General features: G+C 42.9%; 3 protein-coding genes and 4 long non-coding RNA genes across 12 annotated transcripts; 4 read left to right on the top strand and 3 right to left on the bottom strand.

Moving 5' to 3' along the window:
* The first annotated feature begins 4530 nt into the window (after nucleotides 1-4530).
* Nucleotides 4531-16879, top strand: LOC308194021. The gene is made up of 2 exons (XR_013950181.1): nucleotides 4531-6273; nucleotides 15940-16879. It is a non-coding gene; the product is annotated as an uncharacterized lncRNA (long non-coding RNA).
* An 8673-nt stretch (nucleotides 16880-25552) lies between these two features.
* CHIC2 (cysteine rich hydrophobic domain 2) lies at nucleotides 25553-51977 on the bottom strand. Its single transcript, XM_080589270.1, has 6 exons — nucleotides 51634-51977; nucleotides 44854-44908; nucleotides 44566-44721; nucleotides 30495-30551; nucleotides 30269-30328; nucleotides 25553-27334 (listed from the first exon to the last, which is right to left on the bottom strand). Exons 1-6 carry the CDS (start codon nucleotides 51750-51752, stop codon nucleotides 27284-27286), a joined length of 498 nt encoding a protein of 165 aa, XP_080445396.1. The 5' UTR covers nucleotides 51753-51977; the 3' UTR covers nucleotides 25553-27283.
* Nucleotides 51978-61585: 9608 nt separating this feature from the next.
* Nucleotides 61586-63168, bottom strand: LOC308194533. The gene is made up of 2 exons (XR_013950647.1): nucleotides 63035-63168; nucleotides 61586-62948 (listed from the first exon to the last, which is right to left on the bottom strand). It is a non-coding gene; the product is annotated as an uncharacterized lncRNA (long non-coding RNA).
* A 157-nt stretch (nucleotides 63169-63325) lies between these two features.
* GSX2 (GS homeobox 2) lies at nucleotides 63326-68976 on the top strand. The gene is made up of 3 exons (XM_080590563.1): nucleotides 63326-63404; nucleotides 63812-66845; nucleotides 67032-68976. Exons 2-3 carry the CDS (start codon nucleotides 66362-66364, stop codon nucleotides 67370-67372), a joined length of 825 nt encoding a protein of 274 aa, XP_080446689.1. The 5' UTR covers nucleotides 63326-63404; nucleotides 63812-66361; the 3' UTR covers nucleotides 67373-68976.
* A 3184-nt stretch (nucleotides 68977-72160) lies between these two features.
* Nucleotides 72161-86937, top strand: LOC308194530. The gene is made up of 3 exons (XR_013950642.1): nucleotides 72161-72990; nucleotides 76025-76244; nucleotides 86802-86937. It is a non-coding gene; the product is annotated as an uncharacterized lncRNA (long non-coding RNA).
* Nucleotides 76254-99139, bottom strand: LOC308194531. 4 transcript variants are annotated; one of them, XR_013950644.1, is made up of 4 exons: nucleotides 95419-98990; nucleotides 86797-87373; nucleotides 85933-85965; nucleotides 76254-81281 (listed from the first exon to the last, which is right to left on the bottom strand). It is a non-coding gene; the product is annotated as an uncharacterized lncRNA (long non-coding RNA). The 4 variants fall into 4 exon arrangements; XR_013950645.1 differs by lacking the exon at nucleotides 85933-85965; XR_013950643.1 differs by lacking the exons at nucleotides 76254-81281; nucleotides 85933-85965 and adding an exon at nucleotides 83424-85025 and having other exon boundaries at nucleotides 98112-99139.
* A 198-nt stretch (nucleotides 99140-99337) lies between these two features.
* PDGFRA (platelet derived growth factor receptor alpha) lies at nucleotides 99338-134216 on the top strand. Of its 3 annotated transcripts, XM_080590560.1 has the most exons (24): nucleotides 99338-99506; nucleotides 103869-103996; nucleotides 106677-106737; nucleotides 107956-108270; nucleotides 110953-111216; nucleotides 111962-112092; nucleotides 113505-113676; nucleotides 113780-113969; nucleotides 114516-114631; nucleotides 115135-115261; nucleotides 116215-116408; nucleotides 116879-116973; nucleotides 117081-117213; nucleotides 121373-121477; nucleotides 121940-122050; nucleotides 122289-122442; nucleotides 123795-123961; nucleotides 125083-125198; nucleotides 125751-125873; nucleotides 126471-126582; nucleotides 128581-128680; nucleotides 128799-128904; nucleotides 129614-129849; nucleotides 130870-134216. In XM_080590560.1, the coding sequence occupies exons 2-24, from the start codon at nucleotides 103892-103894 to the stop codon at nucleotides 131015-131017; spliced, it is 3381 nt and encodes a 1126-aa protein (XP_080446686.1). In that variant the 5' UTR covers nucleotides 99338-99506; nucleotides 103869-103891; the 3' UTR covers nucleotides 131018-134216. The 3 variants fall into 3 exon arrangements, with proteins under 3 accessions (XP_080446686.1, XP_080446687.1, XP_080446688.1); XM_080590561.1 differs by lacking the exon at nucleotides 103869-103996 and having other exon boundaries at nucleotides 99363-99506; XM_080590562.1 differs by lacking the exon at nucleotides 103869-103996 and having other exon boundaries at nucleotides 99383-99513.
* Nucleotides 134217-143147: the final 8931 nt, after the last annotated feature.

Genomic DNA, 143147 nt, shown 5'->3' with positions numbered 1-143147 from the left:
GAAATGTTTGGCTGCCAAGCAGCTCAGAGCCAGCGAGGGATTAGCACACAAACAGAATCCATGCACCTGGTAGTCACGCAGTTAGACGTGCCATCTTCATGGGACACAGTGCTTAAATCTCATTTACAAAGAAACAAAAACAAACCAGAATGACTTAATATCATCGTAATTATGATAAGTATTGGAATAATTTTGCAGTTTCGAGACTATATTAAGTGGCAGTAGTTTCCGTTTAATTGCAGTAATCTGTTGAAAGACTTATAGAGCTGCCATAAACGTAATGCTCTCAGTTGCATGCACAAATTGCTCCTAAATAATGCAGGATCAATATCATTTTAAGTGACCAGAACCCTTATGGCTCTAGAGATACATAATGCAGGTGGTGCACACAACTTAACGATTTCCTGTGCTCTGTGTACTGTAAAACATTAATTTCCTTCCCCAATACCCTTCAAAAGGCAAAGGTTTTTTGTTCTTTTTTTTTTTCTTTTTTTTTTCTTCACAGGCACTCTCCCACGAGCTGCTGGAAGAGTTTCTCCACCAGTTTCCCCAGGGCGTGCTGGGCTGGGTGGTGCCCAATGCCACCCCCTCATGCCCCAGCCTGGGTGGGGATGGCTGGAGGGCAGCTGAGCCCTGCTCCAGGCACCAACCCCACCCATCCCCTGGGAGCCCCCTGCCCACTGTGGGGACCGCTGCCACCACTCACAGCTGGAATCAGGCTCGCATCCCCACCTCCACATAAATGCACCAGCAGCAATAGCGAGAGGCTGTAAGGTTTCTGCTGTATCACCAGGACAGATGATGCATCTCCCCTCGAAAAACAATGAGCTTGTAATAAAGCTGCTGCACTGCTTGCTGAGAAGTAATGTAACAAGCCTCAGTGTGCACTGGCGGTTAGGCAGTCCAGAAGAGATCAGTCTGGGAGTATTTTCTTCTGGATATGCATGTACTCACGAGGCCAAGGCAAATGCGTTAGAAGAAGAGGCACTGGAAAACTTAAGATAAATGAATCCCATCTGTATTTTAGTATTAACTTCTCAGCAGACTTATAGGTAGAAGTGACAAATGCTTTAAGAATTTTCAGGAATCAGAAGACAGAAATAAGGTCTGAAGTTACTGAAGTAGAGCTGCCCCATCCTAGGAAACAGGAGCAGAGAACAGCTTAGAGAGGGCACTGGAGTTACCCTGCCTGTGGTGGAGAAAGGATGCCTCTTAAAGCGTAGCCAGCACTGACCTGTCAGGACAGCAGATACGTTGTCCACACTGACGTTACGTACCTCAGGAACCCCTAAGAATAAAACTGTAGGGGAAAGCAGAGTGCATTTCAACCTAATACAAGAACCTTCAAGCTTTCCCCAGCAGAAGCCACTGATGTCCATTCAGTCACTGACTTGAATAAAACCAGAAGCAGAAAGCAGACTGTGATGGATCTAGTGTGACAGCACACAGGGCTGTTTTGAAAACAAGTAGTTGTGCAATCACAGTAATATTTTAATGTTTGGAAATGGAAGACAACAGATAATTCTTTCCCTTGTTTTCCTTTAAGCATTTGTTAGCTACAAGATTTTTTTTGTTATATTTGCATCATTTCAAACTTACTATTGTTGTCCTAAATTAAGAACTGCTGCCTACTGGATCCAGTAGCTCACTGCACTACTGAAAAGCCAGGACTAGAAATAAAGGTCTGTGTTTTCTTATCACTCCACCTGCACCCGTCAATCCCCAATTTACTCCTTAACCTGGAAGATGCCTCATCTGCTCTCACCTATTTTATGTGATATTTGAAAAGAGAAATCTGCCAGAGAACACGATTCTGGGGTTGCACGGATCAGCTAACTCAGAGGGAACCATCTCCCTGCTTCAGGGGTGGGAGGCCTTGGGGTCATATGCACACAAGGGGGAACACAGCAGAGAGCTGCAGCCCATTAAAAGTCCATTCACATGTATTGGCCTTCCCTGGAAAGTCTAGCAAGTGAAATAATTGGTAGCAATTCATGATACTTCGTCAGTCCCATTAGGATGTTACAAGCAGTCTCTTCTCTTCATGAATCCCTAACGTTCAATTCATTTCCAGTTTTCTTGCCCAGACAAAATATTGAAAAAACAGAAAACTTGAGTCTAAAAATAGCATTTTCACAGTCTCTTAACCCTTCTAAGCAATTTCCCGACTGTAACCTCTCCTTCTTTATGCAGTGTAGCACAACTAAAGCAAATGCACTTCACTGTTCACAGGTAAAAACAAAAAATACTATTTTTGTTCCTAAATCACACTTAGTTTCAATGTAATACAGTTACATTGCACAATTTCACCAGGTACCTAATACTCAACTCTTAAAACAATAAATGACCACAAACTGATGAAAGTAATAACGGACTGCACACATTATAAAAATGAAAGACCCAATAAAATAATACAGAATAGTCATACTAGATTACTTCTTATTCTGTACAGAGACATTACCACAAAGCCACTGTTTTTCTTTTGACCATTTTCAAAGTGTAATTGCAAGTCATACCATCAGTCATTACATAAAGCCCTCACACACCTAGGTTTTCAGTTTTTTTTTTTCCTTCCTTGGTTTCATTTTGTAAAGTCTCTCCCAGGAAGCCTTGTGGGAAGAGAAGATTGACAGAAATCCCAAACTCATTAGAAATCAGCTCAAGTAGTGATTACAGGGTGCTAATCTGCCCACTAACTTTCCATTAATTTTTTTGATTTCCAGCCATCAGCCTCCTGTACGATTCCTCCAGGTGAGAGCTCCAGCTTGCAGGAGTCACTGTGTTTGCATACAGTACTGCTGAAGAAGCCAGGACTTACTGTTCTGAACCCATTACTCCTCCGCCCTGTTCTGTCACAGAAGTTACCTGGAGTAAAATTTCCTTCTGGAAAAGAAATAAAATGCAAATATATATATATATACATATATATATTTACTTAAGTAAATCAGCAATTTCTATGATAAGTAGAGGATCACCTTTCTGAAATTATTCATGTGGTAAAATACAGAAATAGTCATAAAAGTAGGTGCAAGCCTTTTCCCCCTCCAGAACAACCACGCAGCTCCATGTCTTGTTGCCTCATGGACGTTTTCTGTTTTCCGAGGAATGGTGCATTTTCTTCTGTGCAGCCTGAGATGCTGGAGAGTGAATATAAACAGGCACCCATGGCACTCCCTGTGCAAGTGGAAAACTCAGATTTTAACCTGTATTATACATAAGTGGACTGAACCTTATTCAAATTATAAGCTCAAGGTAGGAAAGCTGTGGTGATGCTGTTAGAGCAGCAGCCAGTGCACTGCTTAGATCCCTGACAAGAGACTGATGCTGCTTTCTGGTGAGGTGGCATCCCCAGGGACTGACCATAACCAGCACCAACGCCCTCCTCTACTCGGAGTCACTCACTGCTGCTTCCTCATCCAGTGACCCTCATCTCTCCCTCTCAATCTGCTTTTGCAATTGCATCTAAAATGGATGCTGGTTCCCTTCTAAAGCTGCTAAAAATCAAAATCTTTAGTTCTGAAGCTGCTTAGGGAGAAAAAATCATGGCAACTGCAATCCTGGATGTCCTTCCATTAGCTGTAGATGGCTTTCCAACACACTAACTTGCTTCATGCTACTAGGCAGGAAACATCTGTTTCTCTTTGCTCAACCAAGTTTTCCTTATAAAGCAGTCCTCAATATGCAGTGCTGGGTCAGTTTGGACATAGACTAGCAGATGAGATATTTTTAATGTATTATATAAGTTGGAAGTGAATTATACTGGAATAGCTTCAGGAGGTCCACCTAGAAATGGTTCTCTTGACACACATGGAAGTACTTTATTTCAAAAATAGAAGAATCTGAGTACATTTGCACAGGCCTTTTTGTTGTTTTTTGGTTTGTTTGTTCTTTTTTTTTTTTTTTTTTGAAAGGCCTTTGTCTGTAATATTCCCAAGTAGGGGTTTACTTAAGAATTACTCACTGCTCAGATGCGTACTGTGCTTGAGAGCACAACTGCTCATGTTTTGATATTGGAGATTAATTCCCTTTTCTCCCCAGTGGTGACTTTGCCTGACATACACAGAGGCACAAGTCTGGAGAAAGGAAGCCTTTTACTTCAAGCTGTGCAATTCACGCAGATGCATGGACAGTAGGTGACAAGTTGCACTAGCGATCTGTGTGGATTACTTTACCTTATGCTTATAGGTAAGAGTAGTATATAATCACTACTTTTTGCAGTACTGACACTCATCGGGTAAAGTTTCAAAGAGTGTAAAAAAAAAAAAAAGAAGACCATTAGAGCATAATTTGAATAGTAATTTTTACTACCTTAAACTGGGTAGAGTCTTTAAAAATAATCAACTGAAAAAGAAACTTGAGTGCTAAATAATGTTGTGTATTTTGCAGTGAAAGTAACATCATGTATACACTGACTTTTATAAATGACCTTGTTGTTATGTTTATATGACCCAGAATTGAAAGCATTTCTTTCACAGAGTTCTTTCATTAAAAAAAAAAAAAAAAAAAAATGTAATTTACCTACTGAAGAATTCATTTTCCTTTATTCCTTTAAGTACCACACTTATAATTGAAAAGCAGCAAGTTCACACACAGTGACTAACGATGCTACCAGACCATGTTCACAATTATTTGGGGAAAATCAATGCATGCTCTCAGGGAAAGCTGAAAAGGTGGCATCCTAAAGGCAGGTGATAACGTTTTCAGGCAGTAAGACACCTGCCCACACTGCCAGTTAGAGCACTTCTGGACCAAAGTAAAAATCAGGCAGTTGTCATTTCCAGAAACGCTTCAGCTTGCACAAGTGCTGCTCCTGGAAAAGCTTCTGGTACAAAAAAGGTATTGATAGATCAGTGCAACAAACGACAGGAGTTCAATATCAATTTTGTGTTCTGTTTTGGATAAAAAGGGCTAAAGAGCAAAAAAATTATAGTCACAAGCTACTTAGAATTTCTTCAGAAATTATTCCTTCCCAAGACCAGATAAGTCCACACATGGAAAAGTGACCGTAACCACTTAAAGTCAATACAAGTTTTCTCACTATTCATTATTTAAGAAAAAATACTTGTGTGTAAGCCATTTTGGAACTTCCTGCACGAACACTTTTCATTTGGGAATATGCCCTTGCCCTTCTCTTTTCCAAAGCAGACATACCAGTACACAGAAGTAATAAGAAGGGGGAAATAAATAAATAAGTAAATTAATAAAAAGATCCCACAGACAAAAGACTTCTGATAGTCTAAAAGAAAAACATCCTTCTTCCCATATTGGAATTTCTTAATAAACTTGTTGCAGTTCACTATCAGCATTCATTTTTCGAACTGGTAGGGCTAGCTGTCGATTGATCCTGCTGTGGTATGTGAACCCATGGTCAGCTCCATCCCGTCGATGCCATGAAAATTGAGTATATCAAACACCTTTAGGTTAATTCACAAAAGGAAGCAACCAGGTCTTGAAAGCACCTTTCTGAATTCCTCTGATCCTTTGTATTTTTGATTGAGCATTGCTTATTGGTCTTCCACAAAACTGCCCTTTGCTGCTCTTGGTTTTGATATTTAGGATCCACGGGACCCTGGCCTCCCTCGGTACGTGGGATGCACTTCCTAGCAGTGCAGCAGAACTCCATACAAGTGGCTGTCAAGTGAGTTTGTGCAAGAGAAAGATAGTCTTATAGTTAAAGGTACTGAATATTGCCTCAAATACTGGATTTTACTTCTACTCTAGAGTCCTGACACGAAAAAAGATTTCACACTAAACAGCTTAAAGTATTTTTAGAAGTGTTCTGAGCAAGGGTGAAAGAGAAAGTTAACAGTACACAGCTGTAAGCCATGAGAGGACACCATTGCAGCTATGCACTAGGAGGCCAAATTATGGCCATATAGGCAATTCTAGCTTCTGACTCCTCAATCTGCCAACTCACATTTTATGCAACTTAAACCATATTGACTACCAGGCAGTAGTTAGTACTGTTTTATTCAGATTCTTACTTATTCAATTTTTTTTTATTATTATTATTTTTTATTTCTTCAGAATTTATTCAGATTCAATTGCTTCTTCTTTGCTGTCTCTACATTGTGACCAAAAGCTTGCTAAAGCAAGTTGAGCTGATAAGAAAGTTTGCAAGTTAACCTCCTAAATGAATGTGCCATGTGTGTCTAATTGCTAATTAGCAAATGCTAATTAGCATATACACCTTAGCCTGTATCTTCAATATCTTCTGCAGACGTGAAGAATCCCATCCTGTTCTCTGTGAAAGAAGTGGCACTCAGAACCAAGGTATTTCCACCTTATCACCTTCAGGGAGATAATTATGGCTTTGCCAGTAGTGGGTTTGGGGGCAGTGGGAAGACGAGTAATAGGGGAGAAGGTTGGAGGTTTTAAGCTGTCAGTGTGACAGTTGGACTATCTGTCTGTGGCTAGTTACTTATATGCTGGGGGTGTCTGCTGGAAGAAGAAAAGAAAAAGTGTGTTATCGTGGCAGAAGACTGAATTTGGATGTGTGTGCTAGCTGTGGTTTCTTTGGGAAACACCAGCAGGGCCTGGTGATAGTCACGCCTGCAGAAAGTCACTCTGGAGGTGGATCTGCATATTTTGTTTATTCCATCTGCTTCTTCCAGGGCACCCTGCAGATGTAGGAATAAGAAAAGATCAGAGGAATTTTTTTCTACCTGCCCTTTATCTTCCCAGTACACTACCATATATCTGTAGTTGCCATGTGTATTGTCAATAATGGAGCTTAGAAGAAAGGCAATGCATTAAGATGAAAGGAATTGCTTAGCAAAGTATTATGGATGTTCTTCTCGTCTTTCTGCCTCTTGGTTAGGTGCAGGGAGTGACCTTGCCTGAAAAAAGACCTATTTGCAAGTTTGTCACTGGAAATATCTTTTATACAGAGAACATTTATACATTTGTATGTACACTTGTGTAGGGTAGCTGACCAAGTAACTGTAAAACCACTGCAAGCTCCCAGTACTATGATCCATTCAGGACCATACGAGACCACAGTCACTTATATGTAGATAACAGTTCAATTCCCCTTTGAAAAATGAAAAGCATTTTTCCCTTTTATTTCATGAAAAGTTTGTGGACAAGTCTGCATGCCCCTTATTCTCCACTAGTGGTAAGTATGCATTCAGCATCTTTACCGTGGATAGGCTTTCACAAGGAGAATTAATCTTAAAGAGTCATTTAACAAAGCAGATGACATGAAGGTGCTCTCTTAAGGGAGAAGACAAGTAATTTCCTGTTTCAAATAAAACAAATGGGGAAAAATAATATCATGGCCAAGAGACAGAAAGAATCAAATCTCAGTTTGTGTGCATGATTCACGATCCATTCTTAGAGTGATGAATGAAGCAGCATACTTCCCAATGTATAAGTCCTTCCTCCATGTACTTGGTTTTGCATCATTTGTAGAGTCAAAACAATTAAATAGTACTTCACCCTCATGCTCCCTGTAGGAATTCAGATGCTCAAGTAACTCTATCCTTTCTGGAACGCATTAGTTTCGCAATAGGTAAGCAGGAATTATAGACACTGAGTAATTTAGGAAGCAATGCAATACCTGAATGGGATGTATGGCATTGATTTGAAAATGAAATTCTACTTTTCCATCCAAAACTATTTTCTTAATATTGCAAGAGTTAAAGAAGACATCTCCAAAGGTAGTTGCAAACATCTCACAGTAATTATGTAGTGCTTACTAGGAAGACAAAGCTAAAGATCATATGGACTGTAATGGGTAATTTTCCCAACTTTTATCTCCACAGAGGATTCCTCATTTCCACTAGGCAAGGAAAGAATATTCATCTGCTAGTATGTCCTATAGATGCACTCTATAATTGATGCTCTTTAACTAAAATCATCTGTATAGTACATTCTACAAAGAGACAGGGAAGTACATGCAAATCTGACCAAGTGTCTTCATTTAAAACGGCACTGCCAAACGTGGGTCATTCAGTCCTTTATGGAAGAAGATGAACTTAGGAGATCTATTTTCCATTCTTTGGCTTGATACAGCTGTTAGTGCTGTTGCTAAAAGCCGGTATTCATCTTTGAAGATAAGCTGCCCACATGTCTGTCTGGGGGAAGCCAGATGGTTGCAGCGCACCACTGATGCACAACTGCAGTGTTAGTACAGGCAGAGTGGAACTAATGAGTGGAAGTGTGGGTGGGATGCTCAATGGCTTAAACATTTGTTTCTTTTTTCTTCTTTAGATAATGCTGGTGGTCTATGCAGGCTAGTAACCTTTAAGTTCAATTAAGGTTGTAGGTGGAGGATTCACACGTTTTTTTTCTTAATGTGTGGATGCTAATGACAGCTTGCCTCCCACTATATCATACATCACCATCGGATGTGATGTACTCATAAACACCTAAATCATATCTAAATTTATATTTTGTACTTCACACAATGGTAAAAACAAGCTAAGGTTTCTCATATAGTTACAATTAATATTTTTATAGCTAGTTTAGAGGTTAAGTGCTGGTCTTTCCCAGAAAGCATTGCAAAACATCCTTTAACAAGGATATATGGAATATTGATTCAAAGCAGCCCCACATTTAAAACTTAAAAGCTATATCTTAGTGGTTAGCTTGGCAGTGCAATTAGGAAAGAACCCTGCTATCCTTGGAACATCACAGATTCATATTTGATTTTTGCTGCAATTGCTACTTCACCGCTATCCTTTTTTTCTAAATAACGTTATTGTGCTTAATGAGACCTTCCTAAAGACACTATCAACAGCCAGAGAGATGACAATAGGGAAAAGAAGGAAAGAACTCTCCTGGGAGGGTGAAAGAACCCCAACAGTGACATAAGTGAATAAGAGCCCAAACAACCACGTCATTTTCTGTCAGAGGCAGGCTAAAACTGACTCTTCCAAAGAAAACAAACCCAACCTTTCTGTTCCTCTAGCCTGTTCTGCTTTTTCTATACAAAATCTGATCATTGTAACCCAATGCTTCAGGAAAAGAAAGAAAGTCATCTTTACCCCCAGTAGAGGTCCATTAATTCTATGAAATCCAGAGGTCTCCTTCTGCGTGTTTCTGAAACCTATATAATTCTGTCTTAAACACTTTATAACTTTAGTCATCTTTTCACCTCAGCACTTCAAGACAGCACCACACAAACTACCAGTTTAAATATGTAAACAAAAATACTTAAGAGATACTTCGGGATCATTCACATTTCATTTATTCTGCTGAAAATTAAACTGTAACTAAAGACATACACTGTTCAATTTTCAAGGTATTTTGTACTCTTCCCATATTTCTCTTTTAAGAAATGTCAACACTAAGAAAAAATAGGGGAGTTAGCCTGGTTTCCTAGAACAAACCATGCACAGTCACAGTACATCTACCTTGGCTTATAGCCTGAACCACAAGGATTATATTCTTCATTGACACTCATAACTTCTAGCTTATGCCTTCCAGAATCAAATTCCTGAGTTAGACACCATAGTTCCTGCTGAAAATAATCTAACACGTTGTAAAGGGAGAGTTAAGAGTACCTGAATGGGACTTGCAGCCGCCAGCACTCTGACCAGGCAGAAACACTGGAATACTAGAGGGAGGAGTGTGGTTGCAACTCAGCCCTCTCTGCGGCACCAGCTCTTCCGTGCAGCTTGAGTTCACCTCCCCTCTCTGAGGCTAAGGCTCACAGCCTGGAAATCCTTCTCTGGACACTGGCACCTGCTCTGAGCAACATTTGTCATTCAAAGTCTGGCAGAAGTAAAGCAGCAGGATGCAATTCTTTCCTCCCCTAAGGGACGTAGATTCAGTCTTATGGCATAAGCCAGTTTCTGAAAAGTAGTTCTCCACTTTGATTCCACTCTTCTGGCATGCATGTCCACCTTCCATGTACAAAACTTGATTTATCAGAGCTGGGCTTGTCTCCGAGCTTTCCTTTTACCTTGCCTCTACCCACACACATGGAGCGCAGAGTGAACCTGGTTCCCTTATTCACTTTTTATTGCCTCTGGCCCCAAAAATGAACTTCATGATTTTGTGTGGTTTGATTACTGCAATAATGGCATTACTAGCACTGTTGATTAGTAAACTGATAGTAATGTTAGTCTTTTGTCTGTGGACAAATTCTTCTATTCAATGCGAAGAATATGGCAAAAGCCTATCTTACAATCACAGAAGTAGAAACTCCATTTTGCCATTTGTTTTTTTAACTCAGCAGCAAGAATACTTTTCAAACCATTGATAGGAAGGGGAAAGTAACTCTTTAAGCCATCAAAGAAACAATATTTTCCTAAAGTTTTGGTCTCAAATGTACAGTACTGAAATGCTGGATATTTAACAGGGTGTGTACAAAATCAAAGCTTTAAACGTCTTTGTTTTAGTTTGGACAACAAATAACAGCTACAAGTCACTGCAGTGAAGCATTCATCATTCAGATTCTCTGTAGAGTACCAGTATGGACCAGCAGAGAAATTCGTGTGTCACTGTCAATTGGGAAGCCTCCTGCTCACACCTCCTACATGTACGACGTTTCCCAATAACCACAGAGGCTGGCAGGTCTGTTCATGCAGATGATGGCCTCACCTACACCCATTCACAGGGTGTAGGCTCTGAGGTCAGAAAAGCAGCACAGCCTGAAAACCTGAGATACAACTGTGGGATTTCACATTTTTTCTTAGGATTTCTGGTGAAGTTTCTAATTATTAGGTGAAAAACTTCATAAAACAAATCCTTATGGGATCTGTTGATGAAGATGTCAATAGTGTTACAGCATGAATAATTTCCATCCTGAGAAGCTAAGCAACATTCAGCCTTAGTTATTATGTGTATTCATTTGTTCTCTGGCATGCAACTAGGTTAGAGTCTTGATCATGACATATCTGTAACCAACCATCAGGCTTACCTTTAGTCAATTAAATCAAGCAAAATTAGACATCTGTTAAAATCTACAGCCCTTCTATGGCATTTCTAAGTCATGTTATTTACAATAATCAGCAGTTGTGAAAGTGAAGTCCCCACATACAAATGCAAAAGGCATCTTGGCAATTGTTCATAAGAGGGGAATCTGGAGTCAGCGCGGGACCGAATGCAAATGCGGAGCCGCACAGCAGCCTGCTTGTGTGCCTCTGCCCCAGGGAAGGGTGGGCACAGAGCTGGGTCTTAAACCAGGACCCGTGAGTGGAGCCAAGATGCTGAAAGCCATCATTATAAAGCCCGAGACAAAATGAAACAACAGCAACTAACAGTTGGGTAACCTTTTTTGAAGTGGATGTGCTCCTCTTTTACTGTTTTCTGAATCTTCTTAATTTTGATTGGCTTTAGATGTGAAAGCAATTGGCAGATGGTCAAAATTTAAAATTGATGAAGTACAATCAGTCTGTTCATAGGACTCTTGGAAAAGAAAATAATGATCTTTGAGACAAAAATGTTCTGAGGAAGCTAAGCCACCATGTCAACACATAAGAAAGCAAACAGTGGTACTAAAATGGCTGGAGCAAACAGTATTTTTAAAAGGGTTTTGTCCTGGAGGAGCTGCGGCTAATGTAGAGGGCTCTGTACTTGGTGATCTTCAGGATAGTCTTTTGTGCTTCCAGTACATGCTGGCAGTACAGCCAGGCCCAGGGGTCATACCTGATTTGTAGAAATCGCATTAGTCCAGAGGTGTGACCCGAAAAAATGCAGTTCATGACATGAAGGAATGGCCCTGTATTGATTCAAGAATTAAAAACCTCAGCCCTACTGAGCGTAGTCTAAAAAGACACCCCCCAAAAAGAGCTCACAAAACACTTGAGGTAGCTGTGACCTGTGGATAAATTCAAGAAGGTACGTGAAATACTAGCTAGTGGCACCTTGCAGAGACAGGTTTGGGACATATGGTTGCACCTCTTCAGCAAATCTAGGCCTCTTTATGGGTATCTGTCAGATAATATGTAATTTCTGGACTAAAAATGTCAATAATAGCTTTCTGTTCCTTCAGTACCAAAAAGTGTGGTTACAGGTAGTGTAAAAATTGTGCCAATTTTTTCTTTCTGGTCAGCCAAGCAACGGATCACAGGGGCACCAGCCAGTGTGTGTAGGCAAAGGCTGGCCTTCTTCTATGTGGGGAAGAAGGAGCAGGGGCTGGATTAAGTGGAGAACCTATTCTTATGGGTTTACGGGATGTCTGCTAGAGTAATTTGAACACTTTGGGGCAGGGGAGGGAGGGCAGTGGGCAGAGTGTGTACGTGGGTGTGTGTGTGGGGGGGGTGGAGCTGGGGAGGGGATGGAAAATCTGTAACTAATAGGCACCTTTTCATCTTTCTCACTCTGTTTTCTTTCCAGTGGTGCCTAGATAGGGGACAAATCTTCCCTTAAACAGTAATCCTTTAGAAAGTGCTCAAGTACTGCTATTACTTAACTTCCTGATTAGTAGCAGTCGCCACCTGCTACTTCTGCTCCTCATTGTCCAGCATAATGGAAGTGTTCATTTCCCTGGCTGTGAAAAGGTAATGGGAGGGGAGTCCCTCTTCCCTGCTTTGGCAAAAAGAGCAACAGTCCTTCCTTTTCTCCCGTAACTAATCCCAGACCATGCTTAACCAAGAAAATAAAATTCTACTTCTGTTGGCAAATAACTGGAGAAGGTAGATTATGAATACTTAAAAAAATAAAAAATAAAAAAATGGGGGGAATCATTCTGATCTCTTTGAACTAAATTAAGAGTTCCTGCTGCAGGGCTCTTTTATTACCTGACCATGGCTTTGAGATCCCAGTAAGCACTAAGGAAAGGCAATACAATCAATATTTTTGACACCTTAGACATGCAAAGACTTCTGTTTTCTTCAAAATTTAATAGCTGAAGCTGCCAAGAGAGCTGCACATGTTGCCTTGAAAGACAGCTGTTAAAATAGTCTCCTTTGATCAAAATTCTTCCATGTTTATAGCTATAGCAAGACAAAGTATTATAGGATTTTCTTAGCACAGACTGAAAATCATAAAAAGAATGTTACTTTCAAAACCTGAAAACTGCATTTGTCATGAGCAGGCATAACTTTTGAAACATCAGTTAAAAGGAGACAACCCATGAATAGACCACAAGGATTTTCAGACTTTCTATTTCCCTAAAGTCCTCTTTTGTTTTACACCGAGAGCGGTGGTGTCCCTTCCTAGAGAAGCACAGGCAGGCAGTAGATTAGTCCTTATTTAGATGGTAAGTTCCAGCCTATTTGAATTGAATTAAGCATTCTCCTTCCTTCTGTGGGATTTGTCATAAATCTTGAGTAAATATACTTAGCGTGATCTCAAAGACTGAAGTTTTGATTTCTCAGAGGGCTCAAATCTTTAAGCCTTAAAACTTTTCTTGTTTAAGAGAGATAAAGCAAAAGAATCTACTTGTCAAAACAAACACAGGGAAAAAAACCCTCGCTACAGCCCTAGACATTATCTCAATGGGAAGTGGCACTCATTCGAGGCTTTTCGGTAGCATTCTTTGCTCAGGAGTGAAATCTATTATAGGAATTAGTACTGCCCCTTAAAATGGTAGCATCACTAAGAAGCGACTGAATCCATCTCTCTTTCCCTCTGTTTTCCTATCCATTCTCCTTCTTCCAAACAGTATTCAAAGGTTTCTTCAAAGGTCTTCATCCTATCTTTGTTGCCATGGTCTCTCACAGAGTTGAATCAACATCTTCAAAACTAATGCCTGCTCTAAATGCATTGTTGTTGGGATGCTGAGTCAGTTCTCTGCTGACTAGAGAGAAAGAAAAAGGATCTTTGAAAATCAGTTTTAACATTCAACTAACCTGAATGGGGAAAAACAAGACATCTATACGCCGCTAGAAAGAAGCAAAACTTCCCAGGGCTGGGATGCCTTGCATTTTGGGAAGAAAACCAAATTGTCCTGAGGTTTTTGTGTCAGCTATGCTGTTTTTTTCCTCTTTCATTTTATTCATACTGGACCTGAGAAAGACAATTGCTTCTCAGGAGAAAAAAAAAAAAAAAAAACAGATCCTGTTGATTAACACACACACCAAACTAAATCCTTGCTGTGGGGGTGACAGAGGATGCTTGGTATGCATTAGCTGTGACAGGCAGGGCTAGCTTTGGCATGCTTGAAATGAGTAGGGGGAAATTTTGAAGAAGCATCATTATTTCTAAGGGAACTAACAGGACGTTTTGCTTGTAGTCAGGTTTTCTTTTTGCCTCTTTTGTCTAACTGCTTGCACTTTCTTTCAAACAAGACCCATCTCTAAGACAAGTATTTGTACAGCCCATACAAAAATAAGCTTACTATCCTAACTTGAACTTTTTAGCTTTACTGTATAAATAAGAACACCTATTTGCCACGTAAATGAGAGCACCAGACGCTTCATACTTGAAGAAGAGACAAGATCTTTGACACAAGCTTGGTTGCATCAACTTTAAATTGTTTTTAGCTGCCTGCCCTCAATTTTTTTAAATCCTTTGAACATCTGTCCTTAGCCAGTGGTCTGGCATGGAATGCTAAATTCTGTATATTTGTTCATTATTCCTAGGGGAGGAATTTGCATGAAAATTCTGTTGGTCTAATTATATGCCTCGACTAAAGAAACTATTCATCTGTCTACAGCAGATTTCACCTTCGCGAAACAGATGATGACTTTGCCAGAGACTTTCTGGACATTGTAGCAACTGAAGGTTTTACAGCCTGTTTGTAATATGGGTCATAAACTGAATTGAAGGGAAAAAAATTTCAAAAGTGCTTAGATCCTTACAGTGCTTTTGAAAACAGCCCTTCATCCTCCAGGAAGATCACACTTTAATGGGGAAAGTTGTTTGCAGCAGCTTAGGACAGGTAAAATGCCGCTTCTCCTTCATTCTGCTCCTCTATCTCCCCAAGTCAGAGAATTCAGGTAGTGAACTAGGAAAAGCTTGACAAGGATCTGAAAACACAACAGAAGAGTGTGTTCTGGGTCTTGATCTCTGAGATGGATGGGACACTGAATAGCTGAAGCATTTCAGAGTGACAGGATCCAGAAAGGAGAAAATGGAGCAAGAGCTCTCCCTGTAACTTTAAAAAAAAAAAACAAAAAAAACATGTGTGAAGTACATTCATTAATTGGGAACAGTAATTTTTCATCCTGTAGGATGGAGATGGACACACTGAAGTGGAGGTGGTAATCATGGAATTTTCTGTTTTCAAAGCCCCCCCTATTTTATCAGATGTAAAGATATTCCTAAAGAGACTGGATGCAAACTGTATACTGTGTATACTCATGCTCGCATTTTTTGCCCTTTTCTGTGACCACCTCACTTTTTTTCCCTGTGTTTTTAATTCATCCAACTCTCCCCATTTCACTTTTAAATTCCTTCTTTCCTTGCCTTTGGAATTTCCTCTTCCAAAATTCTTTTTTTTTCCTATGCAATTTGTCTTCCTTGCTCATTATCCAATGATTTTCATTAAACTTTAATTTTCATGTTCTCCTAAATTCCACCTTTCCAAAACTTTCTCATTCCCCCTTTCTAGTTTGCTTTTGGCTTTAGTTTATTTTACCATTGCTTATACACTGTTGCTGGGGCTTCCGGCTTCCAAGGCCTTTTTAGGTTTCTTCAATTTATTTCCACTCTGATGAGCCATATCAACCCATCAATCCTATAGCTCAATCTACCATGTACCATTAATCAAACTACCTCATCACCTGATCTCTCTAACTGATCTCCTTTTTGGATACCAGTGCATCTGCATTGGTCTTTTGACTTTCCACCTCTTGGATTCTTCCAGGCTCATTTATTTTCTGCCCAACAAGTGTTTCTTCTGCTGAGTAAATTCTCTGAGCCACAGCTCTTCATGTTTCATTATCCTTGTCCTAAATGGCTGACCTTTTTCTGCCCACTGAAAACAACCCAACTCTCCTTCCTTCCTGTGTCATTAGAGATCACGATGAAAGGAATGAAACGGAAAATGGTCTCCTCTCTGCTTGCTCACCTGGGCTTCCCCATGCTCTCCCTTCCTTGCAGCTCATAGACTTTCTATGGAGAAGATATGCTGGAGCCTGCACCGTGGCTGTGGGTTTTCCCACCCCGTGGGGAGCACCAGAAGAGGAACGAGCTCTACTCCTCCTCATCCTTACCACATGGTTGCCTCCATCCTCTTCCCCTTCACAGGGAGATCCATGACTGCTGTGGCATCACCCCTGGGGATGCAGACCCCAGTCAGAGAGCTCCCCAACGTGTCATGCAAGCCAGCAGGAGTGTCTGCCTCTGCTCAGGAAGGGCTAAGAACCAGAATAGCAAGGGTATTTCAGGTCAGGCCTGAGGCGAATTAGCAGACAAGTTGTGAAGCTTACACAACATGTGGCCACATTATGTGTGGCTCTAGTCAGCACTAATAGCCTGTCATTGAGCTCCATGTTTAAACAATTTGAGCAAACAGCAAACACAGAAGATGGGAGGGGGGGAAAGGCCTTCGAGGAATGAGAAAGATCAGACTGCTCAGTATACTTGGCAAGCAAGTATTGCAGCGGTGAGGAGAGCAGAGTAACTGCTGGACAGGCAGAGGTGTGCCCGAGTTCATGCCATGCAAAAGTAACGTAACGCGAAACTAAGGATACAAAAATAAGTCATCCAGTTTTAAAATTCACTCAGCCAGCAATTTTTAGAGCTACTTAGGAAATTGATTGTTGGTTTAGGCTGTGCCTGATCATGTGAATTATCTGAGAGAAAAAAATATGGTTTTGGTTTAGCAGCAACAAAACCAAAATGGGGGGAAGGAAGAAAAAGAAAAACAAGTTTTAGTGGCAACGAAGAGTAAAATTCAACCACATCCATGTAAATAACATTGATACTAGTGTTGGGAAGTAAATATAAAAACATTTTAAAATAGAATAACTTAGAAACTGTATTGCATTGTTTAGTATGAAAATAATAGGCTTTCTAGTCAGTACTGTTAAAGAACGTATTTAATCCAGCACAGAATTGGCTATGAAACCGTCCACTCTACCATGGGAATGCTTAGCTCAGTATCTGGTAGGTTGCCAGCCATTTAAAATGTTTTTGTGTTGGTTTAATGATTGTTCCCATGAGCACTGATGGTAAGGGTTGACATTAATTAAAATACTAAGTCATCAGAGCTTGCATTGTGGGGAGAGGGAGAATGGGCTGGATCCAATTGTCTTCAAGGTTTCTTTGGCCTTCCACATTTTTCTCTTAGATGCACCATACATGCCAAGTATCCTCTTAGCTGAGGTATAACAATGTAAACACACTGTCTCTGCAAATATAAAGTAATCTTTTTAGGTTTTCCACACACTCTCATTTAACTGATTAGAGGACACTCATTAAAATCAGCTAATCATGTAATGTGGCTGTGTTCTGAATGCTAAACAAAATGCCTAAATGAAAGAGGATTTTAAAACATTGTCTGCCTCTCTTAATTTATTTCTACTGTATACTCAATGGCGTACAATACAGTAGGAATGCTGGGCCCTATCCTCATTAACCTCAAAACTCATTATCTCATATAAAAACCAGCCCTTTACATAGAGTGTGTTGGAAAAGGTACGAAGAAAAAGGATATGAAAGACAATGTGTTTGGGTACAGGCTCTTGAAACACTACAAAGGATTTCACTTAGAGCTGTGACACTAATATAGAACAGCACAAAATTGCAAGATGCATTGCTAAAATAATACTCACTGAATTTGGATAGCTCTCCTGATGTCACTCATTCATTTCATTAACTATCCAAGATCCAGATCTTCAAAGGCAAACAAACAGGAGTAAGTCGCTAAATACCTGGACTCCTCAAAAGGCCATAGGCAGGGGTTGAGGCTGAGCTTTTCTGCCACCACCCTAGGATAGATTCAGCAGCCCCAAGGGCTCATCTCACAGGCAAGGGCTTACTGCTGCAGGGACTGTGAGTGTACGGGGGTAAGTTCATATTACACATAATATGTTCAACAGTCTGACAGTGATGAGCTCTGTGGAGCAATGTCAAAAATCAAAGCAAGCAAGCCCCCATAAACGCAAAGCGATGTTTTTCATGTAAGCAACGTACAGCATAAAGCAGTACTGATGCAAAAGATGGAGCAACCCTTTCTACTTCAATGTCTGTTACATTGGATCAGAATTCAGGCTGTCCTGTGACTTTGGGTCTCCTCCCTGCATCAGGGGAAAAGCAAAACCTCAAAGAATTGCCTAAAACTACTTTCCCAGCTCATCCATGGGCACAAGGGATGGGGCTCCCAGTGCTTCCCTGTGACTGTGTAGGTGCTGTGTAGTACAAGCCCTCACCTCTGAATGCCTGCAACGCAACCACCCTTGCTTTGGCAAGCGCAGACATCACCCAGCCAAGGCCCCTTCACCTGACCCAGGCACCTCCGTGCCACCTCGGTGTCTGGTGGCAAGCAGGGGTTGAAGATTTCCGCGATGGCAAACCCTGCAGGATGGGAACACTCTTTGGCTTTTGGGTGTGAAACTTCTCCAGTCTCCTCATGTAGGACTACGAGGTCTGAGAGTCCTTCATGAGCTTGTCCACACAACGTGGAAGAGCGAGAGCAGCTGAGGAGGCCCTTGCCCGTGCACATGAGGGCAGGAGGCCTAACATCCCCCTGGGGCTGGTCTTCTGGGGAGCCATCTATGAAGACAAGGGAAGCTTGTCTTTGGAGAAGGGGAAATAGCTTTGCTTTCTTTCCAATTCACTTTTTATATTAAACCCCAACCCCTTCCCCACCACACATTTTCATCGAAGGCGGCTGCGAAGAGGAGCAGGAGATGGGGCCTGCTGCGTTTACAACAGGCCAGGGCCCCATCAGTGGGTCGGGGCCCCATCGGTGGGTCGGGGCTGGGGGGCTCGGGCTTTGTGGCCACCGGCGGCCCCGTCGTGGTCAGAAGCGTCGGGGTAATCCGGGGAGCCATCCGCAGCGAGTGGGTGGTCTGCGGGACGGAGGCGCGGGCTCTCCCCGCGGCCCCGGCCGCCGGCCTGAGCCAGCTCCTGCAGCTGGGCCGAAGGCGGCCCGCAGACCGCTCTCGGCACATTTCTTCATTTCTCACTTGAGTGCCCTTCTTTAGTTCCCTTTCAACTGCCCACTTTATATCGGCTTCATTACACCACCGCTCCATTTGTAATGTAAATCGGGAAACTCAGGGAAGTTTTTCTTTTGGCCTTGTCTACGGAAGAATACCGAGAGGTATTCAAAACGTATTAACACAAATCAATGGCACCAATAAAAGCAAAATCTCCTTAGCAACATAATCTTGATTGCAAAAGGAGAACTGAGAGCATTTAGCAGAACAGTGGCCCACATGGAATACGCATTTGTCTAGAAGAATGCAGCACAAAGCCTAAAAGAGAGATGCTGAAAAAATCCAAAATTAACTCACACTGAACAGTTACTCTTTTTTTCAAAAGTACACAATTGGCTACATTAAATCTATCGTGCGCTTTTCTGCTCAGCAACATTGTATCATACCGCTTTGCAAGCCCAAATTACAACAGCCGGAACGCTTCACAGCCCCGAAGAGCAGCACCCCTCCCCGCGTGCATGCACGTCTTGCATGTGTGCACGCACAAAATACATACACGCAGACACACAGGTATCGCTCACAGGCACTCTGTAAAAGATTTCTATGCTTGAGGAGCCAAAGAGCTTACAGCAAATCTTCCACGTACAGGAAAAAGAAGCTGGCTTGTTAAAATTGACACTGTTTTTGGAGCCCCAGAGAGCGCAGGACAAGTTTTGCTCAGAAGTTTCGGGTTAACTTGCAGTTCGTATCTGACCATCATACAAATACCTGAATACATGGATGGGAATGATTCCTCCGGGAATAAATAGAATCTACCTTAACGAGTTGGTTAGTATATATTATATTGACAGCACCAGCATTTTAAAAAAAAATGTGTACAAACAACTTCAACATTATTACCCAACCATAATATATAGATAATAAATCCTACTGGCATTAGGACTTTAAAAGCTTGAAGAACTACAAATGCAGACTTAAAAAACTAGTTTGAAACACTTGAGGTAGTCAATCCTCTAAGTCTAGTAACTCTGCTCCTATAGTCACCTAAATTACCCCCAACCATTCCGCTCCTTCCCCCCCCCCCCCCCCCCTTTTTTTTTCTTCTAAATCAGACAAACATTGACTGGAAATTAGAAGAGAACTAATTAGAAGAGAACTGTATTACAAGACAGAAGTTTCTGGGGTTTTTCATCCCCCATCTGGGGTATTTTCCCCCCAAATACTGCATAGGCGAAAAACAGTAAGGCTTAGTAGACAGGTTAACAAATATTTTATTAGTTTGTAATACATACAACTTAAGAAACACTTTAAAAAATTATATTGGAGTCCATTCCAATTTTGGGTCAGGTCAGGAAAAACAATGCTGATGTATTAAATAATATTCTATAATTCAACAATAGATTAACTTCAGTAATTTAGCAGACATGGTTAAATAGTCTTAAATATGCGTATTTACAACTGTGCAGCCTTAAAAAAAAAAAAAAAAGAAGTCCTTTTCTTTCTATCTTCTCTCTCCAAAGCCCTGTGAACACAGTACTGGCCTCTAAGCTTTCAGACTCTCACCCAGACTTAAAATGTTTGAAGAGGAATGTTACAATAGTGGAAATCACAGCAACTCTATCTTTCTAACCTCTTTATTAGAAGGAATCCTCAGTAGGCATAATTCCCATCAAGTCTATATAAATAGCAGCTTTTTTTTTTTTTGATATCCAGTTCCATGTTAAATTATTGCTTATGCATTTTCTGCTTGAAATGGATTTTTAGCATAGATACAAAACATTGTTTTTTTAAAGTTTGCCATCTTGAAAGATAACGTCCCTTAAGTGACTTATTTTCTGTTACTGCTTTGTATGTCTAACACGTTTTTCCTAAGCACATACAGTCCTACGCAGTTCTCTGCAAACTTTTAAAGCAATTACATAGGGTTGGTTTAGTACACAACATTTAGGCACTGTTTTTGTCGTTTATGGTTCCTTTTTATGTTTGGAATTAGTTTCGTATTCTCACTGCCATATTCAGTTTTCTACTGAAGCAAGAATCAAGTTACACTTTCAAATCTCTAACTACTCTGTATTCCTTGTTACCTCACTGAACCCAACTGCTCATTGGCAATACTAACAAATATGTACACTGCATATCCTAACAAGTTAGAAAGCCTGCTGCAAGCACAGAACAGAGAAAAACATTCAGAGTTGAAGAGCAAGATGCATGTTGATAAAATGAATCAGTTTAAACACACAGCCACTAAAAATATCACTTATATTGCATCAGAATATCTTTTTTTTTTTTTTTTTCTAAACATGATTTTTAAAAATTTGGATTCACAAACCTAAAACGCTGTAAGGGAAAAAAGGTATCTTCAGCTAATTATGAAGTCTAATTTTCAACATGAGGCAAAATAACTTTTAATGATAAAGTTGTAAACGAGGAAAAAAAAGTGTGCTTCAATAAACATCATAAGATCTACTATCTGCCCTCCAAAAGTGAGCATTTGTCAATGGTTCCCTTCTCCATGAAAGTTAAAACTAACTACAGAAGTCTATTTTACTTACCTGAACTTAAATTATCCTAACTGGATCCTACTCCCGGCCCTCAGATATACTCTCATATGACAGGAGCTGTCTGGGGAAGTCAAGAATTTTCTTTGGAAACAATTAGCCATGCATTACAGGCTCCAGCCTAGGAAAAGACTGGTCTGTACTCACTGAACAGCTCTCATCAGCAATTCCTTTTTGGTCTGGATATTTTAAACTAAAAGATGCTGAGTTAAGGATGCTTACCTCCATATCTGCGTAATAGCAGAAGTCTATCAATTAGGGCATAACCAAAAGAAATTAACAACACGTTTGTTATAATAAAAATGCAATAGAAATGAAGACAGTTTAGATAATTACCAAAATGGATCACTACCCTTTACTTAACTTTCATTATTCAATACCATTTCATGTGTTTCAAAACCATTTTCCATCACACTCAGAGAATTTCAAACCTAACACTTGAGTTCAGTCTTTTGGGTGTTACTTCTCCTAATTTCTACATTTCATCCCACTAAATCTTTCCTAACAGGCTGTTGTATTCTCAAGAGTCAAGCCTTTATGAATCTTTGTCAAGAAAATAAGTCTTAATGAAATATTAATGAGCTAAATGAACCAGAAGATTTTTTAAAAGGTATCTACCATAAAAACAATAACATTTAGTTAATAGATGTATTATCCAAATGTCATGTGGCAGAGATACACACACCAGCGCAGTGTAAAGAAACAGTTTCATGCAAGGAATCCCTTTTTTAAATTTGCAAAAATATTCTCTAATTTAATCCTGCTGACCGAAACATCAGTGTGCAATAAGATTCAGTTTAAAAAAAAAAATAATAATGAACTGTAGAACAGCGTTACCAACAAAATAACCAGAATGGATGTCTGTAACTAATGAAGAATAAATGCAGGACGTTTTCTGCAGTGAAAGCGTTTGCTTCTTGAGTACTTCTCCCCTTGAAACTTTTCTACTTCCCTAAGAATGATACAGTTTTCTTATTACCAGTATCCCGATTCATCCAACCAGCAGAGAGAACTTTATACAAAGAACAAACACAGGAACGAAGAAGGTAGCACCGTTAGAAATAATCACTCTATCCAAATTGGGGGGGAAAAAAAAACATCATTTATCTTTATCCAACATAGCTAGACATTCAGCAGCCTAATAATACAAGGTAGAGAGAGCTCTCATAGCTGTATATTGGTAACATTCGTAATGGTCATGCATATTACAATCAGAAGTTTCCTAGGGTGCCGTTTGCAAAGTACGCCTTCATGCAGATAGGCATTCAGGTCATTAACTCCATTTTCATATTTCCTATTAGTCCCTGAGAAGTTAATATTTCTACCTACCATATGGCTATTAAAGGCATTATAACCATCATTACACTTGGCTGTTTGTGATGGAAATGCAATGTGGCTTTAGGGAGAAGCAGCACAGAAATTACAGCAAATTAGTGGTGATGAATGCAGATCTTATTCCTAAAATGCTTTCTTTTTGTAAGCAAAGTAGCTGAAGAGCAACACAAATTATTTTAGTCACGGATACAACACTACCCAGTGCCTCTTACCCTTCTTTAATAAGTCACTACTGTGAATCCAGGACATTTGGAGCTCTGAGACCTCTCTAATTGAGCATTTCCTTTACATAAAATCATCTGGATTTTGACCTAATGTGGGGTCATCATGATCCTTCTTTTAATTACTCAACAGCAGTGCTTAGAGAACTTAAAAGAACAAGGGATTTCCTTTGCTTAACAAGTCTTTTGCCTCTTCAGCTAAAGTGATCTCTTTAAATTGTTCAGAATTCAAATGCTGTTTTTTGTGGATTTTTTTTTGGTGGACAATTTGCATTATTGCCAGCTGCTCGAAAAACAAGCTGGGGCTCCCAAAACAAGGGGGCTGATTTAAAATTAAGACTTTGGGGTGGAGGCTGGGAGGAGGGAATAAAGACAAGATCTTTTTCTTTGCCTTCTGGCTTCTGAACATTTACAGATTGCATTTTAAAGCTCTCCTCTACAGCCTTCAGAGCTAGATAAAATGACTTTTAGAAAAATAAAAACTGACTTAAGCAAGCATATAACTTTTAAGCTCTTGAGATTTACAAAAAAGGTAAGTATAGATTAAGAAACAAATTTACAGATTTTAATTTAAGTCTAAGTATTGTAAAAATTTTTTTTTACAATGTACTCTACTTGGCTTTCAGTATCATGGGAGATTTTGGATTTGCCACAGACATTTTTGGATTTACAAATGTAGTTTACTAAAATGACTTACCGAGCTATTACAAAACATAATCTATCTTTACAAGCATTTTAATTTCTGGTGAAATTTGCTAATCCCAGTATAAACTTCATGTCATAGCTATTTAACAATGGATAAGCTCTACAGAATTCTTCATAGAGGGTCAGAAGGGAAACCTTTCTCCTTCACAACTTATTTCTAGCTATCACTAAGAGAATAATCTATCTTGATTATATTACAGAAAGCAAGAGATCTTTATTGACCGGTTGGAGGCCACTATATCTACGAACAATTATTAGCTTTCACAGGGAGTCATTGATGCCTCTACCATTAGTTTTTCAGGCTAAAGGTGAAATAATTAGCAATGATCATTTGTGAAATGATTAATATCAAGTGGCTCTCTCTCACTATTCAAGGAAATTGGAAATAGATAAGATTATTTATAGGAACTGCTAAATTACTAGAAGATAAACAGATTAGACTAATGTAATAATTACTTCAGCAAAGATCAGTCTATGTCTTAGAAGTCCTACTGTACCTTCTGGCCTGCTCAAACTGTTGCAACTTCATCCTTTGCCAGTTGGACAAGAAAAGTAGTATCTTCTTACTGGCACACAAAATAACAAGATTTAAATATTTTAGAAACAACCTCAAAGGAATAAATCCTGTTGACTGCTGCAGGCACTAAATAGATGTTTTATTAAATTTTTGCTATGATCAATTTCTATTGTTATAAGTACTGAATTGAAAGGAATTCTGTTAAAATGTTTTATAGCATTCTTACTAGACTACCTAGTACTACCTCAGCAGGAGAATAACACTTCTGAGCAAAACTCATCTAAATATAAATTCACTTTCTCAAGTCTCCTGGTAATATTTTAAGTCAGAGACATTGTTTTAATAAAGTATCAGAAATGCTTTAAGTGGCAATTTGTCTGTCTGCCTTACTATGGGATTTAGGCTTTTATTTGTTCAAAGCCCTACTTTGGACCCCTACAATAGAATTCTCAGAGAGTAAGTCATAATGAAAATACAGAAATGCCTGCTAACCAAGTACATAACAACAGATACACTTATAGTAGAAGAGTTCTTACATAGCATTAGTGCTTATTTAGAAGTTTTGCTAACAAGATGCTCTTTGTAAATCTTTAAGCTACACTTTATTCATTGCATTGGTTTCAGCACACATCACACTCAAATTAATTTTAAAATAAGCAGGTTTGGGTGCTGCTGGCAAGGTAGTCATGGTGTCACAGAATGTAGTACGAGAAGACTGGGTAGTAAATTAAGGTCATTAGCTAACGCTGAACTCATTGCTGCTATGAGCATCTCATAAGCCATACCCAACCTATCCCTCTGCAGTAAAGAGCTGCCAGTAAAAAACTGCATCCATGAAACAAACCTATCTATGCAGCCAACTGAGAATTTTGATAATAAAGTCTAGGTGTAGTATATTCAATATTCATTTTATCGAAAACTGAGACTTGAAGAGATCAATATATATTTCTGGTCACCAGCTATTATTTCTGTTCAGTTCCAACGTCTCTCCTGCACCTCCAACCTCCAGAACCTCAGCTGCCAACTTTAGGCTTCTGTCCTCCTTCACAGGCTGAAATTGGTCCAAGATTATAACTAATACTGTGTAAAGGAGTGCTGCAGACCCAGATTTGTACTAGAGAACAGGCAGAAATTAATTTTTAAAAAATTGTAACTAGTTACTTTGGAGAGAAACCATTGTGGGCCCCAGTAGGCCAAGGCAGCGCACAAGACACGTATTTGTTAATTAAAAATCATATTCAGTCAGGTCAAAGAAACACGCTTGTAGGCTTGTTGAAAAGCATAGTTGAGCTATTTTCGAAGTAAACAGCAGGAATCCACAAACAAAAGCTGAGCAAAGGATGTTTTTTGGGAGCAGATACAGACAGCTTGGATTTAAGAAAACTTAAAACTTTCTAGACCACTCCCACTATCAAACATATAATACTCACTAGAGAATATTTTACAGAGAATAAATATTTTGAAGACATAGAAAAATAGTTCACAGCATCAAGGTACCTGTAATATATTACCTTGAAATAAAACTTGTGTTTAAAAGATTAAAAAGAGAAAATTATTCTTGTAGTGGTATCAACTTTTCATTCATACAAATATTAAGCAGAGTATATCTGTTTTTCATATATTCACATTATTGCTTGCTACCACAACTGTACAAGGAAGATATTCATAGCTTACATAAATGTTCATGTACAGTAATTTTAGATACATAAAGCAAACTTTAAAATATGATTGAGTAGCAATTTAAAAAAGAGCTATGTGTGAAGATATGTACAATTAAGATACAAGCAGAAGAAATAAAATACAACCGGCCTGACCCAAGCATACATCATATATCCAGTTAAAAAAAAAAAAGTCTTTATACTTGTGCAGAAAGTAAGCTTTGTAAACCAAAAGCACAGAATGAGCAGAAGCAAGGGTGCAGTAACTAATTACCTAACACATTTAAATTTACACTGTTGTCCAGTGTACTCTGCTTTGATTACTTTTGATACATGGCACCTGCATTTGGATCTGGAACTGGACTGTTCAAGATTTGTTCAGTAACTTTCTTCTGCTTATGTGGCTTTAAAAAAAAGAAACAACCCTGAAAGGTCCTCTTGGATAATAAGTTTTACTAAAACAAGTCCTTCTGTACCCCTATATATTGTATCTGGTAAACAGTAGGAATAGAGCTGATACATGGCATTAGCCTGAATTAAAACAGCTACATTATAAACTGCAATACTAATATATCATTGAGATCTTGAGTTCTACTAATCAGACACATGCAATTCTCTCCGTGATTTTTCTAGTCTGAGTAAAATAATTCTATTTTGCTTTTTTTTTTGTTTTTTTTTTTTTTCTTAAATTTAAGTTAGAACTTCTTCAGAACCAGCTGACAGGACTTCTTCATGAAAAGCACTGAGATTTATACTAATGCAATGGCATTCGGGTTCCAGAAAGCACATTTTCAAAAAAAAAAAAAATCATCTCCTTCTTTTGTTGGAAGAGGCTAGCCAATAACCCAAAAAGAAATAAAAATATTTACAACTGACTAGTCACTGACAAAAGTTTAGGTAGATCTTAGAAGGTACTTCAGCACAAACTAATAATTAAAAGGACTTAACACGATGTACAATCAATCAGTTGTGTCATTTTGGGTTAAAAAAAATACCTGCTCACTTGTAGAACATTTTCAGCTGTGTATTTATAGTAATATATATATGTACACACACGCGCGCACACATAAAAGACTCTGAAAATCAGGATACATTAACAAACAGAAGTAGGAAAAGTAATAACTTAAGTAGTAGGTAACATTTGCATGAAATGACTTTGCAGAGTTTGACCAAATGCACTTAGAACATGCTGTTATTAAAACAAACAAACAAAAACAAACAAAAAAGAATGGAAACACCACAAGAGTCTGTAGAACCAATGCTATGTCACCACCAGGAGAGCACCAAGCAAGGCACCATTGGAAAGACAACATACTTGAGTAAGTCTCTATAAATAAATCATATGCTAATCTGGTCGAAAAATCGGTGTCTTTGGTAAAAATTCTATAAGGATGACCTGTATAAAAAGAAAAGAAATATATATTATTTAAGAGATGGCAGCAATCGTATTTGTCACAACGATAATTCACTTTGTTTGTTCTGAAGTACATCAAGTTGTAACGACAATCACAATACCTTCTTCAGGTAGAAAAATGTTAGACAGAATTCTTTTCAGACAGAAAGCCAAAACTCGTAAAGAATCAAATGGAATTGACAAAGTTTGCCTACTAATACTGAACACATCTAAACAAACTGAAAGAAGCTACTACATAAGTATTCTTTAACAAAAATGATTAGGAACACATTATTAAAGAGATAAAGATAGTAATTCAAAAAACGCAAAGCAAAATGCATGCAAAGTTAATTCTCAATTACATGTGCAATTCCCCTTACTTCAAATTTGATTCTGCTTAATATAGGATTCAAAAATCAAGCTTATACTTCAAAAACTCATATAGAAAGGGATATCAACTACTGCACATGCTGCATATCAAGTCAATCTGCAAGTAGTTAACAATACACTTGACTAATGTTCCTAAATGACTATGCCTCAGGTCCCAGTTCAAGTTTTAACTATGTTTTGCAGAACTACATAGACTTGTTAGCATAGACATAAACTCAAGAATGCAAGTAGTTATCCTGGGTTTATATTTAAATAGAAATCTTAAAGAAAATGTTCACATGTACATTTTCACATCATACATTTTCTTTCTTTAGAGAGACATTCATAAGATTACCAAAACAGCAGCATGAGTGTATTAATAAAAATATTAATAAATAGAATTAAAAAATAAAGAAAATAATACTTTCATCTGGTAGCATAACTAAGGATTTTTTTTGTTTACTCATAATGGGAGCTTGAGTTTCTGCAAAGTTAAGAAAGAATTTGAAACATTTTTGATTGAAAAAGAACGTAACTTGGCTGCTTAGAGAATAAATGCTTCTATCTGTGATAGCATACTGAACATGAGAACAGAAAAAACATTTTATTTCCGAGGCCAACACTTCTGAAATAACGAACACTGAAATCAAGTTTATAAGTCTATTTTTAGAGATACTCAGAAGTGGCTTGATGTTCAGCAGGGATGCAAACTGCTCAAAATCCATTGATCGCTGACACAAATTGACCACTGGATGCTTCACAGCTACCAGCGCTTCTGATATTCAGGCAAGGTTTCAAAAAGGGAGCAAGAATTAAAACTGGAAGTCTGTGTTTCTACCAAGGGAGTAAGGCCACCTTATATACAATTTAACATCTCTGGCAGTGGATGTAGAGCCTCAGGTGGACACAGAACCATATTTTGCATACAGGGGACTAATTGAAAGCACTTATTTTGAAAAAATTGAGGCTAAGAGTTTATTAATTAAAATTAAATCATGACTACAACATTAAGGGCAGTTTTAAAGAGACTAGCGAATTAGTTAACTGAAAATGAGGAAATGGTGTAGGGGAGTCTATTAAAAAAATTCTGATTAAATACATGCAGAGATTGCATATTAGATGTTTCACAAATTGAAAATAAAATCTTAGATCTTTATCCTGTAAAGCTGCACGTCCATGCTTACACAGTAGTAATGCAAATAGTTCAACTAATTTTAAATTGTCTTTAACAGAATGAATGAGCCAAAGTATTTATAAACTAGCATTGTACGTGGCTTTTCTTTTTTTTTTTTTGAATCTGCAAAACATTGGATGTGACAATTTTCCTTTAGAAAAACACAATTTTCGGTGAGATAAAAAAATCTTCATTTAGGTGAAGTTCAAATCTACTTTCCAAAGTTTGATTTATGCTGTTTGTAGTGTCTTATCATACATCTAAATTAACAAGTTTTTTTGAAAAGGTGATACAAAGTGTCTACTTACTCAGTGAGCTGAATAGAGCTATTCTGTATAAAAAGGCATTTTAGATTTTTTTGTTTCAGGCTAGAATTAAGAACTAATGCAGAAACAGGAAAAAAAAAAGGAAAGGCTAAAAGGAAAAGATTATTTTAATATAATTTCCTACTACTTAATCAGTTTTTAAATCAATTTTACATGCATGATGCCTTTGTTGTTTCAAAGAATAGACAACTTTTCATACAATGAAAAATCACATATAACTTAGAACTAATACAGCAGGTATTTCTCAAAGATTAGTCTTTATTTTTACAAAGTTAACCCTTCCTGTCTCCTACTTCCTAGACGGTTTGCAAAAATTCTGCAAATTCTAATGTTTCTTACACTTCAGCAGCTTAAATTCATCCTATTTAGCACCCTCTGTCTACATCCAAGAGATTTTCAAAATGGAAACAAACAGCACCAAAAAAGAGCGAGAAGGTTGCCAGCTAAACAAACTCAAATCCCACACTGGACATCATTCATTTTAAACTGCGTATAACTTCTCACTGGATGTTTCTATGAAGTGCTTATGGGGTCTCAGCCAAAGACTGGAGTTTTAATTTTAGAGTGACTTAAAAATATTTTAGTGACAACAATTTGATATAAAGATACTTTCAAGACAGTTGAGGTAAGGGGCAGTTAAAATCTAAAAAGGCTAAAGGTTTCTTAAGCTCCAACAGCTTAGTTGAAAGGTCTTCTTCCATACTTTTAGACTTGATTAGCATCATATAAAACAGCCATATCTGACTTGCTGCGTAACCAAAGTTGTGGTTATTCTTTATACAGCATCTAAAATTTCACACTCCATCAGCACATGTTCGAGCTATTTTATCTTGGCAATTAATTTATTATTTTTTAGAACACAGTGAAGCCTTGTTTTCAAGTCATTCATAACTTTATAAATCAGTCCTGCACATGAAACCATGCATCTGTGAACCGTAGAAAATCCTTGCACTCAGGCGATTAAGCTCCTGACACCTTTGCTGATTAATAATCATGAAAAGAATAAGATCAGAAGCAAAATAAATGATCATTTAATAGAGAAACTCACAAAACAGCCCTTTAACTTACATATTCCATCATGTTATTCGTTTCACATTTCCTTTTGCTTAGTCTCCAATGCAAGCACAGCTAGACAAGGAGGAAAGAAAAAGAAGAAAAATGAGCTGTATTTTATTGCAGCACACAGACTAGCCCATTTGTCCACCTTTCATATTTTTCGTTCAACAAAAGCATCTGTTTCCATACTGTGCAATTCAAACTCCAACAGTACGAAGCTGCTCCCTGCGGCACTCACCTTGTGGTATAACCTATTGTTTTCCCATTCTAATAACTTCTCAATCGATCTTCGTGTCTGGAAGACAAATGAGAAAGAATTTTACTCTTGAGTGGTTTTAGAAAAACTTTGTTTTGCAGCTGCTTTTGTGTGAAAAGGAGAGAGGTACAGGACAGTGACTGAGTACAGGGTGGTCTGTAGTACTATCAAAACTTCCCTGGTATTAAACAGTAACCAGCGCAGAAAACAACTTTTCATGACACCCAAATAACTATCTTCAAAACAGTGTAGAAAAATCTAACCGTTTTGGAACAAAAACTTTTCCCATGTATGTTTGTATAGCAGCTACGGGTTCAAAACCTATTACAGAAACTTTAAAGTGATCCAAGTATAAATGCAGGAACGCTGCTCCCTAGCACCCGTGGTCTCAATACACTGCTTCTTACAAGGTTGGTATTTGAACCGACAAACGTTACAACCAGCATTTTGAATGCCCTACGTTAAGTACAGATATGCAATACTCTATTTGAGAAAAGAAAAAAAAAAGTTACATTTATATCCAGATTCTGGAGAGCAAATAACCAATCGCAGAAAGTTATGGTAACTTGCACAAATTTAACTTACAAAATCTAGGATTTGTATAAAGAGCAAACCCTGTATTTAGGAGCCTCAAGCCAAGTTTTACTGCCTGTCTTTACCACATTTGACACTTCAGATAGAGGATTCTGAAATCTGTTCCTTCACAGCTTTAAGACTACACACGCCAGCATTAAAAGACTTTCTGTGCTGTAAAGTTTCACAGCATTTTGAATATAGTTATTCAGTTATATTTACATTTGAGAAATACATTCTGACATTTATGGTCATTTGACTGCCAGAATATATACTGCTTAGCTCTAAATGGGATTTGCTACTGACTATGAATAAATAGAGGATAATTCATGGTGCCAGGTGTTAAGATGAGACCGACAGAGCTGCAGGTGCAAAAGGACGGAGCAATGACAAGGATCAAATACAACTTTGTGCAGCTGCAGCTTCCTTACAAGGCACAGAGGGGTGAGGGGAAGGGATGAGAAAGCATCTTGCTGTTATTACTACAAAATACAAGTACTGTAAATGAACCTTAACAAATCAAACTAAATGCCAGCCCAGCAAACAAGGACATCTGAACGAAATAAAAATTGGACAACAAATTATTCCTTTCCCATCGAATACTAACATTTTGCTTTTAAAACTCCAGTTAGCCTCCGGTGCAATATTGCAGTAGTTGTGGGGAAACGCATCTAAGCATGCACTGCGGTCACATGATTAAAAATTAGATCATGGCTATCTATAAATAATCACTACGCTGAATTTTTATTACGCTGTATTTTAAAAAGCATAAGTCAAGGAATTATCCAGAGGTGGATGTGCCAATGACTAATTTATCACTTCAGTTCGGAATTGAGTATTTTGAGGGTTATTGTTATTATTATGTTTTTAAAGACAGTGCCCTTTAACAATAATCAGCAGACCTCACTTGTTTCTTTGTAAAGATAGCCTTTTAGAGTCTGCTCTCCTTTTAAATGAAAATAGGGCAGCAGTTATGGTCACACTTTTGTTAATTTAGTTGCCAGTCAGCTCCAAATCAAAAGAAAATAAGGCTGCAGAGTGTAATTAACATTCAGTTCAGTCGTTTTGTCCCTTGTCTAGCCCCCAAGCTTTGTTAAAATTGCCATCTGAATGCTGAAGGCTGTAGGGAAATCGATTTGATTCTAATCGCACCATGAAAAGAACATGATCTAACTGCTTTCAGCCCTCCGTAAATCTGTACTAGGTCTTTAGCACAATGCAACTTCCAATTTAAAAAGCACTGAATGTCTCGTCAATGACTTTGTGAAGAAAAAAGAACAAGGAGCAGACATAAAAATTCCAATAGTTGTTTAAGCATTAAAGTTCATTTGCATCACAGCAAACCTGAAAAGGGCTGACCTCTCAAACCGCCTCTCAGGTCTATGAAGTTGTAGCCTTGACAAGCTCACATTGACAGAGCTCATTGACTCTGAAAGGCTACTCTATCAATGGTGAAAAATGGCAATAGGTTCTACTCTGAGCAGGCATCTGCCTGCCCACCCGCTGCTAAACCAATGGCAAAACCGATTCAAAACCTGAATCTACCTTGTAATCTTCCTTTCCAGGACCTTTTAATAATAGATTAAGATCACTATACAACTTAATTTCATTGTTTGCCCAAAGGAGTGTGAAAAACATCTAAGCTTTTCAAATTCCAATAAAATTACACATATATTACAATACATACACATAAATAAGAAATTGATAGATAGTTATGCAGTATTAATTGGTTTATTTAAACAAGAAGCCAGTTTAAAGTCATTTGACTAGCATTAGATAAAAACACAGGCAGCCTCGCGGCCACGATTATTTACATTCCCAAAACCTTACGTCCAACCCCCCTCCTGTAGTGTAACTTGGGATATTCGGCCATAAATTCGGACCGTATTATCCATAAACTAAAGTGTTAATGAAAATAGGACTGAAAAATATTTCTGCAAACCTCAGAGTTTGGAATAAAAAGAAATGAATTAAACAGCATCCCACAATTCACTATAGTAAGTTTTCTTCCTACTTGACAGGTGAAAAAAAGCACTTGCACGTGCAGCTTAATTAATCACTGCTCTTGACATCTCAATGATTTACAGTGAGGAGCAGGTGAGGATATACAAAACCAGAAAGGAACACTTGATCTGAGTGTAGCATTTCCAGCACACTAGGATGACAAGCTTATATATTCTATCAATGGCATACAGAAAAACCTATACAGCAAATTATTTGTTAGCCCCAACAAAAGCACAAATTAAGTGGAAGAGAGACTTGCTTATTAGGAAGATTTAATACTAACCAGCTTTTACATTTTTTTTTTTTAAAAACTCACACCAATATTTGAACAAAGCTGAAACTGCAATTCAAGTATACTTTTTAGCATACTAATGATAAGAAAGTATGCTTTGTAACATACTCTGTAAAAAAGCAGATAAGTACTTAATGTTACCTACATGATTTTGTGAAATAGGCCTCTTCTAGATGCAATCTTTAATGAAAGATTTCTGTAAAATGTCTGATTCTTTTGAGATGTTCGTGTATGACAGCCTCTTCTTGAAAAACTGGACTACCAAAAAAGCCCAACTCAAAATACATGTTTACCAATTCCTGTTGCTCCCAATTAAAAAAATTTTGCCCTTAAAGACAAAATACACTAGGAAAACTAAGAAGTTTTAATGGAGAAATAAGGCAGTAACAAATAAAGTGTTACCTGTATTATCAACTGCAAGATCTTTCTCTTATGTCTTTGTAGTGTCTAGAGAAGTTAGGTTGCAGTTCCAGATGCAGTTGTGATCTGGACTGGGAGGTTGTGCAGCCACAAGGCCCCTTCCTGCGGTGCCTGACCTGGAACGCACACGCTGCGCCGAACGGTACTAGTGAAGGGGCCAAAGCTCCCTAAACTCCTGCCGTAAATCAGCGAGCGACTGGACAATATTAAACAAAAGGTCCTACACGACACCCAAAATGGTGCTAATTTGAGTACCTCCTTTGCCTTATTTAAGTGGGGAAACAACATGTAAAGTAACAAGACCATTCATCGCTATCAATTTTATTCATACTTGTCTGGGAACAACAGAAAAATCTCTATGTGTATTTGATCTTTGACTCACATCTGAAAAACCTCCGGAATTATGCAAATGTAGTACTACAGTAGTCCAATGAACCATACATGGAAGTTTTCAAATTATTTTATAAAAACTTTACCACAATGAAGTATTACTAATTTTGAATACCACCTTGAAAAAATACACTTCATGCTCAAATTTCAAAATAAAACGATATCAATTTAAGGAGATTTCTGCTAATTGTCATACAGCCTAAAGTTGTATTGTACCCCATGTAAGAAAAGCTGAGGATCCTGTCAGAACTCTGAACTATACCATCACCTTTCACTCAAAGGAAAAAAGGATGGAAGCAGGAATCTCTGTTTATTCTGCAAGCAAAGACAGACTGGTCTACAAAATTAATACCCAAGCAATCTAGTTATCACTCCTAACAACGAACGATAAGGTTAGAAGACAACCAAGTCACACAACCGTATTCTCACTTTCAACAAGCCAGAACATCCTTCAAATCACCTCTCTCGTAATCAAATGCTTTCAGAGATTTAATTCTTTCATTGAGTTTGAAAAAATGCACTTGGATCAAAAGTGTGGGTATATAGTTGACACTGACGCAATATCAAGTATCGATGAACCATATTTGTGTTAGAAAACTCTGAACATAACTGTAGGCACAGCTTAGATGAAAAAAAGTCCTGATACCGTAGATAGTGCTGCTACACAGCTGGTTGCTCCTAGCACTAAAATATGCTTTCTGTAGAGTTTGTACTGTGTGAACTATGAAAAAGGTCTAAATAATTTAAAGTCCTACTTTGGTGGCATGTCAAAAATGTCAATGTTGTAATCAAAACATACGTAACTGAACTACAGGCATCTTTATCTGTGCTGAGACTACATCACGCACAAACTCTTCAGGAACTGTAAATTGGTAAGCTTCTTGGTAAGTTTCCCGTCTTACTGGGGAATTCTCTATTTGTGAAGGGCAAAGAGGATGCAGATGAAACATGAGCTGATTTCAGATCCTGCCATCCTGAAATACCTGCTTCAGCACATACAGTTGTTTGAAAAGGGGTCTTGTTAGACCACACAGGTGTATCTTGCACCATCTTTCCTATTAGTAGCTAGGACACATCTTACTAAAGACTAGCTTCAGTGTGCTCATATCAGAAGCCACTGCAGCACCGATGCGAGAATGTGAGTGAAACCCATATTACACAGATAGAAGAGTATCTGAAAATAAACGTAGCAATCTCGTGCTTTTCATAAGATCTTAAAATAACTGCCTTGCCCAAGAGTATTAGTAGTGCTACATCTCATCTTACAGATGATTCTGAGCAGAAAGTGAGCCCAACGATCAAACTTCCTGATGAGGCAAAGAAATATATGCACCAGAATTCTGGAGCAGAAGCAACTGGAGACATCACTTTGACCTTGGGGAACTTCCCCTTCTAAAAGACAGCCCTGAGGATATTGTCCCAAATCCGAACGTGATCCACAAGCTAACATAATTTGTATGGTTGCTGTTCTCAACTCTGAGCAGGTACCTAATGGACAGACAAATTCAAAGTTTAATTAATAAAATCAGATCAACATCTTTCTGAAGGGGCCTCTTGTACCACATTGGAGTTATTTAGTGAAGAAAAGAGAAGGCTCCAGGGAGACCTAACAGCAGCCTTCCTGTGCTTAAAGAGGTCTACAGAAAAGATGGGGAGGGACTCTTTAACGTGGAGCATAGCAATAGGACAAGGGGTAAGCTAAAAAGGTTTTAAGCTAAAAGAGAGTAAATTTATATTAGATACAGGGAAGAAATTCTTCACTATGAATGTGGTGAGGCGCTGGAACAGGCTGCCCAGAGAAGCTGTGGATGCCCCATCCCTGGAGGTGTTCAAGGCCGGGTTGGGTGGGACTTTGGGCAACCTGGTCTAGTAGGAGGCATTCCTGACTGTGGCCAGGGGGTTGGAAATAGGTGGTCTTTAATTCCAACCCAAACCACCCTGTGATTGTCTGCTGATATAAAGAGGACAAGCAGTGTTATTTGACGTTATTACATGTAATTGTTTTGAAAAGCTAAACCAAAAAGCTAATACATATTCCTCAGAGACTCTGATTACCTTGATTTCCAAACTCTAAGACTGTTTAAGAAAGCACTAAATCATGAAAGATGTAGAAAAAGAAGAATGTACATAGAATCTGTCTATTATCCAGAAGACCAATAGAGAACATACATCTCATTATTACAATGCATCATTGGTCCATTGGTGCCATTGCTTTTGTAATGTACTGATGGATTTTTTGGTACAATGTACTGATGGTTACTGAATGAACATTATCTAAATTCATGGCACAGAATGAGCAGTTACCAAGTCAGCTCACATCAACAGCAGTGCAATGAACTGCTTCTAAAGCTCCATTAGCACCCACAATTTGGTCTGCAGAAGAAACATGGTAGAGAGGGAAATTGTCAAGGAAAGCTCCTAAAAGTTGACTGATGGAGTCTTATATAAATTTCCTCTCAAATACAGACAATCCAAAAGACTCAAGATGCTAAGGCCAATAGATATTTTAGTTATGTCATAAGAGTTAGGTCACCAAACAAGTACAGCTAGCTATCTTGTCATAAAATGACAGTAACTAGAGCCAACTGTTCTGGACACTCCCTGCCATGGAGAAGCCTTGTAGTGGAAATGGTCTTGACCTTCACAAAGTTAGCATACTTCCCTTGAGATGGCCTGGGTTGTAGAAAAACACTTTTCATGGGCAGATATATGTCAACTTGATCTCTCAGGCATCAAGATCTTAACTAATGTTGTTAACCTGAACTTCAATTGATAAATGAAGATTATTAACTCTTTTGTTTTAGGATGAAATTCCAGCTCTAAATCTGTCATTATAAGGGAACAACTGGGCATGACAATGAAAGGTGTTCACCTCCTGCTGGAGAACATTCTTACAAAGGGCCACAGAAAATGAACATGGAAGATTGAGCAGACCATAGCAGAAATGAAAAAAAGAACTGTATGTCTACCAAGAAACTCATCTGGTATAGTCTACTGTGGGAAGTTGTAAACTGAACTCAGATGAAAATTCTGCCTCCATCCCCATCTTTAAAGTTACAAAGATGTTAGTTTGGATTGCTGTCATTTATTTCCAGAGTATCTAGTAGAATGCTATGGAATATAGTTCAAGGCCAATGTAGGTAGAAAAACTAAAGAAACTCAGGTTACGTCTGTATTAGAAAATGTAACTGTGCCCAGAAATATTCCCATTCACTTGAAACCAGCTGGCAGGGAAGAGCTTACATCTTTATTATAAAGTTTTCCTGACTTCCAAACCACCCACAGTGCCTGCAACATTCTGATAATGCCTAGGAATTGTTATACATACAATACAGGACCAACACTTGCCATGGACCTTCCTCAGAGTGCAAATTATAAGGTTGTAATTCCTAGGAACAATCCCAGGTTTCACTTATTAATAGGAAGCATTTGATTCCTGCTGTTAGAAATATTTAAGGGCAGGGGCCAAGAATGGAAGAGAAGCTACATGAAAGGCAGCACAAGGTAGTGAACTAACTTTAGAAAGCCCTGCAAAATCCAGCACTTTACTAGTGTGCATGCTGAAGAGGATGACCCCCTCTGAAAGGAACTGCTTGTAGTGTCCTGCCTGTCTAGGGCCTAACCACAAGAATCCCAGGCATGCTGATCCCATAACTCATTAACCAAATTGGAAAAAATGAATCTGTCTACTCTAAAAAAAATCCATCACTATCATCATTGCTGTTCCAAATGTCAGCAGATTTGTTCCAAATTTCAAAAATTATTTTTATGGGGAACAAAATGAACAGTAACTAGTAACCTTCCACGTACATTTGGTACAGTAGAAAACTTACGGTCTTCTGAAGTCTCTTCTTCTGTAGAAGAACTGCCTCCCTCACCCTCCCAATGCTTTCCTTAGCAACCTTGTCTCTTGAACTATTTACTCATGTTTTGTTCACTCTCATTTGGAATAAAAAGTTACATTTTTTTATATGCAGTGTTTGAGTTACTAGGAGTGCTCCATTTATGCAGAGAATATCATTCTATCCTAGTTTGCTTCAATAAAGTGAAAAAGAGAACATAACCCAGTGCAAGGCCATTTTGAAGAAATGCAGAACAGGGAGAGAAGTGTCACTACCTCATACTTAGCCAGCAGACCATTTCTAGTTTCTTATTTTCAGTACCACAGTCTGTGAAGTTCAATGAAATGCTTCCTACTTAGTTTAACATAAGAATTTCAGATCATTATGGATTTTAATTCTTCCCTCGAGTGTCTGTTTATGCTCCCTTATTTGGCATCATCTACAAGTTGATGAGGACAGAATCCTACAAATGGCCCTTCCTAACCCGATTCCCAGGTTTGACAATCAGCTAGTTATTCTGAAAAAGCATGATAAGAATGATCTGCCTTCACTACGTGAATTTCAGCCAGTTCATTATTGTTTGTTCAGAAACATGTCAGACGACACAAAAAGCAATACTAGAACCAAAATACACCACGATATATGGCTCCCTCTATATACCTTAGCTATCACAATAGAAAAGGCTCTGTAGCATGGAAAGCATTATTTTTATAAATATTAAAATGCTAAGAGATCTCATTTATTAGATTTTAAATAGCATTTTGAATATACACTCTGGAAACTAAAGATATATGCTACATTTACAATTAACATGAAACTTATAATTAAGAACCCAGGAAATTACAAATTTAACTTCAGAATACTTATTTTTGAAATATATATGTATTTATATTTGACCTATAAAGAAAAAAACTAATAATTTGTGACTTACATATACTTGTAAGTATTCCTCATGCCAACCTTATTGTCCTACCCTCCAGATAAGTTTGCAAATTAAAAGACATAGCAGAACTATTTGCTCCCACACCTTGTTACCCACCAACTCACTATTCCACCCTTCAGGAAAACACATGAAAACCCTTTATGGGGTGCTCTGAGGTAAATTAAACCTCTGAAAAACAGAGGCAGAAAAAAAAATCATAGAGCTATACATGTGATGATTTTACATTTATTATGTTCTGCAAACGCTTTGCTCCTTTAAGTTCAGTAAGAGGAGGATTTAGTGACTCTTTTGACTAGAATAACACTGAAGAACAGATTTTAATTATTTTTTTTTACCATTTTCATTTCATAACCAATACTAGAAATGAGATGATTTTAAAAACTTGTGAACATAATTTGAAGACAATGGACAAGAATGTATATTTGATACATACAGACTCTACTCTAAGAAGTTTTACTAAGCTGATAAGACCCAGTATAGACTTTGCATGTTTTCAAGTTAGGATAAATAAAATGTGTTTTTTTTGTTTGTTTGTTTTAAATGCTTCCAAATTCAATTACAATGTAAGATTTCAGAACAGAGAAATAAAAAAAAGCCCCTTCAGTTTTATGTAATTGTCACACGGAGCTGTTTGGAAAAGTATTATCATATCAGAGCATTTCTACTGCCAAGTCCCTGGCAGAAAGGCAGAACAGAAAATCTTTCTTCAGTTTTGAAAATCAGTTAAATGTTTTCATAGCTGCAATAAACTGAGCTAATGTGCTTTAACATCACTATCAACCACAAATTCATTCTAGCTCCTCCACCGCATATTTAATTTAATCAACGCTTTGGAAGTTGTAATTAGCTTATGTTTATACAGCACTTTGAAGATGTAAACTGCTATGTAAGTGACAATTAATAATGGGGTTTAAGCAGTATTCATCAGCTTTGTGTGAATTCACAAATAAACAAGTAGTTCTTGAAAGTATTAGTTCAGATCACACTTAAATATCTCATTCTACTCGTTTTAAGAGACTTCCTATGCACCTTCCAAAACATGTAATTTACATGTAGAATTGCAGTACCTCCAGATTTCTTAAAAGCTAGCATTCTATCATAGCTTTCATTGTTACTGCTTCTGTTGAAATTATTTATCACATTTACACATCAGGAACTACAGCACTTAGTTAATACTGAAAATGAGTGTCAATTCATTTGAAATAGTGGCTTCAAATGGGCACCTCAGCCTGTAGTGCTTTTTGAATTATAATTCACTATGTCACTCTTTTTATTTAAAGAACAAAAACTTAAAGACTTAATGTCCATTTGTACAATCTGGAACTTGTCCCAGAAAGGATGGTACAATCTGAGTATAACTGCTGAAGATCATTGACAATCTAGATCTGCAAATGAGGGACCGCATTTCCTGTAATTTCCTTGCAGCTTTTACTCATCTAAATCCAATCAAGACCACATAAAAGGAAAGAGGCAGTCAGATATTGAATCAAATTAAACATTTATTCTACTGGTGAGGAGTACCAGGCTTTTTCTCAGATACCTCAATGCAAAAGAAGAAAAGAAACAATACCATACAAAGACTTCCAATACTAGCATTGAACAAAGCGATGAGAAGAAAAATACAGCGAGGGGAAAGCTTTTGTTGCATGGAAATGCATTAAAGTGATATAATTAACAGTCAAGCTTACAAATGTCTGTGATTTAATAAATTTATATTTTGAAGCAGCTGCTGAATTAAGGAGACAAAACTCATAACGTATTTTTCACCACACAATAAACAGATTCTCATTATATGGACAATCATTGAAAGTGTGTACTTTCAAAAGTCATTTACATTTGTGATAGCATTCCTACATTTGAATTTAAAGAGTTAATAAAAGTAGTAAACATACCAGATAGAAATTAAGATAATTATTCAAATTTTAGAAACTGTGAAACTGTAGTACTCATTTTGTCTATGTGAACCTTAAAAAAAGGTGTTTCTCTGAAGAAGAGAAGACCTGAAAAGAGTAACACAAATTTAAGAGTATGGCAGACTTGATTCAGCCTTATGAAAAGATACATTTCTTAGTTGGTCACTCTGTGAAAAATTACCCCTCTGTATTAAAATAAGCAATTTTATAGTTGAAACTGGTATTTCATTTATTAAAATCTTAAGCCTGAGGAAAAACTCCCACTTGTTACCTCACTGTGTGTGCAATTCAACAGAACAACTGGGTTAGTCTTCTACTTGAGTAGAAAACCATTTGCAATTAGGAATTGCCAGCAATAGAAGCCATCTGAAGGGCCAAGATGAAGCTGGTGTATTTATCTTGAGTGATTAAGACAAGCTCTGCAAGTTCTACACAAATTTCAGTTCTACATGTGAACATACTCCTACCCTGTATCACTAGGAAAGAATCTATTATACCTAAAAGAAGGGAAGAAACAGGGACATGTCAACCTGGATCCCTGGTTTTCTCAAGAAGTGGACACTGGCTGCTGTGGCTACACCAATGGCTGGCTGGAATCATGCCAGTGAACGGAGATCTGAAGAAGTCAAAGTATGGAAGATCAATTTAAGCAACAGAACTTTCTTCCAAGACACAGCAAAGTCAGAGACAAGCAGTACAAGAGTTCAAACATTATTACTTTGTACTAAATACATTCGTCTGCAGTGTATAAACAGAACTGTGGCACTAGCAGAACGGTCCATGGATTGAAGTTTTTTTTTAGGGGAAGAATATGAAATTGCCTGTTTTCAGTTTTGCTGGAATCTAATGACTAGTTCACTGATTAGAACCTAGATGAACAAGGTTGAATTTATCATTGCTCTCAATTTGCTGTGCAGTTTCAGGTAACTCACACCAAGCAGTCTTACTTTCTACACTTCTGGAGAAAAAAAGATAGGGTCATCTGCACTTGTCACAGCACTTTGACACAAACTGATGGGAAGTCCTGCATAAAAGAAAAATCTTTTTTGGACACGAGTCAGTACTGATATCTTAGGGGGTACAAAACCTGTAATTCCGTGTACAAGGAATTCAAAGGATTAAAATCTTTCTGCTTGCTTGATCTGGTTCTACCAAGGTATAAAGTTGAATCCACACACACCTTTTCAAGCAACACAAGCAGCAGTAACTTTTCACTGCTTTTCCATGAGTAGTAGACCTGCCTAGAATGATTACAAATTCCTCTGCTTGTTTCTTGTACTAGAATTTGCAAATATGTCCTTGAAAATATTCTACAACTTTGCTCCTTATCTGCTCAACCGGGGGGGGGGGGGGGGGAATCTTTCCCAGCCAGATTTAGTATTAAGAGTTAAAATCTGGGAAAGCATTCTTGTCCCTTTCAATTTGTCTTTAAGAATAGAAGTCAATTCTTCTCTATATTATACCCTTCAGATGTCCAACTAACACTGAGTTCTGAGTTTTCTAACAGACAAGCCTGTAAGCAGACATCTATTTGTTGCATTGCTGTTACAGATAAATGATGTAAGATCTAATTAACTTATAGGATTTTCATTCTGGGGCAGTAATCAAACTGCCAAAACACATGTATTTGGTGCCATCAGAAAGGCTGTAGGCCATCCACAGTGATACAAGACATTATGTTTAGGTAGCTGAGTCCTACCCATAATTTCACCGAGGCTCAATCTTGGAAGTCCAGCATGAGTCACCCAACCTTAAGCGCAGGAAAACGTGTGAAGTTCCTTAAACCATCTCCTCTGAACAGAGTATCCACGTATTTTTTCCATATTTCCCTTTTGAAGGGAGCTTACCTTAACTCCTATCCCAAGCTAACTTCAACTGAAGCACTTCTCTGTTGCTTCACTAGGTTCCTATACAATACCTCCTTCCTCAGCTTCAAACTCTGCTTCCTAGCCGCAGATGCTACCAAGCCCTTGGCTTTTTTTTTTGTTAATACATTGTTTAACAAACTCAGAAAGTTGATAATTAGTGACTTTTAGTACCAGAGTAAGAGGCATCAGGTCAGAAAATGAGGGCTTGAAGCATCAGCCACCCCTTGCCAAAAGCAGATGATGTCACTTTGTATCACCATGTTACATCCTGCTACAACAGCACCTTATGTGAGAAAATGGATCAAACTGAAGAGCACCAGAAGCTTTCTCCTTTGTAACTTAAAAATTGACAGCAGCCATACAAACCTCTGTTTGTAAGGAAGCCTGAAATGGAGAAAGTAGTCTTCTCTGCAAGCTAGTTAGGTCACCAACTTATCTGTTGATGCAATCAACAAATTCTGATTTCTTGCAGTAGACGTTCAGGATATACAGTTATGCTACAGGAAACCCACTAGTTCATGAGAGCTTGAAGATGTAAAACCAAAGGCTTGATATAATTCATGTTGACAACAACTATATTTTTTTAATTGGATTTCAACATTACCAGCAGGCTATTTTGTATGCAATTAAAACTAGTCATAAGTAACCCCTCAGAGGGACTAATCATTAAGCTTTACACAAAGTCAGAGGAGAAAAGAAATGTGTACAGGTTTTGTTCTGCTTTGATCATCCTTTTTTTTTTTTCCCCCAATATATGAGGATTTCAGGCCTCTACACACTGCTTTTGCAGCATCTAATGCTACCACCAATACTTTAGACTACAAAAGCAGCTTGCCCAACTTCTGGTTTTAGTAACGCCACCTGCTTGAGCACTCGTGCATTTGTGCAGAAGCCCAGAACTGCAAACGCTTGATAAATATCGAGAAGACGAGCAAAGAAAATGTTAAGGCCATATTGCAGAAACGTATGGTCACTGTCAACTTTAGAACAGTTTGATTTACCAACTGTGTAAAATGAGGACTTTGATAAAGAAAAGCACAATGGTGTTCAATGTACTGTACAACAATTTGTAGTATAAAGGGATATTAAACAAAATAGAACAAACACAAGCCTTGCCACAAAATGGAGAGACTAACAGCACCAATAGTGAGGAGAGGATGGAGAGACACAAAAACGTCTTGCAAAAAAAGTAAATTAGGACTAGCCAAAGAATTTTTACGTATGTGGAAATAGAAGAGATGAGAGGGTGGCCTAACTATGTACTCTGGGGGAAGGGAGGTGAAAATGCTGGCACATGCAAGGACCTTCTGTTCAAAGTAAGACACTTTCTAGTTGTTAATATAAGAAAAAAAACTTATCTACATCTTGGAAGATAAAATAAATCACTATCTTAAAAAAAATATATTTTTTAAAGCACATGGCTATTTAGGCCACAGTGTAATTAGAAGCTCCTCACAACAAACCATCAATCACTGCCCAATTCTGATGATGCCAAACAGGGTACCACGGAGAAGACGAAGCTATTAAAAAAGTACATTGAGAATTATTTCAATAACAGTACGTGCTGTACAGTACGTGGTTCTAGCAGAGACAGCAAAACTACCAGCCACTGAGTTGAAAGCTCAGCGTTCTGATTGGTGCCTGTTTAAGTGGTATGACAGGCAACTGAGACCAAAATGTATGAAATCAAACCCATCTAAGCAAGGTCTAGCATACAGTTTTTAAAGTTGAAAAGAAACAAAAAACAAAGTGAGAACAAAACCAATACAATTCTGATGATCGAAAATAAAAAGAATAGTTCAACTTACTCTTTTACTGAGGCAGATAACTGGCCACATACTACAACCTAAAGTGCAGCAGCAGCAAAGGCATCCACAAAGTAGCCATCGTACATTAACTGGAAGATTCTTCTTAAGACAACTGTTAACTCTACTGATGCTGGCTTTAAATTCTTCGGGTGCAACCTACAGGAAAAAACAAACTACCTAGTACCACAGCAGCATGAGTTATTGCTCCTAGAATGGATTACACCTTGAACTCTTGCTTTTTTAATAGCAAAAGTTTTAAATTCTGAATTTTTATTCACCAATACTCACCTTTCCAGTTAAAGATGAAGGAAATTCCGCTTCAAATTTGTTGCTTAGTCCAAACCTGTAAAAATAAAAATGAGAATCATACCAGAATCATCAATAAGATACAAACACCTGATGTGAATCCTGAGAGCATTATGAGAAGAAAATCAGTTCAAGGAAAAAAATATTTGTTACTAAAAGTAATTGCTAAGATTATCCTAACAGACAAAAGTACACCACCATAAATAGTCTGAAACCAATCCTGCCTATAAACTTTTAGAAATTCTGTTGATTTTTCTCCAAACTCAGCAAAACCTTTATAAGTGATAATATCAAATGTGAGAACTGGTAAGTAATTAAATAAAAGGGAGGCGAACTATGCCATGGCTTGGATCCCCCCACCCCACCCAGTATAGATATATCTTGAAGAAAAGCTCATTTAGCAGGCTCTTAACATTAGATAACTGTTCTAAACATAAAAAAGGGTTTGACACCAGCTTGCCTTTTCAGAAAAAAAAAAACACTATTAAGTATCAGAACGCTATACTACTTAACAAAACATGGTTTAAATTTTACTCTCCAAAAAAAGCAGTACCACTTGAGAATGGAAAGCTATGAAATAATTTAAGATGGGCTAAAATTACTGACTATTCTGTGTTGCATAAGATCCAGATTATAAGAGTTTCAGCTTGTCTTCAAAAAAAAAAAGTCTGTTTTCTATCTCACGGTTCGCTGGCAGGATTTATGAATGAATGAATTTCAAAGAAAACCTGAACGCTTTCTGGCATCCAGTCTGGGGTATAGCTTCTATGAGCAAAGCCACTAATAAAAGTGTATGACTGGCTACTAATCTGGTAAATAGCACTCAGTGTAAAATTTAATTTGCAATTAATAACTTCCTGAATATGAACCTGAAAAGCAGTCTTACCATCAGATACTTCAAACCACCCAAAATCAGAAATTAAACTGCTCGACTTGAATACTTGCAGCAAGATCCATCACACAACTAAGCTGTGTGCAGAAAAGCTTACCTGAGCTTTCAAAGTTGAAGATTTTAAAGAAGTAATTTGCTTTCACAATACAATTATTGAGCAGCTAGATATTCCCCAGGCAATCTTTTTCTTACTAAACTGAGTGCTCTGCGTGTCAACGGAGAACTTTGTCCAAGTCATCAAATGGTCAATGGGCAGTTAAGTGCTGTGCCAGTGGAGAGGCAACACTGAAGGACCTCACAAAACCAACTGGCCAAAATCCAAGTGGCAGATGAGCTTAAAGATAAATAAAAGGTCCTGGGGAAAGGTGATCTAAACTATGCTTACATGATGCTTAAGTTAGTTTGGCAGCTACAGATCTTGAAGGAGAGCTTTTATCGCCACTCATGATTCTCTCGATCCATCAGCTCACTGATAGCAGCAGCCATCAGAAGTGGGAACAAAATACCAAGCACCACTAGGTCTGTGATTAAGAACAAGAGAGGGCATCATTTGGACCCTCTGAAGAACGCTCACGTACCCATGTATTCAGTACTAGGTGCAGTACTGGCACCCACATTTCATGGGGGACTTGGTGGAGTTCAGAGAAAGCAGAAAGAAGGAAGCAAAGTATAATGAAGTGAATAAAGCAGTTGCCTTATGAGGCCAAAATGCAGACAGTAACTTGGAAAAGAAAAGGCTGGGGGGGGAGGTATATGATCAAAGTACAAAGATTCAGGAAAGCAGTGAATAAGGTGAATGATTAACTGTTAATCACCAAATCCCACAACAGAGCACTCACAAAACTAGTAGGAGACTGGTTTAAAACAGATAAAGGAAAGTGCTTCTTTAAACTTCAAGTAGTAAACTTCTGAGTTTGTTTCCACTTGAGATTATGGAGGCAGACTGCACCAACAGATTTGAAGAGAAGTTAAGCAAGTTCCCAGACAGACACTAAAAGGAAAGACAATGTTGAAGTACACATCATCCCTACACAGCTGCAGATGCCAGAGGCTACCCGGAGAACAGAGATCAGGAACAGCTAGACTTGCACACAACCTCAAGGTAGCAAAGTCTGCTGCCAGAGTTTGCAAGAGTGTATTGTGCTGGAAGATGCTTTATTGATTTTATGCCTAGATAATTTCTACATATGTTCTTCAGGAAAAGTTAAACAAGTCATCTTCCTGCTGCTGACTGCAGACCATACCTTACTTACACAGAAATTAACTGGCATATTAGAGTATTCATAACTGGAATGGTAGCTCTGCAATTCCCGCACACCCCTCAAAACAAAGCAACAAGTGAAAATCGTTAACCAGAGAAATACGTGGCAAGGTTGCCAGCTCATCTCAGAATAAAAAAAAACAAAACACAAACAAACACCCACATGCTTATTGTAAACACACCTCCACCACTGAAAACCCTGTTGAATATTCCATGACAGGAAGACAGCCCACCTTTCTCCAAAATCCTGAGTGAAACCGCGTGCCCAAGCAAAAGTTATGTAAATGTCAGCAAGAAGTGTCATGCCCTATCAGTTAAGCTACTTAAAACTGCCAGTATGCTGCAGCGGAAACCAGGGCCTGAAAAAATCCCTTGGATCCACACATACCTCAAACAGCCAAGCCTGGTAACACCACTCTACTACATAATTCATCAAATCAACACCAGAGACAGATTCTCTCTAAACAGACTTATCCTCAAAGAATGAATCACAAAATGATCTTCATATACTTGACGCTTCAGCATCCAGAAGAGATTTACTATGAATAATGGAATTAAATATAAACATGAATGATAGGGGAGTGGCCAACTGTAAGAATAATTCATAAAGCAACTCTTGGCCCACAAACTGAAATGAAGCTGAGCCCCAGACCAAGAGATGAGACAGAATTTCAGCTGGTCCTCTCCCTGCAATGCTGAGGAAGCCCTTTACCCTGAGGCATAAGCAGGGAAGGCAAAGGCCCAGGGAAGTCTCCCTGCTCTCAGTTAAGTCTCAGAAGGACATAATTGCAGTCTCATGCTGAGGTCTGGCTGGGAAATCAGCAGAACAGAAACAAGGCTTTTGTGTGAATGTGTGATCCAGAAGTATTTAGAAGTTGACAGCTTCATCAAATACAAGCAAACACGGATGAAGGTCACAGAAGATATACCTGACAAAGTGAGCCCAACTAAAAAGCTCTGGAGTTAGAGTTATCTGAGACTTTTTGTCTTGTTTTTAATAAAAGCATACCAGAATTTAGCGTGGACAAAATACTTTCCCCGGTCTCCTGTTTGGAAATAGTCACATTGTTTCAGTAAAGTTCTGTGAACTCACTGAATCAGATTTCTAGCACAGAAACTTCTGACCAATACAGTCACAATTCAGTGAAGTTATAAGCCTAAAACTAATATGGAGACTAAGACTCCATTTTCGAGGCTTGTGGCAGTGTTTAATATATGGTGGGGCTGCTAAACCAAAACACCAAAGCTAACCAGCTACCACCATCATCCCGAGCTTTCCATTTTACAGTTTCATTACCATATGCAGGTGGTAACAAAGTATGACTCCATACTTCAAATGCTTTGGTAAGTAAATGATACGATCCCAACGTTAATCACTCCACTGCATGCTGTAATTTGGAAATTAAAATATTAGAAACTTCGTGCAACACTAATACAGTTTCAGCGTAAAGATACAGCCTCTCCGGAAAGAGCAACAGAAAGCGTGTTAAAAATCAAATGCTTGAAATCAATATTTTGGAGCTGCATTTTCTCACAGCTGTCCTCACATAGCACCAAATTTCTATAGTACAAGGCACCATCCCCAGTGAGGCGTACATTTCTCTACACCTCTCCTCATTTCACACGATGTCCTAAGCAGATCCATGCTCACCTCATACAAGAGTACTTCCTTAAACCTTCCTGGAACCTAAAAAAGTGTTTCTCGAACATGTCTCTGCTTGAAAGGTTCAGCTGAGTTCCTGCCCTTGTGAATAGCAGAGGGAACAAAGCAGCGAGATGTGGAATCTTCAAAGGATAAAAGATTACAGCACAGGACTGAGCCTACCTCCAACCTTTTCGCAGGCTGCAGCTCTTATCTTCCTGACACATGAAACTGATAGACATTATCTTCTTCCTCTGTCATCTCTCGTGAGGACAGTAAACCATTTTTCTATTGTTCTCACCTACACTCCTTAGTTCCACATGTTCACAACTCTTACAAAATAAACACATATTCCACAAGTCCTAACTCTCCCATCCGTAATTCTTACATAGCCCTCTTTTCACTCGCATGTCCTTGATACAGGGTAACACGCAAAAACACACAGGCAGACCTGAAGTTCATATTAAAGAAAGTTTCTTGGGTGAAAAAGGGTATTTTGTGAGGGCTTTTCCCCTCCTGCTCCCAAGACCTATCCTGCATCAACACATGATACACCAGGACAATAAACACCACAGGAAGGTGTTCACCAGCACATCACAACAGCTCTCTGTCAGTCTGGCACTGCAAAAAGCTACCAAACCCGATTTTGCTAGCCAATACAGCCTGGAATAAAGCACACGTGTCTCAACTGGTCAACAAACTGGGAAGCCCAGGAAAAGAGTCACTGAAAAACACAATCAGGCAAACTACCACAAACAGTCTCTGTGATTTCAAAGTCATCATGTACCTTTCCTTCCACCCTAACAATATTTTAGAAAAAAAGTATGAAATACCTTGGATTTTCAATTCAGTTAAGTAACATAAGTAAAGTTCTATATTTTCCCTACTTTTAAGTGTCTTGCCACTATAAGAGATCACCTCAAGTAATCGAGGACCAACTCAAACACTAATCCTGAGCAGCAAACTATCTAAACCCTGCTGGTGTGAAAATGGTTTACCTGAATATTCAAAAAACAATGATTAAAAAAAAAAAGAGGCTTTATAATTGTGTACAGCAGGCTCCAAATAGTGAGTTTAAGGTAACTCTGTGCCAAATAAAAACCCCAAACCCTGGAAAAGCAAGGCATTCATGCGTTTTGTTTGGATAATATTTACCTTAGTTCTTTTGATTGGTTTTAACTACTCAGCTTAGAAAGGACTCTCACACATTTCCACTGTCTGTTGGATGAAATCAAGTAATAGTAAATGCCTTTCTGGCATTAATCTGTAGTCATGGAAATGACATGTTTCAAACTCAACACTATGACTTCTATACAAGATCAGAGAGGATATGACAGGAAACTATGAAAGTAGAGCTTTTGTTTAAATACACACACGGCAGAAACAGACAGCAACTCTTTAAACAGCAGAGCTGAGACCAATACAGTAATTGCTTTATTTTACTGAAAATTTTTGCCAAGCCTTTGAGATATATCCATGCTTTTATACGAGGCAAGACAAATTAATTATATACATACAGCTTGACCTATTCCTTAAATTCACCGAGAGAGCATCCTGACAGTGATCTAACTTTTAATAATACGTTTCTCAATCATTGACAAAAATCCTATAGGCTGTACAAAGGTAAAAGTGGCTGATCCTATTCAGTGTTCACACCCAACATGACAAAGTAGATCCAATTGCCTAATTTTGTAGGTGTATGTTCACATTTAATTACTCACCTAAAACCTATAAAACTAATATTTTGAGGAAAATCTTAATGTTCTAATGAGGTAGGGAATATTAATAAGCAATTAATGAAGCAACTATCTGTCAGCCATGAATGCCGTGCCAGTCACGGGCACGGTATGCAGGCTTCCTCACGGTTCCATTAACGGGCCTCGATCTTGTCTTGCACAACTTGCCTTCGAGTACGAAGAAGAAACCAGCGTTTGCCTCCATTTCCGTTCTTGATACCCTCTTTGCATTTGCCAATAAGGCAACTCTCTGCGTTCTTGACCTGCTCACCAGAAACACCTTAAGGCTTCCAGAGTGTTTTCACAGAAGCCAAACAGCCACTGAATGATCGCAATTTTTTGATCACAACAAACCGGATCGCAGAGTCACATGCTGAATACTTCTGAGGTGACATTTCTGTTCCCTCATCGGGCCTTCACGGCCTCCCGTCCACTCCACATCCTTTCAAGCCTCCAAACCTCTCCACCACGTCTTATTTCCTGTTTATAACCAGCCTGCAAACTGCACCGCCTCGCTGTCAGCGTTTCATAACATCGACCAATTATCAAAGCAGCGATGTATCAGAGTGCCACCAAACTGTCCTGAACTTAAACCTGGATTTCTGGACAGGTCCATATCTGAAAATCAGTAGAGTTAGTGGGAGTCAGGGCTGTAGGATATGATACCTTACACTTTTATGCTGCTGTGGCGAGCCTGGTCCCCTAAACAGTGAAAAAATATATGTATTTGTGTATAAATATATACACTTATATCTGTTTGTTGATGTTTATATATATGCAGACGTCTATGTGAAAGTTTGCACTGCAGCACTTTGTCTCCAGGCAGGTATTTCAGCCTCTGAAGGAGCACATCATAAGTGGAAGCACCACACTTCAGCAGAGCGAGCACGACCGAGGGAAAGCCACCCTGCTCTGTTAAATTATTGAGAAGCACCACAGCAACCCGTGGTGTTGGATCCTCAGCGCGACACCGCTCACTCGCAGAACAAAACCCTCCCGTGGCAAACACGGCGCGACGACACGCGTTAATCGCGACTCGCCGTGCTTCCAGCTGCACCTCACGGACTGCTCGCCCTCCCCGGCATCCCGTGTGGGATGGCACCGGAGGCACCAAGCGCCCTGAGGACGGGGGGCCCCCACCTGCTGCACGCACGCCCTCTTCCTCCCCATCCTCCTCCTCCTCTTCCTCCTCGTCCCCCCCCTGCCCGTCCCCGCCGCCCGCGGCCCTTACACGGTGACATGCCCGGAGCCGCGCACCACCACCGGGTCGGGCGAGTACTTGAGGAGCTGCTCCTCCAGCGCCCGCTCCTCGTCCTCCTCCTCCTCGTAGATCTCGTCGAAGTCCGCCATGGCCGGGCCCCGCCGGGGACGCTGCGAGGGGACGGGGCTTCGCCGAGGGGCCGGCGGCCGAAAGGGAGGAAGGGACGGGGGGGGGGACAGGGGGAAGGGAGCGAGGGGAGGGGGGGGCGGTGAGGAGCCCCGGGGCGGGCGGCGGAGGGGCCGCGGCGGGGCGGCGGCGGCGGCCGGGCCCGAGGAAGCGCCCGTCACCCTCCGCGGGGGGCGGGGCCAGGGGCGGTGCAGGAACAACAACAACAACATCCGGCCAGGGCGCCCCGCCCGCCGCTGCGAGGGGGCGGGCGGGCAGTGGAGGGTGGGCGGTGCGTGAGGCGGGGGTGGTTCCGCTCTGCGGCTGGGTCTAGGGGGGGTGTCCCTGTCCTGTTTTTGGTCCCTTTTGGGGGATTTCACGGAAGCAGGGAGGGCTGGTTTTAGCCGAGGGGTGCCTAATGGGGTTTTCGGCTCGGTTGAGGGGGCTGTGAGGGCAGCCCGCTGGGGTGAGGGCTGGGCAAATGGTGTGGGTCTGCCCCTGGTGCCAGCCCTCTGGTAGGCTTCCAGTCCTCCCCTCACAGAGCTAGGTTCTGGGGGAGCAGTCCCTGTCAGGAATATTGCAACACTAAACCAGGGAATCTGGAGGAGCAGTCCCTTTCAGGCTCCCTTCCCACACCAGGGAGCTCTGAAAGTGGACAGGGCTCTCATTCCCCCTTCAATTTTGGTGTTTCTCATAACCAAAACTTACATTTCAGTTGGGAAATGCCTGCCAGCAAGCATCGTGTAGGCTTGTTGGCTGATTTGGTAACAGGAAGGCAGTGCTGGCATGGGATTGAGCAGTAGCAAGGTGGCATTTTAAAAAGTAGAGGAAATCTTTATCATTGGACGGTGAGCTGGTGAATCACGTACTCACAGAGGTGTTTAATGTATAGATATGGCACTTAAAGGGACATGGAAGACTTTTCAGGAGACAGTTTGGGTCCAAGCCTGCTTTTCATGAGGGGGATGAGAACTCTACCTCCCCACTTTCTTTCCCCGGTTCTTTGCTCTGTATATCTTGATCACGACAGTCCCCTCCTCACATTACTTCACTGCTCGATCATTTTTCCTCTGAAACCTGCGGTTCTTTTTTTTCCTGTGCCGTTATTGCAGTCTATGTACCAATCAGCTTGCTTTCTGAAAGACTACATTGCCACTTAATCTCCATTACTCATAAAGATGTTTGTGGTGTATTTCTCAGGAATAAACTCTATACAAATATGTAATAGTGTCTACTATGTAAAACCAGGGTAGAAGCAGTATATTTGTGAGATGTTCTGTGACACTGTCTTTAAAGGAAAAAAATAGTATCTATCACTGTCACACTGGAAAGCTAAGTATTTCTGTGTCATGACCTACTTGTAATAGGTTTCATTTCCCAAATAATGAAATTCTGCAGAATAACACAAAATTCCCCTGAGTAATAGTTTACTTTCATAATAGTATGCTTATGACTGCTTTCTTTTTTAATGTAATTACTGTTCTTGCATATATCTTGCACATTGAAGTTAGAGTTTGTGGTTCTGATGACTCATTGCTTCTGCCTAACAGTCCTGAAATTGAGAATATGGACCAAATTTAATACTGGCAAAAGATGGTGGAAACCCAGTGAAGGTATGCCTCCTTATGCAAGCCCACTACAAATGAATTTGGTAACTTTATTATTTTTTTCCAAATGGCTGTTTCATAGTAGCAACCAGATAATTTGAGTTAATGCTGCACAGCATCACGCTGGAAATCTTCGAGATGACTTTGAAGGGGTGGGTTTACTTACATCATACATGAGTCCATGTAGCAGAGCTGCACAGGCCAGCTATCCTGTTTGAGGTCTGTGATCCCTGTGTTGCATGGAGTGACAAGCTTGGTTAGCTCATTTGGTGGGTTTGAGCTAAGACAAGGAAAAAAATAAGTCCCAGGATTCTTCATCATCACATTAGGTATACATTACTCATCTAACAAATATCTGTTCAATGGTTTCCATCTGTTCTGTCTGTATATAGAGGAAGAGCTATGACAAATATTAAACTTCTAGTTTGAGATACCCAGGATGTTTCAGCACGCTGTGCATTCTGTAGCAACTGATGTGCTCAAAGCACCGTGACTGATGGTAGTAGTGAGCACAAGCTACTTTAGTATCTCTGACTTCTGGGACAGCCATTAGCACCAAAGTACATACAGCTAGCAACCACCTATGAAAAGTTCAGTTTAAGTAACGTTTTCGTCATCTCACATGGGCACGGTTAGCAGCTTGTTTTTCAGGCAGAAATGACCTGCCTTAGTCATGAGATTGTTGTGTCTTTGTGTCTCCTTTGCCAAACACCTTCACCAACCACCTCCTGGACTACTCGTGGACACAGTAGGTAAACTCCCTGTTTTGTGCAGCAGGTGTCCTACCACACACTGCCAAAGGTCTTGCCTTGGGCCTCCTCTCTTTCATGAGTATCACACAAGTAGTCACCCCTTCTCCACTGCTGTCTCCTGGACCCTCAGCAGCCACTCACTCCCAAGTCAGCCATGTGGCATTTGCTCTGAGCCACCACAGAACATGCCTGATTGTAAAATACTGATTGTCTTTTTAAGCCACTTATTCTCCTTGTATCTACCTACAAGATGGTAGGCTTAAAGTCCAATTTGAAGAGTACTTTGCTGCTGTTCCAAGCAGGAATGCCTTCCCAGTGAATTTGTTTTCTGCACCTGCAAGTTCAGTGGGATAGAAGTGGTGCCACACACAACTCTCTTTGACCGAGGTACTTGCTGTCCTCAAGAATTGCTCTGTAAGGGCTTTATATCGTAATCTAAGGGGACTCTAAATCATTGTCATGTTTATTTTTATGCAGCTCTTTATTCCAATTCTCTCCTTTCTCTTTTGTCACCTGATATATTTCTTTTCCTCTCTTTTCTTTACTGCTTGTTCATCTCCTGCCTGTGTTTCTTTCCAGCTTCCCCCTTTGTCATTGCTTCTTCCCACTGTTTCCCTCTAACATCTCCCTTGTCGTTTGCTCCCATATTCTTTGGCCTGTTTCTTCCTGTCTTTTCCTTTGTTAATTAGTGTGTTGTTGGGCTTCTGAAACCCAACAGGGCTCAACAGGGCATCAAAGAACAAGCAGTAGGTGCAGGAGTAACCTGGTTCTTTGAACTCCTACCACCAGACAGCAAAGCAAAGCTGGCAGAACATCTTGTCTTTTTCTTTCCCTGGTTAATTGAGAGAAGAGAGGTAGTAAGAAAGAAAACAAGAGTTGGTGGTGATAGCAAGGGACAAGAGCAAGCAGGGGAGAATAGGATGTAAAGAAGCCAGAGATGGAAAGATAGAAATAGTAGACTACTACTTACTTGATGCTACAGGAAGAGTTGGGAAAAGCTACAGGACTGTAGCAAACTTCCATGGATACTCACATCAGGGTGTACTTTTCTTTTTCTCCACCTAGAACTCCTCTCACATCAGTCCTTCCCTTGCCACACGGCGTCTCATCTCTGGGTTGGCTCCTCTGTCCTGCTTAAATGTCCCGTTGCACTCCACAAGGCTATCTAAAGTGCTACCTATAATTTAAATATTTCTGCTTGTGGTATCAGTCACCCCAGCCTCTAGAGTTTCAGCAAAACAGAAGTAAGAATGAGGTTTCAGTTACGGTATTGTAGAAATGTGGAAAGGTGAACTTGGAGAAGGGTGAGTTGATACAATTAACACAGAATAACATATGGTTAGAACCGGGAGAGTGCACCAGTTCCTCTGAACTGATTATTTTGCAAAATCTCTGTGAAACTACAGGTAAATAAGTGAGGGTTTTCTGTGTGAAAAGCAAAGGGAAAAGGCTTGACACCAAACCTTGCTAATAAGATACAGTTTTGTTACTGACTTTATGGTACAGAATTGGGTGAGCTCTTAGCGAGAGATGATGAATAGCTCCACTTCACTTTTTGTTTTACTAGCCTTTTTTCTTCCTGTCAAGCAACTTATTTTGCTTTCCTTTGGGGCCAACTTCCCATATTGCGTTTATGTGAAGCTAGTGAGGAGAGTTCAAAAAATATCTCTATACAGAAAATAGGATTTCTGAAAGAGGCTTTTTATAAGCCATAAATAAATTATAGAAAGTGTAGATCTCATGTAAAGAGAAAAGCAGATACTTCCTTCCCAAAATTTCCTGGACGTATAAAAAAGCGAAGAATAAGGACCTTGTAGTTTCTAGCCTGCTCAAATTGGGGATGGGTGCAGTTGGATTTCTGCTCTTTCAAAGAACACAAGACGGAACATTACTGAAGGCACTCTCCCAATCCAAGAAGAATTTTGAATATGCTAGACTTAAAGACCTACTTGTGTTCCACATAAGCTGCGGACAAGATAAACTCTTGGATGATATTAGATATGACTCTTTTTTTCTTTGTCTTCAATAGGACTCGCTGACATAGGAAATGTGTTTGGTGACCTGTTTCATCCCTTCCCATAAATAAGAGAATCGAATACAGCACAATTCTTGCTGCTTTTTTTCTATAATCTCAACAGTTAAACAGAAATACACAAGAAGTCTCCATTTGTCATTTTGTGAGGTGAATGTAGCATTGAAATTGATGGGGGTTTTCCATGCTGCAAGTACAGAAGTATGAAGTCCACTAAAAATAAAAGTAAAACAAAGCCATATAAATATTCAGTCAGAACAACAGGCTCAAGGTTTTTAAGATGTTTTTAGAACAGCAAAAGCACAATATCTAAATTTTCTTCAGAAGATCACTTTTAGGAAAAATATCTGTTGGAAGTGCTAAATAAAAGAACCAAAGAGTATTGTGGCTGAATTCTGTGTTCTGTTAGAGATGTAGATGTTGTTAGTTGGGTAAAACTGTAGTTGACTTCTTTCCTTAAAAAAAAAAAAAAATCAAACAGAAAAAAAAAATTGAGGCTATTCTAGCTGCTGTTGACGTGAACAATCATACCCCTTTGAACATCAGCAGGAGCAGGGATTTACATTTTATATCTTTATTTTTTCTTGTTTCATTGTTTTTACCTCCTTTAATGCCTCACCTGATAGTTTGTATTTATTTCAAGGACAGTATTTTTTTCTTGGTAAATATGACTGAATGACTAAGGTGTTTACTCATTATCTCAAAGAAACAGTGAGTGACTAGGATGAAAATTGATGACTATTTAGCTACTGCAAGTGAACGGCAAATCTTCACTATAACATGAAGTAGCTTTTATATGAAGTAAGTGTTAAGAATCAGATTTACTAATAAGTGAAACATAAGAAAATGTTTTCATGTAACATATTTGAGAGAATTAGACAATGCCTCTGTCCATTTTTGCTTGAGAATAGAGAGTGCCAAAGTTTTTATCCTGCTTAAAGGCAAATACCCTCTGCTATGCCACCCACATCTACCCAATCAGTCGGAAAACTAGAACTATGTATTCCTTTAGGATTGAGAACATAATTCTTTGCCTGTCAGATTATTCTGACAAATTACATTATAATTACTTCCTCATTAATTACTGTGACAAATGTTGATCTAAAGAAAATAAGAAAGGATGGCTTTCATTTAAAATCATCAAAACATGAACAACTAAGGTTTCTCCCAAAATTTCTCCAACCTTCATTAATATTTGGGTATGCTAAAATGCTCATACCTACTGCATGTAAGCAAAGAGGTATTTCTAAGACATCTCTTTCAGATAGAACAACTTTATTTCTTTCTGATCATCTTTAAATTACTACATTTATGCTTCCAATGTCATATTTTTCTCTCTGATAGTATGAGTCCTGACCAATAATTGATCCAACACCATGAAAAAAAAAGATGCTCTTGTTCTGGGAATTGTTTAAAGTATGCCAAAAGTACTTACAGAGGAATACATTATGTTCCTAGAGTATGAGGTCCTCAAGGGAGGTAAAGAACAATTAAAAGTTCCAACCTCTGTGGTAAAGCATGAGAGATGGGAACAATTTGCAGCCTGAAAAGAAACGTATTTTTCTTTCAAAGCAGGAGAGATATTGGAAAAGGAATTGCCTTTCTTCAGGATCTGGTTCCTTCTTTGGCTCCAGCTCATTTTTGGCTGCTCACAGTCTTGCCTTGACCATCAGGCCTGTGTAGCAGAGTAAAAATCAATGCATTATCCCATTACCATATGAAGGATAGAGTTTCTTGATGAGTGTGTGAACAAGTGTAAGAGCAAAAAATTGCTCATGTAATTTGAAGCTGCTCGGTGACCAGATTGGTAAATCTTGTTGCAGTTTGGTCAGACACTGGAGTAGAGTTGTTTTCTCCCCTTGAAGAGACAAGACGTACAATTCCAGTCAGCAGCAGAGAATCAAATGGTAAATTTGGGTAACTTATCTGTTTGTACACAATACACAGCTTGTATCAGATTCTCCCTGAGAGCAGGAGAACAAGCTGTATAAATTCCTGCCCACAGGACAGGAAAGACAGGAGATGCTGGGTCTAACCCCAGTCCTGCAATGATCTTGCTCTGGGCCCTCGGACAAAACTGGCTGTCTGAATTTGGACACCTTTCTTGTAGCAGGTGAGTTTTTGGCACAGCTCTCATTGACAGGCAAGCTCCCAGGGTTATCCACACTGGGCTATACCTTAACGTACAAGCATTGTTTCTATGCGTGCATCTAGGAAGTGTGATCATGGCTTTTATTTTTATTTCTTTGGTACCCTTGAAAGACCTTTTGTAGCTCTGGAGAATGAGCTGACCTCTTTTGTTCCCCTTGCCTGAAAAAGGTCATATTTTGTTTAACTAACCTTTGAAAACACCAGGCCAAATTCTACTCCCACTGCACCATTCAGAATAGCTGCAGAGTAACTCAGTCTTACAGCTGCATAACTGAGAGTAGTATTTTACCTAAACCTTCAACCTTCTGACTTGTTACAAGTCTATGTCTCGGTACGCTTGAGGATGCTGATAGCCTTACCTCTTACACACCGTAGCATTAGCTGTATTCTAGCTGTACAGGTGTTTTAATGGGAATATTAGTTCTTTCGCTAAGCTGCAGTTAGCAGAGAGGACCTGGACTGCTGGAGATGTCTGAGCTGCTCTTCAAGCATCAGACTCTTTTTTGACTGTTGTTTTCTTCACCTGGTCAATCTATAAAGGTCATTAGATTTTCTTAGCAATTTAAAATCATGACTTATACCTTCGTAGTCATATATTCTGGTGGTATAGGTTCCAGTAATTCTTCCTCCTTCAGAAGATTGACATTGTATTTTTTTTTCCATTTCAATCTCATTTATTTCCACTAGAGTAGTGCTCTGAACCTTATAAAATAGTTGTCAGGACTTCTGTCTTTCTTTTTCCATTAGATTTTGGTATAGCCTCAATGCTACAGCAGAATAAACAAGCTTTGAAATAATATACTTACAAAAAAAAAACTTAAAATTTATTTGTTTTACTTAGTTCTTACTTTGTTTCTATGATTTTTCAAAGAGAAACCTTGAAACACAAGCTCAGACAATATATTGATTATAAATAATAAAGGGCAGGCTATGCAAAATTTTTCAATATTGTTTTTAAAAAATCTGAATTTTGTTTCCATTTCAGCATGCTCTGTAATATTAAAAAACTATTAAAAATTTTTTTTCTTCCTGGCTGAGTGATACATTGAGTGACTTTAGCCTGTACTTTACTGACACTCTTCTTCCTAAAATACATGGTTTTGTTACTTTTTCTAAAAGGGAGGTTACAAATGCATATCAAAAGGATGAAACTGTAAAAGGGTTGCTGCCAGCCACATGCCTTAGAGATTTGTTTTCACATATCAGCTGCTTAGGCAAAGCTAAGTCTATTTTGTGAAAAGGGAGCTGAAGAAATGAGATGGTATGTTTTTTCTTGTAGAGGTTTAAAGTTCATACCAAAATTCAGACATTATTAATTTGACAACTGAAAAAAAAAAAAGTATCATTTTAGCACACATGGTTCTGCCTTCCATTATCTTAACAGCAAATGTTAAAAGGAGAAAAAAGAAAGAAAAAGAAAAAAACAATATCATTGGTTTATATTGGATGAAAGGCAGTAGCCAGAACAATGAACATGGATGGTACAGGCAGGGAAGATGCAACAAGGTGCTGCTTCCACCCATGCTCTAGCTGCTCAGTGGACCTTAGATCCCAGCAATACCAATCCAGCAACATTTTTTAGAAAATAATCAACAGCTCACTCAAATAATCAACAGCTTACTCAATTTTAAGTCAGTACTGACTATGTCAAAATAGCTATTAAGCATTCTTTATGTATGTCATCACTCCAGAAAAAGTCCCCTAATTTCAGGCACTGTTGTATAACCCAGGTCAGAAATGTATCAAGTTTTCTCTTAAACTTTCATGTTCCCACTAGTAATTCCCACAAAGAGTTTCAGAACTTCACTTCTCTTATAGACTTAAAAATAATAATAATAATAATAATTTCCAGGCTAAATTTATGCATGACCAGAGTATATCCATTTGATCTTATGGTGATATTCTTCTTCAGGTGGAATAGTTCTCTCTCATGGATATATACCCCACTCCTCACTGCTACAATTAACAGGCATGCCTCCTGCCAGCCTTCATTTTCTTAGAGTAAATAACCCAGTGTTTCCTTAGAGCAAATAAGCTAGTCTCTGAGTCTTGTCTTCTCGTGAGGGTTCATGTTCTCTCACACTTCTAACGCCGTTCTCTAGACCTGCTATGATTTAGTATTTTTGGAGCGCAGACGTCCAAAGCTGTACACTACCCTAGACAAGGTTTCCCCAAAACAGTGGCTTTAAATATTTCCATCTCCTTAGTGGAATGACCTTGCCTGTTGTGTTCAGTGACTGCACTGTGTCATTTGTCACACCACAATGATGTTTCGTAGTCTCAGATTAATGTGCCAGTGCTTAGGGTGGCTTTGTCATTGCACTTCTATTGCTCCACTCCTCAGAGCATCCACTGCTTCCAGTACAGCACACCAGTCTCCACAGATCCTGACTTCTCTTTGCGATTTTTAGTGTACGGCAAAGAGTACAGGAAGGAGTATATGCATGAGTATCAGTGGTTACACTCTTTGCTGTGAATAGCCTACTCCTATTGACCATGGCAAGAAAACAAACTAATTCAGGTGCCTCTGAGACTAATTTTTGAGGAACTCCATCATTAACTGTATTCCCATCTGTTTCCTATGCCTGCAAGAGTAGTATCATCTCCCTCCTAGAAACTACCTTCATTCCTCTGCTGCTCTTGGATTATCCCACATCCACACTTTCATTCCAGGACAATGCAAACAAACACAAACCCTTTTATTTACTTTGTCTGGATAAGGTGAACTCAAAACACATACAATATTTGGACTGTGAAACAGGCGGCTCCTGCACCGCCGTGAGATGTTTGGTAACGTCTTCATTTTTCCTACAAGCCATGTTTAATGTTCATTCCTGTCAATGTATCTAAAAAAAATAAAAAAAAAAAAGAGAGCTTTTCCTCTGGTAGCAAATTCAAAAGACTGCTTTTTGGTCACTGCCAAGCAGAACATTTCAAGCTAAGCATGACCTCCAAGGATCAAAATGTGTGACGGTGGAATTTCAAGGCTGGAAATGAAATAAGATGTTTAATATTACACAGAAGCTCATGTTCTTGTCTGGATCAGTACCTGTATTACTACAAAGTGTTATGCTCCTGTGTGGCTTTGTGATATCTCAGTGTAAAAATAAAACTGGCCACGGTTGGTGTGGTCCACAGCCCACAGCAGCACTTTGAATCCTTGTGCTCACTCACATGAGCTTGGGGTTTCAGCTCCATCTTTCCCCATAAACCTCCTCTGAGGCTGTTGCAGAGATTTTATCTCCATTTATCCCCATTAAGGAGACATCAGCACATTTTCCCCTCATATGTGGTTTGCAAAAATTTTAGCTGCTAGAGCTCAAAGCAAAGGTCATTTACTGAAACCAGAGCCCAGACTGGAGTGTCTGGTACAACGTTGTCCTATATTTGCAGAGTATGAGGGATGTGGCAAAACCAGGCTTGGAGATACCAGGCAAGGCTGCGGATAACAGTAATCTCGTGGGGCATTTCCTCCCTTGGCTCCTTTGTATGACAGTGCAAAACCACCGGTATTGACTTCACCATGGCAAGAAGGTGCAAACAAGAATCTTTGCATCCTGATGCTGAAGGGAACCCAGCAACGAGCTAACACTTTCTAAGAGGGTTGAAGAGGGAAAAGACCTGCTTCACTTAGGAAGAACCTTGCAAAATGAATAATGAGAAGAAAAAAAAAATAATAAAAGTAGAAGATGCAGGATCAAGCCACGAAGGAAGAGAGCGTGCTGAAGTCTGCCTCATCTTTGACGGGGGCTGTGGGCAAAGAAACTCCCGCAGAGAAGGGAAGGGCCCCTGGGGAAGCAGACTCCCCCCTGCTCAGCGCGCAGCCATCCCGCACGCCTCGGGCGAGCCCGCTGGCTGCTCGCTGCTGGTCCCCCGGGTCCGGGCGGGGACGTGGGGGTGCCTGGGGGTGGGCAGAGCTCGGGGGGCACCGGGGTCGCAGCCGGGGCTCTGAGCTGGCCCCCTGGCAGCGGGGAGCCGGGCGGGCAGCGCTGCGCGCTCCCGTCCCCAAAGCGCGCCTAATGAGATTCTTTGAAATCCCTCCAAAAAAAAAAAAAAAAAAAGGAAAAAAGGGAGCTTGAACATTACATCCTTATCTTTGGAAGGAGCGCGGGTTTCTTGCCTCGGCGACGTCGCTTGTTAAACAATCAGCGGCGGAGCCCCTGAAAAGCAAAGGCATCGCACCCTCCTCCCTGAAAGCACTTCTGAGTGCCTATAACGCCAGGGCCTTTTGATGTCGCACAATGCGCGTTACGCCCTAAGATTGTCTCTTTGGACAGATCTACAACGCTTGGCTTCATGTTTGGAAGTTAAATGGACAGCGAGGTTGTTGAAACTCCCACGCCTGAAGGCAGCGCTCGGTGCGCTCCCCGCTCCTGGCCGCGGGTGAAAGAGGCAGAGCTGGGGCTGCCGGGGCTCCTGGCCTTAATCCCTGCTCCGGGGGAAGGGGGGCAAGCAGCCCGGCCCCAACTTTCCCTCTCTTTTCTTTTCTTCACTTTTTTTTTTTATCCCTTTGGCAGCCTTAAAAATAGGAGCTGTTTTGCAAAGCGCCCGCCCCGCGTAGGTAGCTTGTGTCCCGGAGTCGCCGGCGATGTTGGTGCTCCATGAAATCAAAATTTATGATTATTCAAATGGTGGGGACTGTGAAAAGAGAGGAAGAAAGAGAGGAAATTAATATTGCAGCTGTTCTGCTGATTAATGAGAGATAATTGCTCATGAAAAGTCACCCCTGTGGCATTTTGTTGTCTCCTGGATCTTTGTTCTTTTCCACTATTATTGAGGACTTTCTTGAAGACTAAGCGGTTCTTTTCAATTTTTGGTATTCAGAAAGTGTTGCTTGGTTACAGATAATGGAGAAATCTCGGGCTATATTGGGTAAGATGTGCCACAGACAGCAATATCACAATGCCACTTTCAGAAAAGGATGGATACAAGTTAACGATGCGCTTTCAATAAAACATTAATAGACTTGTTCACGCTTTTATAATGACCTCATTAACGGGAGCTGGGGGCAAGTCCTGTCTTTTGCCTGCGCTCCCTTCACAAAACCCGGCTCCGACATCGCCGATTGCTTTGGAAACTAATCCGAAATCGATGGTAGGTTAGCGAAGAAAGAGCGGGAGAGCCCCTGGCCCCTGGGCTACCCACGCGTGGGTCTCCTCGGAGCATCCTGCCCGGAGCCACCGCACGGCCCCCGCGGGATGCTGGCAAAACCGCGGCCGCTCTGCGAAGTTTTTTTTTCTTTTCTTTTTCTTTTCCCCTTTCTCTTTCCCTTTCTCTTTTTTTTTCTTTTTTTTTTCATTTTCTTTTTTATTTTTTTTTCCGCCTGGGAGCGCTTCCCCGAGGTGCGTTGCTTTCGGCGGGGCCGCATCCTGCCCGCATCGGGGCGGAGATGCGCGCCTGGGAGCTTCGCCGGGCGGCCGGGAGCCGAGCGAGGGCTGGGGGGGGAGGGAAGGGAAAGCGTTGCTTTTGTCGTTTAAGCCGTGAATCTCCCCTACATAAAGGTGTTCGAGACATCTGGAAGAAAAGAGGAACCAGCACCCAGTCCTGCGCTCCGCAGCCCGGGGAGCGGCTCTGCTGTTCTTTTTGAAGCGCTCCACTTTGAAAAGGGGGCAATTTCGTTACATTCTCATTTGTTACACTGTCTTGAACTAAAGGCAGACAAAGCTATACTCTGTCACCCCGAGCAGAATGAAGGGAATCAAAGGATTTTCCCTTAAAAGGACTAATTTTCTCCTTGAATTATGAAAGTAATGGCTAGGTAACAGCCTGTGCTCTGTACCCAACTGCTTAATACCTTCTAAATCCTTCCACGTGGCTCTCCCAGTCGTAGCAATTAGAGCTCATTATAGGCTCATAAGAGCTCTCATTTCGGGGATTACTTAATGGACAATGAAATTTTATCGGACAGAATTATTGAAAAATAAAATTGTAACGAGGCCGATGTGATGTGGGCGCACGCCTTGCATCATTCCGCCTGGTTTGGGATATCTTTGCTTTCAAATGACTTCTTTTCTTGCTCCCGCTTTCCGGGGTGGGTTTTTCTTTTGCCTTTTTTTATTTTTTCTCTTTTCTTTTATCACTGCGCTTGGTTTATTATAACAATTACAAATCGCAATTTTGATCCGACTCTCGCTCTGTCTGCTTTCCCGTCCGACAGCTTCTCCCCAGATCCGCTCTATCGCTGCAGACAGCGGGTTTTCCACCCGGGCCGGCGGGCCTCTTACAGGAAAAAAAAGAAATAAAAATAAATTAATTAAAGGAAGAAAAAGAGGTGAACTCAAATCTCGGCCGGACGAACTGCGTTTTGGCGGGGAGGTGGGAGCTGGGCGAAATCCCACTGCTGAGCACCACGACCGTGATTTAGGTGTCGCCGGGAGGCAGAACCCCAAGGAGGGGCAGCAGCCGTCGTGTCCCGGGACCCCGGCCCCATTCCCGGTCCCGGTCCCATTCACGAAGTTCAGGGCCTGTGCTCCGGGGCCTCGGCTGAGGTTTCGGCAGCAGTTTGGGGAAAAAGTAGGTGAGGTGGGAGCTGACCCGCCTAAAACCCTAATTGTTGTCACAAGACGCGGGATTAGCGCATTGCTGGAATAGCTGTCTGTTTACACTCCGGAGCCCCGCCGTCCGGTAAACACTTTCTAATTGAATTCTAATCACATTCAAATAGCTCCATAACCAGCCTCAGCTGCAATTCATAAAACTTTAATTGCCGTCCATAAATCCTCAGTTCGCCTGCTACGGAGTGTCCCTAAAACTGGGATGCATCGCGCCCGGCTGGGGCCGTCGGGGGGAGCTGGGGGCCCGGCGCCCGGCCGGGCTGCAGCGGGGAAACGCCAGAAGTCGGGCACCATTCGGATTTTTTTGGCTTTAAACAGCAGGGGATTGAGTGCGAGAGGGGGAACTGGGGGCCGACTGTGTCCCGGGCCGGCCCTTGTGCGCGACAGCCGCTTTTAGCCGCGGTAAGGCTCCTGGTTCGCTTCCCAGCCTGCGCTCAGCCTCTGGTAATCAGGCGTGCTCCGTGTTTTCTGCTTTGCAGCACGCTTGTCGCTTCCCTTTCCCCAGTCCAGTGGCACTGGGTACGCGGTCCTTTCTAAACGCATTCGCATCTGCCCTGCTCTGACCGCCGAGCCTCTTCTTAAACCGCCCTAAAACAGGTCACTGGAAAATCGCGTAACGTGCTGCAAATACCTTGGCTTTTTTTCACGCAATCTGCAATGCTCGGGAGCCACCGACCGTATTTAGCTGTTTATCCAATTTTACTTTGAATGATTGCTTCAGCAGGCTTGGTGGAGATCAAAGAACCCCTCCCTGACATGTTCGCCTTTCATTAGCGCGAAGCCCCGGAGCGGCCGGGGCAGTCCCCTGGGAACTTTGCCGTTTCGGCACCGTTTGGGTAAGGAGGGCGCAGAGATTTGGAGGCTTTGTCCGCCCTCTGATCTCCAGTTCGGCCGGGACGGAGAGGGCGAAAAAAGCCCTAGGTGCAGATGCGAGCGCCCCATCCCTAACTTTCTATCCGCTCCTCTGGTGCCAAAGGACCCCCCCGGCGGGGAGATGCTCGAGTCCCCCCCTCCCTGCGCCCCTTAGCCCCCCGGCTTTGCACGGGACGGGGGGGCGCAGCGATGCCCCGCTTCTTCCAGAGCATCACCTGCGAGTAAGGAGGTGCCGCCGGGGGTAGGGGCACCCTGGGTGTGTTCCCCCCCCCCGCTTCCCCGCTCCTAGAATTTATCTGGGGCCGAGGCTCAGGGCTGAAGTCGGCGGGCAGCGAAAGAGCACGCACATTTTGTGCTCCCCCCCCTCTCTGCCCCCTCCCCGCCCCCGGCAGCCTCTCCTGCCGGCCTGGGAAGCCGGGGAGATTTAGATCTGCGAGGCTTTCAGCCATCACGTGTTTAAATAGTTGATATAAAACCCCAGCGCAGGGGAGCCAGGCGGGGGGACTTTAAGACCAGCCCTCTCCAGGGACCCTTTTGTTCGGCTCTCGAACATAAGCACCTTCTTCGCCTCGCCGGGACTTCAGCGGCAACTTTGGCCGAGCGGCACCGGCGAGCCCCGCCGCGATGTCCCGCTCCTTCTACGTGGACTCCCTCATCATCAAGGACTCGTCGAGGCCGGCTCCGTCCCTGCCCGAGCATCACCACCACGGCCAGGATTTCTTCATCCCCCTCGGCGTGCCTTCCCCCCTCGTCATGTCGGTGGCGGGGCCGGGCTGCCCGTCCCGCAAGAGCGGCGCTTTCTGCGTCTGCCCGCTCTGTGTCACCTCGCACCTGCACTCCTCCCGCGGTGCTGGCGGCGGAGGCGGCGGCGGAGGAGGAGGAGGAGGCGGCGGGGCCATCCCCCTGCTCAAGGGCCAGTTCCCCGCCGCCTCCGGCTCCCCCGAGGCGCAGTGCTGCCCGAGGGCCGGCCACGCTCAGCACCCTCCTCAGCACCCGCCGCCCGCAGTGCCCGCCGCCGCCCTGGGGCACCCAGCGCATCACCCACCTGCCTGCGCCGCCACCGCCTACAGCGTCAGCGACCCCCGGAGGTTTCACTGCCTCGGCATGGGTAGGGGCCCTGCGGCCGCCGGGAGGGCCGGGAGGGGGGCGGTGGGACAAGGGGGGGGGGGTCCCCGAGGGGATCCGCTGACCCCCGGGTAGACAGGCGTAGGATGCTCCTCCGGCGAGGGTGTCTTGCCGCTTGTCTCTCTCTCTTTTCCCCTTTTCCCCAATTCTCGCTTCTTCTCCCGTCAAGGAGGGTCCGACGCCAGCCAAATTCAAAACGGGAAGAGGATGAGGACGGCTTTCACCAGCACCCAGCTCCTGGAGCTGGAGCGGGAGTTCTCCTCCAACATGTACCTGTCCCGCCTGCGGCGGATCGAGATAGCCACCTACCTGAACCTCTCCGAGAAGCAGGTGAAGATCTGGTTCCAGAACCGGCGGGTGAAGCACAAGAAAGAAGGCAAAGGCACCCAGCGAAACTCCCACGGGGGCTGCAAGTGCAGCACCGGCCAGGGGCACTACCCCAGGTCGGAGGACGAGGAGTCTTTATCCCCCTCATCGGCTACCGAGGAGAAGGAGATCTCCCCGCTATGAGCCCCCCGCAGCCCCCGGGGTGCAGGGCGGCACACCTGGGGCCGCTCAGCTCCCCCTCCGTGGCAGCAGCCGTCTTTTGGGGCGCCGGTGCTCCCCTGGGGATGCTCCAGCCACCCCGTGAGCCCGGCAGCAGGCACCTGCTCCTCCGAGCTTGCACCGCGGGACGGGACCCGCACTGCCCAGGGGTCCTCCCGGGGCAGTCTGAAGGGAGAAGGAGAGAAGGAAGGAAAGGAACAAGCGTATTCGGAACCTGAAATTAAACAGAAAACTTGTAGGGCTGACAGCCGCCCGGACGGACTCCTTAACGCGAATAAGAAAAGCAATAAAGCTCAAGTCGTTTGGGTTTGGGACGTCGGCTTGTTTGTGAATAGTTTTATATAAAATTTATATTTATATTTATTTAAATAAATGAGATCAGACGATAATTTATTTTTTTTCTTCTTTTATTTATTTATTTTTTTTTCTGCCCCAAGTGCCAGCCCAGCCCAAGCTGGGGCAGGGCGAACTCCTTCGCAGCGCTTTGTACGGGGCAGGTTCGTGTGTCCGACCCCCGTACGGACCCCAAATCCATGCCATCGGCTCCTGCCCCTACACGTTTTCTGTTCCTCTCCGACTCGGGCGGGGAATGCAAATGAAGCTTTGTGTTACCGCAGCCGGGGGCAGCGCAGGCTGGCGGCTTCCGACCGGCGACACCGCCACGGGGACAGGGACAGGGATGGGACGGGGACGGGACGGGGGGCGATGGGCTGCACTCTGGACACCCCCCTCCTTCCCTACCGAGGGGGACACGCAGAAAGCCCGCTTATTTTATCGCGTGCTGAGCTGGGTGGTGTTAATCAGGGAGCAGGGAAAACTTTTTTTTTTTTTTTTCCTCAGACCCCAGGGCGATATGTTCAGTCTTTTCAGCGTTGGGTTTGTGCTGGTCGCTGCTGGGCTGGAAGCACCCTACAGACTGCGCTGGGCAGCGCCTGGCCGCAGGCCCCATCCTGCCTCTGCCTCAAGCAGCACAGCCCGAGCTCCCTGCGGAGGGCTGAGGCACAGTGGGATGGAGCTGGTCAGTCCCATATCTTCCCTCATCAGGAGACAAGCAATAAGCCTGCTGCTCTTCGACATCAGCTACCCCAGTGCCCGGGGTGCTGGGGCTGCCACAGGAGGGGACACCAGGCCCGTGGACAGGGCTGGGGTGGGAAGGAGAGGACCTGGAGCGGGCCACAGCCTGCAGCAGCTTGGGGCAGAGCCTGTGAGGAGGGGATAGCACGGGCAGGAGGGAAGTTTCTAGCCTGGGCTTGGAAAGCAACCACAAAATCTCGCTCTTGTTTCACGACTATTACACAGCAGAGGCCAGCAGCTGGGACAAGAGATGGGGATGTCACTTCCCTGAGCGGCAGACCCCACATTGCCCAGGCTGCCCCCAGCCGCCTGTCTGCCTGCTCATGGCCCTTGTGACATCCTCATGGGGAACCTCATGGCTCCTAAAATCCCACTGAGGCTTTTCCTTGCTGGAAGCTCTGGGAGAAGTTAGCACCATGGAAATCCCAACTGCCCACTCAGCAGTGCCATCCCAGTCTGGTACCTGCAGTCACTACGCAGGCCTGCAGCAGCCTGGGGAGGCAGAGCCTCGCTGGGGGCGGCGAAGGCGTCACACTTTTCCAAATCGAAACCTGGCTGGCACTGCAACCAAAACTGAAAGCCGTTGCTAGATAGTGTACCTGTTCTCAGTGTAATGCTGTGGAAATAACCCAGGAATAAACGGGTATTTTTCTCTGCTTCAGGAATTCACCTCCTCTAGAGATCTGTGGGAAGGGATCTCTTCATTGCAGGATTTAACAATTTCCTAAAAATGAAATGGAAGTGAAATGAGTTGCTGTTACTCATAGTAATGAATGTTTGCCTGTATGCACTATTCAAGGGGTGAATGGAAGTAGTGGCATACAATTCCAGCATACAAGCTATGCTACTGAGGCAGTTGGTGTCATAACCAGATTTCTTTTTCTTTCTTTTTCCTTTTTTTTTTTTTCCCAGGGTAAAAAAATCATGTAAAAAGAGGTTGCACCGTTCCCACCTAGTAATAGAGGTACAATGCGATGCTTTGCCCTGACACTTCTCAGAAGGCTGGTAAAAGACTTGACCTGAACAAAGCTCTGGAGAGGACAGGAGCAGTGTGACAGGAGCAGTGGTGGAAGTTGGGTGTGCCCTAACTTGCAGTTAGTTAATGGATGGTTTTTAATGTCCAGCACCCAACAGCTAGAAAACAAAAACAAAACAAAATGAAAAATTATTTTATTCACCTTGTGCTCTGACTTTATTATTATTATTATTTTATTTTTTTCCCCTGTGCTAGCCTTTTCTATTCATTCCCCATGAAGTCATTACACCATTCAGTGCCCAGGTGGTGTTCAACCACCTATTATTCTTCTTACCATGGACTTTCTAAGGCAGGGAGAGTTATTCATTGCTCTTCTTATCTGCCTGTTTCTTTTCCTCATTCCCTCCTCACCCTTAGACCCTGTGACCACAGCCAACCAGCCGGCCGTGCCAGGGGGCCGGGGTCTCGGAGATGTTGAGCTCTTCTGAGTTTTACATCAGGCTGGAGGGGTCATCACCGAGGGAAAGGTGAAGCAGAGAGCTCAGCTGCCAGCCACGGGGGGCAGGAATCAGGGAACACCTATCCGGGGCAAGCTACGTGCGATTTCTTTCGCCCAGCAGCCCACTGAAAGAGGATGGCTACAGGGGAAACAACCCGGCAGGGAGGGGAGCGACAGCAACAGGGGAAGGCAGTGCAGCGACAGAGGTGGCTGGAGGGCTGGGGGACATAGGACAGCACCCAGAAACCAGCTTGTCCCTTTTATGACTCAGTGCGATCCCAAGCCTTATTTGTTGCAAGTGCGGTGAATAAGAAACAAATGCTACCCTCTTCTTTTCCTTTGGCACTTGTCACGACGATGCTTGGGAGCGCTGGAAACATGACTGAGCTCCTCTTTAGCGCTCCCGTGGGAGCAATGAATTAGCTTCTCTTTAGAAACCGAGAACGGAGCCTCAGAAAGGAGCAGACCGCCGCTGCCGCCGTGCCCCAGCATCGCGAGCCTCAAGACGATTTCCCAGCCTTATTCCGCTTTTTAGCACCGGATACGACCCCGGCACGGCCCCGACACGCTCCAGCTGCAGATCCGGCGCTCGGCATCCCCACCACATGTGTCCCGCTGCGGGCAGCCGCGTGTAGGCTGCTCGGGGTGCGAACCGGGGACAAGGCGAGTCCCGCCAGGGCAGGAGCCTGAAACCTTGCCTCGGCACAGCTCCCTGAAAGAGGTGTCTGTGGGTCATCTCTAACTTCTCCTAATTTCCTCCCCCGGCCCTGCTGGGGCACTGCCCCGGAGCGGCCGTGTGCCCCGCGTGGACACGAATGGGGGAGGCGGCTCAGTGGTGCCAGAAAAAATATATATATATATATATATATATATATATATTATTATTTATTTATGTAAGCCTTGGAGACTGCTCGAAAAGGGTCCGGTTTTAAGGATTTAAAGATAAGGATTGAGTTTCTCAGGCTCAGCGGGAGCGCCAGTCTCCTCGCATCCCCGGGGAGATGCTCGGGAGAAACTCCTGGCAGGACTCGCAGCCACAGCCCGGGGGTGCCCGGGGAGACCCACTGGGAGACCCCAGACCCATGGGGGGACCCCAGACCCGTGGAGGGACCCCAGACCCATGGGGAGCCCCCGGCCCCACGGGGATCCCTCGTAGAAAACCGTGGGCAGCTGCCGCGGGGAGCCCCGAGGGATGTGATGGAAAGCGTGCGCTGTGTGCTCTGCAAAGAAAAAAAAAGAAGTAGTTGCAGATTAATGAAGGAGTGACAATTTCAAGGCTAACGTTGGCACTGCCCAAGCCAGAGCGTGGGGAGCTCGCCAGGCTTTGCTTTATATTGTCTGCTTTTCTGCGGGGCAGACAAAGATGGATAGAGAGACATTGAAAAGCGGGAGGCGTATTTCAAACAGTTCAATAAAGAGGGTTGTCACTTAAAGACAAGAACCATAGTGCTTTGATGACTTTGTATTAGCCTCACCGTTTCAAATAAGTGACTCTGCTCTCTTTACGGAATTCACCGGGGTTGAGTAGCTGACACTTCACTGGGGCTGCTTTGGGCGGTGACTACAGCCCGTAACCACGGGGCAAAACTCTCAGCACGGATCTTCTGGGCTCCGAGCGTGCTTTGCAGCCCGGCCCACGCTAAACAAGCTCCAAAAAAAATCCAGGTTTACCGTTTCCGTGGCCCCTCAGCTCAAAAAAGACCGGCTCTGCTCCGTGCCACATCCCACGGGGAAGAATTGCCCCGAGGGGACCCGCACGCACCCGGGGGGAGGTTTCCAGCCCCGGGGGTTCACGCACAGCTGCCCGGCTCCCCCCCCCCCCCCCCGGCAGGTGCCACGCGTGTCCGTGCCCACGCAGGACGACAGATCTGGGACTCCCTCGGATCTCCCCACCTTGCTGCGCTCCGCCGGGGGGGCGACACCTTCCCCATGTCCCCAGCCCAGGATGCTGCAGCCCGTCCCAAGAGCTCCCGGGGCAGGGTTTTCTGCCAAAACCAAGGATTTTTCCTTTTTTTTTTTCTTTTTTCTTCTGTTTTTTTTTTTTTTTCCCCAGTCTCTCTGTCTTTTTTTTTTTTTTTTTTTTTTTTTTTTTTTAAGCTAGGGACCCCCGACCGTTGCAGACCCCCAGGCTTTGAAGGCACAGCGAAAGGGCTTCGCTGTGGGTTGGAGCGCACCATTTAGTCACTGTTTCATTAGGCACTATTTGAACCTTGCAACATGTGGTAATTTCTGGGGCAAGCTGAAAAGGGGGGATTATGTAGGAGGGACACAAGGAAATTAGCTAACGGTTAATTTAACTCGTTTTCTGGTAGAATTTTCGATACATTCCTAATTGACTGAGGAGGCAGGTGAAGTCTTCAGTTCCAGGCAGACTCATTCACGGTGAGAATAAATGGCTCTTTTTCAACTCACACTGCTCACAATATATCATCGGGGAAAAGACACGCAATGAATATGTTGATTTTTTTTTTATTATTAATGGAATTACACCCCGCTACGCAGGTGTGAGGGTAAAAAACCTACGCTGCGATGAAATCAGATTAACAATGAAATGAGGATTTTATTAGCTTTCTATGTCGCGTAGACCTGGATTTAAACTGTCAAAACAAGAAACAAGGGTGGGGGGGTGGTGGTGTGTGAAGATACTCTGAAGACGACGGTGCCAATCAACGGGCAGAAGTAGCAGCTCAGGACCCAAATAATAATTAACCGTAATTCGCGGTGAATATCTACACCCCCCGGCCCCTGCTATTTATACCGGGTGGAGGGCGCCTGATTAGCCTATAATGGCAAAGCCCCTTTGAGCCCGGGCGGTGCCAATTAACCCCCATCACCCCCATTTGCTCCCGAGCAGGAGCGAGGCCGCGGGTCGGATCCTGCGTCCTGGTGGAGGTCCCCGGGCGGAGGGCGCTACCTGCGCGGTGCGGGGCAGCCCGGCCGCCGCCGGGCCCCCTTTGTAACCTGCTATAGAAAAGGGAGGTCTTCTGCATGACAAAGCACAATTAAGCTTGCTATTCAGGGGCCCTGCAGCTGGTAAGCCCATTGGGAGGATGGGAGGAAACGCGAATATATTAATTATGCGAAGGGGCGGTGAAAAGAGAAGGGAGGGGGGGAAATGTAACCAAAAAAAAAAAAAAAGCAACAAACGCTTTTGGGGACGGAACATGGGTTTGGGTTGGTTGGCTGGTGTGTGCGTTGGCCCCCGTTACTTATTTATGTAGGTGTCACAGCCCCAGCCCTGCCAGGCTGTAGGTAACCGACAGAAACTCTGGCTTAAGACGCCAGCAAAGCTGCCCTGGTCACAAACGCAAGAGCTTTCCCTCTTCTTCTGTAGAAGGCTGCAATGGTGGCAAGAGTTCAAGATGTCTTTATGCTGCGAGTGCCCCTGATCTTTTCAAAATAGCAAGAAGCTTAGGCCAGAATGTGGTCAGCCACGGAGGTGGAAGATGCAAATTGCACTGAGTCAAGAAGCACGCTTAGCATAAGACATGCGGGGCATTTCAAAGAAAATTTGGTATTCCAACTTTTCACTAGTAACCTTGGATTTTAACTAACTTACCACTGTTATCCCGTTCTCCTAGAGAAATGCTCAGACCAGATATGGCTTAAGATTCTCAGAGTGGCCACAGAAAAGCAAGTAGACACCTCCAGTGGGTACTGTAAATGAGACACTGTAATTCAGTTCCCCTAAAAGATCAGGCCTGCCTTTTGAGGCATATTCTGGAATAGATGGACAGGGTTACTATGTTGGATTTAGTTAAACTAATAATGGTAAAGACACCAGGAAAACCTTAGGCATGTGAGTGGCCCCAGCAAGTTCAGATGAACTGTGACTGTAAGTCAGTCTTGCTTGTGTAAAAACTGTAATACCTCCAAGGGGCAGCTGGGACAGTAGCAGGGAAAGGGAATCCTTGATGCAAACAGCATCGATTTTCATGTTGCTCTCATCTTTGTCCTGTTTTCCCACCTGTTTGGTTTGTTTGTAATTCTTTTATTCGGTCAACTGAAAGTTGAATTTTAATGAGGCAATGGACAGCAATCAGTAATTTATTTTATTTTAGATATATTGGATGCTGCTGAGATGGGAACAGCAGTGCTGGGTCTCCCCATCCAGAGGGCACTGGCCAGAAAAGCAAAGGGGAAAATGCTACTTTTTGTTTTGAGGGACACCCTGTGAAAGTAGATGAAAGTGAATCATGAGCAGCGTAGGCTGTTGGAGGTTCATGAAGGAAGGCAGTATAGTTGCTGGCAAAGATGGATCTTGAATCCTGTCATTCCCCATCTCTTGCTCTCTGGGCTGTCCCATCCTTTACTCCTGTTTCTTTCCTATGGAAACTGGTGCCCTTGCCCTCATATGGTTTCTTGAGAAGCACATGGAAACAGAGGCTGCAGCCGGGTCATCCTGTTTACAGCTCTGCACCCACAGGGGAGGATAGAGCATCAGCATCTCCTTAAGACTTCTGCTCCTTTCCTGATGTTGGCTAACAGATCCAGGAGGAGCTGAGTGGGTGGGACAAGCCTGCGAGACAGACAGACGGAGGGGGGAACAGGCAGACTGTTCTCATAAATTTAACCTCCCTAGAAAATGAGGTTTACAGTATCAGCTGCTGGCAGAAGCTGCACTCCCAGAGTTGCTAGGTCAAAGTTGAAATCACTTAAAAAATCTTCATGGTAAATGCAGCTTTTGTAAGAGGCTTTTCTGGTAGAAGACTCTCACCACACTGGAGGTACAGGAATATCAGCAGAAACGTGTCATGCCTGAAGCCATAAAGCTGAAAAGTTTTGTGGGTCCTTTGCCCACAGAGCTAGGGGGTTCTGACCTGCAAAGAAAAAACTTGCATAAAAACCTCAGGAAGAGGAGAAAGTAAATACAGTGTTTATTTAGAGAAAAGGACAGCACGGATCTTCTGTTTTCATAATTGTCTTTTCCCCTGTTAACTTTGTGTTTAGTTATTCCTATAACTCTGACTGGAAGTGGAAGAGATTTACTGTTTTTTGTTTTTCCCCCTTTTTAAAAGCTTTTCCACTAAGGCAAGCTCAAGGGCATATGAAGAAAACTGATGCTTGAAATTAAAGAGCAATTTCTGTGTAAAAAGTAAACATGAGACACAAATGTTAGAGAATTATTCATGTTTTACATTAATTTTGAACACTCAGCTTCCCCAGGCGCTGTGGCAAGCTGCGCTCCTTGCCAGCACGTCTGTCCGTCTTCACACACCTCGGACATCTCATTTCAGCGTGTCTTGAGGGATCTTGAGAATCTCCCAGGTCATCTTTTGCAGAAAGAAAATATATATATAATTTATTTTATTTTTCTTTTTCACGAGAAAGCAGGCTGCATTATGCCCTAGACTTTCTGCTATGTAACACTGCTTTTCATAGGACTAACAGCACTCTACAAAGGAAAAAAATGTTTTGCTGATTTGCTTTATTCCCTTTTGCTATTTGGGGGTTCATTTAGGAAGGAGATAAGGAAGCACTTGCTTCCCTTTCACCTTCTAACACTCTCCCCCTTTGAAAGCAAGCAGAATAACGTTGGACACTTTAGTTTATAGCTCGCTGGTTGGTTTTGTACATGTGCTTTCTATTAAACACAGAAGTGCACGCACAGTTCTTTATATACCCAGTAAGTAGTTATAGCAAATCACAGCAAATTGTGTGCTTTAAAAGATTATTTACACATAAAAAATGTATAAATTTGCAAATGACAAGTTTTTGGCAGGGGGTGCTGGCAAGAATTACAAATTAGCAGCTCTGGGGGTGGGAGACATCCAGGGCTGGGACGAGGAGTGAGAGGAGCCATGGTCTGGCCAGCTCCAGGAGGGACGTGGGTGAGGAGCACAGCCATCGGAACAATTAGCCGTGCAAGAGGGACCTTGAACGAATGCCACCTGATGGAGAAACCCAACCACACCCCAGGTCACCCCCAGAGAGGATCGGTGTTTGGGGTTAGGGCAAGGCAGCTGGGTGTTGGTTCCTTCCTCGACCTTCTCTGGAAGGTGTGGCGAAGGCACAAGGTGAAATTTAGGAAGACAAAGTGGAGAACAAAAGCTTTCCCTGTGAACAGGAGCACATGGATTCATTGGCAACTTTACTGTTCAAGCTGCTGAACTGTACACTAGGGGGAAGAGGAATGGCCATCAAATCAAAGAACTGACGGGGATTTGAAAACTTCACTCTTATTGTAGCCAGAACAGCAAACGGCACACCACAAATCCATCCCAGTGGCTATGGTTGTACATGAGAATGGGAATGGCACAAAGGTGACTCATTACAGTCTTAACAAGGTACGCTCGCTGTGGTCCTGACACCCTTTGGCTCTTTACTTTGTGGAATTTGATTTCTCTGCTAGACTGCATGCTCATAGCTCTGGAGCAGCACGTTAACAAATACTTACTCATCTTTGGAGAACAGAAGCTTCCACTGTAATTACATCGAGGCTGATCAATAAATATCTTTGAGCCTTTCTATAGCATCCTGAAAGCGATGTGACAGTGATTAAGGAAATGTTTGCTCTATCAGCCTCTTCCTGTCGCTTTGAGCTCTAAAATGTAGGCTTTTGTCTAAGATGTGTTGTGTTTATTCTCAGCAGAAAAAGTCCGGGGACAAATATATCAAACTGTGCCTTGGCTAAGACTCGTGCAAACACAATTCTACCCACAAGCAAGCAAACAAACAAACCCTAGAGTCTCCAAGCAGCAGTGTGTTTGCACATGCAAAGCAGGGTCTGTATGTGCAAACCATAGTTTGCTCACACACACTGACTAGCTGGAGCAGAAAACAGCATGAAAATGTTGTTTTAATTGTTGTAGAAAGTGAAGCAGGATGGTAATATTTGCCTGGAACATTTCATGCTGTTATCCAGTTCCCGCCCTCCTGGGAAAGCACTGGGAAGGGTTTGTTGGTCTGTAGATAGAGCCTGCTTGTTTTGCATCCAGCTGGAAGAGAAGCGGGACGCGAATCCAGGAGTAAGTGACAGCGAGAGTCAGATAGGTCCGTGTGGGAAAAGCTCCTGGGGACTATTAGAGGGCTGCAAAGTCTCAAAGCCAAACACAGAGTAGGACTGGAGCAGCACTGGGAGAAAGTAGGAACTAGTATGCAAGCCAAGGCTCTCCAGTTAGGTGATTTTCTGTCTCTTTATGGTATGTTTCTGTAGCACATCCAAATTTGTAAACAGTTTGTTAAAACTTGGTTAAAAGATATATGATTCCTATAGGTGCATTTGGCACCTTAACAGGACACTTAGGGAATCCCAGCATGATGTGCCATTTATTAAATAAATGACAACTTTGAGAGATACTTACAGGGGGAAATATGGCCAGACTAAGTTTGTGGAGTAATATATACTGTTTTTAATAAAGATTCATAGTACAGATAAGAAAAAGGGGTGGGTGATGGCTTCAAATTTAGGACTTAATTAAGTTTTCAGTCTAACTCAAAAGCTATTTGTATAATTCTTTTTTAATTATCCATGCCAGAAGAATTAGCTCTTTTCCCTCATTTGCATTTTTTAATACTTTCTGGTACTTAATAAACAAAAAATGCTGCCTTTTTTAGGACCCTATTGTCCTTCTGCTGGTGTGGTATTTGGAAACCGCCCACCATGTATGTATAGTCAGTGATCTCATCTTCAATCTATTATCAGTATTCTGGGTTAAAGGAATAGATTTGGAATAAAAGGAAGAGCTATGGACTGAAAAAAAAATGCAGCTGTTTATTTGAATGGATCATAATGCATTCATGCTGTTCAACAACATTAGGGCAAAATAATTCTCTGTGCACAGATTATAAAATGGCGGGAGGTGTCAATTTGTTGTCTAACTGAAATGAATTCTCTGTGAAGTTTATACTCGAATGCAAATCTGAAGAGGTTGGTGCTTGCATTGCTTTTAGCTGCCTTGCAGGTAAAGGAGCTACAGCTTTCATTGTCCAGCTACATCGTGTCATCAGCAATGTTGTGGGCAACCCAACAGTGAAAGCAATGCAGGAGACTTTCCACCACCTTTCTTTTATTTTTTTTTTCCCTGATGAAGATATGTACACACACTATTTTTGGTTAATATTTAATGGTAATAATTAAAGCACACATCTGAAAACAATTTTACTGTAAGCATGACAACTTAAGGACAAGTGAAATAACATATATAAAATACAGTCTCTAGCCACTTCAGCACACTTATCTTCCTCTGTGGACGGTATCATAGCTTGCTTAAATAAATAGCTTAGACTGCATGCCTGAAGCAAGGCAAGATGAATCCTTCCCTGGCCAGAAGAAAGCAAAAGTTCAAGAATTGGCTGTGCTATATATTTTACAGGGTGACAGAGCTTCCTGTTGCTTCGCATTTACCCAGATTACAGAAATGTGAGACCCATGAAACACAAGGCAACCTCCCATCCTCTGCTCCAAATAATGATTATAAAATATAAACATGCCTAAGCGTCTACATGTAACTTTTAAATACATATGTATATATAATACATAGGTGTTGCAATCAAGTATGTGACATTGTCAAGGGAATATATTATGTTATTTTTGAAGGTGCCTAGAATACCCAGCAGTGTACTCAAAATCTTTGAGAAACACTATCCTTATGCTGCACAGAGATTTCAGCTTGAAGTACTCCAAAAAGGGACAGAGGGAGACACCACACACACACACACTCACTCCACAATAAGTGAACACTTCTCTTGCTTGGAGCAGAAAGAGCCATCTCATTTGTAGTGTTTCAAGTGAAGCATTTCGGAAGAAGACATGAAGGCGGTGTTGTTAATCCCACTCAGTAGACAGGGATTTCCCCTTGGGAACCAAGTCCAACATCACTTTGAATCAGAAGACTTTCTGGGTTGAATTCCTCTGTGCAGACCTGATCCTGCTTCTCCTCCATGAGATGCCCTGCCTGCCACTTCTGCAGTAGTCCAGAAGCAGTCTGTGTTTAGCTGAGCACTGCATGCATCTGCTCTCAAGAGAAGTCTTGCAATGAATACACAACATAACGGAAGGCTAGATTGATGCTCCTAGTATTTCGTGTTCATTGATTTGTCTCTCGTCACTGTGGCTATACACTGGAAAAGTACCCAGGCTTTTAATTACAGAATTCAATACACACTTCAAAGGTTAAGCATGTGATTAAGTGTTTTCCTAAATCGCTCCCTGGAGACACCTCTCCCTTTCCACTGAATGGAGAGGCAGCTGGCTCAGCCTGGGTACCTGCATGTACATGGATTGAGCTGGCTGATCTAAATTCCTTCTTGTTGGGTATAGCTCTAAAATATGGCTGGACTGATTTTTTTTTTTTTTTTTTGATGCGGATGGAAGTCCCAGTTCCTAGTCCTGCCCTCCCTTTGTTCCATATCTTTATCATCACCCCTGCTCATTAACTTTTTATGATTCTTCTTGGGAAAGATTATTCCTTACAGTGGACAGGGGTTTTATTTTGAATCAGGGGTTCTAGCATGAGGTCAGAAATACTTTTGACATAAGAATAGCAAATCTGGACAGATGCATAGGCATAACTTGACATTAGTCCTTGGATAGACAAAAATGAAATGCGCTCATAGGCAAACATGGGAAATATGAGGTCAAGCCCCTTGCTCTTCCCGTTTCTTCCCTCCCTGTCCCACCTCTGCGGTGCCTGTCAGAGCGTGGGGTGTGCTTCAGAGCAAGTTCATAGGGCAGCTATGTTAGGTTGCTGTATGGCAGGTGTGTGATGGAAGAGTAGTGGATGGGATTTTCTGCTCACCCTGTCAAGGAAGCAAGTGCTTCTGCAGGAGCACTGCTCAAGCAGCCTCAGCAAAGAGGCCAGGACTGGGCTAAAACCATAGAAATTTGATTTATATCTATTATATTACTTTGACAGCTTTATAAGAAAAAAGAGGGGGTAGTACCATAATAATGTAATATTTATAACCACACATTAACTTCGGTGAGGTTTTACCTTCTCACATGATACAGAGCAGCTCTAGATGAAGGTAGCACACAGGGCATAAAATGCTAAATGCAGTTTTATTAGTGTCAGTGCTTCTTTATGTTCGCGTTGACCTCAGTGTAAGGTCATCTTTGTCAGTTTCTGTACGAGGTCCTAGAGTTGATCTCCTGGTGTATTTTCCAGACTAGGTAGATTTCTTGGCCTTCTTTGCTTCCTCTTCCTAAACACTGCTAATTCATATAGCACTTCTGCAGTACCGCAGGGTTGGGAAACCCATTTTGTGCACCAGAAATCAGGGCTGGAATGACAAGAGAACCTTTCTTGTGATGGTTAAGAAAGACTGATGCCTTTTTAAATGGAAAGGGATCTGTATCTTAAAATGCCAAATGTACACATATATAAATATATATATATTTCAACTATATATACTACGACTGAATAAAATTAATGTGAACAGATGTTTAGTTTCAGGAGTCCCTTGAATGAATAAGAACTTCCTGGAGCAGTTTATGTTACATAGCAGGTAACATAGACCTGCTTCATTCTCTTATCTGATTCTACTCTCGTACAGCAGGCATGCAGTGACATGGCACTAGTGCCATGGCACCCATCCTGATCTGCACCTCTGTAGGTAAATATTTTCCTACTCAGGAAAATATTTTGACTGATGAGAGAAAATGCCTATAATACAACACTCAATATTTTCATCTGGGTTTGGTATTATCTAAAACAATAGGGTAAACTTCCACAGCATAAATTCTTCATATATATATATATATATATTTTTTTTTTTTTCTCCCAGGGAAGTAAAACTATTTCTTGCTTTCAGTGGTGCAGAATCTGGCCTATCAAGACAGTAATGTACTTCCCAGAGGGCTTACCCCGTTTTCAGATTTATGGGGTTAACTCCCTTACAGTTTGATTTAAAATATTGTTATAATAGGCTGTGTGAATGTTTCAAATGATTCATTATTGGAGTAATACTGTTTTCCTCAGTAAAAAGACCAACTGTTTTTTCCATTCCTCCAGAGTTCTTAAGAGTTATAGTCTCTTTCTGGCATAATTTGGAAAACAGTGCTGATTCGCTCCACTTTAAAAGCAGCTTTAATGTATGATGGGAAAATGTTACATACCACATCTCCTTGCAGTGAGATTGCCACTGCTGGCTTTTAATATTTAGAATGTGCAACACTAGCAGAAATGATGCAGTCATAGCCCTTTTTTTTTTTTTCATAGAAGCATAATGAACTGTCTCAAGAGGGAATAAGGCTCTCGACAAAACAGAAGTCTGGGAAAAATGTGTTGTTGTCTCTGTGTTTATGGTGATAGGAAAGTTTTTGTTTTAAAACCAGTAACAGGTGGAACAATGCTGTTCTCCTTCTACATTTGCTGTCTCTCCTGTAAAAGTTAAAGAATAACAAGAGTTCAGTAAAAGTAATAGATATTCAAGCTTTGTTATAGTGTTTTTGAGAGAGTGAAAGGCACAGACATTTTCAGACAACCCACCATAGTGATTCTTCCTAGGTAAACTCTTTGGGCTCAACATTTCAGTAGCACCAGAGTGCCTGAAGAGGTCTTGGTGCAGCTTTTGTCCTTACCCTCCCACCATCTCCCTGCTGCTTGCGTCTGTCCCTGGAGTTGCTGCCACAAAGTCCTTCCCTTTTTATAGTCGGCAGAGATGGACCAGGTTAACTGAATTGATTTAAAGAACATTTTTTTTGTTAACCTGGCCCATTTTGTGAGAAAAATCAGAACCCTACAAGCAGCTCAGCAGATGGGACAGAAGCTAACAGAGTGCCCATGTGGAGATGGGTGCAAGGAGCAGAGGAGATGAGAAGCTCTAAAGGCCAAGCTACTCTGATGCTAACAAATTCTGTTGCTCAGCAGGTCTTATTAGCCTGGGCACAGTGCCATGCAGCTGAAGGGACGGCGTGCAGGCAGCAGTGGCTCTGGGATCCCTGTATCATGCCCTGCTGCTTAATGTAGACGTCTACTTTGTGTTTTCTTCATGCTAGAACTGTTTTTAAGTGGCTAAAAAAGCCGCAGACTTGACAAGAAGCACAGAGATGAAGTCCAAAATGAAATTACAAGCTCATCCAAAGCGTGCTCCCATATATCTCAGGATATTACATTTCACCTATTTATTTTCTGCAGCCTGGAAGTGGTCCAAAGCCGACTGCAGCCTTTGGAAACATTCCAGCCAATTCAATAGGTTCTGATTCAGGCTTTGAACCAAGCCCCAACTTTATACATTTTTGATTATTGAAAGGACTCTAATCCCCTCCTGCCTCCATGTGTGCTGATACAGAGACCTCATTTTCCATTGGTTCACGCTGGAATTTGTCACTCCACAGGAAACATGCAACATTTTAAATTGATGCAATCAACCAGTGTATTTTTCTAATAGATTCTGGGGGGGTGGGGGTGTTAACGGAGCCATGCGGCACAGTCTGAGGACAGAGTTGACATAAATTATTTCTAAACCCCGTAAAACTGAGGTTTAGAAATCGTCTCATCCTTCAGCTTCAAAGTACAGGTCTCTGCCCCCTGAACCACAGACTGTCTCCCCAGATTTGAGGGGGTGAATCACACACCCGCAAATGTGAATCAGCATCCCAGTCCAGGTAACAAAGATTTATTAAAAAAAAATAATAATAATCTGGCTGATTGCTAGAGAAAAGGAAAGCAGGCGTTTCCCTTACAGTATCTGCAAGAAGTAACAGTGGAGAGCAAAAAGTTTGGGATATGGCAAAATGTTTTGATTTGTGGAAGCAGCAGGGAAAAAGGAGAGATGGAGAGATGAGAAAGTAAACTCACAGAGTAAGGGTAGCATTTGCCCTGTGTGTCTGAGCAAACAGAAGGAAATATTTCCCAGCACCTTGGGGAAATCTCGCTTCTGTGTCTCTCAGCAACCAGGAGGCAGCAAGCATACACAAGTGAGAGGAGATTGGCACAGCCCCAGCCCCTATATGCACTTATTTGAAGAAATTTAGATGTGAGTGCTGAAGAGAGAGAAACCCCCAAGAGCAAGCAACGATGGCAGCCACATACAGAGTTACTTAGGAAATACCCCCAGACTTAGTTCTCTGTATCATTTTAAAAAGAAAATAGAGCTGATGTGTTGAAAGAAGAGTGCAAGGGTTAATCGCTTTACAGATATAAATAACATGAGGTCCGGATCACTCTCACAAATACAGCTTCTAGCTATGACTGCCTCAATATCTTCCCTTTACTCTTGGTAGTGTAATAAGACGATTCAGCACGTAGCCAAGGTATTTTGCGGTACGCTGTCACCTCCAGCCAACTTCTGGAGGGTTGTATGGTGAGAAGAGAGGATTCACAAGCTGACACCCTAACACCGTGCTGAGCTGCTCTCGGAGAAGCGTGCCAGATCTCAGCGAAGTTAACAGGTTGCAGTCTTGGTTGCAATCCTGTTCTTTTTCTGCCCCTTCCCTCAGTCTTTCTGAAGACCTGCCCAGTAAACTGGGAAACCCTGAGCAAATTCTGGACTTCTAACAAGCAAACTGATGGACCATTGGGGTAATTAATGGTTTCCTTTTATTTAGGATCTTTAGATGTCATAACAAAGAGATTACTTTCTCTCTGAACTGCAGTGGTTTTTGGAGTGTCAGAATTCAACGTTAATTGCCAGTATAGGCAAATCTCTGCCTGTTCCATGGATCCAAAAGCTCTGGAAAATCAGACTTCAGTTCCCACCAGCAAGGGAAGAACCAGTGTCTATAGGGAGGATGTTACTGGTGAAGGACATGCTTCCACCCTATAACAGAAGCCAATGGCTCATAGCTTGGTTCCTCAAGCTGGGAACAGGATATAACAAGCTGGGAACAGGATATAACAGCTCCAATGCCCACTTGTCTCTGCTGTCCCAGCTTTCTGGTAAAATACATGGTCTTCAGGACTATACAGAGCTTGGTCTTTTGAGATGAAGGCCATGAGAGGTTCTTTCTTCCCATGGCAAAGCTAGGTGTTCTGTCCTCGCCTCTTGGGCTGTTACCTGGTTTGACCAGCCCACCATCTGAGAGGGCTAGCCTCTTCTTTCTGGTGGTTGGAAACCTTTTGACTACCAGCCAAAGTACCATGGAATATGTGCATGATCGATATTTTCTTCTATACAGTTATTTTATTTACCAATATATGTTAAACCATTTATTTCTGTGCTTTCTCTTATTCTTTCATTTCTCTGCTGTAAACTTGTATCCTGATAAATCCTGTTGTCTGTTTGCCGTGCATTTTCTTCTGGTCTTTACACACCTAGGAGCATAAAATTATCATGTGAGTCTACAGTCTTTCTTCTTCCACAATAAAAACCGTTAAAAGTCCACTGTTACATGACCTTGCACTTTCTTATCATGGATTTAATCTCATTTCTAACTTCAGTCCTTGACTTCTTCCTTTTTGCCTGATGTCCTGGTCCCCTTACTTATCAATCAGTGATGCTTCCCAACTTGATGCCAATACACTTTATTACCAGACTCTTCTTCACTGTGCTGCTCTGGAGAGGCTTTTTGGACTGTGTTGTTGCTGGCTGCTCAGCTCCTCCAACCTTGAGCTTGGTCACAGCTTTCAGATAGGCAACATCTGGAACTGGTGACTTTACTCCCTGCAAACTCTGGTTTCTTCTGAGATTCTCATCTCCAAGAAGATCTCGTGTTCCTCAAAGGAAGTGACCGAGTTCAGGGCAGGCATATTTCCACATTTCTGATGATAGACAGAGATGAAGGAAAATTACTCAGCTTCTCAATAGTGTGTTTATTTTGAATATTTCCTTTCACCCCTCATGATCCAGTGGGTCCCCAATTCTTTCCAGGAAACCCTCTTTCTTTAGGTGAAGAATCCCTTGCTGTTTGTTTTAGACTTTTTGTACTTTACTTTATACAATTTATGATGACCTTTCCTATGAATTTCCTTGTTATTTATTGCCTGCTGTAATTTATGATTTTCTTCAGTGGCATCTCTAAAGCCTGATTTCCCCATTTTGACTTTGCTTTTGAGCATCTCCAACCTTGCCAGTGTCTATAATGTTGTCAGTGGTATTTATCCCTCCTGAGGGTCTGCTGATGCTTATGTCCAGGGAAATCCTTGGTACCAGAGACTAAAAAACTGCTTGGGTTCAAAGTGCAACTGGAAAAAATCATGGACATGGAGAACTATTAAACATGAAGAAACAAACCCTTGGCTCCAGCAGTCTCTGAGATGCAAATCATTGCAGTCTAGATTTATACTCTGAGAAAGCACCTTTACATATTTGCCTTTACTAGTCTGTTACTTTTTAGTGGACATGGTCAAAGACAGGATGGGCCTATGGTCTGACTCAGTACAGCTGTTCTTCCATTCTTATCTTGGCCACAAATCCCAGATTTTTTTTTCCATTTCTTTTTTAAGTTTAACATTTTGAGAAACTTCTCATTTAACTGAGATGTCTCCTTGTGAATCCCATCATGTCCTTTGTAGCATCCTCTGGTGCAGACCCACCACCACGGCATGAGCAGAGTCCCTTGATTCTCATGGTCCAGCAGCACCCAATCCTTGACCCAAAACCAGGGCCAGAGCAACCTCACCTCTGCACAGTGATTGAACCAGACCTGGCTCTGCTGTCTTCTCCTGGGACAGAGGGCAGGGAGAGGAGCTAGGGGGGCATGTGTCTGCAGGTTGTGAGACAGGCTCTGTCTATTATTTTGGTTCTAGCCCTAATCTTCTTTCTTACCACAGTAAAAAATAAATGACAAAATATTACAAAGAAACAAACAATTTGGGAAACAAACAAACAATCAACAAAACAATTGTAAATGAAGATCTAGAGAAATTAAGAAAGTTGCAGGAAAAAGCATGCTTGGACATAGTGTACAGAAAGTACAATAATGACTGACTTCTGTATGCAGCTTACTCATATGGTTTTCTGTGTGTTATTTTTTCATTCGTTCTAAGCAGTAGATCAAGCTGCTTTTGACACTTTCTGGATTAGTTATAGAAGGAAATAATGGATTCTGGTAATCTTTCTCTAGAAGATGTGTTTTGTAAAATTACCTACATTGCTCCAGAAATGCTGCAATGCTCTTCTGTTCTGGAGGAAAAAAAAAAAAAGAAAGATCTGTGCTAAGGGATGGCAGCGTGGGAGAAGCATTGCACAACATTGTTAGTTTATGGGAATCTGGCAGGTCGTGTTAATAAAATAGCGTTCTTGAAATTGAAGTTTAAGGTTGCACTGCCAACTTGAAATTATACCTGTGCCTGCAAAACATGTCATCAGCAAAGTGACAAGCAGTATATAGTATGCTATACAAACTTGGTGTATTATTTTCTCTGAGGAAGCTATTCAGATTTTTCTTTGCTAAAAAGACCCTAATTATAATATAAAACTCACAGATCAGGAAAACAAACTAGTAAAAGCAAATAATGTGACAAAAACATTTCAAAAGGATTTCAAATGAAATGCCAGAGATAGTATTTCAAAACTGTGCTATCAGGACTTGGTTTATTTTTCAAAGTTGTTCTCCAGTAGGAATCATAACAACCTGATAGTGATTAGAGTTTGTAATGAAACAAATTTAATGCCATGATATAACATTTTGATCTATAGCACCACACCCTTTAACAAAATGACTGACCTCTGCACCTCAAAATCCTTTTGCTATGCACATAGGAAATGAAAATATCTCCCTAAAATTCTGATTTCTCTTTAAAGCAGTTGTCAAACATGGTAAAAATCAGCCTAAATATCCAGTGTAGTCACATTCTTCTAAGTTGTTCTTGTATGAATGTTATCTGATTTACTGAAATACTGCGTATCTCATTTTCTTGAGACAGCATACCGTGCACTCCTCAATATTTTAATGAAATTATGTTTTTGTTTTTGTTTTTGTTTTTTTCCAAATTCTCCTCTCTTTTGACGTACCTTAGAAACACTTAAGGTTACAGTCACTGCCTGTTGAAGACTTGTCCTGCACATCAGCTTTAACCAGACGAGGAGGTGTCAGAAGGAAGAGGAGCTGGAAAGGAGCTACTTGCATTTCTTTGGCCTCATCCCTGTATTTCACCATTCTCTGTTTTCAAAACTGCTTAGAGAAGTCTTGGACCCATATATTGACCAAACCCATCATGATCTCCTTCTCTCTCGGGTGTGTACCCCTCTCTCAGTCCAGAGCTACACCCAGCATTTGGTCTGCCTGTGTCGCCAGCACAGCTCGAAGCCTTTGCACTTTCTCTTGACCCAGTTTTAACCTGTCCCCACTCCAGTAAGCGGGAAAGTGCTTCAGTCTGAAGTAAGACAGACGGAGGAAGAGTCTCAGGATGTGGCTGTCTGTTGCAACAGCTGGAAGGTGAGCCAGCAGGACTGCATCACTGCACAGAGAAGTAAACAGGCGCAGTCGGAGCATGGGGCTCAGATAGCCCTGGCATTTGTAGGGAGAGTCACACCTCCAGGGGGACTTCGGTCATTCTCTTGGTTGTTTTTTCTTCTTCTTCTATATGTTCTGGGGAAAAGAAAAAAATAAAAAGAGAGAAAGAGAAAAAGAAAATCATAAAAAAATGCAGATGTGTGTGTATTAAATGGATCTTTCTGTTTTAAGGATTTGGGCCTTCATAATTTTGTCAAAAAAAAAAAAAAGAGAGAAGAGATTTCTCAGAGAAAACTAAAAACTCCTACTGAAGTCTTTTTACAAATTTCCAGGAGACAGTAGCGACCTGTTTTGGCTAGTTGAAATTTTTCCGTTTACGTTAGCAGCTGCCAGGAGCCTGCTTTGAGCAGTGATTTCGCACTGTTTGGCTGCAGAGGGATGTTGGGCTGAAGCCTTCCTGCTCAGCTTCACTCCCTGTCCTGAGTTCCTCCCACTGTGATGCAGAAAGATGACCTCTGACATGAGGTGATATGTATATCATGCTGAAATTTTTTTAATCACCTTATAGAGCATTTGGGAACATGGATACTAACACAGGCAGTACGGTCTTTTATAGAAAGACTTTTATATACTATATACAGAGGGACAGTTTTTGACCAAATGCTTACAGAGTCCTTGATTAGTTCTTATGTATCTGGCGCAATAATCACATTATTTTTATATTTTGGAAAGAACAATGCTTGTCAAAATATGCTATTTTGTCTAATTAATTATTTTTCAAGACTAAAAGCTACTACACTGCCTCTGAGTAACATCATTGGTAATTCACTACTTAAATCCCTCAGCAACTTCAGAAAATACTTAGTAAAGTACTTAGTGTTACTTCTTTTTCTATGATTTTTTCTAAAATCTTACCTCAGCAGAAGCTAGTAGGAACCCCACACACTTCGGCATGCTTTACTCTTTGCTCTGCTACAGCCCTGCACTTCTGGGACACCAAAGACAGCAGGTTTTGGTGACAAGAGGGGGAAGCAGACAGAGTGGTGATTTACCAGCGTACAGCAGGCATAGGAATCCCAACAACTTTAAGGTTTTGATTGACCTTATTGTCCCCTGGATCAAAATCTGTACATTTTAATAGCTGTCTGGCTACTGCATGAGCCTCTCTATCTACATCCTTCCTCTACATGACAGCAGCAAATCCAGCGCCTCCGCCAGATGTAGTCTGTAATCTCTTTGAAGAGCATCAGATGTTGCTGGCATGATGCATTCCACACTCGGAGAGCATCAGCCCAATTCCTCTGCAGAGCCAGGGACTGGCTAGGCAATACCCACCAGGGCCGAGGGCTGGGCAGGAGGAAATCTCCAAATGGGTCATCTCACCAAACGTGCTGCTCTGTCTGTGCCAGAGCTTCATACCCCTGGGACTAACCCCCAGACCTTGTCACCTCTCCCCTTCCTGACTCCCTGGCCAGGTGAAGCATAGTAGGATTATGTGCTGAGATTGTCCTGCCTATATGGAGCTTTCCTTGAGTTTTGAGGAAAAGAAAATCCTCCTGGGATGCTCATGTTGCATGGTTATTATGGGAGTCAGATGAGACACGTTTTTTTTCATCTTCTACAAACCCTATCACTTTGCTTCAATCCTTCCAATGCCTGTCATCTTCCCTACAGATTCCCTGGGCCAAGAAGTAAGATTTGAAGGTGAGGCACCCATGGTGTCACAGAGGTGGCAGAGCACTCAGATCTACACAGGAAATGTCTACTCAAGGCCAGAGGATTTCTACATCTCCTTGGGAGGACGTGCTTATGCATAGAAAGTAGCATAATGGAAGACGTTAGAGATGAATCAAAGAAGCAATAAGTGCAAGCAGTTATCCTCTGGAAGGATTTCATGAAGCTCTGAATCTCCTTTATGAAACCCACTCCCCTACAGAGCTGCGAGCTAGCATGCGTTCAAACAGCACAGGCTCTCCTGGCCCCATCAGGAGGTACCACCAAGGGGTCTCTGTGCAGGCAGTGTGTCCTACCAGCCCCACGTGCCATGGAAGCCTATTGTTTTTCTTGAAGAGGCGCCTCTAAAACCCCAGGGGGCAGAAAACGATTTTGGATGACATGCAAGAGTGCCTGAAATGCCTGGAGAGCATGCTGCTCTGCTGGGAGAGCTTGAGGAATCTGAGCGAATGGTCAGCTTCTGAGGATTTAGGAAACACTCTGGTATTTAGGCTAGAGTAAAAGCAAATGTTGCCTGGAATGGCAGATGAGGATGGTGTGCTTCGCTTCCTGGAATTTAGGGCTGGCAAAGACATAATCGTTTTAATTCATATCGTATCAAGGTCTTCTGCACATTCCTTCTGAATGGGAGATGCTGAAAGTGGAAAGTTGGCTCTGTTTTCTGTGTTTCCAAAGCAAAGCCCTTTCAGTGGTGTTCTTAACATAGGTCGAATGAGTGAAATGAACACACTAGAAACTTTCCTTATAATCCCACCTTTCGGACAGATTTTTCTCAGAGACATCTAGCAGATTCCTGCAGGTAACAGCTTGTTGCACATAATGTTATCCTTAAGGATTTTATGTTTTCTTGCATTTTCCAAATGTGACAAACATCATTGGTGATCACAGTGGGCTCAAGGAAAATATTAATCTTCTTGGTCCAGTTCTCGTCCCTGTAACACAATGCTGTAATGCTGTGGATTTCAACAGTTGCCCCTCATTTACACATCACAGAGAATTCACTGCATTTTTGGAGCATGTGGTCTTCTTTTCCCTACATAGCTAGCTGATTAATTTCATGTAGTTGGTCAGACGTGGTCTCCTGAACTGTAACTCTCAGACACCTAAAGGTTTTCTAGCCTACTACGAACACAACGGCAGGTAGTCTGAATTTGCACCTTTGTAGCCTCATAGCTGCTTTATCAAATTACTGAGTGCATAATTAACTAACTTGAATCCCTGCAAGAGGACACAAGCCTCTGCCCATGCTTTCCCCACAGGCTTAAATCTTCCTTCTACCCTGAGTTTTCTCTGTCCCTGACTAAATCCTCCTCCTAATGCAGACCTAATCACTGTGTTTGCTCTAATTGCCAGCAAAAACATCCCCCTTCTGTCCAAAGAATTTGAGGACTGATGACACATTTTAATAAGCCTGAGGACCTGTCACCACCACCGTGAAGACCAAACAAGTGGTCTTTACCACTCAGACCATACAATTTCTGCTTCTACCCTCTGTAAGGGGTATCTCTTGTGGTACTGTTCAGGTTCCAGGCACCTATGTAGCTCCTGGAGACAGGAGCACAGACTGTGCCCAGAGCTTCCCCACCTTTGGCTAGCCTTTGGAGATGCCCCTCTGTTTACAGGGAGTGTTTGATGGCACTTGTGTGTTTCCTTGAGGACTGCCCAGCTGCTGCCAGGGCATGCCATCAAGCACATCCCTGAGCATGTCACCGTCCTCCCTCCATGGCCACCCCTGCAGGCTCACTGCATGGCTGGGCCGGTCCTCAAGTCTCCTTTGCAAACCGTAGAGGCCCACGTCCCAGGGGGTGGGTCATCGTGCTCACATATCCATGTATCATATTCAAGCTCTGACATCAAGATGACATCAGATCTCTCTTGGTGTTGACACCTTGCCAAAGAAAGCCCCAGCACCAGGATATTTTGGGATCCACCACCTGCTCTCAGAATCAAAGCAGGGTCAAAACAGCCATTCCTGGCGTGTTTTAACATTTGTAGAGATCCAAAAACTTTTCTGCCCGGAGGACACGTCACTGCAGTCTACTTTGGGTTTGGCTTTTGCCGTGTCTCCTTTCTGCTGTGGTTGCTGCAGATGCCACAGAAGCTGCGGAGCTGGGCAGAGGGAGCCCACGGTGCCTGTGCTCGCAGCCTTCACTTGTTTTATTTTTGCTTCTGGGTGGGAATCCAGCAGTTGTTTTTAATCCTGAATCTGAACGCGGAGTCTGGCTGTCTTCTCGTGTAACGCTGCGACGCTGAGATATTCTGGGACACTTTTACTAACCGTGGCAGAGATGCATTCCTGGAGGCTGGAGTGAGGGTGTTTTTCTGTGCAGGGCAACATGTTTGAGTGCTTCCAGCTGGGAAACCCACTCTCTCTGGTGGTCTGATGGAGCCCAAGTTTACTGACCTTCGTAAAACTGTGCCACCCGTGCATGCCCGACATCCTCCTTTTCCCCCCAGTTCCCTGGGCTTGGCCAGGCAGAGCAGCACAGGGGCAAGGACAAGGAGAGTCGAAGAGCTGAAGCTACCCGTCACCAACAGCAGGCTTCGCTCAGGCTCCAGTGGTCTCCTTGAGGAATGTAACTTTTTTTTTTTAAGCAAATTTGTTACTTCCTTAATTCCAAGTAATCCCTTGCTGCTGAAATGGGACACAAACATTCTCTGCTGTGATCCTGCTTCTCTCCTACTCCTCAAAATAATTGAGGGATGATGCTTGCACAAGGTAGCTGCCTACCCTAGCTTTTCCTGCAACCCTTATCTCCATTCAGATGCTAATGGTAGCTTAAGCCAATGTTTGTGATTCGGGTCCTAAAGCAAAGCTAGGCAGAAGGTCTGTAGGCAGCACGGGAGCTGGCTACTTTTAACTCTCCTTCTTTCCTAAGTCAATATTGGGATAGGCAGCAATGAAAAAAGCCAACATACGGAGAAGGAATTTGAAGCCGGGAGAGCTTTAGAAGCCGTCAGAACAAGCAGTCCCACGGGGCAAAGGGCAGCCGAGGGGCACTGGCAGGTGCTAAGTGGGCTGTGGGACCATTTGTCTCCCAGAAAAAAAAAGGCACTCGACTCTTCAGATATTTACAATGGCTTCTGTCCACCCAAGCTGTCTAACTACCTATATATTTTAACCTCCCGTAAGCAGAACTGCGTGCTGCAGACTTCCCTGTTCACGGCGGAGGCTGCAGTGACACTTCCGAGTGCTGTTTTGATCAGCCCCCAGCTGTACAGCTGCTGATGTTTCAGGAGGAAAGCATTTCCTCGAACCCTTCACGTTGTCAAGTTGACTAAACCCTACTATGTTTCGGAAAAGAGTAATCGTAGCAGGCATCATAGGTTCATTCGGACCTCCTGAGACTCTGCTTGTAGCTTTCTTAATGAGATGTTCCCAGCAAGGTTTCATAGAGGTGTGGATTTAAATAACACCTTTTTCTTGTAGTAGTGTAGAGCACATTGGGAGAAAAATAACTAAGAAGAGAAAATAGAAGATCAGTGACGGATAGGAATTGCAAGAATTTATTTGGATTTACTTTGGCTGCACAAATGTTTTCTCCCATCACAAAACGAGAGGGAAAGGAAATTCTGAATTCTCTTGACACTCAGGAGAGCACGTTTCTGTTCCCTTTGACTGTGAAAATAGAAAATAGGGGTGAAGTGACCTGTTCCTACCCTACTCCTTTTATGTGGTGTCCTCGACTGGCAGACAAAGAGAGCCAGCAATAAGAGCACTGCTCTTATTTAGGCATTTTTTTGTGTGTCATTACTACTATTCCTTCAGCACTTAGCCTGTTATCTTGGGACAAAGGGAGCAAAACACGGATGGGAGCAGGGGCCAGAAAGGTGAGGGATTATCCCACAATTCACTTTCTCTGAAAGAAACCTCAGATGGGCCCCATCTGCAGGTCCATTTGGGGCTCCGTCTGGTCTCTCCTGTGCTTGTTTCCCATCTCCCTGCCTCCCTCCGGAGCACCCATGCAGGGCAGTGGGAGGACGGATGCTAAGCTCCTTGCAGCAGCAGGTTTGGGGCAGGACGTGTCTCACTGCTCCCTAGCTCTACGAACCTGCTCATCAAGCAGCTTGAAAGGTTGCCAAGCGAAAGAGTCAGTGTTATAGTGAGATCCTCGTTTGCTGGTTCAGCAAGGGGTCCTCTGGCAAAAAACAGGGGTGACAAGGCTCAGTGTTCCTGTGCTTTTGAAAGATTTAACCCCACCTACTTCCCCACCCCACTTAAAAAGTGGAAAACACGTTTTCCAAGACCGTATTATTTCTGTGCCACAAGGAAACAAAGACAGGCACAGCTGATTCTTATTTTTCCCCTCTTTTTTTTTTTTTTTTCTCCACACCCTGAAGAAAGATCTGATTAACCTGTGGTGAAAATCTGGGACCACTATAGGAATGACAGACCTCGTGATTTCATTGGGGCTGAACGCCAGACCTGGAAAAATTGCCCAGCTACACAAGGCAAGCACCAGCATCTCCTCAGCAATTGCAATAAAGTTATGGTGAAATCATTTCTGCTGGGGACACAGGCCTCACAAATGAGGTGGCACTGGACACAGTGACTATTAGAGGAGAGCTTGTCATCTTATTCATGGGAGCTAGAAAAATGCCGAGTAATTTATGGCTCTTCAGTTTTCCTCCATTCCTTTAGGTACACCATTCAGAGTTTGCTTCCCAGAGACACTAAACTGCCTTCTGAAATTGCTCCTTCTTGGTGTGTTGAGTTTAGTATTCTGATAACAAAGTTTTCACCATGAAAAAAGAAAAAACAACATTATGACAAGTAAGGTATAAATTCAGACTCATTGCATTGCCTGCTTTGTGAAGTGCATGGCTTCACCCGCACCAGGCAGCTTGCTACTGCCACAGCAGCAATCATATCACTCTAAAAGATATTTTAAAATTACTGTTATTTGGAGAATGTCCTGCAAAATGGTGTTTGTGTACGTAGCCTATTTTAAACACACTTGGTTCTCAAGGGTTAACTCAGTGGAGCCAAAGTGAAAGTTTTAAAATACTGCTGCCATGGAGAACAAATGCCTTCAAAGCGCCTATAGCATATGTTATTTGAAAGAGCACTGAAACAATGTTCTGGTTTGAATTATTTTTCTTCACAGTACTTCTCTAACTTTATTGCCAAAGAAAAGACTTCCAGAGCCAATTTTTAATCTTAATTATACCAGATTCAATCTGGAATATTTCCCTTGAAGTTGGAATTACACCAGATTTACACGATGCAGAATCTGTCCCGGTTTCCACATTAGACCCTTTTTTTGTAAGACAATTTAGGTTAAGACCAGGGCTGTCTGAGTACAACAGCCAGCAGTCCAAGGACCCAAACCCACCCCGATGCTGCCACGAGCCCTGTTCTTGAGTCACGCTGGATCTCCCCAGTCTGAGCCGAGCCTGAGCCGTCATTTCTTGTCCACAGCTGCTGGGAACTGACCTGTGCCTGTATTTTCCTCTCATTTCACTTTCTCGTTTCTCCCTCTGCGGCCACCCCACTCAAGTGAAGTGCAAATAACTGAGTACCCTAAAGGACTCTCAACAATGGACAGGCAAATATACATGTAACTGAAGCAGCAAGTACTCCCTGGAGAATGAGATGAGGTACGGGCTAAAACCTGTTGACCTCAGACAAAAGGAAAAGCCCAATTAGTCATTTATAGAAGCGACAGAAAAGAGAAGAACAATTTCCCCTGGCTGTTCAGTGTGTCGGGCCCTCCTATCTCCCGACTAAAGAAAGCGACTGATCACACGAGTTTAATCGCGGGATGAGTGAGACCCCTGCTCAGGATCTCTCCGTGCCACGAAAACAGAGGGACAGTGCTTTGTTTGTCATGGTATTTCAGAGCATAAAACTTCCAGGGAAGAGAGGGATCCGTTTCCAAAGTCAATTACATCTCTGAAACCTTGTCCTTAGCTTCAGTTATTCTACAGCAGATTGTTCCAAAGGGATGTGTTGTCAAAATGTTAAGCACCAGAGGAAAACCTGTCATGGGATGAAGCAGAAAACAGACAACCTGTGTCTGGAGCATGGGGGATTCAGGTCACTGGACAGACCTGTGGGGTCCCTCCAGAGCTGGGCACCTCATGATGCTCAGCCTACCTTGGCTCTTCCTTGCCCATGGCAGTGATGTGTTGTGGACATGGCCAGCCCGTGCATAGGTAGGGATCAACATTGACATGGATCTGGCTGTGGCCACCATACCACGGGTGATGGTGACGTCTGTTTCCTGGGTGGCCCAGGGACCAGCCATCTGTCCCGTGCAGATCTCAGGGCCCCTGAGCACAGCAGCCCGAAGGGGTAAAGCTGGCACCAACAGTAACTAGACAGAGGAACAGAGCCGCCTGGCTTGGCTGTGTCTGTGTCCTGCTGTAATCCATTAATTGCTGCGGTTTGGAAGAACAAAGGCAAAGATAATGGTCTGAGGAGTTACGGGTAGAAATCAAACCTGGGCTGAATCAGCAGAGGAGGTCCTTTGATTTTCTGGGGGGAAAATCCCCGTTTGTGGCAGGGAGGACATGCTCTCGCAGCTCTGCTCGCCACGGGGCTGCTGCTGGACCCACAGGGATGCAGTGCTCGGATCCTCGCTTCCCCATCCTCCCCAAAACCCTGCCGATCCTTTAACTGCGAACAGCGAAACCAAGCGTCTGCGGGGTGTGCCTTGCCCCACTGAACTCCTCCTCGGGCTCTCTGGTTATATTTAAGAAAGAAAACCGTCCCCCCCGGCTGCAAGACACAGGCACGCACCCAGCGCTGCCCTCTCCCGCTGGCTAACGGGGAGGGCGGCTGCTAAATTTTTTTTCTTTTCTTTGGGGGGGGTGTGGATCTATGAAAGGAGAGCTCCGCCGGTGCAGGGGGGGAGCCGTGTGCCCGCTCCCCCCGGTGGCTGGCGCTGCCCGGCCGCTCCTCCCGCGGGCTGCGGTGCCCCCTAGCGTCCCGCCTGCTGCCCCTGCAGCCTCCGCTCCCGCCCCATTACCCCACCCCTAAACCGGGTTAGGACCGGAGCAGCCTGGTTGTGCTGCCCCAGTCCCAAAAAAAAAAAAAAATAAAAAAAAAAATCAGGAAAAACAAAGCTTTTTTTTTTTTTTTCCCACCGCAAAGAATAAGGCTGCCACGCTTGTTCTGGCATCTTTTAACGTCATGAGGCAAATGTGACAACGAAAGCAAAACAACTCGATGTTGGGGCAGCAGAGGCCTTAGAGGGAACAGGACGGGGACGGGGCACTGCCTTAAACCACTCGGGGGTGAATGAAAATAAAGGTAGGGGAGGGGAGGCTGGCGGCGGGGAGCAGCCGTTAATTTCTTTTGTCTGGCTCCCTGCTCGCCCACCGACACGGGGACAGCCGATGTCGGACAAACAGAACGAGGGAGTTGTGGAAAAAGGGAAAAATCAAAAAATCCCCGCCGTGGCTGTAAACGCGGCACGTCTGCAGGGGCCGAGCATCTCCCTCGGCGGGGCTGGGCTCGGCGGAGCCCGGCTGTGCCCCCGGTCTGTCCCCGTCTGTCCCGCTGCTGTGTTCTCCTCCCTCCGCGACAGACGGGGGCACAGATTTACAGGGACAAGCGAGGAGAGGCCGCTCGGTTTTCTCCCTCTCTCGGGGTTTGTCGGGGCTCTGCTCCGGCCCGGAGCTGCCCTTCTCGATGCAGGGGTTGTGGCTTAGGCCGGTGTTTTGCTCGGGAAACGGGCGGGCCCGAGAATGGAAATATCCATTGAATGGATATTTAGAAAAAGAAATTAAAAAAAAATAAATAAAAAAGCTTAGAAAAATAGAAAAATACTAATGAGCAGAGAGGTGTGCATCCAGGGGTGTCGCGGTCCTCCTGAGCGGCGCTGTGCCTACGGGAAAGCTCAGCCGGCACCGGGCATCCCTAAAACGTGGCCGACGGCGCTCAGCCCCATCCCTGCCCTCCGACCGAGCCCAAAATCCCAGCTCCCAGCCCCCCCGCAAGCTCCCGGGGCCACAGCGAGCCGCCCCGTCGGTGCCCGCCGCCCGGAGCCTGCGGGCGCTGCGGAACCGGGGAGGGGGCCGGGACTGCGACCGCCCCCGCGGGGGTGTTGGGGGGTGTTGGGGGCCTGCAGATTGGGAAAGTAAACAGGCGGCAGCGGCTCCATTCAGCCCGGGTTGTTTAAGACGTGCGGCTTCCATCTGTTGCCACATAAACAGGCAGGATGCCTTATGCTGCAGCACTCCGGGGGAGGGGAGAGGGGCTGGGAGGGGAGGGGGCTGCCGTGGTGTAAATCCCCCCACCCCCAGCCTGTCCTCTCGCTAACCCCAAGCCCCTGGACGGGACCCCCCTGCGCCACACGGGGCGGGGGGAGCGCTCGGGAGCCGTCCCGGAGGGGTTATTTCAAACACCCCCCAGGCACCGCCGGCACCGGGAGGGGGGGAACGGCCCCGACAAGGCTCCCGGGCTCCTCCCGCGGGCAGGGGGCCCCTCGTCCCCTGCCGTCGGGGCGGGGAAGGGGGAGCCACCTCGGGGAAAGCGGCCCCGCTGCCCCCGGCCCGGCCCCGCAGCAGCCGCCGGGGTCCTCGCCCGCAGCTTTTTGCCCGTCCCGAGCCCGCGATTTGGTTTTATTCTGCCCTCGTTCTTGTGAGATCCCACGTGGAAGCCGTTAACGAATGCTCGATAATGATCACGACGAAGGCATTATTCAAATGAGGCAGGTAATTGCAAACAGAGAGCGCCTTCTCCCCTTCCTTTTGCTCTTTTCCTTGAGCAGGCGTCGCGGCTGATGCTGGCGGGTCCCTCGCCAGGCGTCACCTCCATCCTCAAACCCGTCAAAGCAGGCTCCTGGGTGCCAGCCCGAGCCCCCACGGCCTCAGGCTCACGCACTTTCTACAGCCGCACATCTTCGCGGTGCTGAACCCTGCCCGAAGCCCTCCCGTCCCGTCGGGGCTCGTCCTGCACAACCTCGGGGGGCCGGGCTGCTGCCTGTGCTCGCCCCCCAGGTGGAGAACACCCGGGTGTACCCATTTTTTTTTTTATTATTATTTTTTCCCTCATTGTGCTTTTGACTCACTCGCAGCCTGTTGTTTATTCACAAGCGTTACGGTATCCTGTTAGCATTCCGACCAGGGATCTGACTCCGCTGGTTTCCTGCAGGAACATGTGGAAGCAATAGCGGGGTTGTGCACTCACCCGAGCTGAGGATGCACTAGCGGAGAGCGTGCAAAAAAGGCTGGGGACCCTGCGAGCCTCGCCACAGGGCCCTCGGCCTGAGCACGCCGTTCTTCTCCTGCCTGCCCTCACTCCCTTCGGGGCATCTTCGCTCCGGAGGCTCAGCTCTCCTTGGTTTAGGGAGGGAGAAAAACCACCGCATCCTGCCGCTTGACTTTGAGGACAAAACTTTTGTTTAGCCCTAAACGGAAAAAAATAATAATAAAAAGAAAAAAGGGAGGGAGGCGGGCCGGAGCGGGAAGGGAGGAAGCGGGAGAAGCCCGGGGGCTCGGCTCCGAGGCCGGAGCCCTCCCTGGAGCCAGGGGCCTCCGTCCCCGCTCGGTTCCTGGGGCTGCACTGCCCCCTCTCCCGCGGCCGCAGCATCGCCCCGCTCGCCGGGCTCGGCTCCGGGACCCCGCGGCGGGGCGACGGGGGCAGCCCCCGCCACCTCCCCCGGCCAGCGCTGGTCGCCACGGCGAGGCGGAGGTCCCCGGCTAAAGCCGTCGGGGCCCCGGGCGAGCTCAGACCGGGCTCCCGGGCCGAGGGCACAGAGGATGAGAAGAGCTTCCCCGGTCCCGGCACAGCAGCAGGGTTTGGGGCGGCCGGCTCCCGGCGACGGTTGCCTTTCGTTGTGGTTTCATTCATAAACCCGAGCGGTGCGGCTCTGCCCCTCTCGCCCGGTGCCTCCTGCTTCTGGCTGCCTCGCAGCCCTCCGTGCTGCTCTGCGGCCCGTGCCCGCGCTCAGGAGCGCACAAAGGACACGAGGAAGCCGCCAATTCGTTTCCAGCTCCAGCTCCCCGTCCATAACCTCACACCGTGACCCACCGTCCTGGAGGGGCTGAGGGAGGAGGCTCATTCACGAAATTGGGAGCCCTCTGACTTTTCACCGAAGGTTTTTTTTTTTTTTTTCCCCCTTTATTTTTTTTTTCCTTCCCCCCGCAGTGCAAAACTCTCCGATTCCCCCCTTTTCCTCCCCCTGCCATATGGCCAGCCTCCCCCTCCCCTGCGAGGCCGCTGAAATCTGGAGGCTGAGATTGGCCCCCCTGCCTCCGTAAGAGCCTCCCTCCTGCGCCCGCCTCCGGCCGCGGGGCTGGGGGCGCCGGGCGAGCCAGGGCGGCTCTTATTGCGAAGGGGCCGGAGGGGGGCTTCATTTCCTGACAGCTATTTACTTAAAGCAAATGATTAGTTTTGGAAGGATGGACTACAACATTGAATCAATTACGGGGCGCGGGTTGTGAGCCCGTTGCAGTCGGGTCTGGAGGGAGGGCGAGCGGGAGGGAAGGAGCGCGGCTGAGCGGGGAAAGTCACAAAAGACGTGGACATATTTTGGATATTTTACAATCTGCGGGACTATAGCTGCGGATTGGAGAGGAGAAGGTAAGAGGTGAGGGGCACTTTCCCCATGTTTTTTTCCTTCCTTTTCCCCCGTTTCTTTTTCCCATTATTTTTTTTTTCTTTTCCCATTTTTTTTTAATTTTCTCTCACTTTATCCATTTGTTGGTATTTCTTTTCTTTTTCTTTCTTTCTTTCTTTCTTTTTTTTTTTTTTTTTTTTTTCCCCGACTGAGCCGCTCCGGGGGCGCCTTCCCGCCGGGGTGCCGGGGGCTGGCGGCCCCCGGGGGCGGCGGGGAGCTGGGACCGGGCTCTCCGCGGGCCGTCGGGGCGCGGCGGCGGCGGCGGCGGCGGCGGGGAGCAGCTCGGGCAGCGCTAATGACAAACACATTGGGACGGCGGGGGCCACCGGGCCGCATTCCTGCCCCGCCGGGGCTCCGAGAGCAGCGCCGGTGCCCGCCCGGAGGGCGCGGGGGGGACGCGCAGCGAGGATGGGAAGCAGGGCAGGGTGGCACCCGGCGGCTCCCCCTCTTCTCGCATCCCCACCTTCTGCCCTCGCTTCCTTCACCCCGCCGCTCTCCGCTCCCTTCCCCCACCCTTTGTTTTTCGCCACCTTCCCCTTTTCAGGTCCCCTTCCCCACCTTACCCCCCCCCCCCCCCGCCCCCGAGAGCCCAGACGGGACACGCACGACCCCCGCTTTGCGCGGGCGACCCCATCTCCATCCCTGCACCCCCCCCTCCCCTCCCCCCGCTCTTTTGCTTTATTTCCACGTCTCAGCGGAAAGAGAAGATGCTGAACTCGGGCAGGACTGGTACCTGGAGCCTCTCCAGCTTACAGACCCCTTCGCGCACCGGGAGCGCCGCCCGCCCCACCGGACGGCTGGAGCCCGCCGCCTCGTCCCCCGGGGGGGGCCTGAAGTCTTCGCGGCCACCGTTTGGATTTGGTCAAGAGCGGAGGCTGTAAACTCGCCAGCCTCTGCCAGGCTGGAGTCCCCTGGAAAAGTCCTAGGAGCGAGTAGGAAATGGCTTTTTGGCTGGCTGCGGCATTGCTCAACATTTTTGGACGGGGACCCAGCGGCCCAGGAGCCGTTCCAGAGAACAGGACTTGGACAGTTTTTTTCTATGCGAGCAGCGGCGGATCCAGCGAGGCAGCAGCAGCCGCCCCCGGGGGCTTGCCCACGCCCCGACGGGCTGCGGGGGCCGCTGCCCTGGCCCCCTCCCTCGCCGGGGGCACGCACCCAGCGCCCTCGACGGCATTTCGGCATCTCGCAAAAGCTCCGGCTTCCCGGCGAGCCTCTGGGACCCGAAACCACACGCCCGAGGCATTCGGGACAGACGGAGCCGTCCCCGGGGCTGCGGGCACGTCGCTGTCACAGCCTCGGACGGGGCACAGCCGCTGTCCCCCCGCGGGTGGCCGCCCCCTCGGGGGGCACAGAGCGCTCCGTGCCTCGCCCGGCGGAGCGGGCAGGAGAAGAAGCCCGGAGCTCACGTCGGGGAGCAGCCCTGCAGGGAAACACGGCTTTGCATTGCCCCATCCCCTCCCATCCCGCTTTTTTTTTTTTTCTTTTTTTTTTCGGTTACCTCGCGTTTAAAGAAAAAAATTTGCTCCAGCTTGGCAAAGGCTTTCCTATTGTTTCCTAGACAAACAGCGGAGTGGCTGGGAGCTGCCGTCTCTGCTAGGTTTGCTCGGTGTCCCGGGCAGCCTCTGATCCGCAGCGGCTCTAGCAGCCGAAAACCAAGCTGGGGAGACGGGAGGGGCTTCGGGGTCACCCCTCTTCCTGCTCCCTCGGGGACGCCAGCTTGGGCTCCCTGCAGCAGGGAGGAAAACCCTGAGGATGGGAGCTGGAGAGTGGCAATGTGCTCCTCTCCTCCCTCCTCCATCCCCAGCCACGTCCTGTCTGGTTATGGGGTCCCCACTGGGGTCCCCACTGCCTCCCCGACGGGGTCCCTGCTGTGCCTCCTTTCGCTAAAGCCCCCTCGATGGTTTTTGCTGCCCGGGGGAGAGGTGAGGCGGGGGCAGCCAGCAGGGGGATGCTGGGGGTGCTGCCCTCAGCATCTCAGGGCCCAGCTGGGGGCCCAGCTAGGCTGCATTAACTCAGTGTCCCCAGATGGGGCCACAGACAGGATCAAAGCAAGGAGAGAGGCGTCAAAGGTCCCTCTGCCATCAGCGGCTCAAAATCTGAGCTGTGGATATCTGGCTTTTACTTCTAGAGGAGACAGAGAAAGATCTCGCAGCAAGGCTCTTCGTTTTCAGTTTCCACTTAACAAAGAGCATTGTGGAGCCCTCAGCAAAACAGCAGTTTAGCCAACCTCAAAGCTTGGGGGAAAAAAAAAGTTTGAAGAAAAATGAGACCGCACAAAGCACTGGGACATAGGAGTCTGCAAGCAAAGCAGCTCTCCCAGCCTGCAGGCAGTCTCCCGCTGCCTTAAAATGAGCCCCCTTGTTCTGGTACTCCTCCCTAGGCAAGGCCGGGCAGAAGGTGTGCCAGCAGGACTGCGATGGGCACCAGGGCCATTTCTGCTCTTATTTGCTTATTGATGTATGGGGGATCTTCATGTGGCTGGGAGAGAAATACATAGGTATTAGGTTTCAAGAAAGCAGGAAGTAATAAATATTTTAATAAAATACCTCTCTGCAGTACTGCAGTATCAAGCTAGGATTTGAGTCCAATTCATATAGACAGAAAAGACTTGCATAGCCCAGACCTTTATTTTTTGTAACTGACCTACTGTTGGTTATTTCCAACAGCAGCAATTGGTCTGAAAAGGGGTGAAATGGATAACCCTGTAGAAACTTCGCCTCGCTTGTATCCTTACATCATGATGGCCGCAATGGCATTACTCTCGCATGTGAACACTGAAAATTCTGTTCGAACATGTTTGCTTCACTTGTTATAAAGACTAGAATGATTTCTGAGACGTCATTTTTTTGGTGCTGACAAGAATTGCCGATAATTTAGAAGAAGCAAGCAAGTAAGCAAGCGATCCTTTCTCTCCCTCTTGCCTTGCTCTCCTGATTGACTCATCTCTTTCAAGTCAATAAAGCTTCGTGTAGACACCCAAGGGAACAGATTGCAATGGCTGAGCTTCCTAGCTCCTGTGGTCAACAGAAATGGAGTGGTTTTTTCCATCCACCACTTCTGAGCACCTAAGTTGGGATTTGAGGTGTTCTCTGAAGTTCCTGACCTGATCCTGAGAACCTAAGTGAGATGCACCCTTGGATGTACCCATTGTGTTGTCTGTCTGCTGGGATAGACTAGAAAGTCCTTTAAGTAAATTTAGACTTTGTAAATTGCCCTCTATCTCTAATTCCTCTAATTTCCTAGTCCTGTGGTCTGTCCTGATGGGTTACACTGAAGAATTGGAGCTGACTGGAAGGCTGATGGGTGGCAGCCATCACTAGGTGCCCTGCAGAGCCTGAAGCCACTGCAGGAGCCCCGAACAGCTCGGCTTGCTGCGTAGTTATTCCTGCACAGCCCAGAAGAGATGTACAGGCTATGCTAGATGCAAACACTCGCAAATGGACGTGGAACAAACCGCTCTTTAGGAGAAAATTTATGCTGGACTTTTCAAAGAAGAAATTTTCTCATGTCATTTGTGCCTTTCCCCAGCGAAACCGTCAGACACTCTCCTGTTTGCTCTGTTCTTGTGGAGAACTGAGTTTGTAATTTGGGAGCTGCAAACCAATAAATGTTTCAGGAGGTCCTGACTGAACATTTGCATTCAACTGGTGACATGTACCACAAGGAGGAAGAGTTGTCCTCTGCTCTTGGGCTAGCCTTCACTCTTGCTGGAAAAGATCAGCTTTCCCAGAAGGATGGATTGCCACTCAGACAAAACCTCCACTGAAATTATCCAGCCCTCTCATAACAAGGATAATCACATCATTATGTGCCAAGATTTGCAATCCACCTACTATCGTATAATTTATATAAATACAGAGCAATAGGGACTTTTTTTTTCCCCCAAAGAAGAAAACCCAGCAAATTCGCATGAAGTTAAGACATAAGAAATTTTATCTTAAGTTGATTTAGGAGACCTAGCTTAGATTCCAGCTGCCGCGCTGGAGACCAGCCGTTCCTTCTTCTGGACAAGGGAGCTGGATTATTGCTGTGGATCAACATTGCCATCCTGTGGCCAAGAGGATGAAGTGCAGTGACTAGGTAGCTGGCAGGAAACGAGTTTGTCAGTCTCCAGGCTGCTGGTGGATGGGACGGTTTTCTATCTTGAAAGAGTTCTTTGTTTGATTTACAGCTGTATGAAAAATATATACGGATGGCTCTTTTTACCCCGCCACCATGCCTTCTGTCTAGGTCACGCAATCGCCTAGGAATATCATCATCTTCTAAACACACATTTTCATCAGCTTTTTCGATATTGATTTTACTTTGTCTCTTCTACTCTGCAGTCAATGAAACCCCTCTTGGTTGGATGCCAGCGCTTGGCCGTGAGTGTTTGGAAGACTGGCTCCTTGCTGATAAAAGTTCTTCTGATGTTCTTTTCCTGATTTTTTTATCATTAAAGCACACAACAGAGGTACCGAATTTTCAGTCAGTTCCTTTCAAAACCCAGTGATTAGAGCAGATGTGATGATTGTTTTACCCTGGGCAATCAACCTCCACTGCAGAGAGTTTGGCAACACCCCCGTGGCATCATCTAATTTTCACTATGCACTCCCATGTTTCTATTCTAACTAGCACTGTTCAAGGTATGCAAGGAATTAAGATTGGCTCCAACTTACATTGTATGCGCACTATCAATACTTGTATAAATCTACTGGCTTCACAGAGGTTACACCAATTTTCGGTTTGATGTAGTGATGCTAGAAACTGAACCTGGTGTATTTATTCAGGGCTGAGATGTGGGTGTTTTAGGACAAAGAAGGCTTTTCTGCCACAAAGAAGGTTAAAAAGCAAAGTAAGTGCATAAGAAAACAGGTGATGGTAAATAAACAGCAAATGCTTGGTGTTTTGGGAATGAGTAAACTATCTTTTGCCCAGAACAGAGGTGTTAAATTCTGTGTTAAACCTTGACTCCAGCATGCCAAAGTCAGATGCACAATGTAATTAAATCCAGTTCAAACAGATTTTGAGTATGAATGATGATGAGTCCTTAGTACATTATTCTGTTTTTCACAGTGCGTAAATGTTGCTCTGGGTCTTGCTGAGATTAACGGGTCATTGAGGAAAGATCAAAGCTATGGATTCTGAAAGAATAGCCAGTTGGGAGATGCAGATTCAGAAAATCCTTGTGATTTTTTAAACTGCAAGAGTAGACTGAGGCACTCAGCTCTTACTGATTGCTATGGCAGACCAACTGAGGCAACAAATTCCAAACAACACTTTGGAAATGCCATCACCTCTATTTACATCAGTTTATTCACAAGGCTTCAGTCCTCACACAGCTTTGCAAGAGTGTAAGTTTACTTCAGCAGAGCTTCTGCAGTCTGCTGTGTAAAAGATACTAGCTTTGTGTTTTCCCTTTATGCATTGCGTCACTTGCATTGAATAGTCTGGAAAACAACACAATAGGGGTAGAGACCCTATTTTCAAATGGAAGAGGCCGAAGGAAATTTGGTTGGCAGTGGGGAACATTGTCTTGTGGATCTTGGGAGCTTAGGATTCAGATAAATAAAAAAGATGATGGGAATTCTTTAAAGATTTACAGCGTGGGTCACTTTATCGGAAAAAATATTGTAGGATATAAATGTGATAAAAATGAATAAGGAGGCTGAAACAAATGGACTTCTTTGATGTCTGAGAGTCTGTTATCAACAGGAGACAGATACATAAACACGTGGCAATTATTGCTAATTGAAGAATCAGGCAAAATGGTTTGTCTCTGCTGGAAAGTTGTCAGCTGAATTTCTGAGGTTGTTTGTACAAGTTTTGGGGCTGGTAGTTTGTAACTCTTCTGAGACCTTTTGTTTGATTGGAGTATCAAATACTTTTCGCTTTGCAAAGGAGCACCGTCTGTTCCACACGTCGCAGGAGGAAAGAGGGACGGGTTCAGAAGCACCCCATGGCATGTTGTAATCATTTAGCTCCCATATGGCATCGGCATAATCTTCAGAACTTGATGCACCTACGTGCTTTCCTATCTCAGAATCGGGAGCAGAGGGTGAATAGAAACTCTCCAGAACCTTTGAAAAACTAGTCTCTGTTTTGGCACATCATTCTTTATTTTACTCCTTAGCCTGTGTTTCAGATTACAAGTTCTTCTGTATGGTCCTTTTTTAGTCTATGTTGGCTCTGGGCCAAATCCAGTTGCTATTAAAGTCAACAAAAAATGTTCATTGATCTCAATGGGAGCAGGGGTTGTAGGAGCTTCTCTTTTGGAAATTACCTAGCAGGCTTCTTGAGGGTTTTAAGTAGAAATGTTATTAGATAGCATAAAGATTCAGAGTTGTTTATTGCCATTCCTGCCTCTTCACAACTGATGCCTTCTGATTATTTGTTTGAAAGCTGAAATTATCACAAATAGCCTATGATTTTCACACTGTTGGGGAGAAGAGGCGATCAGTGAACAACAGTGCTGGCCTACAGTCTGTCATGTATTTATTCCATTAGAAAATTTCAGCATATGTTTTAAATAGCATGTCTCTTGATCAAGGGAATTCTTGCTAAATAAGCAATAAACACTATTGTATTGTATTGTGCTCAGTAAGCTATATATATACATACGTACAATGGCAAAACAAAAATATCACTCACAATTGTGTGATTTATAATAAAAGTAGCTTTTAAATACGCTGTTTCTCCCTCCAAAAAAAAAAACCTGCAAGCAGCTAAAAGGTCAGAACTTACTACATATAGCCATTGCACCCCCACTGACTTCAATACAGCATCCAAGTAGGAGCGTGGGCTCAGTCCTGGGTGCTGCAGCGGGCACCAGGCCTGTTTGCAGGCTCTTTGCTGGATGTGCCAGCTTTGTGCTCTGTGTAACTTCTAACATTCAGAAGCAGGGTGGGCCAGAACTTAGCGAGGAGAAGAGGTTGTGGTCCCTTGGTTGTGTTCCCCATGCTGGTGGTCTGCCTGTGGCCTCACGTGCCATGTGGGTGGTGTGGGTGGGTGTCTCACCAGGATGAGGGTGTGAGATGGGGTCCCTGCCCTTGGCAGGGTGCAAGCAAAGGGCGCTGTTGGAGAGTGGTCCTGTGAGCTCTTATATCTGTTGTCAGCTTATTAACTGGCTCCGTGTTGCCCTCTTTCTGTTTCAGTTGTCGGTAGCGATGGGTACTTCCCCAAGGACATTCCTGATCCTGGGATGTTTCCTCACAGGTAATATTCCTCAGTCCTCTAAGCCTCCTCATCCCTGCTCCTGCACAAACCTGTATTTAAGTTTCCTTTCGTCGTGTCCACAATAACAAATGGTTGGCCAGCTGCCTCCAGCCTCTATTTTTCTGTCCTTCCCTTTGGTAGGCCAAGACAAGGCCTACCTACAGATGTCCCACCCTTGGCACGCTGGAGCACCTCCGGCAGCATGGAGCAAGCCGGGCTGCCTGTGTGGGCTCCAGCATCCTCCCCCTTCCCACCACATAACCGCACTCGCCGGGCTGCCCACATCTGCAGAACGAATGGCGCTGGGAGGGGAGGGCAGGGTTTGCCACAGGGCTGCCAAATATAGAAAGGGCCCTGCAGGCTGAGATAACATGTGCAGACGTGAGAAACTGGTTTCAAAGAAAGCCTGGGTTCCTACTGCTGGTTTGTTGTGCAGGGCCCACTTTCACAGTGTTTTCCTGGTGAATTCCCCATTTTCTTGTTCGGGAACTTAGGGTGTGGGCCCTCTCATTTTCCTTCTGGGACTTGGACCTGCACCAGCCCACCTACAAATTACCTAGGCTTGCAAATCTGACCCCATAAATGTAGATTGCATCTGAAAAGTGGTGCCATCTACAACATTTAGTTCAGTGAATTACAGTTTTATTTGGCCATAAAATTTCTGTACATTTTGGCCAGAGGTAGACCCGATGCACAAATTTTGGATCTAGGCCCCTTCCCCGGCCCTTTGCCGAAATAGAAGCCAGATGTAAAGTGCAGGTGTTGGCCTTGGAAAGTGGTTTCTAACTTTCAGTGGTGAGCTTCCTCGAAAATTGACGGGCCTGCTGACTTCCCGGCCATTGCTGCAAGGAAAGGACCTTCAGCCTGGCTTGTAGGGTGCCCATGAACCAGGAGCCAGGGGCTGGGGCTGGGACTTGGGGCCGAGAAGCTGAGGTGTGGATTGGGAACCATCCCTAACTTCACCTCCGTCTTTCACCTCTGGATTTGTCAAACAGGGCTCAGTGAGCAAACACTTCTCTGCTTAGCATTTCAAAGGGAGGCCATTTGCCCTCCACTGGGAACAGCTCTGGCTTTTAACAAGGGCAAATTTCCTGGGATGTCAGCACATCTGAAATGGCCATAAAGATGCCTGCTCTGGATCCACTCTGCACCCTCTCCCGTCCCTGTGCTGAGGAGGAGCTGTGTGTTCATGTGCTCTTTATTTGTGTCTTTTTCCAGGCCCGTTCCTAACATTTTGCCAGCTTCCTCTGCCGACTATTGTTCCCAACAGAAATGAAATGGTTGTACAGCTCAATTCCAATTTCACACTCAAATGCTCTGGAGACAGCGAAGTGAGCTGGCAGTACCCAGTGACCGAGGGAAGCCACAGGATAGACATCAGACATGAAGAGAACAACAGTGGCCTCTTCGTGACAGTGCTGGAAGTAGGAAATGCCTCAGCTGCTCACACGGGCCTGTATGTTTGCTATTACAACCACACTCAAGTGGAGGATGGGGAAGTGGAGGGGAAGGACATCTACATCTATGTGCCTGGTAAGTGGGGGTGCCACAGGGTGACTGACCCCCTTTCCAGGGTGACTGTGAGGGATGTTTTGGGACACGTGTTGCCCAAACCAGTGCCACGTCTGACACTAAAGCAGTTTCCAGCTGGGGAATGCCAGGTCTTGTTTTTAACCTGATTTAAACAGAAAGGGGAAAAGCTCACATGTGCAGGGGGCCCAGGAAGCAGGAAGCAGCAGAGTTGTCCTGAGGTGGCTGTTACAAGGGAGGATGAAACAAGAAATGCTACTGCTGACCAGTCTGAGGCAAGATTAAAAATATGGTGTTTCTACGCAGCGTTTCTTACAGTGCCCTATAATTTTCAAAGTAAACACAGCCTTCCCAGTCCCCGTGCCACCTTTCTCTGTAGTGGTGGAAAATCTGCTGGACGCAGAAGAAATGACATCCCTTCTCTTCAGAAGTTCCTATCACCAGCTTTGCCCTCCCACCCCGTTGTTCTGGCTGAAAATTTCTTTAAAGGATTCCCATGTTATCCATCAAGTTATTTATTTATTTATTTTTCTGTGGCTGAAATAGGCACCACAGACTGAGCCACAGCTGGCTGCGTTGGCAAAGCGCTGTCTGGATGTTTCCTCGGTGTTCAGGGGATAAGTGGCAGAACGGCAGGGCCAGAGAAGACCAAGCCATGACTTTTGCAGTAAATAGTCTGAGCAGGAAATGAAGGAGAAAAGAAGGGATTGTAAATCATCCTGCAAAACTAAAATAAGTTGTGAAGGAGATGATGTCTGAAACTGCAAGGAGGATTGTGGAAGGGGAAAATGGCAGGAAGGACTAATGATGATTTTTTAAAGGCTATTTTACAGTGTTATTAATTCTTTGCAGTTCATGATGTGTGACTTAAGTACAGTGATTCTTCCAAGACTTTCTCTACATTTCCCACAACAAACTTAATGCATTTGTATTCATTCTTGAAGCACTAAGAGGTTTCAGCAGAGGCTTTGGCACACATATCTCAATTTCCAACCAGCTCTAGCCAAATCACCAAAAGATTTTCTTGCTGTTAAACGGGCTTGTAACTCACTCAGAAAAAGGATAGCAGGGCAAAAGGCAGAAGATTTCTTCAAGAAGAGGGCATTTTGTTTTGATTTTGAAATGCCTCTAGATTTCAGCCTACCACATTTGCAAAGCAGAGACACCCTGTAATTTTTTCCAGTCACTAAACATTAGGATGTCATAAATGCAGGAACATATCCTTTTCTCCAAATTATAGAGAATGTTTCTGTTTCCACTATAAATTTTGTCTTTACAATTGTTTTTCCTGCAATGAATTAGGAGGGCAATGGGTGGCAGCAACCCACTTTGGCCAAGGAGGGTTACTCTGAGACTTCACGCAATATCCCAGTTTCACTAAAAGCACAGAGAAAACCAAACTAGGTGAATCCCATTTCTGTTTTAAATTAAATTGGGAAAAAGAATACATGGAGTTGGCAGCATGTTTGGGATAGAGGACTGTCTTTGGACTATTGCTACAAAGAGCCTGCCAGTGCAGCATAAATTCTATTGTTGGAGGGATTTGTATTGCTATTTATTAAATTTCATTATAAAGCTTTGCACAGAAGCTTCAGGCTAGCAGAGATTATTTGTTTATTCCGAATGGCCAAGTGTAGATAATTTAAGGGCTTTGCTTTTTATGTTTGATATGTTATGCAATTATGTTTTGAACTCAAACTTTGGATTGGCTGGATAGGAAAGTTGGCACGCATTTTGTTGACTTTGAAGAACTAAAACTACCAGGTGTTTGTTTGCTTTTTTATGGTCAAATACCATAGTCTGGAAACCACATGCTGTGACCATAATTAACTATGTCTCATAACTGCAATGTTGGACATGTTAGATATGCATAAAGATAAGTATCCTGAATTATTTTTGATGAAATGTGGCTTTAATGGTGTTAGACATAAACAACACCAAAATTGATTTCTACCTTTTGCGATTGAGTGTTGTTTTTTTTTTTTTTTTTTCCTTTTTTTCTTTTCTTTGTGTATTGGTTATGGGGCAGCTATTATTACAGAAGGAAAAAAATCCAGCTGAAAAAGATGAGTGATTTGTTCCAATAAAATATTATTGGTACATTAATTTTATTTTATTTTTATTATATTTCTTTTTATTTCAGTGAAAGTTGCACTTGAACACAAAATCTTTTGTCCTAAAAGTTAGATGTGTAAGTCCAAATTCATCCCTAAGATCTTTGCTGTATATATGTCTTGATAGAGTTGTTTATGACAGAGAAAGAGAAGTCATCTTTAATTTAATTCCCAGAAATTGCATAAATGTTTTCATACCCATTAGTTATTTTTCATGCTTTGTGTCACTTAATAGCCTTTTGCCTCACTGTAGGAATATATCAGAACCAGGTCTAATGGGAAGAATAATATCTCTTGGAGTCCTTTGCATTTCCAGTTCTGCATCCTGAATTGTCAGGAAGGAGCCCGAGACCTTTCCTCTTTTGTGCTTAGGTCAAATGTCTCACTACATGACACACGAGAAAACAAAACCAAGATGCTCTTAGCATGCCTCACCTGCAGTCTCTGAACAAGTGGAGTCACGAACTGTACTGATTTCAGTTAAGACCTGTAGGTGGTCATTGATATCCAGTTCTTGCATATGGACTTCCTACAAACAAGGTAGTGTAAACGTACCACTTGTTTTTTACAGACCCAGACATGCCTTTTGTTCCTTCCATACCAGAAGACCAGTTCATCCTAGTAGAAGAAGGTGATCCCACCATTATCCCATGTCGGACAAGTGACCCAAATGCTCAAGTGACTTTAATTAACAGTTTAGATAAGGCTGTGTATGCTTTCTATGACAACAAGCAAGGCTTCATAGGAAACTTCCTTGCGGGATCATACACTTGCAAAACAACAGTTAAAGGTGTGGAGTTCAAGTCTGATGTGTTCCTCATCTATATTTTAAGAGGTATTTATTTATTTTCATTAATAATAATAAAAAAAAGCAGTAATGTGCAGCCCAGTTCGTTTCTCATACTGTAGAGTCATATTAGCACCAGCATCATGGGGTTATATCAGATATTACCCCATTGATGAGCTCCTTGATCCTGTGGCAATATTGCTAGTCACTTAGTTGCTAGTTTGCCTAGCAAACTACCTTGTATACAATTCTGATGAGAATAAAATGCCCTTAACTTTACCTCCTCTCTCAAATGGTTGCAAAAGTCTTTTGTAATCCATTTGTTTTCATCCTGTTTGTTGAAACAGAACTTAAAAGCCTGGTGTTCCCCAGTGGATTCAAATGATAGAACTTTGGTTAGTTGGAAAAAACAACACAATTCAAATATTTTGAGAACAAGGTTTTATTGACCAGTAGTGGATTTTCAAAGACAGCCACTGATTAGCAAAATGGAAAATTACTTTTATCACAAGTGCAGTGAGTAAAAGATCTCATAGGGGCATTTGAGATATGAACTGTTACTTGAAATTTTATGCATGTATCTTTTCTTAATTGAATTGATTAAACTCAATTCCTGCACACTTCATCCTTTAAATACACATGTTTATATCAGTATGAATCAGCAGTACTTTCACTGAATTTTCCAGGTAATTCCTCAACAGAGGAAGTGAAATAGAAATCTCCCCCTGAAATTACACAATGTGAAAATTGCATACAGTTTTAAACTAAATCTGTACTCTCTCTCTCTCTTTAGCTACTTCACAGCTGCCAGTTGAAATTGAAGCTCTTAAAACTGTCTACAAAACAGGCGAGACCATCGTAGTAACTTGTGTGGTCTTTGACAACGAGGTGGTTAATTTACAGTGGAATTATCCTGGGAAAGTGGTAAATCTCTCTCTCTTTCTCGGTCTGCATGTTTGTAGTTACTCGTTGGGGAAGAAGGTGGGGTTGTGAAATATTCGTCTCTTCTCTGAATGAGGACAGCTGAGGAGAAAAAACAAAGTAATTTCTTTTACTTCTAAGGTAACACAAAAGAAAGTCAGTACCAAAAGTTAGACTTTGTTGTTAGTAAGTATGCAAAGCATGAGAGGAAGGTGAGGTGTGACTGGGAGTCCACGCACTGAGGGAGGAATGCTGCCTCTCAGGTCTTTTACCAGTTCAAAAAAAGAAATGTTGTGGAAATAGAAAGATCTAGGAATGTGTTGGACATCTGTGCATAGTGCTACTGCTGAGGGTATGAACCTCAAAGATGGCTCTCTTAAACCCTGGCTTCTTTGGCATAATAAAGGATGATGGAGAATGAGGTTCAGAGTCTTAGTTGTTCCTAGATGTGCAGGTGTAAATTAAAATGACTCTTGCAATCAATATAATTACTCACTAATGAGAACTTCAAAGCAAAAAAAAAAAAAAAAAGAACATATAAGAAAAAAAAAGTTGTAAGAAAACCTTAAAACTTTCAGAGAACCTCAGAACTTTTCAAACCTGCATAACATCCTTCTGCAGTAAAAAAAAAAATATTCAGTGAAAATAGGTTAGCATCCTGACAAAACAAATTTTCAGAATATCCCATCTAAAATGTCTGGTAACTGAGGGCATGGAGTAGTTGAAGTGACTGCCTAATTGTGACCCCAAATTGCAGATTTATTTAAGCAAATTAAGAGCCCAAGTGAAAAAATGATTTGAGATTTTGTTCTATTTTCCATTTTACACATTAAAGCCCCTGCTATATGCCATCTTTCCAAACTATCTCCAACGTATTTTTTATTCCAGCTTCTCATAACATGGTTGACCATTCTCACCATCCTTACTCTTGCAAGAGTCTTCTCCTTGCTGATAAATTATTCTTGTTTTAGAGTACAGAGAACAAATCATCTAGTAACTGGTTACTTTTTGTCTGGTAGAGGGGATAAAATTTCACCCTATACTTCATAGGAACTGAACAAAGAAAATTCAAAATAAAACCCCACAGGTTTTCTGTCCAAGGAGAAGGTAGCATAAGCAGTGAAATGCACTTTCAGACTGCTCACCCAAATTTTGAATGGTATTTTGTTTCAAGTGAACAAAATATGAGTTCTAAATCTCCTCACCCTTCTGTGACTTCCCCCAGAAGGATGTATTTTTATAGACATATCTTTTGTGCTTGTGGCTTGAAAATATATCCTTGACTGAATAAACAAGTCTTCTGCCATACAGGGTTTAGATGGTTACTCTCACTCCAGTGGCATCATAAATCCTCAGTGGTCTACTTTCAGCTTAGTTACTTAAGTAAGGTTTTTTTTTCCTTCTCCAAACTACAGAAAGAAAAAGGTGTGATAAAACTTGATGATATCAAAGTCCCATCGCAGAAGCTGGTTTACACCTTGACCATTCCTGAGGCATCAGTGAAAGACACAGGGGATTATGAATGTACTGCTCGGCATGCAACCAAGGAGGTTAAGGAAAATAAGAAAGTAGTCATTACAGTTCATGGTATAGTCTGATTTCAGTGTCCAAAAATTATTAACATGTTTGAAAACACTACTCTTGAAAAATGCTGCACAGCATTGTTCACGCATGGCTTTTTCATTTGCAGACAAAGGCTTCATTCATCTAGAGCCTCAGTTTAGCCCTTTGGAAGCTGTCAATCTACATGAAGTCAAAAATTTTGTCGTCGATGTGCAGGCATACCCAGCTCCAAAAATGTACTGGTTGAAGGATAATGTGACTCTGATTGAAAATCTTACTGAGATTGTTACTAGTTCAAGCAGAGTCCAGGAAACAAGGTAAAAATACTCTCATGAATCTTACTTTGCCATCTCCCCTAGAAACTTGAGAACTACTCCTGCTCTATCTTTCTACTTCAGTTCATTGCTTCTTCTAAAGTAATGTTTAAAAAGTCTTTTTTATCTACTCTATCTACTTAGTAGTTATCTACTTTGTTATCTACTCTGCCTTTTTTGTTCCCTTGATAACATTAACATCTCCAAAACATACAAACCTTGGTTTCTGGGCACTAGCCCTCTTCAGTCCCTCCAAGAAATCTTCACTCCAGTAATCTCTAGCTACTTCCAATAATATCAGAGTCTTTGTCAGAGCCATGCAGAATATAATAATGTACACTTGTTACTCATTTGTATTTTGGTAGACATTTGTTGTATGAAAAATGATTTTAGTGCAAAGGCATGCTAGAAATGCCAAATGTCAGCACATTATAATCTCCACATACCCAGATTACATGTTGCATAGAAGCAGATTTTTTTTATGCCTCCTTTAAAAATACAAGCAAAATACAAACAGACAATTACAAACCAGACCTCCCATTTCTGCAGGTTTCAAAGTATACTAAAATTGATCCGGGCCAAGGAAGAAGACAGTGGATATTATACCTTGGTTGCTGAAAATGAAGATGAGATTAAAAGATACACCTTCTCACTGCTAATACAAGGTAAGGAGTCCCAAAGCCTAGCTCACCACAACTGATGGCCCACAGCAAAGATTTGATCCACTTACACACAGGGTCAACACTGAGCACTGGATTGCCTAGACTATTGAGATAAGAAAAGCGTGAATTAGGGTGTCCGGAGGAGTGTATGCGTGCCTGCCGAGCCCTTGGAGCTCTTGTATGCTGATCCTGGCTTTGACTTCTGCACTGGCGTTGTGCCAGAAAGAAACTTTATCCTCCTGCCTAAGTTATTCCAGCTGACAGCAGGGGCGATAGCTCATTTAACATGACATGAGGACGTGGCATACCCGCCACACTTCCTTTTCGTGGCTCTAGCCTAGGATCCCTTCTGCCCTTCAGGAGACAAGGACCTCCTTGGCCAAGTCCCAGTCTCTAGCTGCCAATTAATCTGTGGGCCAAATAATACCTGCCCTGCTTTATTTGAAATTTTAAACTCTTTTCTAGACCTTGCTGAATATTTTAACAAACTTCTGACTGCTTTCCAGTTCCAGCCTTGATCTTAGACCTTGTGGATGACCACCATGGCTCTGCAGGGGGACAGACAGTGAGGTGCTTGGCAGAGGGGACCCCGCTTCCTGATGTGGAATGGCTGGTTTGCAAGGACATTAAAAAGTAAGACAGGGTGCTTTGTGATCTAAAATATGACTGTTTTTCTCACTGACTAGCTTACCATTACTAGTTACTATACCACACTGTCCTCATCAAGGCCCAGTAAGCTATAAATCCGATTTGTCTTTTCAGAGGCATATTGCTTGTGTTTTGAGAGGTTGTCAGTACCTTTCCTAGTGATCATATCCTGTAGGAGAATACATGATGTCTTGATTTAGCTCTGATAAAAGCTTTGTGTTCAATAAGTGAATGTAGCAGATCTTGAAGAGTACCTGCCCTTCCATTCGGGGAGTTCCTATCATTTCACAGTTAGCTCAGTCTGCCTCATTATCACTCTTGTGTGTTTCTAAATTTTCACTTGTAATTACTTCTCCTCAAAATTATAATTTTCACCTTCAAAGTATTCTAGACATGTAGCAATTATCTTGCTGGTTCTAGACTGATTCCTGCTGCAGCTGCTGGGAGGCTCGGCTGTCCCTGGGAGGTTGTACACCAGGCAGAAGGAGACCACACATGGAAGGATGCTGGGAGCCCTGGGCATAGCCCAGCTGTGCTCTGCTCTCATTGTGCTAAAGTCTCCTCCTGCCTGGTGGGATGGTTGTCCTCATAGCCCTGCCCCAAGAAGCCTTGCAGACTGTGAAGGATTCAGGGAGAAGTAGAGATCCATCCACTACTATAACTATGCACGATACTTAGCAACACCAAGATCTATCTACACCGGACCTGCTGGGCTGCATTATCAGGCCTTCAAAGTGGCAGCAGTAATGAGCATCAGAAGGCCAATTATTCTGATGGAAGAAAGATGCAGGCTTTTCACCAAGGTGGTCTTAAGTACTTCTGGTCCTTAAAATGATCATTGTCAGAAGAAGATTATAGGGAAAGGTGATTCCTGTTGTGTTCACTCTTTATCCACATCTACACCCAGCCCCTGTTTCCACTGTTATTCTTCTCTGCAGATGCAGCAATGACACTTCATGGACTCTTCTGACTAATAATATCTCTGATATACACATGGAAGCCCATCTGGACGAGAAGAACATGGTGGAAAGCCAGGTGACCTTCCAGAAAGTAGAGGAAACCCTGGCTGTGCGATGTGTGGCAAGAAACGACCTCGGTGCTGTTACTCGGGAACTGAAACTTGTGGCTCCCAGTGAGTTTGCTTTGTTCTTCTGTGAGATTACAGCAGCCAGTCTGAACTCTCTTTAACACACATCAGTTCAGTTTGGAAGAATGCTTAATAGATAAAAACATAAATTACTGCAAATAAACATAAATGAAAATTGATTTTATTCACCCTGGGACATCTGAGGATGAGGCATTTTACAGGTCTTTATGGTGCATCTGTTTTTTGCTTATTACGTGGTTCTGCGATTCATTTAATCATCTTATTACCACTGGTTATGGGATGTTATTCCAGACAATCTTCACATTTGGTCTTGAAACAGGAAGGCAGAATAGCTCTGGGCTTGGAAAGGCTTTAGAGTCACCAGCCCCAGGGAGCGCTCCTGCCACATCTGCAAGACATGGGAACTGTGGCGGTGCGGGAGAGGGGTGTCTTGTACATGTGTCATATTCCTCATGTCTCAAGAGGAAAATATGGTCTGTTTTGTTACTCCACAGCCTTGCGATCAGAACTGACGGTGGCTGCTGCAGTCTTAGTACTGTTAGTGATTGTGATAATTTCACTGATTGTCCTGGTCATCATCTGGAAGCAGGTAACCTAGAAAGAAATATTTCACTTTGGATGCTGGGCCCTGCTGGGTTTTGATCTCAAGTCAGGCACAGGACTAATGACTGGTTTTGCATTCAATATGTTTTGCAGAAGCCAAGGTATGAGATAAGATGGAGAGTCATTGAGTCTATCAGCCCCGACGGCCATGAATACATTTATGTGGACCCAATGCAACTGCCTTATGACTCCAGATGGGAGTTTCCTCGAGACGGGTTAGTGCTTGGTAAGTTTCCTCTAAGGGGCTAATCCAATCCTTCTCCTGGGAAGACAATTAAGGGCAACTTTAAGGTCTCCAGTACCAGCATTTGCGATGTAACTCATAGCCATGAACTCCAGAGTCTTTCTTTATCTGCTCTCTTTGGTTCTCCTTCCACATCCTCTTCTCCTGCAGTAGTGTTAGCCTCGAGCAACTCATGTTAGTGTCTCCCACGCCTTCATTCCAGCTCTGCATGCTCTGTGTGCAGTGCCCACCTCAATGTGGCTTAGGTGGCCCCTGCCAGTGTTAAACTCCAGTTCCAACATTCACTGCTGCTAAAGCATCCACAAGGAGCAAATTAGCAGTTTTAATTTGCAAGACATTTCTTTATTTATGTGGAGAGGCCAAGGGAAACCTGCAAGTAGTTATGCAGTTTTATTAAAATATTTTTTAAATTATTAATCCACGATGTGCATATATCATTGATGAGTAACTGCATAACTTATTTTTGTGGCTACTGCCCTTCTTCCTTCCCCCTTTGCTTTCTTGCTTTGTTTTTCCTGCATTGGTGTTCATACAGAATTCAATTAGCAATTACTTCTTCAGGGCTGGCCCAATTTGTCATTTATATCAGTTGAAATTGTAGTGATTATAAAGAATTTTAATATTCTGTCCAGGTAGTGCTTTAAATGCACGAGGCATCCCTCTCTTGGCGGTATCTGTGCATCAAGCTGTATACAAAAATTCAGGAGAAGAAAACTGAAAGGTGTTTTTTTTTTGTTTGCTACTGTTTAAGGAATGCATTCCCCTGGTGTAGTTCTCCTACCCCTACTGAGGGAAAAGAATTGATATTAATTCTTGAAAGAAGAGGCACAAAAAAAATTTCTGGTTCAGGAATGATATCCTTTAATTAAATTCATCTTGCTAATTGAAAACTAGGCGAGGGTGGATATTTAATGGAATTATTTTATAACAGCCCCGACTTTAATTATATGCCTAAATAGGATTTGTCAGATCTGAGTTAACAGACCACCGCTGTGACTTTGTCTCCCTCTGACTCATGAGCACCAGTCTACTTCAGTGCTTTCCTGTTTACAAGTACATTCACGACAGTCAGGGGTGCTATATGTCCTTTTAGCAAACAGCATTGCGCAAAGCATTCTTCTTGACACAGTTAACATTTCCCTGCTGGCTGTTTTGCCATATTAAATGCTTCCTCTCCAGCTGACGAGGACCGTTTTGTTCCTCGGCTTGATGATTCTGGTCTGTGTGAGTTTTCTCGTATTGGAGTGGGAGATGGTATCAAAGGAATTGCACCTTTAGCTCAGGGAGGCTCTGAAAGAGGATGCAAAAACATTTTGGCTCATTCAGATGAGCACTTCCCGCCCTAGCTGAGTAAGCCAGCTGGCATTCATTTTTTTCTCTCTCTCTCTCTTTTTTTTTTTTTTTTCCCTGAGCTAGTAATGCCTGGAGTGCAGAGCTATGTTAAATGCCAACTCTGAACATTTGCTGGCTGGAGTTTCAATTGATAAATTTGGGTTACACTGCACATTTCCCTTTGTTATCCCCTCTCAACAATATGGGTAGTGCTCTGTTTAAAGCAGCCAGCAGCCAGCACAAGACTAGGGGATGTGCAACAGAATGAGAAATTGGATAACACAGTGAGTTGCTTGTGTGCCACTGTTTTCTCTTGGCACTGCTGAGAAGCTGTCCCTGCAGGACATCCTGAGATGGCAGAGGGCAGGGCCCTTCAAGGAGAGGGCTCTGAGTGCTGCTGGATCTCAGGATTTTGGGATGGCTGTAGAGGTTGCAGAGTTGTTCCCATTGCTTCCCCAAAAAACACCCGTCTGACACTGTGGAGTTGATGAATTAAATGCTGGTCTGACACACAGAATCAGACCCATCCCCACTTGCAGCTTGCAAAAGACAAGTTAAGGTTCAAGTTTTTCAGCACTTAGGGACGTGGTACCTAGTTTCTTATGAGTCTAGAAGCTGGATATAGATTATAAAGCTTGTCCTTTGTTTGGCTTTTTGTACATGCTAAGAAAGTAATGATTCAGTTTGGGGTTAGATGATCCTTCCAGTTCAATTTCAGCCAAAGGAGAGCCCAGTTGAGAAGGCTGTGTCTGGGACTTCACCTTTGTAGTTGTGTCCCCTGGAGCAGAACATGGCACCTCTCCGCTGGTCTTGGCAGATAAGCTCTGCGGGTGGGTGCCAAGGTTGAACTGAAGTTAGCTCTCACCCCCAAGTACAGTTCCTCCACCAGTCTGAGGAGCCTTGAGCTGCTGCTGAGAAGTAGTCCTGTTCCTCCAGTGGGCAAATCCCCGTCATGCCTTTATACTAAGAAAAGTAAATCCACGATATAATTTTGGGCTCCAGTGCAGGCCTTGGCATCCAGAAAGTGACGGAGCTGGTTGCATTACAGACACCTCCAACTTGTAAGCAGTCAGCTCCCACCTGGCTCCAAGTTCCAAGTGTAAGACACATGGGACGTATATGGAAAGGGGTGAAAAGGGGAAATAGCAGCAATAGCTCCCTGCTGCTCCAGGAGCGCTCTCACTGCCTCCACATGCGCCCAGGCTCGGCCGAGGTGCAGGGGAAGGAGATGTGCGTCTCGTGCTCAGTCGACAATATGGACTGGGGGACTGGGGAGGAATTGGCTTGTGAAGACAAGAAGATCAAGGAGCATCAGTGAGTGCCATCACTTTCTGAAGGGCTGCATCCTGCCATGTGGCTCCCAGACCTTTGGGCTGAAAAATTTCAGGGGCCAAATTTCAGACTCAGGTTGTTTGAATTAGTTTGAAATTTAGTGGGAAGCTTTCTCACATCCTGACTGGGAAAAATAACCTTTGGAACACAGGAATTTTGAAAAGAAATTGGCTAGTTTTTATGTGCGTGACAAACTACACTGTCATGATCTTGGAGAAGTTCTTCAGTGGTAACTCAGCTACTCATGCTTTAACCGTTTCTTGTGCTTGTTAATGGTGCTGATATATATTTTTTTTTGGCTGAAAACTTTCTTCTAAAAGTGTGTATACAATAAAAGTGTGGGCTGTAGCCACAGGATAACAGAAACATATGGTACTGCATGCCAGATAACACCTTCAGAAGTGTAAAAAGCGGCAAGTTCAAACTGCAAGTGAACGTCAAAGACAAAATGCCATATATCTCCATAGTAAAAGCCACTACTTAGTCTGCCAGTGTTGGAAGTTAAAAAATAACATGAAATGAAGCAGCAAGCTCATTGGGAATATGAAAATGTTGTGTCATCTGGAGTTCATATTTCGGGTTTGTTCACTGAATAAACGTTGCCTTAATGAGCTTGCTGTCCAATATGGAAGCTATGAAATATAGTATTTTGGATCATGTTTGTGCAGTTTATATTTCTCTAAAATCTTGCTCAATCTGTACACAATTCTTCTGCACACTATATCCATAACAGAAGACAGGATATGATAATCCAAAATTTTTGTCTAAATTGATTTGCGGGAAGAGTAAAGTGTGTATAAACATTAGCTGTTTCATTATAGCATTTGGAAATTTGCAATAAAATTTATTCAAACATGTGAAGCACACTTGTACATTAAACTTCAGAGGAGTTTCCCCTCATATGTGATCAACATGTATTTCAGCTTCCTTCAGATCACTGATGGCCCTGCTTGTCTATTCCTAAACGTGTTGCTGATTCTCTTCAGCCTGTCTTGCTGCTAGATGTATCCAGCACAGATACAGGAGCCTGAAACTATGGCTAGAGAATCCTGTTCAGATTTGAAGTAAAGAGCACGATTGTGCTGTAGTCAGATACTGACTGAGGCAAGGAAGTCAGCTTAGACATTGGAAGTTCAATGTTTAGGAAGGGTAAAGTGAGGGTGGCAGGGCAGGTCAGGAGACAAGTTTGAATGAAATGAAATTCCTCAGAGCTTCTTTCCTACAAGTGCCCATGTACAGATGTGCTCCTGATGTTTGCTTGTTTGCTTCTATTTAGGAATTGTTCTTAATTACAACATTTCTTTAAAATATTTTTGCCTTTTCTGCTTAACAACGCTGATAATAATAATGCCAGTGGTCTGGCTAAGTGAGCATGCTCATTCCACATAAGAATCACAGCCCAAAGTGGAATGTCAGCTGGAAATGAGGCTAATTGCTGTTTTGCTCTGGAATAAATAATGCTTTCCCTTGTGCTCAGGTCGAATCCTTGGTTCTGGTGCATTTGGAAAAGTGGTTGAAGGGACTGCATATGGATTGAGCCGTTCTCAACCAGTGATGAAAGTAGCTGTGAAAATGCTGAAACGTAAGTTATCACCGTTTCGTTTCCTATGCTAGGCAGTACATGTTCCCATGGGGTTATTTAAACACTGCTTGTATATAAATAGTTTCTCCATATCTGAAGCTTCAAACCTACCTACAGTGTGGGTGGAGCCAGTTTGCATAACTTGCCCAGGAACCACAAGGAGATTTCTTGTGTTGAAAAGAGCAGCTTGTAAAGTGCCTCTGTGCCACCCAGGCAACCCACAGTACCCCTGGAAAAGGGCAAACAGACTGTGTCAGCTCTTGAGATGGATCAAATGAGTCCTTTATTAGTGATTTGTGACTCTTCTCCAAGCCTTAAGAGATCTCCTTGTCAAGCAAAGTACACAGTCTTCTTCAAGACACCATGGGAGAAATGTTCTACCGAGGCAAGCAAAGAAAGATGGGTTGTTATTGTGAAGAAGGTGACTGCTCTCGCTAAGTGGTTGGTGTGCTTTTTTAACAGCTACAGCTAGATCCAGTGAAAAACAGGCACTCATGTCTGAACTGAAGATAATGACACATCTTGGGCCCCACCTGAATATTGTGAACCTGCTTGGAGCTTGTACAAAGTCAGGTGAGTTTGGCTGACAGAGTGGAGGTTTGCTGCTCCACAAAAAATGCACAAATGTCAAGTAAAGGACTTTAACATAAAATATAAATAAGTGAAAGGTTTCATAAACCTACTTGTTATTTGCCAGGAGTTACAGTCATAACTTAGTAAATCAAAATGCATTAACTCCCAGTACTTTTTATGTTTTAGAATTGATTTTCTGCTGTCTTTGAAATCTCAAATCAATTCACAATTTCATCAGGTCCTATTTACATCATCACTGAATACTGCTTTTATGGTGATTTGGTGAACTATCTGCACAAGAACAGGGACAATTTCCTGAGCCGCCACCCAGAGAAGCCCAAGAAAGATTTGGATATCTTTGGGATGAACCCAGCTGATGAAAGCACAAGAAGGTAGAAAAAAGGGGGAAAAAGTGTATGACCTGCAACATAAGGGAATGTGATTACTAACCCTTATTCCTTTCTTCTCATTCCGTGATTCAGAGCTCTCCCTAATTTTTCTCAATGGGTTTTCATTTATTAGTTTTCATAGATCTGGGAAGGTTTCAGCAGCTTTTGTTCAGTCTTCCTGACATGTATCCTAGATCCATGCTTCCTCTGTGCAGATGCCCACAGCCCCAGCATTGCTGTGTGTTCTCCACTGACGCCAGCAACTTAGAACCTTCCTTCCAAACACTATGCCCATGTACTCATGGGAGAGCACAACATACAGATTTTGTAGACCTTTTAAACAAATTCCACTCTGCCCAAGGTAGTGTGAGAGATATATGGATCTAGAGAAAAAGCTAACATCCTTACAGGACCCCGGCAGTCCCACAGCTGCCGTGTTACAGCATTGTCTCTGGAGCACAGTCAGTCTCCCCTCTCCTCAAGACCCATTCCGTCTTCCCTACCTGATCCTGAGGTCCCAAAGAGCATCTTCATTAAGAAAGCATGGTCCAGTGTTCCTCCTTTCTCTATAGATGTCCTTTCGCCTCTACGCATCCAAGTTTTAGAAGTAAAACACCACTACTTGGTTTCTGTTACCTTGTTTGGGGAATTTCCACTGTCTAGAACTTCCCTTCAAACAACCTGGCAGAGTTTGCTCTCCAAGTATTCTCCTTTACCTACCAAAGGCTCAGCTAGTCTCAACAGTTTCCAATAGATTTTTCCAGATGATGGTGGAGGAAGCTTGTCATTGTACTTTCAACAATCAAGCAATGTCATAACTTTAGCCAGGATTTAGAAGGTGTCAGCGATTCCCTCAAAACATCATGCAGGCAAATAGACCAACTGACTTGGTAGTCAAATGCAGCCAGAAACATCCATCTGAGCATGGGATTGCTCAGCTGGACTGGATTTGATGCAAACTGAGTGAATAAACTACATCTATCCTTTGGAAATCCTTGAACTGAACAGCTGAGGTAGTAATAGCTGAATTTAGTGGGATTTTTGGAAGTTAGACAATATATGTTTGCATACCGGACTGTTGACAAAAGGACAAGTTTGAGGCACTTTTGTTTGACTACTGTAATCCATGGTAACATGTAGTAATAATATGTGGTAATGCATCTGTGGCAATACATGGCTGTGTTGTAATACAGGATCCCTACACATTCTCTATCAAGAAGCCAGCTCTTACGCCCTTGTATTTCACAGCAATAAAGTTCTATGCTATAAGAACTGTCAGATGCATAGGATCTGGTGGGGAAGACTGGGCAATACTAACTGTTACAACTGTATTATTATTATTATTATTTTTTCAGTTATGTGATTTTATCATTTGAAAACACTGGAGAATACATGGACATGAAACAAGCTGATACAACCCAGTACGTGCCAATGCTGGAAAGGAAGGAGGGATCTAAATATTCTGATATTCAGAGATCTGTGTATGATCGGCCGGCTTCATATAAGAAGAAATCTCTGTCAGGTAACGTAGAATTGTCCCTTCTGCATGTACTCTTAAACAACTCTTGCATAAATGTTTCTTATTTTTGCCATTTATGATATGGACATAAACCACTCAGCTGTGTTCTGTAAGTGTGTATCACCTATAAGCTAAAAGCTGGTGCTAAGACTGTCACTGTTGGTGACAGGAGTGCATGCTCCCGGGGCAGAAGGGATAGAGCTGCATATTTCCTTCTGTGCTGAATTGCTGAGGGGCCGTGTTCTGCAGCAGGGCTATCGACAGTCTTTGGAGGCAGTGATTTCATTAGTTGTGTACTCTGCAAGATTTTGAGCAATTGGAATGAGCAATAATAATAGTAATTTATATCGCTCTGTTTCCACTTACGTTTCACATTAGCTGACACACCAAATGCAGAACACTCCCAAATACTTTCCTGAATTATGTAATGAAGATAATGAATGCATCCCATTCCCTGTCCCTTTTCTCAGAAACTAAATATGCTTTGCTTTAAAAATAGGCACAGTCACTTCTGGCCCTAGGCCTCAGGAACTGAAGCATATCCAGTCCCAGATTTACCAGGCAGACTGATGTACTCATACTGTGCTCTCGGACAGTAGGGATAAATGAATCACTGAGTTTTGACTGTTTTTTTGCTGACATCTTTCATAAAAAAATAAATTTGTTGCCATAGAATTCCTGACCCATTTTGCTGGTATTGGATTTGTCCCAGTGTATACTTTCTGGAAAACATAACAGTGTTCAGCAACAGTAAATGGATAAGAATGTACATGCATATACAAAAACCTGACAGAGGTACCACCTCTAAATAAATATTTTTGAACTACACGCTCGGTATTGCAAACAACTTGTATAACACTTCGTTGGGCCTTTTTAATTTCTCCCTTTTCTGCCATTCTGTGGTCGAAAAAATGCAGACAGGAGAAAAAACAAACCTTATATTTAACACAGTGCAGCATGTGAGTGGCTGATGCAGACATCAGAAGTGTTTAGTTATTATAAAAACCTGTTTTGGTCATGGCTCTGTTAAAGTCATCAGCTCAGAATCATGATAGGTAGGGGGAAAAGAATGTTGCTTTCACACTCTACAGCACAAATGTATTTTTTTCTCTCTTTTTCAATAGAATCAGAAGTCAAAAACCTTCTTTCAGATGACAGTTCAGAGGGCCTCAGCCTATTGGATTTGCTGAGCTTCACCTACCAGGTTGCACGGGGAATGGAATTCTTGGCTTCTAAAAATGTAAGTAAATAAAACGTGTAAGAAAGTGTCAAAATGTCTTCAGCTGTGAGTTTCAATTTAGATTCTGAAAACATGACATAGTATAATATTCTTCTGGGGTTCTGGACAGCTCTCTCACTTGCCTGGAAATTGAGATCACCATGGTTAGAAAAATCAAAGGAGCATCCTCTTTCTCCTTTGCAGCCCATGGCATCTGTGGAGTCAGAGTCCTGGAGAAGGTGGGGGACCTAGGCAGGGTCTGGGTGGAGGGTCCATCCAGCCACAGGCCAGCATGCTCAGAAGCGCAGATGTATCATTAGCACATGACGGGTGGAGGGGGAAAGAGTGGCATCCTCCCCACTGCAGTAAACCCACATGAGCCCCTGCTGTCTCTGGGGACTCGTGCCTCCATGCCCCTGTTAGAGGGCAGGACCAGTGGCTGTACATCAGAAGATCTTGTTAAGACCGTGCCCAGAAAGCCAACAGAACTGGATGTTTTCAGAGAGCTCTGCAAGGGAAGTGGCCCTCCTGGAATTAGCACGTCCTTGAACTACTTAATTTCTCTCCGTGCAGTGCGTACACCGTGACTTGGCAGCTCGTAATGTCCTTCTGGCTCAAGGAAAAATCGTGAAAATCTGTGACTTTGGGTTGGCTAGAGACATCATGCATGATTCCAACTATGTCTCCAAGGGCAGCGTATGTACTTCTTAATCTCCCGAGCTCTGTTTTAATGGCAATGAGAAGTGTCAGCCTTAAATGTCGGTTAGCAGCGTTGGTTACACTAATTGACTGTTGTGATGAGCACTCCTGAGAACAATTTTTCTTCAGTTCATTAATTCACAGAACTTTCCTAAGTCTGCTTGAAAGCTGGAAAGCTCTTGGCCACACTTAGTGCTTCACAGGCTTAAATTTTAACTGGCAAGTTTTGTGACTGGATAGATTAAGGAACTGTTACTGTGATATGTAGAGCAGTAACACATCAGTCAATGACATATCAAATCTAGATCATCAGTGCCACCCTTTGCACTGTATCTCCAATCAGCTTGGTCATTTGCTAGTAATAAAATGAATGCAGTTACAGCTTAATCAGTTCTTTTGGGGAGCAAAGAGTAGCTCTAATTGCTTCTAATCCTAGAACCTCTGTGTGACATGGAATTAAAAATAAATACTAGTCATGTTAACACAAGTTTTCTTACAAAAGAGAAGCTAATCCTGGCTATCAAACAACTTTAATGGGAAGTATTTATTTAATGACTAACCTGTGTGCTTTGGGGTCTATTTTTTTTGCTACAGACTTTCCTCCCAGTAAAATGGATGGCACCTGAAAGCATTTTTGACAATCTGTACACAACATTAAGTGATGTCTGGTCTTATGGCATTCTGCTGTGGGAAATATTTTCTCTTGGTATGTACTGTGAACATTTTCTTACGTGCCGTAATTAAACTTTTTCAGTCCAAGCTGTTCCACATAAAGCATTTCAAATTCTACAGTAGAAATATATGCATGAAATCAACATTTAATTATTCTTCTATATGGGGTTTCAGGTCCCAGAATTAGGTGTGAAGTAAGAAGTCCATACTTTCTCTTTTTTTCTTTTTTTTTTTTTTATTTTGCAAGATACTTTTAAACATTTTTTGCTAGAAAACTGAAAGCACTGACTGGAAAGCTTTTGTGGAAAAATATTGGTGTCTCCAGGCCAAGACGAAATTTCTGGCCAAAACGCAGAGGAACAAGCTTCCCCCATGCATCAGGGAGACTCGGCTGCATCCCAGCCGAGTGGCTGTTTTGAAGCAGTCTCTTCAGATACGTTTCAAAAGATCCTGTCTTAGCCCCATTACTGAACAGAAACAAATGTCAATCTTCTGGGACACTGATTTCTCATTTCCAGGTCAGCACTGTTCACACAGTTGGTTTATGGCAGTGTAAAGTGGTTATGACAACGTATAGCAGTTAGAGACAATGTACAGTTCCCAGCTGGGAACAGCCTGGCTCTTGACTCAGGCTGATTAATTAGCCTCCCGGGTGGGTGGCTGGCCTGCTTCAGCAAGCGTGCTTTGCCCAGATTTACTCAGAGCAGAATTAATCATGCCTGTATGGTATCTACTGCTGCCCCTTGGCAATCCCAAGCTTAATGCTATTTTCTAGAATAAGCTGTCATGTAGCTGCTTCTCAAAAAACAAACAAACAAACAAACAACCACCAACACCAAAAAACAACAAAACAACACAGCAATTGCACCACTACTTACGGTATTAATTACTGTAATCTCTGGGCATTGTACTATCCATTAACCAGCATCCCTGGGAGACACAGAAATGCCACTGTGTAGATGGGGAACCGAGGCACAGTTAAGTCTGTGCTTCATTGTCCTGCTTGTAAGGTAGGGTCTGAAGCCTAGTTTTAAGGTGAAAACCTTGCTTTTGAAAGGGATGAGGTCTTTGGAATAAATATTACAGCATGCATGCCTGCACCCAAGAAAGTTGCTCTTTCTTGGAAAGCAAAACACGGTCACAAGCAAGGGACTTGTCCTAAGTCACACAGAAAGCCAGTGGCAGAGCAGAGCAGTGACCTTAGGTCTGTCAAATGCAGGCTGATGACCCGATCCGGGTGTCATCCAGACTGTGCCCAGTCAATATGCTTTAGAAACACTGCAAAAGTATTTTTTTTAAGTGGTTCCCACTTCAGTCTTTCCTGGCCAATATTTCACATCAGACCATTTCAGAAATAGATTGCAGCTGATGCAACACAATGTACTTCAGTTATTCTTTTTTTTTGTCTACTTCAGTTTATTTTCATTAACTTTAATGGCATGTCAAACCATGGCATTAACACTTTTTGGCCTGAGCAGCAAGTCAGTATTTGGAGAAAAGGTCAATGTTTCAGTTCTATAAGCAGGTTCCACTTTAGAGCTACTTAACATTGCAAGTAATGAATTACAAAGCTTCAGTTCTATTCAATTACACCCTTGCAGAGAGGAAAGAATATTTTGTACATGTAGGCACACAAGCCTGCACACAGCTTCCAGGCTCGTTAGCTATCATTTTTATTAACAGTTCTTATCTCACATCACGAAACATAAAATGATCAATAACTGGAATAGATATATGGGCCTCTGAGCAGTTCTTAAAAAGACTTTAAAACCAAGCTGCTTCTCACTCGTCTAAACTCTTCTGTGTCCTCAGCAGTCTCTAAAATTTAAAATACACCCTAGCGGAGTATTAACCAAACAAACGAATTGTGCGGTTTTCTCCAAGTCAGCATCTTTATATAGTTCAGCAAACACCCACTAATTGGTATTTGTGGATCTGTGAACATTTTTAATATCATAAGCTGCAATTTATTCCAAGGTTGCAAGTATTAACACAATGTAGAATAGTATTTTTTCTTCTGTTTTGTCTGCAGGTGGCACACCGTATCCTGGCATGATGGTTGACTCTACTTTCTACAATAAGATAAAGAGTGGCTACCGAATGGCAAAACCCGATCATGCTACCAATGAAGTGTAAGTGCGTATTTGGCTTTCCCATGCCTGGACAGCCTGAACAGTTTTGGCTTTAATGTTCACTTGATAACTCATTTCCCTTCGCAGTTGATTAAATTGGTTTCCATCTTATCTGCAGGTATGAGATCATGGTGAAATGCTGGAACAGTGAACCTGAGAAAAGACCCTCTTTTTACCACTTGAGTGAAATTGTGGAGAGCTTGTTGCCTGGAGAGTACAAAAAGGTTTGTGTTTTCTGCATATATTTTAGAGGAGTTGTGACTGTTCAGCCATCAGAACCACCGGACTGACACATCCTAACCTGCATGAATTACATGATTCAGGCAGGGGCATTGCATGTCCTGGGGACATGAAGCTGAGGTTACCAAAAGAAACAATTCTGCAGTTTTAGATGGGAAGCAGAACTCTCTATTTCCAATGAAATCCTACTGACTCACGGTTTTTAGTGGAGGAATTTTTTTAAGTATTTTCATGGGATTTTCTAGGCAGTGAAAGTATTCCAGAAAAGGAATTACTTGGCCCATATGTACAACCTCACTCTCTCCCTCTTTGGACCCTGCCACCATTCACCAGCAAGATTTTCTCTCAAATTTCTAACACCTCTTTAAAAGCTTTGCCTGCTCCATCTTTTAGTGCTTCATTCCTTAATTTCATTTCCCAACCTACCTTCAATCCCTTCCCTCTCTCCCTACCCCTCTGTCACACCTACTTGACTGCTTTGTGTTGCCACGCTCACTCCTGCATCTTCTAAAATCAACTTGTCACTTCAAACTCCCAGTCACTTAAAGATGCTGGGCTTCTCCATCCAGTGTTGCAGGCTCAAAGGGCAAATAATGAATTAATGAGTGGGTTAATGAATCACAGTTACCCAGCTGAAGAAAAGCAGTCTTAGTGAATAACATCTAATGAGAGGTTTGAAATGAATATTTTCAGAGCTATGAGAAGATTCACCTGGACTTCCTGAAAAGTGATCACCCAGCTGTCACACGCATGAGAGGGGACTGCGACAATACTTACATTGGTGTCACCTACAAGAACGAAGACAAGTTAAAGGACAGGGAGAGTGGATTTGATGAGCAGAGGCTGAGTGCTGACAGCGGGTACATCATCCCCCTGCCTGATATTGACCCTGTTTCTGAAGATGAGCTTGGCAAGAGGAACCGGCACAGGTGGGTGCGATTTTCAGATCAGGTGGCCCATCATCAGCATTCTGGGTCCTCTCTGGTGATGTGCATTAATGCTTTTTAGCATCCTGTCCATAAATAGTTTCCTTGGCTCTGTTGGAGTTACTGACTAGGAAGGTCCCATGTAACTATGGCAATATGACTAGCCATGATATTTTCAATGGGAAATACCTTGTTTTGGCTCTTTTGTGACTGCCAGGGACGCAGGGTGCTCCTGTGTGTCACTGGGACTCTCTTGCTAGCTTGGCCAAGTCACAGCAGCTGTCTGCTCTGTGGGCACATTTTTATCCCTACAGCTCAATGTTTTGGAGCTGCGTTTCAGGTGTCAAGGGACTGACTGGTTAGTTCTGCGTGAGACCAACTCCAAAATTCAGAAGTTTTTGTCATCTTTTACAATATTTTTTCATTGACAGCAGTCTGTCCAGGACCGTTTACTGCTTCCTAATCAATGTATATGAATGATTCCACTAAAGCACAGTACTGTCTAACCCTAACTGTGAATGACAGTGACTTAATTCACCACTGACTTTTCAGCAGCATTGTATATAAAATTAACAACCTAGAAACTTATTTTTTAGATATTTTTGCACTGTTTTCAGTAACAGGGCAAATGAAGTCTCTAATAAAACACCAATGAGATTAAGATTTATTACCTATATCTTTTATACTCAATATTAATCTATTAGTCTTATTATTTTATTGTCACCTGACCTCTCTAGATTTAACTAACTGTCCCAGCATCATCGTAATGATATTTTCTTAATTAGAGAGAAAGTGCTTGGAGGAATATATTAACAACCTCCTCCGTTGAATTCCAAGGTGGTTCATTACTCTTGAGATATGAGGTGTGTCACAACCTAGGAAACAGGTGGTCAGAGTCACCTAAGATTGTGCCATACATCAGAAAGCACGTAGGGAGGTGGTGTTCAGTTCTGCTAGAAATTGGGGCACTTACCTGGCCACATTCATTGCATGTTTTAACTCTGAGATGTTTGTCTTTTCCAGTTCCCAGACATCTGAAGAAAGTGCCATTGAAACTGGTTCCAGTAGCTCTACTTTTATCAAGAGAGAGGATGAGACCATTGAGGACATTGACATGATGGATGACATCGGGATTGACTCCTCAGACCTGGTAGAGGACAGCTTTCTGTAACCCCACGGACACCCTCTGACTCTGCACATGGGGAAGCTTGCCGTGCTGTCTACAGACTTCTGCTCCACAGAGAAAACCACTTTATTACAATGTCAAGGATGTGAAGAGAAGATGGATTTGTACAGAGAAACTCCCAGTGATGGGCACAGGAATCAGCCTGAGTGTGAATGACAGAGACGTGTTGAAGATGGATTTTTTTAGTGTTGCTTCTTGCAGTACTTCATTAGCATCTCAGTGTTGTTTGCCATTCAAACTGGTAGGAGGGAGAAGGAAAAGGCCACAAACAGATCGGTTTTGTGTTTCAAGGGCATTCCTGTGACTTTTATGTATAGAATTTCCACTGCAGCAATACTTCACCTTTGTAATTATGTAAATAACTGTCTACTCAAGGATCTTCTGAGGTGCACATTGAACACACTCCATGGATTTTAAAAGAGATTGCTCATGAATTTTGTGTACTTCCTCCCTCAATCTCAATGTCAGCTGCTGTTGAACTATCATGTGAATTGAAGAACATGCAAAAACCACTTTTGGACCAAAAGGGTCTGAAACCACAAAAAAACTGACCGGTACTAAAAACATGTTACTTTTAACCATTAATGCAAGGGGAATAATAATAATAATAATAATAATAATAATTAAAAAACAGTCTATAATAGGTGTTAGAAACCTAGCAAGTCTTTATTAAATATAGAAGATAGCTGTTTTCATGATAATACTACTACTGTTTTCAGTAACACTAAGTGTATATTTTATAATTCATTGTCCTTCAGTAAAAGCACAGTCTCAAGAAATTTTATAAAGTATGATAAAAAAAAATCTGACCTGAAAAATTTTATGAAACAATCCTTTTATCTGGCTGTGCAGAGTATGGTAATTGCTCTGATTAGCTAAAACTACTTTAATACGGAGAAAAATTTGGATCTTACAGTACACTAAGATTTAGTTTTTTATCATGAACTAAGTAGCTTTTCTAATCAGATGTACTAGAAGCAGTTATTGTCCTGCAATTAAGTGAAGTTAATTTTTTTTTTTTAAATTTAAATTTATGCCAGATTTCCAGGATGGAAATTATCATAAACCACCAGCAACTTCCCATTGTTTAGCATTTCATGTGTACTCAAAAGAAATCTTATCCTGGGTTTAGCTGTGAAGAATCAATTTGATATTTGAACTGCTCAAGGAACAAAGACATCTCTCCCAGCCTCGAGCTCCAGATTAAATAAGCAGAAATAATTTTGCAGCAAGTATCCTTGTCTTAGTTTTCAGTTTTCAGGTTTAAACAAGAGCAGAAATCTCTGATTTATTATCTTTGCAGACTAATTACAAATGGTAATTGCTTCCAAGTGTGCTTTTTGGAAGAAGGTGCATGAAAATGAACCTGATCTCAGCCTGCAATAGTTATTTTTGACACCACTTATATGAACAAAGTATTATGATTACTGCTATCACTATACAATGTGTTATTGATATATGATGTTTTGGAAGACTTACATGTGAAAAAAGGTACATCACTGCAAAGGGCCCCGTACTTTCTGGTGCTCAGCTTTCAAACTTAACCCTAATTCAGTGTGATAAGCACCTCGCAGGAGTGCTCAGCATCTGGCATGACACAATCAATGCAAATGTGGTGTAAGTTCATCCCTGTGTTGCAGTATTTTTCTTAGCAAGTGTGAAAAATGGACCACCAGTGACTACAGCACATGCTGCCTGGATCTGAACAACAAACTAAAGTTTAGCTTGAAATGGCCCTAAGGAAAGCTACACAACTCCCCTTGGCTTCACTTGTGGATGGTTGTGGATCAAACGAAAGCAAATGTAATATTGTCAGTGTTAAAGGCAAATAATTCTGGACCTGGGTTTCAAAATGTCACCTGGCTGAGGCCACGTACAAATGTTCTGCAGATGTGGAAACACGACCTGAAGCGAGGCACCTGCATTTCCAGCCCTGGTGATGGCTGACAATCAGAATGAACCAAGAGCAATGGCGCATCCTCCATTTCCTCCTATCAACAGACCAAGACTGAGTGTCTTTCTGGGAGCTGTGCTTTAGCCAAACACGCCACTGAGCTCTGTATGGGGACAACTGTGAAATATAATGACTCTTGATATAGCCAGGACACACAAGATGATGTAAAGCCCCCCTCCAGCTATGAACTATGATTTGAGGAAACACAAATTGTCTATTGGATATCCCAGATATCTGAATGGCCACTTGAGACCACACGTGCCTTAATTTGCATGTGTAATCGTACAACTACATGCTCAAATTAGGCAAGCAATTTCACCTGCATTTTTGCACATGGCCTAGTGTTCTTCAGGGTTTGAAAATCAGGCCCAGCACATTTTATTTACCAGTTACTGGAATACAAGGACATTTTCATTCTGTATCGCACAACACATCTTGGGGCTAGACCCAAACAGTGGACGCGAATCAGAGCCAGATCACTTTTCAATGCATGGGAATGATGATTTTCCATCCTCTCATGAATATTGTGTACATGAATTTCATCTGTGACAGGGGTCTAGCCTAACCCAGCTCATTTCAGAGTGGAATCAGATAAGCTGGCCTGGAAACTAGAATGAGAGGTGGAGGATGATTCTTTTAGTTTTACAACATTTTCAGTACTACCGACTTTTTCTTTTATGGCTTAATTTTTGAGAAGCCACTGGAAGAGATATTCCCAAACCTTTTTCTAGGGTAATTGTATAATGACAATCAACATTAGCCTATGAAACACAGCTTTTGATTTGGAATGGCCAACCAATTCCTTACAGTGTGGTCTTCAACTTGTACAAAAAGGTCCTATTTCATGATGAAGGACGTGAGATATGGTGATGTTATACATCAATATGTATATAAGTATTTTTATATAGACTTCTAGAATACTGCCAAAACATTTATGACAGCTATATCACTGCCTTTGTTTATATTTTTTTTTTACTGTGATATATTCCACAGGCACGTTAACTGTTGCACTTTGAATGTCCAAAAGTTATATTTTAGAATAATAAAAAAGGAAGTGTTTCCAAAATGGTGGCTGTTGTGAAATGTTTGAAGAAGGGCAAACTGACCTGAGTGATGGTAGGCACAAAATGTATTACAAAATGCCCCTGTTGATATTTTGTCTTTGAAAAAAAAAAAATCCTGTAAATTAAGATCTCTATATTTCAATAAATGATATATAATTTAAGGATATGTGAGGGGTCTATACTCGCTTATTGAAAGGTGGTTATAAGGAGTCAGTTTTTCTTGTTTTATTTATTTATTTATTTATTATTTAGTTTTATTTTTGTGACTGATGAGCTCCCCACAAGAGTAGAAACCCTTCCAGCCTTGGTACCGTGTGTGCTGGTAGGTTTGATGCCCGCCAGTCTGCACATACTAAGGAAAGGGTGACATGGGATGCAAATAGTAATGCTTTGTCGTGTGTCTGCAATATATGTTCTGCCTCTCTGGTATAGGTGCACAGTAAAGGGTTTTATGCAAGGGTTGTTTTCAACAAGGAATTAAAACTGGCTTGTGTCATTCTTTAGTCTGAAGCTCTTGATGAATGTAGAGGATTAGATAACCCTGTCTTTAAATGGCCATGGTTTCTCTTCCTCTAGCCATGGATGTAGGTATTTTTTTAAACCTGAGCAAACCTTCTTTACGAATCCGAACAAATTTTGCTCTATGATGCTGAGCTCCCACAGGAATTAATGTAACTGAATGAGAATTTGAGAAGAATTGCATGATATCAGCCTGAAAACAGAATTAAACTTGTCCGATGAGCTCCCTGCTCTGGAAACTGTCCCTGTTTGCCAGCAGGAGCTGGGAAAGGCTTGCAGTGGGGAAGCCCTGAGAAGAGGCATGTTAGCAACCTCCTGTCCAGGGAGCAGTCACTTCTGTTCAAACACTCTTTGAGGTGAACCCTCCATCTAACATCTTCTCCTTCACCAGCTCATCACAAAGCAAAGCTCCTCCTCTCATCAAGCAGGCTGCAGCAGCCTGAGCCCTTGCCTTAGGCACAGCAGATTTCTTCTCCTTTGCACCCTTACCAAAGAGGATTCCTTATCCCACAACACTGTGTGGACAGGCAACAATTCCCACCACATCAGGGGGTGGGGAGAGAGTCACGGCAGTGCTGTGACCTTACGTCTTCTGTCCTCAGCTGTGTGCCTGCTGGGCTGCAACGTCAGCACCTGTGTGAGGCATGGGAAGTGACACACTTATTAATCCTGATGCCCTCATTAAGGGGGGGATGCACAAATCCCTTTCTGCCCCCTTCTTTCCCATTGCAGAGCAGAAACACATTCACTACTGCATCAGATACAACTGCGTGCATGAGTCCACGCTGGGAGCCCTGCTGCTGAAGAAGACCCATCCTGCACAAAACCCCAAATTCTCGCTGCACTGGAGACCACAGCCAAGGTTTCCCCAGCAGTCATGCTCATGGTCCTGCTCCCTCTCTGAAGGCCTCTGCGTGTATTTGGCTCAAAATCCACCAAGGGAGCTTGCTGGCCTGTGGAAGAGGCATTCACCCAGGAGACAGGAGCTGGGGTGAGAGCAGCAAAGAGGGGTGTGCTCCTGGCCAGGATGGGATGGGAAAGGTAAGGAGCAGCCTTTTACACAGACCCTAGGTGGGAGACTTCAGCGTATGCAGGTGAAAAGGCCTTTGGCTAACCTTCTGTCTTGCTATGCCAACAGGGAACAACAGTCCCGTCAGGCAGAAGCAAGTCACTCAGCCATCCTGGGAAGCTCCTGGTGGCACCTGAGGCAGGGTGAGCTTGCAGCTGTCTCAGTGAGATGGCCACATCCCATCACCTGGTGGTGTGGGAGCTGTGTGTTGGGGTAACCCCTGGGAAAGATCAGAGAAAATGAAAGGTAAGCCGTTCATATGCTCATACATGACGAAGAAGGAAAGCCTATTGCGGAGCTGGGCTGGCCCATGAAGCCATCAGCTGAAAGAAAGCACATACACCATGGGAGTCCTGACACTGTGACCACAGCAAGGCAAAGGACGGGGCTTAGCACCTGTGGGCTCATCAACCCAGCCCTGTCTCTGTCCTGCACCCTTCAGCACATCCAGCCTTCATGAGTCCAAAACACGGTGGGTGATGGAGGAGGCACACAGTCCCTTCCTCTGACAGCATTTGTTGTCGGTGCCCTCCAAATGGAGAATTATGGAGAATTAATCTTTTTAAATTAAGTTCATCCCCATCCCCATATAACTGGAGGAGATGTTTGGGACACCATTAGAAGTTCTGATGCTTCCTTGCATTATTTTCACCTTTACTGAAATAATGAGCAAAAGTTTTCTTTTCTGAGTTGGCCACAAGATGGAAGCATCAGACAAAAATCTGTTAAATAGTTCCTCTTTTCCGCATCTTTTTTTCCCCTTTTGGTTTCAACAGCAGTACAGATGTGCTGCCACTGTAGAGGCAGAGCAGCTGGAGCCTTTTGAGAAATAGGAGGTAAAGGAATACATTTGTTGTCCATCAGCTCCAAATGTTTTGTTTTGAAGGACATTTAACCTGGGTATGATAGCCATGTTCTTCCATAGGGTAAGATCTGTTCCTGTGTAAGAGTAATATATATACTCAAGTCTAGTCATACCAAAGGAAAAACTGAAACAGCATCATGGAAGAGAAGGAATTGCATGGGATGTATTTGGGCCAAAATTATACATATTGTGCTAAAACATATAGCCCCAATTCTGCAAAGCTGGAAACTTCTCTGGCAACTGCCATGCTGTCCTGCTGCCCTGATGGCTCTGTTGGGCATGCTGACTTTTACCTCAAAATAAAATAAAATTAAATTAAAACAAACTGGTGGAACCAGTCTAATGCACAGAGCCAGAACCCCCAAACTCTAAACCCCCAGCAGGCATCCAGGTTCAAGTGTTCTGAGTTTGCAAACTATTCTAAATCCTGCAGCAATCTCATGTATCACACATTTCAATATCCACCCTGCCATTAGCACTGCTGCAGTCTGCCAGCAGGAGCTTCACCTGCTCTATCATTTCTCCATGGAAGTGACACAAGGTTTGTAAAAAGAGGGATGTGATTTATTAGACCAGCTGATACAGCAGGAAAAAAATGAGAAGTAACTCGTGTCAGGACTTGAGGTAGGGCTTGGGTATCTAAAGCTGGAATGTATTTTCCAGCTCTGCTAATTGGGCTAACAAAAGATGTTCCCAGACCTTCACAGCATTTTCTTTTCACATTTGGTTGTGTTTGTATTTATGCAAAGTGCCTTTGTGAGGTCTTTGGCTGATTGGTTTAAAAGGTAGAATTTTGTTTTGCTCACAATTTATTTGGCATGCAAAATGCTGGGTGCTTTGGTAGGTAAAAATGATGCTGTATTGATGTGGGATAGACGGCAACGCTTTAAAGCCAATCTTCCATGATAAAAAAAAGTCTGCTGTCGTCATTTAACCTGGCATGCTGTATGACACAGACCAGAGGGTTTTCCCAAATTAATTCCCATCTGAACCAGAGGCTGTCATCTAAAAAAAAAGAAAAGCAAAAAAAAAAAAAAGCAGTCTTTTCCCATCTCTGTGAATCCTTGTGTAAATATCAGGTTTTGCAGCTGCTTACATGCGAGACAAATGTTATTAGTTCAGCACTCTGGGCATGCACCAAACCACGACTTATATTTCCACGCTGTTTGCTCACAGGAGCTCAGGAAGCCGTTAGCCACCATCCCAGGTCTGATCGGCTGGGTGAGCCAGGGAGTGGGATTTCGTCAACATATTTCCATCGCTTGCAGTTTAGTTCCTCATTTCTGTCTTTGCCAGTTTTGGCTATGTGTGTACGATCTCTGATGCTCTGTGTATGCAACAGGAGCTCCTCTGGCGGAAAGTTAGAGGAGGCAGACTGGCCTGAAAAAGGCAAGGTGTAGCCAAAAATAAAAATGGTGTGGTGTTTTGGCCATAGGTGAACTCAGTTAAACATGAAGGTTTTCCCTCTCTTTCTTAGGAGCTTATCAGGCTTTTCTGAGCTGTGCTTCTCTGAGCAGAGCGGGAGGGATGCTGCTGGTGAGCCCCCACAAGAGGCACAGGGCAGGGCTCTGTGCCTGGTCTATGTATGCACAGGGCTTTGGTGACAGCTGCCTGCCTTTGTCCTTTACATACGGAAAAGCAGGACTGGACAGAGGACACTTGTTACACCAATCCCAGCTACAACAGGCTTGTAGCAGCACAGAGGTCTGCACCGCTGCCTTTGGCTGCAAGCACGAGGGGCTGTTGTCATCCCACGGGCTGGCTGGGAGAGCTGCAAGGTGGCTGGCTAAAGCCTTGGCACGGCTGCTGAGAAGATGCTCGGCCATGGTTTATTCTGCTTTTTCTACTGTTTGGCAGAGGCAGGGTCCACAGGAGGCCAAATGCTGCTCGAAGTCACTCGCAAGAGTGAGAAACCCTCAGAACTAAATACCATGAGGAGCGTTGTTGAAAATGTTCGGTGAAGCTGCGTTTTGAAAGAAAATGGGTTTGGAAATGTCAGCATTCTGTAAAAGAAGAAGAAAAAAAAATGGTGCGAATATATGTTGCTTTACTGTCAAAAACTGAGCAGCCCAAACCTGTCCTGAGCTGCCAAAATTCAAAAACTTTATATTTTGGCTCGAGTATTTTGGTATTCAGATTTTCTCCTGAAAATGCCATGCTCGCTATGAAAAACGTAGACAGAAAGCTTGCCTTTTTTTTTTCCCTGTTGTAATCCACTCTTCCCCCCTCCCTCCAGAAGAGGCCCCTTTCCCACCTCCTGCACTGAGCTGTTCTCCTGTTTCGACACCTTGCGCTGAGACCGAGACTGCGCCGCTACAGGGACCTGTCACAGGAACAGCTGCTAGAGGCTCAGCCACAGGGAATATTGATCAGGATACGTTATCCTGACAGCTTCCAAAAAAATGCTGATGTCTCTTTGGGGAGGTGAGGGGGAGCAGTTTGGACCTGATGGAGATAGACCCCCATAGGGCTGCATGTGGTGGGAGGGGGAATAGGAGGGGAATAAGCATTGGGACAGGGTAGATGTCATCCTATAATGCGTCCTACATCCCAGCAAGAACCAGACCCTGTCACTATGATCCGGTACAAAACACCTCAGTTCTCATTCACATGGGAGCGCTGCAGAAGGATGTGGTCAAAATGTGACATTACTGGGTCCCCTGGAGGGACACAGGGACAATTGAGCACTGGGCCTTGAGAAAATCACCAGAACTTCAGAAAACTGTAAAAGCAGCCACTTTGTCCCAGCCTTAATCAGAAAGGGGCTCTTTCAGAACTCAGAGAGTTTTTTGGTTCTGTGTTGATGTTTCTGAGTGCTAGGTGTGTTTACCATCACTAAAGACACCCTCACTGGTATCGGTGAACTCACCCCTCTCTTCTAGGGGGTGGTCTGAGAGAGGGTATGGTATGGTACTGTCTGGATACCAGAGCGATAGGTAACCTAAAAAGTTCAGATTAGTCCACTGCCTCATTTCACTTAAGCTAAGCAGCTGTCAGGTGGTAATAGCGATGGTGGTTCCATTACTGTCATTATTTCTGCTGGCAACCTGGGCTGAATTTGAGCAACTGACAAGTGATCCTCCTATCAACACCCAAAAACACCCATTCTTCCATTTAACTAGAGTTTTATGTCAAGTAGCCATGCAGGAGCAAAAATCCTGACAAATTATCTATTTGTGACATTCTTACCGTGTTGAAACTGATGTGATGCCATGAGATTAGGTTGTTTATGTTTCTGAAAACACATACGGACCTGTATCTTCTCCTATCTTTGAATGATCAAGCACTCCAAATATTGGGCATCTTGTACATTAAAATATACACTCTGCATCTTTTTGCCTTTTTTTCCCCATTAAAATACCTACCAAAAAGTTTTTGGAATATTGAGAAGTTTTGTTTGTTTGTTTGTTTGTTTGATATAAATCTGGAAAAACAGTGTGAGAAGATGGAAGAAGAGGTTTAATTTAGTGAAAAAATGCTTTACATAAAATATTTTAACAACAGCAATTGGAAAACAATTATTGTCTATCTTATGTGACCCAGAGCCAAAGCTGAGATCAAATCATTTTAGCACAGGAGGCACATCTTGAAGATATACAATTTTTGCTAACCATCTGAATTCTTCTGGTTTTAGTAGTTCTGTGATTGGAAGTGCTCAAAGGCTGGACTTTAGTACTAATACTTCAAACCATAAAATAATATTTCTTTATTGCAAAAGTTATATATATTCCGAACTTTTTAGTATGTTAACATGACTACTTCAGAATGATTTGTTGAAATTTTGTCTAAAATCTAGACATGCAGTGTCAGCATATCACCCTTTGCATGCAACCTCTGTTGTAAGTAACTCTGTAGAACGGGTTCGGCTAAATGCATAGATGTACAACTATACATCTGCTCAACTCCTTCTGAAAGGGCCGTAGTTTCTCTCTGGAGAGAAAACTGTTCTCATGGAAATGAGAACAAATTATTGCTTTGGATGTAGTAGTAGAAGCAAAGGATACTAGGAAATAAAAGGGTCCTAGAGGAGAGGAGCAGAAGGAGCAGGAACTATCTGTGGAGTGACTGTGCTTGTCTGTGCTCCGCCACCGGTGTGTCCTCCTGTCCCAGTACAAACCTTGATTCAACAAGCTCAGTTCTTCTTTTTTTTGAAAGAGAGTAGCAGAAAAGTCCCACAGCATGCAACAAACTGAAAACAGTAACTGATAAATACTTGCATTTCCTGCTTCCCTCCCTCTTAATTTTGCAAACATCTCATTAAGGAAGACACAGAAAAGCTATGCCATTCTCCTTTCTTGTCCTTCCCCTCACTGTAGGCCACATCCCCCCTATGATATGTCAGCGGTCAGTACTTCGGAAAATCAGTTTGACTCCTTCTTCCCTCCCTGCAGGTGCTGTGACTCATTCACATTGCTCTGGAGGACACAGACGTTTTGCTCTATTCTTGCTGCAAGACTTTGAATGACAGCTTGGTCTTAGGTTTTAAACCTACAGCTTTTGAAGGAACATGCATGTAAATGAATGTCCAGGAACACAGATAGGTCCACTCTTTAAAAAAAAAAAAAATTAAAAAAATATATATGTAAAAACATAAAAGTAAATATATAATATAAAAATATACAATATAAAAATTATATATAATATATACCATACATATATTGTATATAATATATATAACAAAAATATAATAATAATATATATATATATGTAAAGAATGGTAATATATAAACAACAAACAGGAAAGATGTACCAGCTCCATGCTAGCATCTCCAGGTCTTGAATCCGTGACTCCTCAGCCCTTTGTAAATGAAGGTCTGCTCCTGTGTCTGCTTCCAGGATATTACCAAAGACTTATCAAATATGTCCTCATGTGCTGTTCCATCCTTATACATCTTCTGGTACAAGTTTGGAAAGATTCCTGCTGGTGGAGGATTTTGGCTGAGTCTGTCTTGATTACACAGTGTGCAATAATACTCCTCACTGGCTGAACATATTAGTCCTGGTAGCTCTCTAGGGGGCAAAATGATTATGGTACTCAGGTAAAAACTGAAGTACTGCTGTACAAGGCATGGTTTAACAACAAGGCAAACCATGCTGGGTTGTTTCACTTCCATCTGGTGAACTTTCGAGTTGTGCTTGCTTCACAGTATGATGCATATCTGAGTCTATGAGAGTGAGCAATGCACTGTGCACAAATGACAGTGAAAAAGGTGTGATTCCAGCAGCTGGGGCTGCACCATCCGTCTCAAAGCCATGGCAGAGCAGCCTGACCCAGCACACTGCCCTGGCAGCCCAGCACGTCACCAGCCTGGCTCTGCTGCCACCACAGAAGTGCCATGGGGGTTCACAGAAGATTTTGGGGCTCCTTCTCCAGAACTTCATTCTCTGCGAAAAGCACAACCATTCTGATAATTTAGTGGTATTTTGTGCATGGCTACTTGCTTTGACAGGAAAAAATATTCCTTCCTCTCATCTTTTTTCAATTTAGTAGTATCTCCTTGAGAAGTGTTGCTAAACAATACTACAGTTTGCCTCGATGAGCTTTAATAATTAGCAGTAATTTGACTAAAACTGAAGCTCAAGGACTATGCTCAAAAAGAGATCCAGACACTGCCTTAATTCTCAAGCATTCGCGTTCATAAAACACAACTGCAGGAAAACTATGATTAGCTCCTATTTATCTCCTCCATTTTCACAGAGGCCAGGTTTGTGCTCTGGCTTATGTGCAGTCGTTAGCATGCAGCAACGTAAATATCCAGATTGCCTTATCAAGTTGAGCTGTTCGCCTGCTTTTTGTCTCCTGCAGGTTCAAACGGCCGTGTGTACACAGCCACAGGTGTACATGCAGGGTCTGTTTGGAATTTGACACTTCCTCTTCCATCCATTCCTAGGGAGGCGGCAATGAGCGTTTAGTATCTCTGAAATCCATTTCCTCTAGCTGCTCCTTGTCATTTCCCAGCAGGATTTGCCTGTGTATGTGAATGCACAGCTGGGAAAGGGGGTTACTTGTCCTTTTTAAATTTTTTTCCCCTACAGCCACCCTATGTCTATGCATGGAAGCTGTCAGCAAAGCTGTGGGTGTCTTAAAAAATGAGAAGCAGTAGAGGAGTGGGACCCCAAACTCTTCCAGGACACAAGTCACCTTCCTGGCTTAAAAGTGGTACTTCCAGGAATTTGAGATGTGTGATTGGTTTCACTACTTGCTTCTTGGAGGGGGAAAAAAAAAGAGAGAGAGAGAGAGAGAGATAAGAGAGAGAGAGGAATAGAGAACAGAGAATGAAAAAATGTATGTTTTAGGCTAAATAGAAGAGGCAGGAAAAGAGCAGAGACAAATCCCTAGGTAGGGAAGATGCTGGAGATGAACCAAAGTTAAACCTGGCCCAAAGTCTGCAGCAAAAGAGCAGCTGCAGGTGTGAAAATGGCAAAGCTGGTGTCTAAACAGCAGCTGCAAAACCAAGGGCAGATACTAATAGACTTCCTTCAATTTGTGCTACACCATAGCTGTCATTTAACAATGATGCTAAATGGCACTGAAAGCTAAATTTAAAACACTTTCCTGGACTGATTTTGCAGAAACTGCCACCCCAGCTGTGAAAAAGCTGGAACTCTTCATCTTCCAGCAGAAGGGGGACTTGCCCAGTCTA

This window comes from Anser brachyrhynchus (genome assembly GCF_964034855.1).
Source record: "Anser brachyrhynchus genome assembly, chromosome: 4".
NCBI classification, from domain to species: domain Eukaryota; kingdom Metazoa; phylum Chordata; class Aves; order Anseriformes; family Anatidae; genus Anser; species Anser brachyrhynchus.
This window is presented reverse-complemented; position numbering and strand designations above follow the sequence as displayed.

What these genes read in the sequence shown, in the direction of transcription:
- CHIC2 (XM_080589270.1), bottom strand. Translation starts at nt 51,752, where the DNA reads ATGGCGGACTTCGACGAGATCTACGAGGAGGAGGAGGACGAGGAGCGG. An exon ending in GGCTCCGGGCATGTCACCGT is followed by an intron (nt 44,909 to 51,633) that starts GTAAGGGCCGCG and finishes TTATTTTTACAG; the next exon opens with GTTTGGACTAAGCAACAAAT. An exon ending in TTATCTGCCTCAGTAAAAGA is followed by an intron (nt 30,552 to 44,565) that starts GTAAGTTGAACT and finishes TTTGTCTTCCAG; the next exon opens with ACACGAAGATCGATTGAGAA.
- GSX2 (XM_080590563.1), top strand. Translation starts at nt 66,362, where the DNA reads ATGTCCCGCTCCTTCTACGTGGACTCCCTCATCATCAAGGACTCGTCG. An exon ending in GTTTCACTGCCTCGGCATGG is followed by an intron (nt 66,846 to 67,031) that starts GTAGGGGCCCTG and finishes TCTCCCGTCAAG; the next exon opens with GAGGGTCCGACGCCAGCCAA.
- PDGFRA (XM_080590560.1), top strand. Translation starts at nt 103,892, where the DNA reads ATGCCAGCGCTTGGCCGTGAGTGTTTGGAAGACTGGCTCCTTGCTGAT. An exon ending in GTTTGCAAGGACATTAAAAA is followed by an intron (nt 115,262 to 116,214) that starts GTAAGACAGGGT and finishes TCTTCTCTGCAG; the next exon opens with ATGCAGCAATGACACTTCAT. An exon ending in TCGAGACGGGTTAGTGCTTG is followed by an intron (nt 117,214 to 121,372) that starts GTAAGTTTCCTC and finishes CCTTGTGCTCAG; the next exon opens with GTCGAATCCTTGGTTCTGGT.